The sequence below is a fragment of the Papio anubis genome, chromosome 1 (genome assembly GCF_008728515.1).
Source record: "Papio anubis isolate 15944 chromosome 1, Panubis1.0, whole genome shotgun sequence".
In the NCBI taxonomy this organism is placed as follows: domain Eukaryota; kingdom Metazoa; phylum Chordata; class Mammalia; order Primates; family Cercopithecidae; genus Papio; species Papio anubis.
The window spans coordinates 121,269,713-121,413,891 of record NC_044976.1 but is presented as its reverse complement, the minus strand read 5'-3'; the positions used below and the strand labels follow the sequence as shown (position 1 = coordinate 121,413,891).

At 41.5% G+C, this 144,179-nt stretch overlaps 3 protein-coding genes and 1 non-coding gene across 17 annotated transcripts in view; all 4 read left to right on the top strand.

Annotated features, from left to right (window-relative positions):
- The first annotated feature begins 25,496 nt into the window (after positions 1 to 25,496).
- ARNT (aryl hydrocarbon receptor nuclear translocator) lies at positions 25,497 to 93,935 on the top strand. 12 transcript variants are annotated; one of them, XM_009180593.2, is made up of 22 exons: positions 25,497 to 25,715; positions 43,216 to 43,327; positions 48,866 to 48,910; positions 53,610 to 53,654; positions 58,397 to 58,441; positions 61,195 to 61,408; positions 64,991 to 65,204; positions 67,112 to 67,238; positions 69,370 to 69,435; positions 69,841 to 69,926; positions 71,781 to 71,857; positions 72,541 to 72,675; positions 75,492 to 75,566; positions 79,053 to 79,204; positions 85,285 to 85,395; positions 85,891 to 85,963; positions 86,122 to 86,242; positions 86,434 to 86,536; positions 86,918 to 87,065; positions 88,787 to 88,946; positions 90,009 to 90,175; positions 91,548 to 93,935. In XM_009180593.2, the coding sequence occupies exons 1-22, from the start codon at positions 25,526 to 25,528 to the stop codon at positions 91,635 to 91,637; spliced, it is 2,556 nt and encodes an 851-aa protein (XP_009178857.2). In that variant the 5' UTR covers positions 25,497 to 25,525; the 3' UTR covers positions 91,638 to 93,935. The 12 variants fall into 12 exon arrangements, with proteins under 12 accessions (XP_009178857.2, XP_017802463.2, XP_003892643.2 ...); XM_017946974.2 differs by having other exon boundaries at positions 88,784 to 88,946; XM_003892594.4 differs by having other exon boundaries at positions 25,498 to 25,715; positions 67,136 to 67,238; positions 88,784 to 88,946.
- LOC116271984 lies at positions 90,963 to 91,070 on the top strand. The gene has a single exon (XR_004180717.1). It is a non-coding gene; the product is annotated as a U6 spliceosomal RNA (small nuclear RNA).
- A 289-nt stretch (positions 93,936 to 94,224) lies between the features above and the next one.
- On the top strand, positions 94,225 to 107,088 carry CTSK (cathepsin K). Its single transcript, XM_003892593.5, has 8 exons — positions 94,225 to 95,423; positions 96,776 to 96,896; positions 97,359 to 97,481; positions 97,567 to 97,722; positions 99,339 to 99,557; positions 103,575 to 103,740; positions 104,010 to 104,115; positions 106,399 to 107,088. The coding sequence occupies exons 1-8, from the start codon at positions 95,368 to 95,370 to the stop codon at positions 106,496 to 106,498; spliced, it is 1,047 nt and encodes a 348-aa protein (XP_003892642.1). The 5' UTR covers positions 94,225 to 95,367; the 3' UTR covers positions 106,499 to 107,088.
- Positions 107,089 to 134,841: 27,753 nt separating this feature from the next.
- The window catches only part of CTSS (cathepsin S), a 38,752-nt gene continuing 29,414 nt past the window's right edge, over positions 134,842 to 144,179 (top strand). For 2 of the 3 annotated variants that reach the window (XM_031652610.1, XM_003892591.5), the window contains exons 1-3: positions 134,842 to 134,944; positions 136,129 to 136,255; positions 142,695 to 142,817. In XM_031652610.1, coding sequence (XP_031508470.1) covers positions 136,130 to 136,255; positions 142,695 to 142,817 — 249 coding nt within the window. In that variant the 5' untranslated portion in view covers positions 134,842 to 134,944; position 136,129. Of the gene's footprint in view, positions 134,945 to 136,128; positions 136,256 to 137,791; positions 138,001 to 142,694; positions 142,818 to 144,179 lie in introns of those variants that run through there. The other variant, XM_017946970.3, reaches the window with a different exon arrangement.

Genomic DNA, 144,179 nt, shown 5'->3' with positions numbered 1-144,179 from the left:
AGACAAGAGCTCACCATTTTGCCCAGGCTGGTCTCTAACTCCTGGACTTAAGTGATCCTCCCACCTTGGATTACAGGCGTGAGCCACCATGCCCCACCTGGAATTGTTTTCTTAACAGTTATATATTTTATGTAAATTGTTCATGTATTTTGTCTCTTTTTCTATTGAATTTTTGGTCTGCTCCTCCCCTCAATTTTTAAATATTGTTTACACACTAGGGATATTACTCCTTCATATATAATGCAAATATTTTCTCACAATTCGTCAGGGTTTTTTTTTTTTGAGAAAGTCTTGCTGTTGCCCAGGCTGGAATGCAGTGGAGCAATCTCAGCTCACTGTAACCTCCACCTCCCGGGTTCAATTCTCCAGCCACAGCGTCCCAAGTAGCTGGGATTACAGGTGCCTACCATTGTGTCCAGAATTGGTTCCTTCTGGTGTGTTCTTGGTCTCGCTGACTTCAAGACTGAAGCCACAGACCCTCACGGTGAGTGTTACAGTTCTCAAAGATGGTGTGTCTGGAGTTCGTTCCTTCCAATGTTCAGATGAGTCCAGAGTTTCTTCCTTCCAGTGGGCTGGTAGTCTCACTTGACTTCAGGAGTGAAGCCACAGACCTTCACAGTGAGTGTTACATCTCTTAAACAGGGTGTGTCCGGAGTTGTTTGTTCCTCCCAGTGGGTTCATGGTCTCACTGACTTCAGGATCGAAGCCGCAGACCTTTGCCATGAGCGTTACAGCTGATAAAGGTAGTGCAGACCCTGAGAGTGAGCAGCAGCAAAACTTAGGGTAAAGAGCAAAAGAAGAATGCTTCCACAGCATGGAAAGGAACCCGAGTGGATTGCTGCTGCTGGCTCAGGTGGCCAGCTTTTATTGCCTTATTTGTCCTGCCGATTGGTCCATTTTACAGAGTGCTGATTGGTCCGTTTTTACAGAGTGCTGATTGGTGTGTTTTTAAACCTTTAACTAGACACAGAGCGCTGATTGGTCCGTTTTTACAGAGTGCTGATTGGTGCATTTACAAACCTTTAGCTAGACACAGAGCACTGATTGGTGCATTTACAATCCTTTAGCTAGACAGAAAAGTTCTCCAAGTCCCCACTCCACCCAGGAAGTACAGCTGGCTTCACCTCTCACCATCATGCCTGTCTAGTGTTTTGTATTTTCAGTAGAGACAGGTTTCACCATGTTGGTCAGGCTGGTCTCAAACATCTGACCTCAAGTAATCTGCCCACCCTGGCCTCCCAAAGTGTTGGGATTACATGCGTGAGCCACTGCGCGAGGCCGTGTTTTCTTTTTGTTTGTGGTGCATATTTTTGCCATGCAAAAAATTTTTATTTAACATAATGAAATTTATTTTTTTCTTTTATTACCTTTGAATTTGGAGTCGTTATTAGAAAAATTTTCTCCATATTCAGTCTATAGAATGCACCCATGTACTTTTTTTCTTATTTGTATGGTTTCATTATTTTCCATTTAGATCCCTGACCTATTTGGAATTTTTTAATTAAAAAAAATTTTTTAATAGAGATAGAGTCTCACTGTGTTACCCAGGCTGGAGTGTAGTAATGCTATTATGCCTCACTGCAGCCTTGAACTCCTGGGCGCAAGTGATCCTCTTGCTTCGGCTTCCCAAGTAGCTAGGACTACAGTCACATGCCAATATGCCTGGCTAAAATTTTTTAAAAAATGTGTAGAGATGGGGGTCTTGCTATGTTACCCAGACTGAAGCTCTGGCCTCAAGTGAGCCTCTCACCCAGCCCTCCCAAAGCACTGGGATTACAGGCATGAGTCACCATGCTTAGACTTTTTGGAGTTTATTATTATTTATTTATTTATTATTTTTTTTGAGATGGAGTTTTGCTCTGTCGCCCAGGCTGGAGTGCAGTGGCGTGATCTTGGCTCACTGCAAGTTCCACCTCCCGGGTTCATGCCATTCTGCCTCAGTCTCCCAAGTAGCTGGGACTACAGGTGTCTGCCACCACACCTGGCTAATTTTTTGTAGTTTTAGTAGAGACAGGGTTTTACTGTGTTGGCCCGGATGGTCTCGATCTCCTGACCTTGTGATCCGCCCACCTCAGCCTCCCAAAGTGCTGGAATTACAGGCGTGAGCCACCACGCCTGGCTTCCCCCTCCTCTTTTTATTTTTTGAGACAGAGTCTTGCTCTGTGGCCAGGCTGAAGTGCAGTGGCACGATCTCGGCTCACTACAACCTTTGCCTCCTGGGTTCAAGCAATTCTTCTGCCTCAGTCTCCTGAGTAGCTGGGACTACAGGTAGGCACCACCACATCTAGCTAATTTTTGTATTTTTAGTAGAGATGGGGTTTTGTCATGTTGGCTAGGATGGTCTCGATCTCTTGACCTCGTGATCCGCCTGCCTTGACCTCGCAAAGTGCTGGGATTACAAGTGTGAGCCACCATGCCCGGCCAACAAGGGGGATTTTTTATATCTTGAGGGCCAGATATGGACTCCACAGATAGGGTCCAGACTGGGGTCATATAAAAAAAGATTCCACCCAAGAGGGCTTCCTGCTAGGATGAAGTTACTTTAACAGAATGTGGCTAGAGGTAAATATATTAGACTCAGCATTGTAAAGACCAATCAGAAGAAGGACATTGACTCTGAGTTATCTGCAGATAGATAACCTTAATGGGGGAATTTCTGAGAAACCTATGAAAAGCATATCATGAGAGAAAGTGCCCTGAACATCATCCTAGAAAGAGAGAGAGAGAGAAAAAAAAAACCCACATCTACAGTGCCAGCTACTTGGGAGGATTGCTTGAGCCCAGGAATTTGAGGTTAGCCTGGGCAACAAAGCAAGACCCCATCTCGTAAATAGAAAAAAGCCAATAGATTTGTTTTGAAAAGTGGTTTAATGGCTGTTTTGGTTACACACAAGCAAAGCTAAAATCTTGTTTGGTAAAAAGTTAATTGGGATGATGCAGAGCTAAACTGCTCTGTGAAACAATATCACGAGTTGTGGTTATTATGGTACGGAGTTGTACCTTGCCAGAGAATTGCAAGGAAGTGGTCCTAAGACCTAGGATGAGAGAAAAGTGGTCCAGAGTTCCTCCCAATGGCTAAAAAGTATGGAAATATTGGTAAATATTTGTACCACCCTTTGGGTATATGTATATTATTTATAGATATATCACATAGTTTATGTATCTTGTCCTTTCTACAGTGCTCTTTCAGAACAAGGTCCTATGCATTTTTGCATTCAAAATTGCAGCAATTTCTCACTCCCTGTATCTATTAATATCCTTTTGGAGGCTGGCCTGTGATGGCTCATGCCTGTAATCCCAGCACTTGGGAGGCCAAGGCAGGTGGATCGCTTGAGCTTAGGAGTTCAAGACCAGCTTAGGCAACATGGAGAAAGCCCATTTCTACAAAACATACAAAAGTTAGCTGGTGTGGTGGCTCATGCCTAAAGACGCAGCTACTTGGGAGACTGAGGCTGGAGAATCACTTGAGCCTGGGAAGCAGAGGTTGCAGTGAGCCAATATTGTGCCACTGCACTCCAGCCTGGGCGACAGTGAGACCCTGTCTCAAAAAAAAAAAAAAATTCTTTTGGGCTTATTTGCAAAATATTTCTCACGTAAATTTTCTTCTCTGTTTCTTTCCAGCCACCTCGGTACTCCAGGCCATCAAATGCCAGACTCCTGTAAATACACTCTGATTTCCTGAAAACACTCTTATTCCCCTCCAAACCACAAAGTGATCTTTAATAACTGCAAATTAATCAGTGATCTGATCAAAATCCTTTTTCAGCTTCCCACTGTCTTAATGGGGGCTCTTGACAATTTATTCTAACCTTATTTCTTACCTCTCTATCCCTTGTACTTTCTGACTTGGCAATGGTGGGCTTCTCATAGTTCCATGAATTTTGCATGCCCTTCCCTTCCCCTTTGCCTTCAAGCCTTTTCCCTTAACATTCTCTTTGTGTTAGTCTCTTCCCTCTATATTCAACTTCTAGGCTTTGCTTAAATATTAATTTTCTAGGGAGATCTTTCAGTAATAATCACTATAATTTATTATATTACTTTAGTCTGTACTGGCTGATAAAATTGTAATCCTTTATGAGAGTAGGGATCATATAGAATTTGTTTATCCTAAAAGTCTGGGATATATTAGATGTTCAATAAATATTTGTTCAATGAATGAATGTAGCACTATATGTTTCTAAAGTGGGTATGTAAAACTGTTTGTTGAATGAATGAATGACTTTGAGGTATGGTGTTGGCATTGAATTAAGACAGAAGACTACTGGTGATCTAAAAGGAAATAGTGTCAGCAGAGTAGTGAAAAACGAATCCAGATTTTAGTGGATAAAGCAGCAAAGGACAGTGAGGAAATGAAGACACTAAGATTTTAAATCATTTATGAGAAGTTCAACTAGGAAAGAAAGAAGATAAGTAGAATAGCAGCTGAAAGCCTATTGCAGAATTAAGTGAGGGATTCCTTTTCACAGGCAGAACAGAAAGGTATCAGGTAGGATACTTTTGGTTGCAAGTGACAGAAAAACCCACTCACATGAGATTTAAAAATAAAATAGAATTTATTGACTCATATGACCAAAAAGTCTAGAGTGAGGCTACCTTTAGCTATGACTGAATCCAGAGATTCAAAGTATCAGGGTTCTGCCTTTATGTGTCTATGACTTTTCTTAACCCTGCCTTTCTTCTATGTTGATTTAATCCCCAGTTTGGCTTCCTTTACGGTATCAAGAATGGCTTCAGCAAATTCAAACCTCACATATTCCCCCTACCTATCATCTCTCCTACACCTTTCCGGAGGAAAAAAGAACACTTTTATATCAGTTGAGGATTCTTGTTTGCAAGCAACAGGAATGGATTCTCCCTTAAATAGAAAATATATTTATTGTAAAGAGGTCAGATAGCTCTCAGAAAGAGAACTAGTCTTATAAACAGGCAGAAATCAAGAGAAGCCAGCCATCAGGAACCATAGCCAGGGAGAGCACAGGAAAAGTCTGATTAGGGCAACGCTGGCGTTAGATATTGCCACCACTGGACACTGCTGTTGCCGAGCACTGCTGCTACTGTCATTGGAAACTGCTGCCTCTGGCATGGCTGAATTATAAATTGTGTCATCTTTGTGTCGCTCAATATTCCAATCTCTGGCTAGAGCATCTGACTGGTCAAGGCTGAGTCATGCACTAACACCTTGGCTGCCAGAGGGTGGAAGAGGGAATATTTGATTTCTCTAGGCCTCTGCAGCGGGAATTGTTTCTCACAGATTCATATAAAGAAAGATTTCTTCATGGCCGGGTGCAGTGGTTCATGCCTGTAATCCCAACACTTTGGGAGGTCGAGTCAGGTGGATCACTTGAGGTCAGGAGTTCAAGACCAGCCTAGTTAACATAGCGAAAGCCCACGTCTACAAAAAATACGAAAAATTAGCTGGGCGTAGTGGTGCGCACCTGTAATCCCAGATACTTGGGATGTTGAGGTGGGAAGATAACTTGAACCTGAGAGGTGGAAGTTGCAGTGATCTGAGATCGTGTCTCGGCACTCCAGTCTAGGCAACAGAGAGACTTCATCACACAAAAGAAAAAAAAGGAAAAAGAAAAAAAAAAGAAAAATAAATTTCTCCAAACAGGAAGGGTAGTTGAATGTTGGGCAGACAAAAAATGACAAACCTCCATTCTTTGGTCTTGGCCCCAATCTAGCTATAGGCTATTTTTTAAAAATTCACCTAAAATTTAAAGACATGGAAAGGTTGAGAATAAAAGGGATAGAAAAAGGCATATTTTGCCGGGCGCGGTGGCTCAAGCCTGTAATCCCAGCACTTTGGGAGGCTGAGACGGGCGGATCACGAGGTCAGGAGATCGAGACCATCCTGGCTAACACGGTGAAACCCCGTCTCTATAAAAAAAAAAAAAAAAAAGGCATATTTGGTAAAGACTAGCCAAAATAAAATTGAGGAGCTATATTAGTATCAGACAAAATAGAACTAAATACAAAAAGCATTGTATATTTATGTCTTTTTTGTGGGGGGACAGAGTCTCACTCTGTTTCCCAGGCTGGGGTGCAGTGGCGTGATCTCGGCTCACTACAACCTCTTCCTCCTGGGTTCAAGCAATCCTCCTGCCTCAGCCTCCTGAGTAGCTGGGACTACAGGCGTGCGCCACCACACCCACTAATATTTTATTTTTAGTAGAGATGGGATTTCACCATGTTGGCCAGGCTGGTCTCAAACTCCTGATCTCAGGTGATCCACTTGCCTTGGCCTCCCAAAGTGCTGGGATTACAAGCATGAACCACTGTGCCCGGCCACAAAAAGCATTATTAAGGATAGAGAGGATTAGTAAGTAATGATCAAGGGTTCAATTCACTAGGAAGATATAACAGTTCTAAATTATATGTACCTTCTTGGGTACACTGAAAGTCCAGACTTTACCACATTGATATATGCGTGTGAGAAATCTGTACTTGTATCCACTAAATAAAATAAATAAAACAGTCTCAAGATAAATAAGAAAGCAATAGAACTCTAGAGAGAAATAGATATAAACCACCATTATGGTAGACAGAACACATACTCTTCTCAAGTATTAATAGGTTGACTAGGCAAAAATCAGTGAAGATATAGAATATTTGAATAATACAATTAACAAGCTTGATTTATTGAACATCTATAGAACCTTGTGCCCTATAGTTAGCAAATTCGTATTTTTCCATTGTAGTCTTTAATCCCATTTGAGTTGGGCTTTTTGATCATGTGTAACTAAGAGTCCTACTTCTGTTTTAAATAACTAGAAAGTTTCTATTCCCTGCAAATAAATCCTGATTGACACAAATACCAAGCTGAGTTTTTTCCAGAAATGCAAGGGTAGTTTACATGTGAAAACCTGTAAGTGACATTTCGTATATAGATTAAATGAAAAAATTACCTCAATGATTACAGAAAAAGCATTTGATAAAACTTAATACTAGCCGGCCGGGTGTGGTGGCTCACACCTGTAATCCCAGCACTTTGGGAGGCCGAGGTGGGCAGATCACGAGGTCAGGATATCGAGACCATCCTGGCTAACACGGTGAAACTCCATCTCTACTAAAAATACAAAAAATTAGCGGGGTGTGGTGGCCTGTAGTCCCAGCTACTTGGGAGGCTGAGGCAGGAGAATGGCGTGAACCCAGGAGGTGGAGCTTGCAGTGAGCCGAGATTGCCCCACTGCACTCCAGCCTGGGCGACAGAGTGAGACTCCATCTCAAAAAAAAAAAAAAAAAAATACTAGCCAAGGCAGGAGGATTGCCTGAGTCCAGGAGTTTGAGACCAGCCTGAGCAACATAGTGAGACCCCATCTGTATTTTAAAAAAAAAGAAAAAAAAAAGATACTAATATAAAACACCTATGTTAATATTCTTAGCAAAATAGGGATAGAAAGGAGCTCCTTTAACCCATTTATGCCTGAGGGTGCAATTTTTTGAATTTTTGCAATCAGACTTTGATAATAACCTTGAGCAGTAGGACATAAACAACTCCCACATGCTTAGGGTTCCAATAATGGAACACTAGGCATAAGTGGGGTTATCCATAAAAAAATGTGTAGACTGGGTACGGTGGCTCATACCTGTAATCCCAGCATTTTGGGAGGCTGAGGCAGCAGGATTGCTTGAGGCTAGGAGTTTGAGACCAGCCGGGGCAACATAGTGAGACCCCTCTCTCTAAAAAAATTTATAAATTAGCCAGGCAAGATGGTGCATGTCTGTACTTCCAGTTTCTCAGGAGGCTGAAGTGGGATGATCACTTGAATCCCAGAGATCAAGGCTATAGTAAACCATGATAGCATCACTGTCTTCCAGCCTGGGTGACAGAGTGACACCCGGTCCAAACAACAAAAAAAAGTATAGCAAACCTACTACTTAATGGTCAACAGTTGAAAGATTTTCCTTTTAAAATCAGGAACCAGACAAAAATGTTCACTATATTAACTTTTATGTAACATAATTCTGGAAGTCCCAGCCAATGCAGTAAGATAAGATGAAAAAAAAGAAGAAAACAAAAGTTTGCTATTCACAGACGTCATTGCCCGCAGATGAGTCTAAAGAAAAATATGAGACAATTAGAGCTTAGCAAGGTGGCTGGATAAGATACATAAGTCAATTATATTTCTAAATACCAGCAACACACAAGAAAATGTAATTTTTTTAAAAGCATCATTTACAATGGCATTAAAAATACGTAAGATATTTACAGATAAGTCTAACAAAAGTTGAATAGGACCAGTTTGGAAATAATTACCAAACTTTACTGATAGTCATTAAAGAACGCTTAAGTAAATGAACGGATATACCATGTTTGTGGATTCAGCATAGTAGTTAGTTCTCCCCAGATTGGTCTAAGGATACAATTCAACTCCACCAAAATCCCATCAGGATTTTTTGAGAAAACTGACAAATCAATTTTCTTTCTTTTTTTTTTTTTTTTTGAGACAGAGTCTTGCTCTGTCGCCCAGGCTGGAGTGCAGTGGCCGGATCTCGGCTCACTGCAAGCTCCGCCTCCCGGGTACACGCCATTCTCCTGCCTCAGGCTCCCAAGTAGCTGGGACTACAGGCGCCCGCCACTTCGCCCGGCTAGTTTTTTGTATTTTTTAGTAGAGACGGGGTTTCACCGTGTTAGCCAGGATGGTCTCGATCTCCTGACCTCGTGATCCGCCCGTCTCGGCCTCCCAAAGTGCTGGGATTACAGGCTTGAGCCACCGCGCCCGGCCGACAAATCAATTTTCTTAAACATATGTAGGAACTTAAAGGCTCAAGAATAGAGAAGATAGAAGCTGGGCATGGTGGCTCACGCCTGTAGTCCTAGCACTTTGGGAGGTTGAGGCTGGCAGATCTCCTGAGGTCAGGAGTTCAAGACCATCCTAAGCAACATGTTAAAACCCCATCTGTACAAAAAATACAAAATTTAGCTGGGTCTGGTGGTGGGCACCTGTAGTCCCAGCTACTTGGGAGGCTGAGGTGGGAGGATCTCTTAAGCCAGGGAGGTTGAGGCTGCAGTGAGCCGAGTTCATTTCATACCACTGCAATCCAGGCTGGATGATAAAGTGAGACCCTGTCTCAATTAAAAAAAAAAAAAAAAAAAAAAAAAAAAAGACATTCTGAGGAAAAAGAATAGGGTAGAGAGATTTTCCTTATCAGCTATCAAGGTTTATTATAAAGCTATAGGGTTTATGACAACGGGGTAGGCATGTAGGCATAGATACCCCTCGAGAGCCCAGAGACAAATCACACATTTACAGAAACTTGAATTATAACACAGTGGGTATTGTTGGTCACAGGAAAAGCATGAACTATTCAATAAGTGATACTGGAAAATAGGATATTTATTTTTAAAATTGCATTTAGTTATATGTAAAAGGCAAACTTAAAAACCTTTGGAAGAAAATATGGCATATATTTATAACTTCAGGCACATATTTTCTCATTATTCATCATTACATTCTTCCAAAAAAGACATCTTATTTTACCCTGGCACTTGCAGATCTCACTAGACCTCTTCAGCCTGAATATTTTATTTATTTTTCACCTTTTCTCAATTAGTGCATTTCAAGAGACATCCATCTTTCTTTGATTTCCTTTCATTTATTCTCCTTATCACAAATTTCTAGTATAATTTTATACTAAGTAAACTGTCTGAATCTTATAAAGTTAAAGAGAAAAATAAAAAAATATGTCCTTCCTGAAAGCAAATAATTCCAAAGCAATTTGCTGAGTAAAGTGGGAAAGGAGCCCAAAGGGAGGAATCAAGGGAGGCTTTATTGAAGAGGCCAACACATGAATTGAATTGAGGGCTAAGAATGAGTTTACCTGGCAGCTAAAAGCGGGAAAGGGAAGAAGGAAAGAAGATATTCCAAGTAAAGACACGAAGGTTTAAGGGAGGACAATATAGTATGTTTGAGAAACAGTTATTGTTCAGTAAGCCTTTGAGATATATTTTACTGAATAGATAGGATTGGTAGCCAAGGCAGCTCACAAGGGACCTTGTGTTGCATATTAAACACTCAGGACTCAAATTTGTAATCAGTGGGGAGCCATTGGAAAGCTTGTAAACATGAAAATTACATCATTAGATGTTTGTGTTAGAAATATCAGATAGGGCCGGGTGCAGTGGCTCACGCCTGTAATCCCAGCACTTTGGGAGACTGAGGCGGGCAGATCACGAGGTCAGGAGATCAAGACCATCCTGGCTAACATGGTGAAACCCCGTCTCTACTAAAAATATAAAAAATTAGCCAGGCGTGGTGGCGGGCGCCTGTAATCCCAACGACTTGGGAGGCTGAGGCAGGAGAATGGCATGAACCTGAGAGGCAGAGGTTGCAGTGAGCTGAGATTGTGCCACTGTACTCCAGCCTGGGCAACAGAGTGAGACTGTCTAAAAAAAAAAAAAAAAAAAAGAAAGAAAAGAAATATCAGATAGGCAGGAGTATGTAGGGTACGTGAGGCAACAATTAACCTAATATTCTTCTATCAGTATGAGTTTCTACAGGGCGAACATTCATTTCCTGTAGGAAATGTTTGTCAATGTGGAAACTCAATGTCAGAAGGAACATGCTGCTTCTCTTGGGTGTAGGGTATGAACAGTACGACCTTCATCGATTAATAAACTCAGTTGGGAGTGGTATTAGTTACAGAAGTCTTTGTAGAGGTGATGGCTGAGCTCTACTTGAAACAAGAAAAGAGCACTCCAAATAAAGGAATAATGATGGAGACAGGAAGCACTGAAGCTTTTTGGAAAATGATGTTTAATTTTACATAGCAGAACTCACAATGCATGAAAGTGAAGGATATAAAATTTCACATTGGGCTGGGCGTGGTGGCTCATGCCTGTAATCCCAGCACTTGGTGTGCCAAGGTGGGTGGATCAAGACCCAACTGGGGTCTTGGGACTTCAAGACCAGCCTAACCAACATGGAGAAACCCCATCTCTACTAAAAATACAAAATTAGCCAGGCGTGGTGGCACATGCCTATAATGTCAGCCACTTGGGAGGCTGAGGCAGGATAATTGCTTGAACCCGGGAGGTGGAGGTTGTAGTGAGCCAAGAACACGTCATTGCACTCCAGCCTGTGCAACAAGAGCGAAATTCCCTCTCAATAAATAAATAAATAAATACATACATACATACATACATACATAAAATCTCACATTGGAAGGAAACTTTAAAGGTCATCTCTTACCACCTTCTAATCATTCCTGTAAAGCCCCTGCTTGAGCTCCTTGTGTGACAGGGGCTGGGCACTGACTATCTCCTGGCAGTCTTTCTATTTCAGAAGGTTCTGGAAGGCAGTAATTTTTTACCTTGAGCCAAATCTGTCTTCTTAGTACAGCTTCACTTTTAACTTAGGACTGTATGAGGCAACACATATCTTTTCCATACACAAGAGTTTCAGTAACTTAAAAATAGCTATTAAGTACGTTTGATTGGTTTCTCAGAGGATGTGGTCTACCACTCTACCCTTTTTCTACTGAAGATTTTCTAGTGTGTCTATATTCCTTTTAAAATGTGGTGCCTGATACAGAATACAAGATGCATGCAAACTCAAGATTATTCATCTAGGTACTATACTTCTGTTGCTTAAGGCAGGACCATACTGAACCTTGAAAGTTAGGGCAAGGACTTTGAATTTTGTTCTTTCAGGTATTGGGAAGCAATGGAAGGTTTTGAGCAGGTAAACATTTTGGGAGCGGGGGCCATATCTTACTATGTATATCCCATTGATTCTAACTGGAATGTAAGCTCTAGGTATCTGTCCCATTCATAGCATGGCTTCAGTACCTGGGGAGGGCTGGCATATTCTATGTATTTAATACACCTACATGAATGACTTCATACAAATCTCTATCAGTGTCTGGCACATAGTGTGTACAACAATTCATACTTGTTTAATTCAGGCAGGTAAACGATCAAAGCCATACTTCAGGAGGATAACTGGCAAGAGTGCGTAAAAAGTATTCACACTATAGGGTGAAAACAACAAGAGGAGTTTTAGCAGTCTCAACAAGGGGAAACAAGGGTTAGGATAACATAGTGAGTAACAGAAAAGAAAGAATGGATGTGAGATTGTAAAAGAGAATTTGTGACAACCTAGAAATTAAATGGGACATGTAGAAGGAGGAAGTGATAAAGAAAACTCTTGGGCTTGAATTTGGAAAGCTGAAAGAAAAATGTTGCCATTCATAGAAGTTATTTTAGGAGTTGCAGAGTTTTTTTTTTTTTAATTTTTTAATTATTATTATTTTTGAGACAGAGTCTTGCTCTGTCGCCCAGGCTGAAGTGCAGTGGTGCGATCTCAGCTCATTGTAAGCACTGTTTCCCGGGTTCACGCCATTCTCCTGCCTCGGCCTTCTGAGTAGCTGGGACTACAGGCACCTGCTGCCATGCCTGGCTAAGTTTTTGTATTTTTTAGTGGAGATGGGGTTTCACTGTGTTAGCCAGGGTGGTCTCGATCTCCTGACCTTATGATTTACCCGCCTCGGCCTCCCAGAGTGCTGGGATTACAGGTGTAAACCACTGCGCCCGGAGGAGTGGCAGATATTTTAAGGTACTAGGATGAAATCAGTCTGGGGTAGGCTGAATTTAAATGCGCTGACACAATATGCTCAGGAGGCTAAAATGTGGGACTGGAATTCAGAAGTAGAGTGATATCGGCTAGGCACCGTGACTCATTCCTATAATCCCAGCACTTTGAGAGGCTGAGGCGGGTGCTTGAGCCCAGGAATTCGAGACCAGTCTGGGCATCATAGCAAGACCCCATCTCTGCAAAAAAACAAAAACAAATTAGCCCGCTGTGGTGGCACGCACCTGTAGTCCCTCCCAGCTACTCAGGAGGGTGATGTGGGAGGATCAGTTGAGCCCAGGAGATCAAGGCTGCAGTGAGCCATGATCGCACCACTGCATTCCAGCCTGGGTGACAAAGCAAACCCCTGTCTCAATAAATAAATAAATAAAATAAAATAAAATAAAAATACATTCTTATTAGAAAGAAAAATGTTGATGTTTTGTTTCTAAGTATGCCATGTATATTTTTTACTCATTTTCATATGCAGTGATCCAGATTTTGCAGGGTCTAAAGTTTATACAACATGGGAGTCTTTCTTTAAGGAAAGAATAAAAGATTTAAAATACAAAATTAGGACCAGGTGCAGTGGCTCACCCCTGTAATCTGGGAGGCCGAGGTGGGGGCGATCACCTTCGGTCAGGAGTTTGAGACCAGCCTGGCCAACATGGTGAAACCCTGTCTCTACTAAAAAGCACAAAAAATTAGCCAGGTGTGGTGGCGCATGCCTGTAGTCCCTGCTACTCGGGAGGCTGAAGCAGGAGAATTGCTTGAACCTGGGAGGCAGAGGTTGCAGTGAGCCAAGATTGTGCCACTGCACTCCAGCCTAGGCGACAGAGACTCTGTCTCAAAAAATAAAATAAAATAAAAAAAATTAGGTAAAATGTTTTCAAAATGGGGGGAAAAGTCACAACAAATTTACTTCTTAGGCAAAATAGCTTTTCTTGAGAAATACACTTTCAAAAATGGTAGAGCTAAAATCTGTTTTTCCAAAGAGAATATCTGTCCTATAATTTTTTTTTAAGTGGCTTTTAAGGTTCTTGTTTTGTTTGAGATGAGAAGCTGCACTTCTCGGGATTAGAGTAGGAGAAAGGAGGTGTGTTGTGAAGCTATTGGTTTATGTAAATTTGGACCTACTACAGTAAGAATCAGAATAATGGCATTTACAAATCCTTGGCAACATCAATTCCACTTTCAGTTCCAGAAAGATCCATCACCTTTTCCTTTCTCTGTGTTCCTTTTCCACATCACTTCATTCTTCCCACCTGCAATGCCCTGCCATTCTTGAAGAAGACCAAAATACTAAAAAGACTCAGTTTTTCTCTCCTGGCCATAAGTTTAGTGCAAAGAGAGAGATGATGGTGAAGAAACACAATAATGCAGCTTTTTTACTATAATCCTTAAAAATCAAAGACACTCTCTGGCTAATAAGACTAATCAGAGGTCCCCCCAACTTTCCTCAAAAACAGACTATGCCCAAGACATCCCTTCTCGGATAAAAGTTTACCTTTTCCTAAAAGGCTCTAACGGAAAAGGTCTCAGGCTGAGACAGAAGGGTTGCTTGAGCCCAGGAGTTTGAGTTCAGTCTGGGCATCATAGCAAGATCCTCCTGCCTCTAAAAAAAAAAATAATAATAATAATAAAAAAACTCTTTACTTCCTTCAGTCATTTCCCCCATGATTTCCCAAGTTCATAGCAAGGTGTTATTACACTCAGAAGAATTGCTGGAATTTATCCCAGTGAAAACTCCACCAGGAAGGCCATGTGGGTAGTTACTTACCTTCTGAGAGCCGATATCCAAGGCTAGATTCACCTGTTGCCAGAGCAGTCTCCTCCTACTCAAGTACATCTCTTGTCAGTCTCTGTTTTTGTCAACCTCTTCTCACAAAAGGAGAGCGGTTGGTAGCTCTCTCTCTTCCCCACTCCCAAGCTGAACTCAGAAGCTTCATGAATAGTTCAACTGAAACAGGATCAAGTTTCAGACACTCCCACACTGAGAAAATGATCCCACTAGATTAAATTGGAGCCTAGATCAGTGGAGGACTATTTCCACAACTCTGCCAGGGCTGGGACAGCCATCATTAAAAGCTCAGGTAAAAATTTCTTTCTTTCTTTCTTTCTTTTTTTTTTTCTTTTTTTGAGACAGCATCTCGCTCTGTTGCCCAGGCTGGAGTGCAGTGGTGTGATCTTGGCTCACTGCAACCTCTACCTCCCGGGTTCAAGTGATCTTCTTCCTCAGCCTCCCAAGTAGCTGGGACTACAAGTGCATGCCACCATGCCCAGCTAATGTTTGTATTTTTAGTATAGACGGGGTTTCACCATATTGGCCAGGCTGGTCTCAAACTGCTGACCTTGTGTTCCGCCCTTCTTGGCCTCCCAAAGTGCTGGGATTACAGGTATGAGCCACCATGCCCGGCCTCAGGTAAAAACTTCTAAGTAGGATCATATGAGTGGTAGAGGATGGATTGGTAGCCAGCTTTTTGGTCTATGCAATGGGTCTCTGAATTAGCAATATCTCCCAGGGACTTGTTAGAAATGCAAATCCTTGGACCCTTATCCTGGTCCTAATGAGTAAGAAACATTGGGGGTGTTGGCCTGTGTGTGTGTGTGTGTGTGTGTGTGTGTGTATTTAAGAGATGGCGTCTCACTATGTTGCCCAGGCTGGAGTGCAGTGGCTATTCACAGGTGAATCACAGTGCACTACAGCCTCAAACTCCTGGGCTCAAGTGATCCTCCTGCCTCAGCCTCCCGAGTAGCTGGGACTATTGGCATGCACCACCACTTCCTGCGGCATTTGTGTTTTAACCAGCTTCTCTAGGTGACTGTGATGTATGCTTAAGTTTGAGAACTACTTGTCAATAGGATTAGTGATGCTTTAAAATGTTTTCCCTCTTTCCTCAGAAGAATTTACTTGACACATTTGATTTAAAAAGTCAAAACTGGCCCAGTCATGGTGGCTCATGCCAGTAATCCCAGCACTTTCAGAGGCTGAGGTAGGTGGATCATTTGAGGTCGGGAGTTAGAGACCAGCCTGGCCATCATGGCAAAACTCTGTCTCTACTAAAAATACAAAAATTGGCCGGGTCTGGTGGTGTGCGCTTGTGGTCCCAGCTACTCAGGAGGCAGAGGTTGCAGTGAGCCGAGATCGCGCCACTGGACTCCAGCCTAGGCGACAGAGCCAGTCTCCATCTCAAAAAAAAAAAAAAAATCTGCTTTATTCTTTTTAATGGCTGCTAAGTACTCAAGTATTCCATTTTCTCTATTGGTAGGCTTTTGTATTGTTTCAAATATCTTATTATAGCAACATTGCAATAAATATCCGTGTGTGTGTGTGTGTGTGTGTATGTGTGTGTGTGTGTGTGTATATATATATATATATTTTTTTTTTTTTTTGAGATAGAGTCTCACTCTGTCTACTCAGGCTGGAGTGACAGCCTTGTATATATATTTCTCTGTGCACTTGTGGAAATGTTTTTGTGGAATACGTTCCTCCAAATATTAAAAATGTAAATGATAGGTTGCAGGATATGCACATTTGGAATTTTAATAGATATTACCAAATTACACACTAAAAATGTTATAGTAATTTACACTCCCATCAAATAGGCATGAAAGTGCCTTTTCTTTTTTTTCACAGCTTCACCAGTATAAGTTACACAGAGTCTCTGAAATATTTGTTGAGCTAATTGGCTAAAAACAATATCTTAGTTTTTAGGCCAGGGATGGTGGCTCACGCCTGTCATCCCAGCACTTGGGGAGGCCGAGGCAGGTGGATTGCCTGAGGTTAGCAGTTCGAGATCAACCTGACCAACATGGTGAAACCCTGTCTCTACTAAAAATACAAAAAATTAGCCGGACATGGTGGCTTGCGCCTGTAATCCCAGCTACATGCGTGGCCGAAGCAGGAGAATCACTTGAACCCGGGAGGGTGAGGTTGCGGTGAGCTGAGATTGCGCCACTGCACTCTAGCCTGGGTAACAGAATGAGAAATCGAGACTGTGTCTCAAGAAAAAACAAAACAAAACAAAACAAAAAAACAAAAAAAACCCACAATATATTTTTGTTTTGTTTCGTTTTTGTTTGTTTTTGTTTTTGTTTTTTTGAGATGGAGTCTTGCTCTGTTGCCTAGGCTGTGCAGTGGTGCGATCTCGGCTCACTGCAAACTCCGCCTCCGGGGTTCAAGTGATTCTCCTACCTCAGCCTCCTGAGTAGCTGGGATTACAGGCACACACCACCATGCCTGGCTAATTTTTGTATTTTTAGTAGAGATGGGGTTTCACCATGTTGGTCAGGCTGGTCTTGAACTCCTGACCTCAGGTGATCTGCCTGCCTCGGCCTCCCAAAGTGCTGGGATTACAGGTATGAGCCACCGCGCCTGGCCCAATGTCTCAGTTTTTAAAAAATTGCATTTCTTTAATTACTATAGTTTTGAATCTCTATTGAGTTACGTATTTTATAGATACATACAAACCTATCTTCACCTTACTTATCATTTTCCCTTTTGACTGAGCTATTAATCTTTCACTTACTGATTTGAAGATGTATATCTATCTACAAACATAAGTACACAGTTACATTTTTACACATTTTTTACATATTAATAACTTTTTGTGATATATGTGGTTCCCAGTGCCTATCCTCTGCAACTCCAACGCTCTCATTTTTGAATTTGCTATCAACATCAGTTTCCAGAATTAAACCTCTCTTCTCAGTCCAATAACTTCTGACTTCATTTGTTTCCCAGATCAGTCTCATCCCCTTTCAGAGATGTTTAAACTAGGCTCTTCTGTAATTCTAGAATCTTCCATCTTCAAGATACTGATCAGTCCATCATTTCTCCAATTGTGGGCAAACTGTTCACTTTCCTCAGGTTTCTGAGTATTGACAGAAATTACAATGCTCCATAGTTTCATGAAAATTTATGCATTCTAACTTTGTTTAGTTCCCCAGAGCAATTGGTGATCATTTTTGTTTCCTTTTTCTACTGCTGTGGCAGATTATTCACAGTCATTGTGTTCATACCTAGTTGACTTCCCAACCAATTGTTTACAGTTGTGCAGCTACACCCAACCCCATTTCTACCTCTTATTCCCAGCAGAAGTTTTACCTGCTACTTTTCTTTGAGAATCAAAGTCATCACACGAGTTCCCTTTCCTCCACTTCAAAATGTCTACACATTTTTAGAAAAAGGGTATCTTGGTTTTCTAAGAACACTTTCACATGCTGCCCCAACCCTGTCTCCTTCTCTCCCCTAGTACCAGTCTTGTTTTCTCAGGCATATGTATTTCTTGCATTTATTTATTTTTTATTTTTTGAGACAGACTCTTGCTCTGTCACTCAGGCTGGAGTGCAGTGGCGCAATCTGGGGTCACTGCAACTTCCAGCTCCCGGGCTCAAGTGATTCTCGTGCCTCAGCCTCCCGAGTAGGCAGGATTACAGGCGTGTAACACCACGCCTAGCTAGTTTTTATATTTTTAGTAGAGACGAGGTTTTGCCCTGTTGGCCAGGCTGGTCTCGAACTCCTGATCTCAGGTGATTCACCCACCTTGGCCTCCCAAAGTGCTGGAATTATAGGCGTGAGCCATCACGCCTGGATGTTTCTTGCATTTTTAGTTTGCTCCTTTCCACAAGCTCAGTCTATAGACATATTTTATTATTTCCACCCCTAGCCTAACCCCTATCACAGCCTACCATTTGATTATTTTTCTCTTCATTGTCATGTTTCTTGAAAAAGTAATCTGTGCTAACTAGCTGTGTCTACTTAGTTTCTACTCACTTCTCACCCACTTGCAATCTCGTTTCCATTCCTTAGACGTGCTCATAGGCTGGGCGTGGTGGCTCACGCCTGTAATCCCAGCACTTTGGGAGGCCAAGGTGGTGGTGAGGTGAGGAAATTACCTGAGGTGAGGAGTCCGAGACCAGCATCTGTGAAACCCCCGTCTCTACTAAAAATACAATAATTAGCTAGGCATGGTGGCGGGCGCCTGTAATCCCAGCTAGTTGGGTGGCTGAGGCAGGAGAATCGCTTGAATCAGGGAGGCGGAGGTTGCAGTGAGCCAAGATCATGCCATTGCACTCCAGTCTGGGCAACAAGAGCAAAACTCCATTTCCAAAAAAAAAAAAAAAAAAATTATTTGTTGTTTATCCAGCATTCAAATCAAACTGGCTTACCTTTATTTTTATTTGCTAAATCTGGCAACTATACCCAGAGACACTTAATAAAACTTTGGAGGCTGGTCTGAGTGCCTTGGTGTTTACGACTAATTGATCCCAGTCAGTTACAGATTTCTTTGTTCCTTCACTTGACTGGTCTTAAACACAAACAAACAAAAACTAAATAAACTAAATAATTAAAAACCAAAAAACTAAATAATTAAAAAACCAGTTTACCATAAAGAGTTAACAGAAAAAAACTGTAATTTTCTATTAATTTACAAATTAATATAAAAATAATAGTAATAGTATTAGTAATGGTTAAATATTGGTAAGCTGAAAATGTGTATAAAAACATGTAGGTCAGACTTCACAGTCAACTGTTTTCTTAATTTTTTAAAATTTGCTAACTGGCATCCTGATCTGATCTGTTAATTTTTATTTCTACTAAAATTAGAAAATCTGTATTTACAGTGAGTTTGTCAGATATGGCAAGAAGTGTTTGATGGTTACCAGATAATTCTGAATAGTTGGAGCTTACAAGGATCTATTGGAGAATTTCTAGTGAAAGCATTCAGTGGTTTGTCAGATTCTAAGCAGAAGAGCAAAGAGCCTCAAAAGTCAAATGCTTCAACTTGAGAGAGAGCAGGAGTTGTATTCAGTTGCATTGGCTACATTCAGCTCTGGGAAGCATTTACCCCCATTTGGTTGCAACATTTGGATGTGGTTTAGAATATGTTCAATAATGTGTCATTCATTTTTTTCCTCTGATGAAGAAAGAAAATTATCATGTGTTGGGAAATGAAATATTCTTGGCAGTCAAGGCATTTGCATCATAGTCTGGTTTTCTTACAAAATCCTGACCCTTTGTTCTTAACATTAAAAATGTTGGCTTCGTGATCCACCATCTGCAGTAGAACTGCTACCAAGATGCACATTTTTGTAATGGGGAAGTCATCACTCTCTTATTTGTTGGGGTTTATTGGTTGAACTCTCTAATACGATACAAAATGTAAAGCCCTGGCAGGATAAGAAAGGAATTCCTACTCATCAGCAGAGTGATCTTTGCTGGTAAGCAATTGGAAGATGGATGTACTTTGATGACAGTATTCAAAAGGAGTGTACTCTTCTTATTGCGCTGAGACTTTGTGGTGGTGCCAAGGAAGTATTACACCACTCCCAAGAAGAATAAGCACAAGAGAAAGAAGGTTAAGCTAACTGTCCTAAAATATTACAAGGTGGACAAAAATGGCAAAACTAGTTGCCTTTGTTGTGAGTGCCCTTCAGGTGAGTGTGGTGCTGGAGTTTTTATGGCCAGCCACTTTGAAAGACATTATTGTGGCAAATGTTGTCTGACTTATTGTTTCAACAAACCAGAAGAAAAGATGGGTTAATAAAAGGCATGAACTAAAAAGCAAAAACAGGCTGAGTGTGGTGGCTCATGGCTATAATCCCTGTGCTTTGGGAGGCTGAGGTGGGAGAATGGCTTAAGGCCAGGAGTTCGAGGTTGCAGTGAGCAATGATGGTGCCACTGCACTCTAGCCTGGGTGAAGGAGTGAGACTCTATCTCTAAAATGAAAACAAAACTCCAAACCATGACATTCAGAAGTTAAGGTAATATGTTCATGTTAATAAAAATATTGCTCAGATAAGCCATTTGAGCAATCCTACTTAAATCCTATTTATAATAATAAAAATGGCTTATGTTAGTATTATCTATATCATAAAGAAGAGCTTTTTACTTCAATCCTTATTAAAAACTGATAGCATCACCCCCGCCCCATTGGCCTCCATACTTAACTGTGGAGAAAGCACCAATTTATCTATTTATTCTCAAAGATTGTGCTCACTGGATGACATTTTACTACATTTATGGTTTGTGCTAATTTGTTCAATGTCGAATCAAAATCAAGAGAAATTTTATTTTTTAGAAATGAGGTCTTGCTATGTTTCCCAGGTTGGCCTCAAACTCCTGGGCTCAAGTGATCCTCCCTTCTCAGCCTGTGGAGTAGCTAGGACTACAGGCATGCACTACTGAGCCTGGCTGGAATAAATATATTTTGGCTATGAACTGTTTTCTGAATAAAATGGAAAGTGGGCCAGGCGCAGTGGCTCATGCCTGTAATCCCAGCACTTTGGAAGGCCGAGGTGGGTGCATTGTCTGAGCTCAGGAGCCTGGGCAACATGGTGAAACCTCATTTCTAATAAGAGTACAAAAAAATTAGCTGGGCAGTGGTGGCGGGTACCTGTAATTCCAGCTACTAAGGATGCAGAGGCAGGAGAATAGCTTGAACCTGGGAGGCAGAGGTTGCAGTGAGCCATAATGCCACTGTACTCCAGCCTGGGCAATAAAGTGAGATTCTGTCTTTAAAACAACAACAACAAAAAAAAGGAAAGTGGACTGACATTTTTTTTGTAGGAACAGTGTGGAGTGCAGTGGCATGATCTCAGCTCACTGCAACTGCTGCCTCCCAGGTTCAAGTTATTCTCGTGCCTCAGCCTCCTGGGTAGCTGGGATTACAGTCATATGTCACCATGCCGGACTAATTTTTGTATTTTTAGTAGAGATGTGGTTTCGCCACTTTGATCAGGCTGGTCTCAAACTCCTGGGCTCAAGTGATCTGCCTGCCTCGGCCTCCCAAAGTGCTGGGATTACAGCTGTGAGCCACCATGCCTGGCCTGTAACTCCATCAGTTTTGATCCCAAGATATCTTTTTCAGACTTACTCATACCTCACAAAATAATTCTTATCTAAACGAAAAACGTTTTCTTTTGTATCTTGAATTTTTAATGATAAACCAAACAGGAAGTTTTGGGCATTTCTCCTTATGTATTGCCTATATGCTGTAAGCTGATTCATATTGTGTACATCAGTGGTTTCTACTCTTAAACATCTGGTAGCAGGTACAGGGCAGATATTGCCATTTCATGTTTTGTATCATGACTCCATGTGATATTTGACAAATAATTTTGCCAATAGCTTTGTTACACTTTTTTTTCTTTTTCTTTTTGAGATGGAGTCTCGCTCAGTCACCCAGGCTGGAGTACAGTAGCCTGATCCCAGCTCACTGCAACCTCCACCTTCCAGGTTCAAGCGATTCTCCTGCCTCAGCCTGCTGAGTAGCTGGGACTACAGGCGTGTGCCAACACGTCCAGCTCGTTTTCATATTTTTAGTAGAGACGGGATTCCACCATATTGGCCAGGCTGGTCTTGAACTTCTGATCTCAGGTAATCCGCCTGCCTTGACCTCCCAAAGTGCTGGAATTACAGGCATGAGTCACTGCACCTGGCCAGCTTTGTTGCACTTTCTCCAAACAGAATATGTTATTAACTTTGTAGCTAGTTGTGTAAGCATCTCTATAACAAAATGATTTCTACCAATTTTTTTCTTTTTGAGACAGTCTTGCTGTCACCCAGGCTGCAGTGCAGTGGCACAATCTCCACTCACTGCAAGCTCCGCCTCCCGGGTTCACGCCATTCTCCTGCCTCAGACTCTTCAGTAGCTGGGACTACAGGCGCCCGCCACCACACCTGGCTAATTTTTTGTATTTTTGGTAGAGACGGGGTTTCACAGTGTTAGCCAGGATGGTCTTGAACGCTTGACTTTGTGATTCGTCCCCCTCGGCCTCCCAAAGTGCTGCGATTACAGGTGTGAGCCACTGTGCCCGGCCGATTTCTACCAATTTTTTTCTACAGAAATGTGACTTGATCTCTTTTAACCACAAAATTTATCCACATCATATGGGAAAATATTTTGCATTTATTCTGAAAAAATCCATTTTACTTGGTAAAGAAGCTACTGCATTTTTTTTTTTTTTTTTTTTTACGATGGAGTCTCGCTCTGTCGCCCAGGCTAGAGTGTAGGGGCACCTCGGTTCACTGCAACCTCTGCCTCCCAGGTTCAAGTGACTCTCCTGCCTCAGCCACCGGAGTAGCTGGGATTACAGGCACGCAGCACCACGCCCGGCTAAGTATTTTTAGTAGAGATGGGGTTTCACCATGTTGGCCAGGCTGGTCTTCAACGCTTGACTTCGTGATTCATCCCCCTCGGCCTCCCAAAGTGCTGGGATTACAGCCATCCCGCCTGGCCCAGCCAATGTATTTCTTTTGAGTGGATGATTTTTTTTCTTTTTGGTGAATTATAAATATAACAACAAAATGAAAGAAAAATGAAATTTTAACAGATGTAAACAATAATATGCAAATTATGTTAAAATACCTTTGCAGTGAACTAAATAAGTGGATCAATGTAATCTGTGCAGTACATATACAACTTCTAAGAATACAAAGATGTTCAATAGCATAATTACAATTTTAATTAAATTTGTATTAAACATTTCGTGAGCGATACATGAAAAGACAGTACTTTGTAGTGCTAAAACTGTAGTGCTAAAATAGGGGGATGGGTGGAACAGGTCTCCAGTGTCAGACTCCTTTAGTTTGCCTCCCACATTACTTACCTGCTGGATGTCCCTTGCTTAACCTCTTTGTTTCTATTTCCTTAATTGCAAAATGCAAATAGTAGTAGAACCTACCTCATCGTTGTTGTGAGGATTAAATGAGTAAATACATACAAAGCATTTTGGACAGTGCCTACCTCAAATAGCTCAATGCTTCCTGAAGGGGTGGCCTGCCTCTCCACACCTGTGGGCGTTTCTCATTAGGTGGAACCAGAGACTTGAGAAAAGAAATGAGACACAGAGACAAAGTATAGAGAAAGAAAAAGTGGGCCCAGGGGACCGGCGCTCAGCATACAGAGGACCCACGCCGGCACCAGTCTCTGAGTTCCCTTAGTATTTATTGATAATTATCTTTACCATCTTAAAGATAAAGGAGTGGCAGGACAATAGGATCATTTTAGGGAGAAAATTAGCAGTAAGACATATGGATAAAGATCTCTGTGACATGAATAAGTTGAAAGGAAAATGCTGTGCCTTGATATGCATATGCAAACATCTCCATAAACCTTTTAGCAGCATTGCTCCAGCAAGTCCCGCCAGCAAGTCCCACCTTATGCCATAAGGCGGTTTTCTCCTATCTCAGTAAACAGAGCATACAATCGGGTTTTACACCGAGATGTTCCATTGCCCAGGGACGGGCAGGATTTTTAACCAGCAAGCTGCCTTCAGGCACTTGTTTAACAAAGACACATCCTGCGCAGCCCAAAATCCATTAAACCTTGAGTCACCACAGCACATGTCTCTTGCAAGGACAAGGTTGGGGGTAGGGTCACAGATTAACAGCATCTCAAATACAGAACCAAATGGAGTCTCTTATGTCTACTTCTTCCTATATAGACACAGTAACAGGCTGATCTCTTTCTTTTCCCCACACTTCCTATTATCAGGAAACAAAAATTAGCTGGGCGTGGTGGCATGCGCCTGTAATCTCAGCTACTTGGGAGGCTGAGGCAGGATAACTGCTTGAACCCGGGAGGTGGATGTTGCAGTGAGCCAAGATCGCACCACTGCACTGCAGCCTGGGTGACAGAGCAAGACTCTGTCTCGGAAAAAAATTAAGAAAAAAGAAAATAAATCTGCACAGCCATCATCTTATTGATTCCCTATTAAAAACTCCTCACTGGCCGGGTGTGGTGGCTCACGCCTGTAATCCCAGCACTTTGGGAGGCTGAGGTGGATGGATTGCCTGAGGTCAGGAGTTCGAGACCAGTCTGGCCAACATCGTGAAACCCCATCTCTACTAAAAACACACAAAAAATTAGCCGGGCGTGTGGCATGCGCCTGTAATCCCAGCTACTCAGGAGGCTGAGGCAGAGGAATTGCTTGAACCAGGGAGGTGGAGGTTGCAGTGAGCCGAGATTGCGCCACTGCACTCCAGCCTGGATGACAGAGGGAGACTTCGTCTCAAATACAAACAAACAAAACTCCTCACTATGTACCTATCACTGACCAAAGGAAGTTACCCATTCTCAAAATACTTTCTTCATCCATTGCCTCCAGTTTTGGCTGGCAATATCTCCCATACCAAACCGTTAACACCCAGATCCTTTTACACTACCAGTCCCATAGCAGGCATTGAAAAGTTAGTTATTTAACTTTTTTCACCAGGGACAAAAGTCCTTAAAACAGTAAAAAAACTGGAAAGGATTACAAATCACCATGTGAAGTTTAAGTATTAGAGCACCTAAAGAGGATATACAAGATAAGTTGTCTGCAGGGCAACCACTCAGATGACGAATCCACCACCAATAGAAGGTTTTTAGTAAAATATCCTTTTTTTAGTAAAATATCCTTTTTTTTTTGAGATGGAGTTTTGCTCTCGGTGGCCCAGACGAGTACAGTGGTGTGGCGCGATCTCAGTTCACTGCAACCTCTGCCTCCCAGGTTCAAGCGATTCTCCTGCCTCAGCCTCCCAAGAAGCTGGGATTACAGGCATGTGCCACCACGCCCAGCTAATTTTGTATTTTTAGTAGAGACGGGGTTTTCGCCATGTTGGCCATGGCTGGTTTCGAACCCCTGACCACAGGTGATCCGCCGGCCTGGGCCTCCCAAAGTGCTGGGATTACAGGCGCGAGCCACCGCGCCCTGCCTAAAATACCCATTTTAATTGCATTTCAATGACGTTACTCGGTCATTGACCTCTTACGCAAGGAGGGCGGGGTTAGGGAGACAGCTGGACTTCTTCCTCGCCCTCCCTCCACTGGACTGGCTGGCGCAGGGAGTAGCCCTGCCCTTGGTCGATTTGGCATTTTCATTGGTCAATTTTTTCGTAGGAGGCGGTCGTGTGTTGACTCCGCCCACTATATAGGCGGGGTCTCTCCGCCACAGGGGCTGGGATGGTGGGGGCTGCTGAAGCCGCCATCTTGGATTCCGCGGTAGCGGAGGCGGCGGTCAGGCGCCGCTTCTGGGGAGTGGCCTTTCTCTTCCCCTCCCTCCCGGTTCGGTGGCGGCGGCTCCTCCCACTGGGGGGGGGTGGCGCGGCGGCGGTGGCATCTACGGCCATGGCGGCGACTACTGCCAACCCCGGTGAGGAGACAGAGGACTGGGGCGCCTCTAAAGGGGAGGGGCTGAAGGGGCTGACAACTAAGGAGACCCAGGGCTGAGGGGACGCAGCTGGAGCTGAAGGCGCCGGGGCGGGGCGGAGGCCGCGAGGGACGGTGGGGGAGCGGTGACCTGGGGAGGGGCCCGATCCTGGGGACTTGGGTAGACTCGAGGTGGAGGGAGCGAGGGGGCAGGTGGGAGTTGGGGGCTCCCTCTCCTGACCTCCGTTGGAGCGGCGGCCAGTCGGGGCTGGCTCGCCCTCACTCCTCGGGCGGCGTCTGGTCTGTGATGTGGTCCTCTTTTAACCCTCTGCCCGCTGGAGCCGCTTGATGCCGAATACTGTAGGCAGAGTGGCTCCGTTTACTTTAAGAGTAGTTTGGATTCATAAACCCTGGAACATATTGCTCTTCAGTTGACGTGTTGCTTCCAGACATTTAAAGGTTTAGATTTTAATTTTAAAAATAAAAAATTGACGTTCTTTGATATATACGACATCTCTTTAGGCTGTTACCTCCCACCCGCAACCCCCGTCCCCGTCCCCGGACTATACTTTGAAACTTAGATCTTGTGTTAAGAGGGCCTGTCTGCCTGCTGAGGGCAGGGGTTTGTGTAATGGTTGTGGTTTCGGACAGGTCTTTAGTCCACAGCCCCAGGTTTAAATCTTGTTAGGCCTAGGTCCAGGCAGTTTCCAAACTCTTTCAGAAAAGTTTGATTCCACACCATTTCTCAGTTTCAAAAAATAATCAAATATCAAAAAGATCTAGTCTGTTTTGTCTAAGAGATGGAATAGGGTGTAGTGCAGTTCTAGAGAGATCAGATCTTCAAATTACTAGTCCCACCCTGCCCTCTTTCCTCTATGTTACAGTTATTTCTCCTTAGAAGGTATTTCATTTTAGGGGCCTAGTTTATCTTGCAGACTTTGGTCATTCTTGCAAAATAAAGTCTATCCGTTTCCAAAAACCAATATATTTGATAGCCTTAAAAAGAAAGGGCCTTGAGATGTGTGTGTGTGTTGCGGAGAATTTCTTGAAAATACAACAATGGGAGTGATTACCCCCATCCCCACATTGAAATTTAAATTAGATTTTTTTTTCATGTTACTGAAAGGCAGTATTATTTTGCAATATCCAAATTTTGCTGGACAGTTGAATCACTGAAATTTCTTTTCTACCATGTTTCTGGGAACAGCTATTTTAAGAAATGATTAATTTGTCACATGTCATTATCTGTATTTAATTTTTAAAATTTTTTTTTAAAGGAAAGAGAGGTAAAATTAATGGCAAAAATTACATTGCGGGAAGTGCTGAGTGATAGAATAAAACTATAAAACAGGAAAAATGCCATTATGGCAAACCTGACCTTGTAGTAATATAACCTATCTGTGAACTATGGAATAAACAAACAAGATTTTTAACTGATCACACATTGCAAAATACTTATATAACCCTAGTTAAATTGCAAAGCATTTCTCTTATTAAGAAGTCGCCTGAGTAAACAAGTTTTAGTTCATATGTCAGGAGCTTTTTTCCAGCTGTGTGGGTGGGGTTGCTTTATTTTGTTTTGTTTTTTAAACAGCAGCAACCAGAATGACAGCCTCTTGACCATATCTTCATAAGCTGATCAATATCAGCTTAAATCTCAGCAGAAAATAGCATGTGTTTGTGTGTATGTGTGTATGCAGAATCCTTGTTAATGAAATGCTTTGTTTACTATGCTTTGGCTGCTTCGTTCTGCAATTTTTAGATTTCCTTTTTCTTTTTCTTTTCCTTTCTCCTCTCCCCTCTCCCCTCTTTTTCTTTTGATGCAGGGTCTTGCTTCTTGCTCTGTCGCCCGGTCTGGAGTACAGTGGCAAGATCACTGCTCATGGCATCTTCCACCTCCGGGGCTCAAGTGATCTTCTCACGATCAGCCTCCTGAATAGCTGGGACTACAGGTGCCTTGCCACCATGCCTGGTTAATTTTTAAATTTTTTTGTGGAGACAGATGCCTTGCTATGTTGCTCACGCTGATCTTGATCTCCTGGTCTCAAGCAAGCCTTGCCTCAGTCTCTCAAAGTTGGGAATACAGATGTGAGACACTCTACCTGGCCAGATATCTTTTTTGATATTAAAAAATTCTTCCATCTCTTCTAACTTATCGATTCCATGTTCAGTTCAATCAAATCAGAAGATATGTTTTCTTTTTTCTTTTCTCCCTTTGCACTTTTATATCAAGAGGAAGAGATCATAGATACATTGTGGATTTTTTCAGTAGTCTATTGCATTTTGGGAAATGAGATTAATGAATGGAGGGACATTAGGTGGAAATGTACTGTGCTTAGTGAAAGTAAATGTTTTCAGGTCAGAATTCTTTGCTACACTGTCATACCTTCTTTCCTTAGAGCCATTTTAAGGACTAGGGACACCATGCCTATTTCTTTGAGTTTTTTCTACTTTGTATTTTTGCTGGAGTACTAGTTTTTTTTTTTTTTTTTTTAACAATTCTTGTTAGTTTTGTCAAGACGATTTAAAAAAAAAATTTCACTCTTTAAGCTTCACTTGAGTTAATCCTTTTTAAAAATATATTTATTTTTATTTTTGAGACAGGGTCTCGCTCTGTCTCCCAGACTGTAGTGCAGTGGTGTAATCACAGCTCACTGCAGCCTTGAACTGCTGAGCTCAAGTGATCTTGCAGCCTCAGCCTCCTGAGTATCTGGGTCTACAGACACACACCACCACACCTGGATACATTTTTTAACTTTTTGTAGAAATGGGATCTTGCTATGTTGCCCAGGCTGGTCTTGAACTCCTGGCCTCAAGCAATCCTCCCACCTCACCCTCCTAAGCTGCTGGGATTATAGGTGTGAGCCACTGATCCGGCCAAGTTAATCCTTAGGGTTAGTAATAGCGCTTAAACATGTTAATTGTGCTGGTGGCCCTGCAGTGTTTTTCAAGGGGACCAGGTTCTTCTGCATTTTTCACTGTGGTGCTGCATTAGAAGAAGAGCAAAATATGGTTGATACTCTCTAAGAGTTGTGTTGAAGTAATAGTTCTAATGTGATTTTTTTTTGTCAAATTGATAATTCTTCATATTCTATCATTTTTCACTGGTTCTACTTATCACTGGCAAGTAGAACTCCGTGGGTAGGTGGTCCATGAAACTTTAGGCTATTTCTTTCTTGTCTATGGACTACTAACAGTTTTGAGGAACACATTTTTTTTCCCCATAGGAGAGGGTCTTGCTCTGCCACCGAGGCTGGAGTACAGTGACACAGTCATGCCTCACTGCAGCCTTGACCTTCTGGGACCATGTGATCCTCCCACTTCAGCCTCCTAAGTAGGTGGGACCACAGGTGTGCACCACCATGGCTGGCTAATTTTAATTTTTTTTTAGAGACAGGGTCTTGCTATGTTGCCCAGGCCCGTGTTTAACTCCTGGCCTTAAGTGATCTTCCTGTATTGGGCCCCCGCTAAGAGCTGGGATTATAGGCATGAGCCACCATGCCCAGCCAAGGTGGAATACTTTTTAAATTGAATGTGTGATTTGTAATGCATTGGCTGAGGGAATAGTTGAGAGGAGATTCGGTATTTGATTTACAGTTCCAAATTCAAACTAGAGATGTTGAATTAGTTTGTAGTAAATGTAGGTTTTTTTCTCTCTTGATTCTGGTATTCTCATTAGTAGAGAATTCTTTTTGTGCTATTATGTATAAGTTACGGTGGATGGAGAAGGTAGTAGAAGGAAAAGGGTAATACCGTTTGGGTTTGCAAGGCTGTCATTTAGGAAGAAAATTTTTTTTAGCTAATTTTCACCTATGTAACTTACAGTTTTAACTGCATCAATTAACAAAATTCTTTTTTTTTTTTTTTGAGATGGAGTCTTGCTCTGTTGCCCTGGCTGGACTGCAGTGGCCAGATCTCAGCTCACTGCAAGCTCCGCCTCCCAGGTTTACGCCGTTCTCCTGCCTCAGCCTCCCATGTAGCTGGGACTACAGGCGCCTGCCACCTCGCCCAGCTAGTTTTTTGTATTTTTTAGTAGAGACAGAGTTTCACCGTGTTAGCCAGGATGGTCTCGATCTCCTGACCTCGTGATCTGCCCGTCTCGGCCTCCCAAAGTGCTGGGATTACAGGCTTGAGCCACCGCGCCCGGCCACAAAATTCTTACCTGTTACCTTTATTTACCTTTTTCAGATATGGGAAAATAGGAATTCATACAGTGTAAAGTTAAGATGTCAAGATATTCTTTTATGGCCAGGTGTGGTGGCTCGTGCCTCTAATCCCTTTGGGAGGCCGAGGCAGGCAGATGGCTTGAGCCCAGGAATTTGAGACCAGCCTGGACAACATGACAAAACCGCTTATCTACAAAAAATACAAAAAATTATCCAGGCACTGTGGTGTACTTTTATAGTCCCAGCTACGTGGGAGGCTAAGATGGGAGTATCACCTGAGCCTGGAAAGTTGAGACTGCAGTGAGCTGTGATCATGCCACTGTACTCCAGCCTAGGTGTCACAGTGAGACCCTGTCCCCCAACAAAAAAAGAGATATTATTATATTGCAAAGGCCTTTTTTTTTTTTTTTTTTTTTTGAGACAGGCTCTGCCTGTGTCACCCAGGCTGGAGTGCAATGGCGTGATCTTGGCTCACTGCAACCTCTGCCTCCTGGGTTCAAACAATTCTTCCGCCTCACCCGAGTAGCTGGGATTACAGGCACCTGCCACCACGCCGGCTAATTTTTTATTTTTAGTAGAGACGAGGTTTCTCCATGTTGGCCAGGCTGGTCTTGAACTCCTGACCTCAGGTGATCCGCCCGCCTCGGCCTCCCAAAGTGCTGGGATTACAGGCGTGAGCCACTGCACCTGGCCACCATCTTTTTTTTTTTTTTTTTTTATACTTTAAGTTCTAGGGTACATGTGCATAACGTGCAGGTTTGTTACATATGTATACATGTGCCGTGTTGGTGTGCTGCACCCATCAACTCGTCAGCACCCATCAACTTGTCATTTACATCAGGTATAACTCCCAATGCAATCCCTCCCCCCTCCCCACAATGCACTCCCTCCCCGCTCCCCCCAACCACCGTCTGTTTTTAAGAATACTGCCTTGGCTGGGCGCGGTGGCTCATGCCTGTAATGCCAGCACTTTGGCAGGCCGAGGCAGGTGGATCACCTGAGGTCAGGAGTTTGAGACCAGCCTGACCAACACGGCAAAACCCCATCTCTACTAAAAATACAAAAATTAGCCGGGCATGGTGGCAGGTGCCTATAATCCCAGCCACTTGGGAGGCTGAGGTGGGAGAATCGCTTGAACCTGGAAGGTGGTGGTTGCAGTGAGCCGAGATCATGCCACTGCTCTCCAGCCTGGGTGACAGAGCGAGACTCCATCTCAACAAAGAAAAAAAATAAATAAATAATGCTGCCTGATATGCCATAATGACTTTAGTAAGTAGACATCAGTGAATCTTCAGGTTGGAAATATGACAACACCTATCATTTTACACTTAAGGAGACACCCAGGGAAAGGAGTGGATAATTAAGTTCCTTCTATATGCCAGGTTACACTTTCCTATTTTGTTGACTAATCTTTATGTCTAGTCTGTAGCAACTGTCTCCAACTTTTCACATAAGTTCTTCAAATTCAGGTCACTTTTCATAATTTTGTCAATGTATTTTCTTACTTGTTTTAAAGTTTTTATTATTTTACGTAGTGTCTGGGTCTCACTCTATTGCCCAGGCTGGTCTCAAACTCCTGGGCTTAAGCAATTCCTGCCTCGGCCTCCCAGTGTGCCGGGGTTACAGGTGTGAGTCACCCTGCCAGGCCCGTTTTATATTTTCCCTCCATCTTTTCATTGTAGTTGAATGGAGAAGTAAGTTTATGGATTCAGCAGTATACTTAGGGCTGGACGTGGTGGCTCATACCTGTAGTGCTAGCACTTTGGGAGACTGAAGTGAGTGGATTGCTTGAGCCCAAAAGTTTGAGACCAGCCTGGGCAACGTGGTGAAACCCCATCTGTACAAAAAAATACAAAAAATTAGCAGGGTGTGGTGGCATCCCCTGTAGTCCCAGCTACGCAGGAGACTGAGATGGGAGGATGACCTGAGCCTGGGAGGTCGAGGCTGCAGTGAGCCGTAATTGTGCCACTGCACTCCAGTCTGGGTGACTGGGAGACAGCGTGAGACCCTGTCTCAAAAAACAAAACAAAACCAGCATACTTAGGATGTAAGTTCCATGAGAGCAGAACTTTTGCTTTCCTTGTTTGCCAAAGTACTGCAGTGCTTACAGTGGGTGCCTAGTATGTTGGATTAGAGTTCAATATATGTTTGTTGAATAAAAATGGATGTAAAACCCACTGTTAATATGAAATACCTTTGAAGGGATAAGACTAATTAAGCCATTGACATCATGAATTTGTACGAACTATAATAATATCTAATATTTATTAGTAATATGTACCAACTGTTCTCATTTAATTTTTATGACAATTGTATTAGGTAAGTATTATTATCCTTGTTTTACAGATGAGGAAACTAAGGCACAGAGAGTGAATATGTAACTTGTCTGAAGTCACATAGCTACTAGAAGGTAGAGACAGAATTTTATTGTTGGCAGTCCATCTACACAGTCATCATTCTTAATCTCTAAGTTATTATTTTTTCCATTGTGACCTAGAGTCATCTTCCTACTGAAATGTAGTACAATGGGTATCTTTTGAGAAGGAGGTAGGTGGAGTATTGTCTTTTTTGCAGATGAAAAGGGTGAAATACCACATTAGATAGCCTGGGGGCAAGGTATTGCTTGGTTGGAGAACCAAGTGCAAAGTGCTGAAAAAAGGAGCTAGAAGAGTAGTTTCCAGGCTGAGTGTGGTGGCTCACACCTGTAATCTCAGCATTTTGAGAGACCAGGGTGAAAGGACTGCTTAAGCCCAGAAGTTGGAGACCAGCCTGAGCAATATAATGAGACCTTGTCTCCACAAAAATATGTATATAAAAAATTAGCTAGATGTGGTGGTGGATGCCTACAGTCCCAACTACTTGGGAGGCTGAGGTGGTGGGAGGATCTCTGAGCTTGCTAGGTCAAGGCTGTAGTGAGCCATGATCACGCCACTGGACTCTAGTCTGGGTGACAGAGTGAGCCTGTCTCTAGGAAAAAAAAAAAAAAGAGTAGTTTCTTAAAATCTTTTCTGTAACATTCTATATTTGTTTTGTTTTGTTTTTTTGAGACGGATTGTCCCTGTCGCCCAGGCTGGAGTGCAGTGGTGTGATCTCAGCTCACTGCAAGCTCCGCCTCCCAGGTTCCTGCCATTCTCCTGCCTCAGCCTCCCGAGTAGCTGAGACTACAGGCGTCTGTCACCACGCCCCGCTAATTTTTTGTATTTTTTTTTTTTTTTTTGAGACGGAGTCTCGCTCTGTCACCGAGGCTGGAGTGCAGTGGCGCGATCTCCTCTCACTGCAAGCTCCCCCTCCCGGGTTTTATGCCATTCTTCTGCCTCAGCCTCCCGAGTAGCTGGGACTATAGGTGCCTGCCACCATGCCTGGCTAGTTTTTTGTATTTTTTAGTAGAGACGGGGTTTCACTATGTTAGCCAGGATGGTCTCGATCTCCTGACCTCGTGATCCGCCTGTCTCGGCCTCCCAAAGTGCTGGGATTACAGGCTTGAGCCACGGCGCCCGGCCAGTTTTTTGTATTTTGAGTAGAGACAGGGTTTCACCATGTTAGCCAGGATGGTCTCAATCTCCTGACTTCGTGATCTGCCCACCTCAGCCTCCCAAAGTGCTGGGATTACAGTACTTTGTAATCCAGCCAGGCTGGAGTGCAGTAGCATGACCATAGTTTGCTGCAACACCTCCAATTGCTAGGCTCAAGTGATTCTGCCTCCTCAGTTTCCTGAGTAGTTGGGACTGTAGGCATGCACCATCATGCCCAGCTAATTTTTTAATTTTGTAGAGACAGGATCTCGCTATGTTGCCCAGGCTGGTCTTGAACTACTGTCCTTGAGTGATACTCCTGCTTTTGGCCTCCCAGATTGCTGGGATTACAGGCATGAATCATTATGCACTGCAGCTTTTAGGGTTGTTGTTAGAATCCTCTCCAAGTTCTTGGTACTCCACAATTGAGCCTCTCTTAGAAACTTGGTTTCAGAGACACTGTGTTGCTTGGTCTTTATTACTGATTGTTCCTTCTTTGTCCTTTTTGCTTGTTTTTCTGCTACTTTCTTTTTTTTGTTCAGTGTGCTTCTACTTTTCTCTTCTCATGCTTGAGGCGAGAACTGTTTTTTGAGTCAGGGTCTTGCTATGTTGCCCAAGTTGGTCTGAGCTCAAATGATCCTCCTGCCTCGGCTTCCCGAGTAGCTGGGATTACAAGTGTACACCACAGTACCCTGTTTGGGGCTAGAACTAAATAGTAAACCAGGCAGTTTCCTTCATTTCTTCCCATTTGCCCACCTACCTGCCTTCCTAGCTGCTTGCCTTCCTACTTCAGTTTGACATTCACTTGGTACCTACCATAATCCCCTTTGCTTTGTATTAGTCCATTCTCACACTGCTATAAAGAACTACCAGAGACTGGATGATTTATGCAGAAAAGAGGTTTAATTGACAAGCAGTTCTGCAGACTGTATGGGAGGCATGGCTAGGGAGGCCTCAGGAAACTTGGAATCATGGCGGAAGGCTAAGGGGAAACAAGCATGTCTTCACATGGCTGGCAGGATAGAGGGAGAGAAGGGGAAGGTGCTACACACTTTCAAACAACCAGATCTCTTGAGAACTCTATCATGAGAGAGCACTAGGGAGATGGTGCTAACCCATTAGAAACCACCCCCATGATCCCATAACCTCCCACCAGGCTGCACCTTCAACACTGGGGATTACAATTTGACATGATATTTGGGCGGAGACACACAGAGCCAAACCATATCACCCTTCATTTATCTTTTATGTATAAAAGACTCCAAAAATTTCATTCCTGGCTTCTCGCATAAACTACTTTCCTATATTTTTATCTATTTAAAAGATCTCTCTCTTTCTCTCTTTTTTTTTTTTTTTTAAGTTGAGACAAGGTTTTTTTTTTTTTTTTTTTTTTTTTTTTTTTTTGAGACGGAGTCTCGCTCTGTCACCCAGGCTGGAGTGCAGTGGCCGGATCTCAGCTCACTGCAAGCTCCGCCTCCCGGGTTTACGCCATTCTCCTGCCTCAGCCTCCCGAGTAGCTGGGACTACAGGCGCCCGCCACCTCGCCCGGCTAAGTTTTTGTATTTTTAGTAGAGACGGGGTTTCACTGTGTTAGCCAGGATGGTCTCGATCTCCTGACCTCGTGATCCGCCCGTCTCGGCCTCCCAAAGTGCTGGGATTACAGGCTTGAGCCACCGCGCCCGGCCGAGACAAGGTTTTACTATGTTGCCCAGGCTCATCTTGAAATCCTGGACTCAAGCATTCCTCCCACTTCAGCCACCTGGACTACAGGTGTGTGCCATTGTGCCTGGCTGCATCTCTGTTTGAATAGTTTTTTTTTTTTTTTTAAATTTATAGAAACGAGGTCTCACTGTATTGCCCAGACTGGTCTTGAACTGCTGAGCTCAAGTAGTCCTACCGCCTAGGTCTCCCTAGTAGCTGGAATTGTAGGTGTATGACACCATGCCCGGCTCTATTTGAGTAATCTTTTTTTTTTGTTTGTTTTTGTTTTAAAGACAGAGTCTTTCTGTGTTACCCAGGCTGGAGTGCAGTGGTGCGATCTTGGCTCACTGCAGTCTCCGCCTCCTAGGTTCAAATGATTTTTGTGCCTCAGTATCTCGAGTAGCTGGGACTACAGTGTGCCACCACGCCTGGCTAATTTTTTGTATCTTTAGTAGAGTTGGGGTTTCACCATGTTGGCCAGGCTGGTCTCGAACTCCTGTCCTCAAGTGATCCGCCCGCCTCGGCCTCCCAAAGTGTTGGGATTACAAGTGTGAGCCATTGCGCCCAGCCTCTATTTGAATAATCTTTAACATCCTATATATGTATGTACTCACCAGTATTTCCTTCAAATCTGCTGTCTTTCCTACCTTTCGGTATCTTTCATGAATATCACAATTGAGTTTTTCATTTCCCCAGTCTAAGGAACTGTAAGTGTTTGGATTTTACTTTTTATGTGTTTATCTGGGTTATTACCTCTTCTCAGGTCTTTTGCCAAATATTTGTGTGTGTGTGTGTGTGTATGTATGTATGTGTGTATACATACATACATAAAAATTATTTAAATTGGGCCGGGCGCAGTGGCTCAAGCCTGTAATCCCAGCACTTTGGGAGGCCGAGACGGGCGGATCACGAGGTCAGGAGATCGAGACCATCCTAGCTAACACGGTGAAACCCCGTCTCTACTAAAAAAACAAAAAACTAGCCGGGCGTGGTGGCGGGCGCCTGTAGTCCCAGCTACTCGGGAGGCTGAGGCAGGAGAATGGCGTGAACCCAGGAGGCGGAGCTTGCAGTGAGCTGAGATCAGGCCACTGCATTCCAGCCTGGGCGACAGAGCGAGACTCCGTTTCAAAAAAAAAAAAAATTATTTAAATCAAAACTATACATGCATATTTTAATATTTAAAGACTTAGTTTTATAATGTTTGTTACAAAAATATTATAAGGGAGTTGTCTGCTCCCTTTCTGTCATTTCCTTCTCTCCAGTGGCATTATTTTTATTTCTTTTAACATAATTATTTCTGTTTAAATAAAATGTCCCCGTGAAAGACATTAGTTTCCAGATCGAAGGGGCCATGCACACATCAAGGCCCATTATGCTGAAATTTCAGCATCAGATAGAAAGAGAATATCCTATAAGCTTCAGAGAGAATAAAATTATTCACATTCAGAAGATTCAGGAATCAGATTGGTCTTTTTTCTCAGTAGTCATGCTGAAAAGTAGAAGACCTTGGAACAGGCTGGGTGTGGTGGCTTACGCCTATATTCCCAACATTTTGGGAGGCTGAGGCGAGTGGATCACCTGAGGTCAGGAGTTTGAGACCAGCCTGGCCAACATGGTGAAACCCCATCCCTACAAAAATACAAACATTAGCTGGGCATGGTGGTGCGTGCCTGTAGTACCAACTGCTTGGGAGGCTGAGGCAGGAGAATTGCTTGAACCTGGGAAGCGGAGGTTGCAGTGAGCCGAGATCACGTCACTGCACACCAGCCTGGGTGAAAGAGCAAAGACACTGTCTCAAAAAAGAAAAAAAAAAAGACTTTGGAGCAATGCCTTCAAAATTCTGAGGGAAAATAAGTTCTAATTTAGAATTCCATACCTGGGCAAACTATCAGTTAGTGAAATAGAATAAATATTTTCATACCTCCAAGGCATTTCTTACACCTTTTCAGGAATCCACTAGAAGATAGGCTCCACCAGTAGGAGAGAGTAAACCAAGAAAGTGGAGATACGAAATATAGGAAATAGGCAGTATAACAGAAGAACAATGAAGCATGTAGTATACATACGTTGGTGTTAGTTTTCCTGTTTTCAATATGGCTCCCTCACTTCACCTTTACCTGGTGTTCACTAGACTGTAAGACCTTTGATTTATACTCTCCACAGAGTAAATCTGTCTTTTGACAGAATGGTGAGGGGTAGTTGCCTTGGTTAGAAGGAATAGAGAAAAGGATCTAGGAATCCATCTCTGTAGTAAACAGATGCTGAACGAATTCTCCTTATTTTCACTTCATTCACCCTACCCTGCATACTCAGAGTTACCTGGACTCACCAGCTTCTGAGACTTTGGGGGAATTCCATAGTGTAAATTAAGTTGGTTTTCTACTTTTTCCCTTGTCACTTTAGGATTTAGTTTTTGTCCATCTCCCAAGGCAATAGTCCATTTTATCTCTAGTTTCAAAAAAATTATTGCTCTTCCTTTCCATCCTTGTGGTTTTGTCTTGTGTAAAAATTTTTTCTCTTTTAAAAAAATTTTTCCTGTGTATGAGTGAGGAGAGAAGAGAGTAGAAATAGATAGATACATTTAATTCACTATCCTTTTTTTTTTTTTGAGACGGAGTCTCGCTCTGACACCCAGGCTGGAGTGCAGTGGCCGGATCTCAGCTCACTGCAAGCTCCGCCTCCCGGGTTCACGCCATTCTCCTGCCTCAGCCTCCCGAGTAGCTGGGACTACAGGCGCCTGCGACCTCGCCCGGCTAAGTTTTTGTATTTTTAGTAGAGACGAGGTTTCACTGTGTTAGCCAGGATGATCTCGATCTCCTGACCTCGTGATCCGCCCGTCTCGGCCTCCCAAAGTGCTGGGATTACAGGCTTGAGCCACCGCGCCCGGCCTAATTCACTATCCTTACTGAGAAGTTGCATAGTTTAAAAATTTAAAAGTAACTACCTTTTCGTCATGCCATCCTCATTTAGGCCTTTATCACTTTGTTTTTGATTAATCTTGTCTTCCTACTTCTATTACTTAAAACTTTAAATCTGTCAGATTAATTTTAATTTATATTTTCATCTTGTTACTCAGACTTAAAATTGTATGTTTGTCTTTGTTCAATCTGATCCAGGTGTTTCATCGTGGCATTCAAAGCTTTCTCTCAGTTAGCACTTCACATCTTACCTTTTTAGGTCTTTTTCTTTACGGCTCTTCACAGTTGCTGTTATGTGTCACCTAATGATGCCTTGGTCATCAAAGGACTGCATATATGATGGTGGTCCCATAAGATTATAATGGAGGTGAAAAATTCCTATTGCCCAGTGACATGTAGTTGTCATAAGGTCTTAGCACAACACATTACTTTTTCTATGTTTAGGTACATAAATAGTTACCACTGAGTTATAGTTGCCTACCGTATTCAGTATAGTAACATCTTGTTAGGATGGTTGGGAGTACTAGGCTATTACTGGGAGTAATGGGCTACATATAGGTATGTAGGCTATATACACCTACATACCTAGGTGTGTAGTGGCTATACCATCTAGATTTGTGTAAGTATACTCAATGATATTCACACAATATTGAAATCTCCTAATGACACATTTCTCAGAACATATCCCTGTTGTTAAGTAATACATAACTGTATCTTCATGTCTCCCTTTAGACTTGCTTATGTACTTTTATCTATGTAGAATGCCTTTTTCTTCTTCTTTACTTTTTTTTTTTTTTTTTTTTCCTGAGACAGAGTGTTGCTCTTGTTGCCCAGGCTGGAGTGCAGTGGCACGATTGGCTCACTGCAACCTCTGCCTCCTGGGTTCAAACAATTCTCCTACCTCAGCCTCTTGAGTAGCTGGGATTACAGGCGCCCGCCACCACGCTCAGCTAATTTTTTATATTTTTAGTAAAGACGGGGTTTCACCATGTTGTTCAGGCTGGTCTTGAACTCCTGACCTCAGGTGATCCACCCTCCTCAGCCTCCCAGAGTGTTGGGATTACAGGCGTGAGCCACTGCTCCCGGCCTCCTTTACTTTTTTTAAGGCCCAGCTTGATGTACCTTTTTGAAACTTCCCCATGGGCTGGTTGCCTGCCTTCCTTATTTCCTTCAGTTTCCTCTTCATATTAAACATCTTCTCTGCAAGGGACTATGCCAGGCCTTGATTTAAACCAGGATTATCTTTTCTTTCTCTGAATTTCCCTGGCACTCTTTTTTTTTTGTTTTTGAGACAGAGTCTCATTCTGTTGCCCAGGCTGGAGTGCAGTGGCGTGATCTCAGCTCACTGCAACCTTTGCCTCCCAGGCGATTCTCTTGCTTCAGCCTCCCAAGTAGCTGGGATTATAGACGTGCACCACCACACCTGACTAATTTTTGTATTTTCAGTAGAGACGGAATTTTGCCGTGTTGGTCAGACTGGTCTCGAATTTGATCTCAAGTGATCTACCGACCTCAGCCTCCTAAAGTGCTGGGGTTACAGGCATGAGCCACTGTGCCTGGCCTCCATGGTAATCTTTTTTTTTTTTTTTTTTGAGACGGAATCTCTGTCAACCAGGCTGGAGTGCAGTGGCACGATCTCAGCTCATTGCAACCTCCACCTTTCGTGTTCAAGCAATTCTTCTGCCTCAGCCTCCCGAGTAGCTGGGACTACAGGTGCGTGCCACCGTGCCCAGCTAATTTTTGTATATTTAGTAGAGACGGAGTTTCACCATATTAGCCAGGCTGGTCTCAAACTGATGTCGTGATCTGCTTGCCTCGGCCTCCCAAAGTGCTGGGATTACAGGCGTGACTCCATGGTACTCTTATGTTCTATATAAACCTATTACTAAAAGAATGAACTTTTTTTTTTTTTTTTTAAATAGAGGCAGGATCTCACTATGTTGCCCAAGCTAGTTTTGAACTCCCGAGCTCAAGCAATCCTCATGCCTTGGCCTCCCAAAGTACTGGGATTATAGGCATGAGCCACTGCACTTGGCCCTGAACTTTTTTTTTTAATGGAAAAAAATGTTTTTTCTTAGGAAAGTAACATATGCTCACTCGAATTTATAGGCTGAAATAGAAAAATTAGCAGTAACAAAAATATGCTCAGCCTTAATGTGTGCTAAACTAACAGCGATAATTGTCTTTCACCAAGAAAATGACCAGAAATTTGAAGGATTCCCAAAACACAATGCTGTTGGAGGTGTGGCTAAATTGATGCAGTGGATGAGGCTCTAAATTGGTATGACCTCCTTGGCAGGTAATGGGCAATCAAAGTTTTAAATGTGTCTACCCTTAGGCCCGAGGAGTCATTTTCAGAAATAATATGGAAGTACTGGTATGAAGTACTGTGCATGAAGATACACAATGATGTTCACTGAAGCATAATTTATGATAGTGAAGGTTTGAATGTTGTAGCTATACATTTATAGTACAGAGTACTATGTAACTGTTAAAAAGAATGATCTACATGTATATTTATTGCCATAGCAATATATTGTTACGTGGAAGAGAAAAAGTTCAGAATAAGTACAGATGCTCCTTGACTTATGGTGGGGTTATGTCTTGATAAACCCATTGTAAATTGAAAATATCCTAAGTCAAAAATACATTTAATACACTTAATCTATTACACATTATAGCTTAGCCTAGACTACCTTAAATGTGTATAGAGTACTTACATTAGCCTACAGTGGGCAAAATAATCTAACTTAAATTCTACTTTATAATAAAGTGATCCTCCTGCCTCAGCTTCCCAAGTAGCTGGGACTACAGGTGGGTACCACCACACCTAGGTGATTTTATTTTTATTTTTATTTATTTATTTTTTTTGTAGAGACAGGGTCTCACTATGTTTCCCAGGCTGGTCTTGAACTCCTGAGCTCAAGCAATCCTCCCACCTCTGCTTCCCAAAGCACTGGGATTACAGGCATGAGCCACTGAGCCCAGCCTTGAGTATATTTTATCTCTTATTTTTTTATCTCGGTTTATATATACCTAACTCTGTAATCAAAAAGAGGTGCAGGCTGGACATGGTGGCTCATGCCTGTAATCCAAGAGCTTTGGGAGGCCAAGGTGAGCAGATCACTTGAGCCCAGGAGTTCGAGACTAGCCTTTGCAACACTGTGAAACCCCATCTGTACAAAAAATACAAGTTAGCCAGCATGGTGGCCCATGCCTGTAGTCCCAGCTACTTAAGAGGTTGATGTGGGAGGATCACTTGAACCTGGGAAGTCGAGGCTGCAATGAGCCATGATGGTACCACTGCACTTCATCCTGGGCAACAGAGCGAGATCCTGTCTTTAAAAAAAAAAAAAAAAAAGGTGCATTTTTTTCTTAGTAAAAATGGAGGCCTGATCTTCAACTTGCTCGTCATTTTAATATACGTCATGAATATTTACACACATATCTCATTGTTTTTTGTTAGTTCATACTGTATGATGTACAATATTTTGTGCATCAAATAACACTACCAACAGAGTGAAAAGGCAACCCATGGAATAGAAAAAAATTTTTCTTCTTTTTTTTTTTTTTGAGACAGAGTCTCACTCTGTCACCCAGGCTGGAGTGCAGTGGTGCGATCTCCACTTCCTGCAACCTCTGACTCTCAGGTTTAAGTGATTCTCAAGCCTCAGCCTCCCAAGTAGCTGGGATTACAGGCATGCACCACCACGCCCAGCTAATTTTTGTATTTTTATTAGAGATGGGGTTTCCCCATGTTGGCCAGGCTGATCTTTAACTCCTGATCTCAAGTGATCCGCTCACCTCAGCCTCCCAAAATGCTAGGATTACAGACGTGAGCCACCATGCCCAGCAGAAAAAAAAATTTCGAATCATGTAAACAACACAGAGTATCCAAAGTATATAAAGAGCAGCCAGACACAGTGGCTTACACCTGTAATCCCAGCACTTTGGGAGGCCAAGATGGGCTTATCACCTGAAGTCAGGAGTTCGAGACCAGCCTAGCCAACATGGTGAAATCCCATCTCTACTAAAAATACAAAAATTAGCCGGGCATGGTGGTGGGCGCCTGTAATCCCAGCTACTCGGGAAGCTGAGGCAGGGAGAATTAATTGAACCCAGGAGGTGGAGGTTGCAGTGAGCCAAGATCATACCACTGCACTCCAGCCTGAGCTGAGAGAGAAAGACTCTGCCTCAAAAAAATAAATAAACAAAAAATAAAACAAAATATATAAAGAGCTCCTACAACTCACTTGAGCCCCGGAGGCTGAGGCTGCAGTGAGCTGTGATCATGCCACTGTACTCCAGCCTGGGCTGGACAAAGTGAGACCCTGTCTAAAAAAAAAAAGTACTCAGCTGTTGGTAATGGTTACTGCTGGGGGATGAGATTGAATTGGAAGGAGAGAGGAAAGGTACAGGGAGGCAGGAAAGGGAGACAATAATGATGGACTTGCAGTTTTACTTTACATAATTTTCTTTTAAGTATTGGAATTTAGGTGATTTTTCCTTTTGGGTTTTTCTGTATTTTCGAATCACGATAAATAAAATAAATTATAAATATTTGTTGCATGAATGAAATGTATAAACCCATTTATATATGTTTTTTAAATTAGTATATTATTAAGTGTATACAATATTAGTATATTGTTAACTATGAACAAGCTTTTTAACATGAAGGTTGCAGAATATAGTACTTCTTCCAAACTCTGTGATGTGGGGAGAACTGAAGTATGGGGATATCTTGTACCAGTGTAAGAATTCAAGAAGAGACCATGTGTGGTGGCTCATGCCTATAATCCCAGCGCTTTGGGATGATCACTTGGAGCTAGGTGTTCAAGACCAGCCTGGGCAACATATCCAGACCCCATCTCTAAGAAAAAAAAAAAAAAAATTTAGCTGGGTGTGGTAGTGCGGGCCTGTAGTCTTAGCTACTCCAGAAGCTGAGGCGGGAGGATTGCTTGAGCCCAGGAGTTTGAGGCTATAGTGAGCTATGATTATACCAGTGCACTCTAGCCCAGGCAACAGAGTGAGACCTGGTCTCAAAAAAAAAAAAATCAAGAAGAGCAATCTGGATATGAGCATTTGGGATTTTTAGCAAACTGCTGAGATTTTGTCTATAGCTTGAACATTTCTTTTAGCTAACTTGATACTGCTGATACGCAAGGACCATCTTTTTAAAAATGTTTACTTCATTATTTTCCTGACAGAAATGACATCAGATGTACCATCACTGGGTCCAGCCATTGCCTCTGGAAACCCTGGACCTGGAATTCAAGGTGGAGGAGCCATTGTCCAGAGGGCTGTTAAGCGGCGACCAGGGTGAGTTTGAGTGTAGTGTGTTATGAATGTCTCTCCTATAAACCAACTTTAGTTGCTGAATTTATTTAGTTGCTGAACTTACTTGGCTATTTCTGACCGTCTCACTTCAACTTGATTACTTACTACACTACTGTCATATAAGTCTCCTTAGTCCCTGAATTTTTCTTTATGAAGAATTTATGTTTTTATCCAAGTTTTCCATAAGCAGTTCTTTTTTTAAACCAAAATTTCTGTAAGGTAAAGGACTGTAGCTAAGCCGGGAGATTTTACTGTGCCTGAGAAAACTGTTTGCTGCTTTCATTAAGCTTTGTTTCTGTTTTCCCAAAATCATTTTGATAGGCTGCTTTTCTGAATTTAGAGAATGCTGAGCTCTAGAATAGCTGTCTTCTAAGTTATTGATATGTTGCTTGGTTTGGAATGCAGAGTCCATTGAGCTCCAAAAGTATTTATTAAATTCCTAATTAGTGTTATGGCATTGTGCTGATTGCAAGTAGGATGCAAAGATGAGTAAGTCACAGTCCTTCTTTCTAAGTTGGTTATGTTCTGATAGAAATAATTATTATACACACGAATACATGATAGAATATGCCTAGTTTTGTTAGAAAGGAATAAATTTGGTGCTATGTTTTTCTGTGTGTGGAAATAATACATTTATTGGTAAACATTGAGAAAAGCTTCAGAAAGGAGGTTGCCTTAGAGGGGCCTTGAAGAATCGGCACTATTTTATTTACTTTCTGGTATTAAATTTTCCTTTTTCTTTCTTTTTCTTTTTAAAAATTGTGCAGCTAATTATAACCAGTCTTTAATTTTTGTCCCACCAATAGTAATGGAGGAGTGATGCCTGGGCTCAGTGGTAACATGAGTAACATATTAAGACTTGCTATGTGTTCAGTAGCTTTAAACATTTGAACCATTTGCTGAAGCGTAAGCTAGATAAGTAACTTTCTAAGATTGTAAAGCTGATAAATGTCAGATATAGGATATGGACCTTGGGGGTTTGGCTTTGTAGCTTACTCTTTAAACACTGTGTTATGGTTATGTATAGTGACAAACAATTAGAAGTATTATAAATACCAAAATTAGGGCATCACTTGAGAAAGTCATAGTATATTTAAAATGGAATGCTATGTAGTTAGAAGTGACAAATATGTTTCAGTATAGAAAAATGTTTACAAGCTATTAAGAAAGGTTACAGTATTATGGTATTTCACTGTCAAAAAATATGTATAATATGTACACAGGAAAAAACTGAAAGAATATATATCAGATTTCTGGGTAATAGTATTATGGGTGACTTATGGTTTCTTTTGTTTTTGATGTTTCAGATTTTCTGAAATGAACATTTATGATTGGTAATCAGAAAAAATATATTAAAGGAAGTCTTTCAAAATTTTCTTTTTGGTTTTTTTAGAGACAGGGTCTTACTCTGTTACCCTGGCTGGAGTGCAAAGGCACAATCATGGCCCACTGCAGCCTCAAACTCCTGGCCTCAAGCAGTCCTCCTGCCTTGGCCTCCCAAAGTACTGGGATTACAGGCATGAGCCACTTCACCTGTCCTAAAAGAAGTCTTTTAATATTTCTTTTATTTATTTATTTATATTTGAGATGGAGTCTTGCTCTGTTGCCAGGCTGGAGTGCAATGGTGTGATCTCGGCTCACTGCAACCTCCGCCTTCCTGGTTCAAGGGATTCTCCTGCCTCAGCCTCCCGAGCAGCTGGGACTACAGGCGTGCACCACCACACCCAGCTAATTTTTGTATTTTTAGTAGAGATGGGATTTCACCATGTTGGCCAGGCTGGTCTCGAACTCCTGACCTCAGGTGATATGCCCACCTTGGCCTCCCAAAATGCTAGGATTATGGGCATAAGCCACCATGCCTGGCCTAATATTTCTTTTAAAGAAAGATTGGAAAATACCGAAAGTTAGAAAGAACAATACAAAGGCCAAAATCTACCGTTTTTAAATTGTATTTCCTTCAGTCTTTGTGTGTAAATTGTTTTTAATAGTTATGTAATTATATAGTTTTATATAGCCTGGTCTTTTCACCTTATATAAATAATAAGCAATATACACACACACACATTTTAAGCAATACATATACACACATTTTGGCACCTTATGTAAATAATAAGCAACACACACACACACATTTTGGAGACAAGAGTCTTGCTCTGTTGCCCAGGCTGGACTGCAGTGGCACGATTATGGCTCACTGTAGCCTCAACTTCCTGGGCCCAAACAATCCTCCCACTTCAGTTCTCCAAGTAGCTGGGACCACAGGTGCATGCCACTATACCTGGCTAACTTTTTTTTTGTTTTTAAAGACGGGGTCTCACTACATTGCCCAGGCTAGTCTAAAACTCCTGGGCTCAAGCAGCCCTCCCATCTCGACGTCCTGAAGTGTTGGGATTACAGGCATGACCTACTGTACCCGGCCCTTTAAAAAAAATATTGTTACATATTCTATATAAACATGCTTTTTTTTTTTTTTGAGGCAGAGTCTTGCTCTGTCGCCGAGGCTGGAGTGCGGTGTGCGATCTTGGCTCACTGCAAGCTCCGCCTCCGGGTTCACGCCATTCTCCTGCCTCAGCCTCCCGAGTAGCTGGGACTACAGGTGCCCGCTACCACGCCCGGCTAATTTTTTTTTTTTTGTATTTTTAGTACGGAGTTTCACCGTGTTAGCCAGGATAGTCTCAATCTCCTGACTTCGTGATCTGCCTGCCTCGGCCTCCCAAAGCACTGGGATTACAGGCATGAGCCACCACACCCAGCCATAAACATAATTTTTAATGGTTGCATGAAAGGATGTACTTAACTTCCTATTTTGTGACATTTAAATTGTTTTGAAGATTTTGCTGTTATATATAATGCTGCAAATAACTTCTTTGTACCTAAACTTTTTTTTCCTATTTCATATTATTTCTTTAGATTCTTAGAATTGGAGTTATTGGGCTGAGCACAGAGGCTCATGCCTGTAATGCCAGCACTTTGAGAGGCTGGGTAGGAGGATTACTTGAGCCCAGGAATTTGAGACCAGCCTGGGGAAAATGACGAGAGTTTTTTTTCTTTGATTTAGAAATTATCTTTCTTTTCTTTACTTCCTTCATTTTTTTTGTTTGACTTAGCAATTACCTTTCCCTCCCTCCTTGCCTCCCTTCCTTTCTTTCCCCTTTCCTTTTTTTTTTTTTTTTTTTTTAGACATAGTTTTGCTCTTGTCACCCAGGCTGGAGTGCAGTGGCGCAATTTTGGCTCACTGCAACTTCCACCTCCAGGGTTCAAGTGATTCTCATGCCTCAGCCTCCTGAGTAGCTGGGATTACAGGTGCCTGGCACCACGCACAGCTAATTTTTGTATTTTTAATAGAGACGGGGTTTCACCATGTCAGCTGGGCTGGTCTTGAACTCCTGACCTCAAGTGATGCACCTGCCTCAGCTTCCCAAAGTGCTGGGATTACAGGTGTGAGCCACCGTGGCTGGCTCCTTTTCTTTTTTGAGACGGGGTCTTGCTGTGTCACTCAGGTTAGAGTGCAGTGGCCCAATCTCAGCTCACTGCAGCCTTGACCTCCCAGGTTCAAGGCCTGCAGCCCTTCCTGCACCCCCCAACCCAAGTAGCTGGGACTACACATGTGCCACCATGCCTGGCTAGTTTTTGTATGTTTTGTAGAGACGGGATTTCACCATGTTGCCCAGGCTGGTCTTGAACTCCTGAGCTCAAGCAGCCTGCTCACCTTGGCCTCCCAAAGTGCTGGGACTACAGGTGTGAGTGACCATGCCCAGCTGAGATTTTTTTTTTTTTTTTTTTGAGACGCAGTCTCGCCCTGTCACCCAGGCTGGAGTGCAGTGGCCAGATCTCAGCTCACTGCAAGCTCCGCCTCCCAGGTTCACGCCATTCTCCTGCCTTAGCCTCCCGAGTAGCTGGGACTATAGGCGCCCGCCACCTCGCCCGGCTAGTTTTTTGTATTTTTTAGTAGAGACGGGTTTTCACCGTGTTAGCCAGGATGGTCTCGATCTCCTGACCTCGTGATCCGCCCGTCTCGGCCTCCCAAAGTGCTGGGATTACAGGCGTGAGCCACCGCGCCCGGCCGAGATTTTTTAAGATAAAAAAATTTAGTTGGGTGCAGTGGCGTGCTTCTATAGTTCCAGCTAGTTGGAAGGCTGAGATGGGAGGATCCCTTGAGCCAAGGAGCTCAAGGCGGCAGTGAGCTATGATCATGCCACTGAACTCCAGCCTGAGCAACAGACTGAGAGCTTGTCTCTTAAAAAGAAAGAAAGAAGGAGAAGAAATAAATAATTTGAGATACTGGGTAGATAGGTAAGATTTTACAGGTGATCAGATTAGGGGATTCAGGAAGGAGGAAGAGGAACAAACACTTTCAGGATTGATGCTGTATGTGTACTTCAAATGCGACCCATGTAGAGGCCCATAATATCAAGGTATCCCACTAGTAGAAGTAAAAAGAGTGATCGCTAGGTTAAGGTGGTAACATGAGCAATATTTTAGTTCAGTAGTGTACAGAGATCAGCCTATTTTATTATTTATAATCTTTCCTAATCTCCTTAAATGAAATTCACTTCTTTCACTGAATGTCTGTAACATGTTGATTGTACCCCTTATGTGACACTTTCCTATTCTCACTTGTTTTATATTTGTATTTCTCTAGGTGAAGAGCCCCTTGAGGGCAAGGTTCTAGTTTTTACCTCACCTAGCACAGTGTCTTGAATGTAGAATATATTTCATGTTTATTAGATCAATGAAGGAAAGAAACATTATCTAACAATCTTCGTAGTTGTTAAGTTACTCTTTTATGTAAGATCACTGCTTTGAAAGATGTTTCAGAAGTTTGGTAACATGGCTTAGAGCAGGCTATAGAAATGAAACATGGATCTGAATTATTTATGTTAATTTTTTTCTTACCTTTTCTGAGTGGATTCCTGCTGCCTTTATAGAGGTTGTAGTCTGATGCAAAACTTTGGCAAAAATTGACTGCTACTCTAGGAAAGTGTTAGGGTAGCAGAAGGTACTTTTTTCTATTATCCAGTTTTGTACTTTTTTTTTTTTTTTTTTGAGACGGAGTCTCGCTGTTGTCACCCGGGCTTGAGTGCAATGGCGCGATCTTGGCTCACTGAAACGTCCACCTCCTGGTTTCCAGCAATTCTCCTGCCTCAGCCTCCTGAGTAGCTGAGATTACAGGTGCCTGCCACCATGCCCAGCTGATTTTTGTATTTTTGGTAGAGACGGGGTTTCACCATGTTGGCCAGGCTGATCTTGAACTCCTGACCTCAGATGATCCACCAGCCTCAGCCTCCTAAAGTGCTGGGATTACAGGTGTGAGCCACCACGCCCGGCCCCAGTTTTGTTCTTCTTTGCTTAGTTTGGGACCATGAAGAAGAGGTAATGTAGCTTTGTTTGACTTCTGCGCTTCCTCTTTTCATTATTCCATTTGGGTGGGTGTACACGTAGCTTGTGTTGAGAAATTTTAACTTGTTAACGTTTTGTATTATCAGCAGGCTTAAAGTATTTATTGTTGGCTTTCCTCAGGCTGGATTTTGATGACGATGGAGAAGGGAACAGTAAATTTTTGAGGTAAGAGACTGAAAAACTTTCCTTAGATGTCTGATATTAAAAATTAGTTTATGATCTTTATACTTCTGACTTGTAAATTTTTGTCCTTAGGTCTAAGAAGAGTACTTCATCACAAAACTATAAATATTCCTATATCTCAGAAAATTTTTAAGCATTCTGTTAATATATCTAGAGAAAGGATCTCAGTGAGAGAAAGGATCTCAGTGAGGATAGGACAGCATTTACAAACTCTCTGTATCAGTTCTGTATTACTTCATAGCTTAAAAAGAACAATAGTTTGTCATTTCTCAATTCTGTGGATTGACTGCACGTTTATTCTGCTTATCTCACCTAGACTCATAAGACTGCATTCTCAGCTGGTCTGCTGAGAACTGGACTCAGCTGGGATGGCTGGGTATTTCTGTCTATGTGGTTTTTTTATCCTCAAGGAGGCCAGACTGAATTTTTTCATGTGGTGATAGCTACAATCTACAGCACAAATCCCAGTGTGCAAGTGCTTATCAAACCTCTGCTTATATGACATTTGCTTATGTCCCATTGGCCAAAGCAAGTCATATGTTCCAGTTGTGAGTGTATGAGGGTGTTACACAAGGGAGTACATACTGAGAGGCGTAATTCATTGGTTGAGGTGTCATTAATCTATGACTCTGTCATACCCTCTGATACCTGTTGAGTCCTCTTATAGGTAGCAGGAATTGGAATTTGTATTTTTTTTTTTTTTTTTTTTTGAGACGGAGTCTTGCTCTGTCACCGGGAGTGTAGTGGCACGATCTCGGCTCACTGCAACCTCCCCCTCCCGGGTTCTAGCGATTCTCCTGCCTCAGCCTCCCGAGTGGCTGGGACTACAGGTGTGTGCTACCACACCGAGCTAATTTTTGTATTTTTAGTAGTCACAGGGTTTCACCATGTTGCTCAGGATGGTCTCGATCTCTTGACCTTGTGATCTGCCCTCCTTGGCCTCCCAAAGTGCTGGGATTACAGGCATGAGGAATTTGTATTTTTGAGTAATTAATGTTCTGTAGTTTTTAAAATGGACTATTTGTTTGTTTTTTTTTGAGACAGTCTTCCTCTGTCGCCCAGGCTGGAGTGCAGTGGTGCAATCTTGACTCACTACTTCTGCCTTCCAGGTTCAAGTGATTCTCATGCCTCAGGCTCCTGAGTAGCTGCGACTACCACACCTGGCTAATTTTTGTATTTTTAGTAGAGACGAGGTTTCACCATGTTAGCCAGGCTGGTCCAGAACTCTTGGCCTTAAATGGTCCATGTGCCTCAGCTTCCCAAAGTGCTGGGATTATAGGCGTAAGCCCCCATGCCTGGCCTATTTTCTTCTTCTTATTTTTTTGAGACAGGGTCTTACTCTGTCATCCAGACTGGAGTGCAGTGGCATAGTCTTGGCTCACTACAGCCTTGACTTCCAGGGCTCAAGCAGTCCTCCCACCTCAGTCTCCTAAGTAGCTGGGTCTACAGATGTGAGCCATAATACCTGGCTAACTTTAAAATTATGTTGCCTAGGCTGGTCTTAAACTCCTATGCTGAAGCGATCCTCCCACCTTGGCCTCCCAAAGTGTTGGGATTACAGGCATGAGCCACTGTATCCGGCCTGCAAATGGACTTTTTAATGTATTGATGAAGGAGTTCTTTCAGAAAAGGGGGATATTCTTGCTGAGGACCGATTGTTTGTCTTGTTTTCAAGTAAGGAAAACAGTAAGACTCAAAGAAAGGAAGAATATTACCCCGGTAGCCTGTACATTGCTGAGTAACAGACATTTGATAAAGGAGCCCAATTCAAAAAAAATGATTTGATTGTGTGGGTGCCCAGATTTAATATCATTTATTTTCCTTCCTTCTTTCCTTTTTTTTTTTTTTTTTTTTTTTGATTTTTGCTCCTGTTGCCCAGGCTGGAATACAATGGCATGATCTCAGCTCACCACAACCTCTGCCTCCCGGGTTCAAGCGATTCTCCTGCCTCAGCCTCCCGAGTAGCTGGGATTACAGGCATGCACCACCACGCCCGGCTAATTTTGTATTTTTGGTATAGACGGGGTTTCTCCATGTTGGTCAGACTGGTCTTGAACTCCCGACCTAAGGTGATCTGCACACCTCGGCCTCCCAAAGTGCTGGGATTATAGGCATGAGCCACTGCACCTTAAACTTATTTGTTTGTTTTATTAACTAAGTTTTTTCTTTAATTGGGAAAGTAATATAAGTGTATTTTATTATAGAAATTTCAGGCTAGGCATGGTGGCTCACACCTGTAATCCCAGCACTTTAGGAGGCTGAGGTGGGTGGATCGCTTAAGCTCAGGAATTCAGGACCAGTCTGGGCAACATGGCAAAACTCCACCTGTAAAAAAAAAAAATTACAAAAATTAGCTGGATGTGCTGCTGTGTGCCTGTCGTCCCAGCTACTCGGAAAGCTGAGGTGGGAGGGTGGTTTGAGTCCTGGAAGCAGAGGTTGCAGTGAGCCGAGGTTGTGCCACTGCTTTCTAACCTGGGTGACCTTGCCTCAGAAAAGAATAAAAAAACAAAAACAAAATTTCAAACAGTACAGAGTTATATACAGTGAAAGCACATCTTCTTTTCACTTTGGACCTTCAGAACTCTTTTTTTTTTTTTCTTTTGAGATGGAGTCTCGCTCTTGTTGCCGAGGTTGGAGTGCAATGGCATGATCTCTGCTCATTGCAACCTCCGCCTCCCGAGTTCAGGCTATTCTCCTGCCTCAGCCTCCTGAGTAGCTGGGATTACAGGCGCCTGCCACCACGCCCGGCTAATTTTTGTACTTTTAGTAGAGACAAGGTTTTGCCATGTTGGCCAGGCTCGTCTCAAACTCCTGATTCACCTGGCTCGGCCTCCCAAAGTGCTGGGGTTACAGGTGTGAGCCCCTGCGCCTGGCCTGGACCTTCAAAACTCTTCAGACAACTGCAGTTTCCAGTTTGTTGAGTATCCTTCCAGAAATATTTAGTGTATACACAATTATATATAGATGTGTATATGTGAACATACACACACTCATCTCAGTTTTTGTTTTTACACAAAGGGTGTCCATACTGTAAATTGCTTGCCATTGTTTAGTTTTATAATGCTTCATACGGTTAATAGCATCTATCTTCTTTTTTTATAGTAACATTTAAAGTTAAGGCTCATATTTCTGGCTACTGACTAGATGAACCTTGCCAAATACTCTTGAAAACAACAACCGTGACTTGGCCATCACAAAGAAATAGTTGCAAGTGGAAGTATAATTCTCTAAGAGGTCTCTTGAGACTTAATGAGTCTCAATAAATGTGAAGAAGGGAAGAGATTTCAATTTCTGGAGAAGACAGACTTTTTCAAACAACTTTATTGAGAATTCCTCCTATTTTAATCCTGAATTATAATGATATTTGCTATTAGTGGAACTTCACTGTGTGTATGAAAGATATGAGGGTAACCACTAGTCTTTTTTTATACCTGTGAATTAGCTCTAACCATGAGTCATTGCTTCCACAAAATCCAGTAGTCACAACTACATGCAGATCCAAAGAGAAGTTCATTTATCCTTTTCCTAGTCATAAAAAAAGACTATCATAGTTTATCTTACCAAGTCGGGTTGTTGTGCCTGAGAAAAGCACCACCAAATTAACTTTCCCCCTTCTCTTTTTTTTTTTTTTTTTTTTTTTGAGATGGAGTCTTGCTCTGTCACCAGGAGTGCAGTGGCATGATCTCGGCTCACTGCAACCTCCGCCTTCAAGTGATTCTCCTGCCTCAGCCTCCCGAGTAGCTGGGACTACAGGCACGTGCCACCACGCCTAGCTAAGTTTTGTATTTTTAGTAGAGATGGGGTTTCACCATATTGGCCAGGATGGTCTAGATCTCTTGACCTGGTGATCTGCCCAGCCTTGGCCTCCCAAAGTGCTGGGATTACAGGCTTGAGCCACCGCGCCCGGCCGAAGGCAGAGTCTTAAAGAGATATTTGCACACTCATGTTTATTGGCCCATTTTGTGCAATAGATAAGAGGTCGAAGTAACCCAGATGTCCACTGACAGATGAATGGATACAGAAAATGTAGTATGTACCCACAAGGGAATATTATTCAGCCTTAAAAAGAAAGCCTGTCATATGCTGCAAGATAGATGAATCTTAAGGACATTATACTGAAAGAATAAGCCAGTAACAAAAAGACAAATGCTGTATGATTCCACTTACATGAGGTATCTACAAAGTAGTCAAATTCATAGACACAGAAAGTAAAACGGTGGTTGCTAGGGGTTGAGAAAATGGTGTTTAATGAGTATAGAGTTTCAGTTTTGCAAGATGAAAAACTTCTAGATATCTGTTACACAACAATGTGAATATGGTTAACACTAAACTGTACACTTAAAAATGGTATGTGGTAAATTTTATGTGTTTTTTGCCATAATTAAAAAAATATCCAAAGCTATCCCTTACTTTAGAATTGTGCTGACAGACCAGTCAGCTGTGTTGTCATTAGATCATCATCTTTTTTTGGTGTAAGGGTAATGGAAATACCAGAAACCTGACAAATAATAGTTGTGGGTCTTCTAAGTTCTGTGGGGTGCTGCTATTTCTATCACTTTGTGATGCTTTTCCATTAGCTTTTTTTCTATTGAATAGTTTCACCCCTTTCTAGTTTTCATTTCAGAGTGAAATAGATATAACAAGTGCAATGCTTTGAAACAATCCTTTTTTTCTCCTTCAGGTGTGATGATGATCAGATGTCTAACGATAAGGAACGGTTTGCCAGGTAATATAGTAGTAGGTAATATATCATATAATATGATCTATGTTGTAGAACCAGACAATCCTAGCATATTAACTTTTAATTTTTTCTGGATGAGACTGAATTTCTTTTTTTTTTTTTTTTTTTTTTTTTTTGAGACGGAGTCTCGCTGTGTCGCCCAGGCTGGAGTGCAGTGGCCGGATCTCAGCTCATTGCAAGCTCCGCCTCCCGGGTTTTTACGCCATTCTCCTGCCTCAGCCTCCCAAGTAGCTGGGACTACAGGCGCCCACCACCTTGCCCGGCTAGTTTTTTGTATTTTTTAGTAGAGACGGGGTTTCACCGTGTTAGCCAGGATGGTCTCGAACTCCTGACCTCGTGATCCGCCCGTCTCGGCCTCCCAAAGTGCTGGGATTACAGGCTTGAGCCACCGCGCCCGGCCGAGACTGAATTTCTTTGTCCAATCTCTTTCCTGTTTGGAAGTATGGGAAACTTAGTATTGTAACTATCATTTATGTTCAGGTGACATGGCTTCAGACTGGCAGTATATTTTATACAATGTTTTTCTGTGTATGTGATAACTAAAGCAATGTGCTTGCAAGGTTTCCATAGGAGCACAAATTATGGATTTTGTGTTTGAATTTATTATTAAATAGATTTACAAAAATAGGAATACAGATAATGGTTCTGTTATTTTATTTAATTAATTTATTTATTTTGAGGCAGAGTCTTGCTCTGTTGCCCATGCTGGAGTGCAATGGCGCCATCTCGGCTCACTGCAACCTTCACCTCCCGGGTTCAAGCGATTCTCCTGCCTCAGCCTCCTGAATAGTTGGGATTACAGGTGCCTGCCACCACGCCCAGCTAATTTTTGTATTTTTAGTAGAGATGGGTTTCAACATGTTGGTCAGGGTGGTCTTGAACTCCTGACCTTGTGATCCGCCCGCCTCAGCCTTCTAAAGTGCTGGGATTACAGGTGTGAGCCACCGCACCCAGCCTATTTTATTTTTTTGAGATAGAGTCTCACTCCGTCGCCCATGCTGGAGTACAGTGGTGTAATCTCAGTTCACTATAACCTCTGTCTCCTGGGTTCAAGTTGTTCTACCACCTCAGCCTCCCGAGTAGCTGGGAATACGGGCATGTGCCACCATGCCTGGCTAATTGCTAATTTTTGTAATAATTTTTTTTTTTAGCAGAGATGGGGTTTCACCATGTAGGCCAGGCTGGTCTCGAACTCCTCACTTCAAGTGATTCACCCACCTTAACCTCCCAAAGTGCTGGGATTATAGGTATTAGCCACTGTGCCCAGCCTATTATTTTATTTTAATATATGTATATTTTTAGAGACATTTTAGAGACATTGTTTTCACTGTGTTTCCCAGGCAGGAGTACAGTGGCATGATCATAGCTCACTGCAGCCTCAAACTCTGGGGTTTCAGTGATCCTTCTACCTCAGCTTCCCAAATATTGGGATTATATGCATAGCCACCATGCCTGGTTGGTCCTGTTCTTTTAAAAATGACAGTAAGAGGCCAGGAGTGGTGGCTCACGCCTGTAATTCCAGCACTTTGGGAGGTAGAGGCGGGTGGATCACTTGAGGTCAGGAGTTCAAAACCAGCCTGGCCAACATGGTGAAACCCCATCTCTACTAAAAATATAAAATATATAAAACCCATAAGTGCCAGGCATGGTGGTGGAGTGCCTCTTAATCCAAGCTACTCCCAGAGGCAGGGCATAGAATTCCGTGGGGCACAAGAGTGGAGATGAGCAGAGATGGCACCGAGAGGAGAGTGCACTCCAGCTGGGTGACAGCAGAACAGATTTTGTCTCAGAAAAAAACAGTAGAAAGGAAGCAGTTTTGCAGCGGCAGAAGTTTTACAGGTGAAAAAACTTAGAATTTGTTTAAAGAGAGATTGCCTATCAAGATGTTGAGAAACCATTTGCTTTCTGTTTTTATTTAAATTCTTCTTAACTCCAACTTCAAATTTGATGCTTTAATTACCTATCAAGATGATGAAATATACTCTGTTTTTTATTAAATTTCTTCTTAACTTAAATATCAATTTCTTTTGAAAGTTTTTACAGTAAATATTGAGCCGCACAATAAGTGGCCTACTTTATAAAATTAAGTTTACCTTCCACCTTAGAAAATGAATAATCTGTTATTTCAAAATCAGTGATTAAACTGAGCACTTAGCATTTAGTATTTATTCATTATGATGCTGCTGGTCCTACGGAACAATAGCACAAAGGAACCATTGATGTAGACATAAGAAATATCAGGGGAAGTAGTTAAAAACTATTCTGAAGTGGTGAGATGCAATCTCAGGCTTTGAATTAGAGGATATTATATAAAATGCATTGCAGGGATATTTCTCTGGTAGCAGTTATAGAATTGATTAAAGGGATGGACTGTTGGACTATAAGGAGATAGATAGGAAGCTGCTGAAATAATAAGACAGCTATAAAATCTTGAGGGCCGGCCGGGCGCGGTGGCTCAAGCCTGTAATCCTAGCACTTTGGGAGGCTGAGAGGGGCGGATCACGAGGTCAGAAGATCGAGACCATCCTGGCTAACACGGCGAAACCCCGTCTCTACTAAAAAATACAAAAAAACTAGCCGGGCGAGATGGCGGGCGCCTGTAGTCCCAGCTACTTGGGAGGCTGAGGCAGGAGAATGGCGTAAACCCGGGAGGCAGAGCTTGCAGTGAGCTGAGATCACGCCACTGCACTACTCCAGCCTGGGCAACAGAGCCAGACTCCGTCTCAAAAAAAAAAAAAAAAAAATCTTGAGGGCCTGGGCTAGATTGGCAGTGGCAACAGGAAAGGAGTGAAGTTAAGAGGTTTTTGAAGAATAATTTGTTTATCAAAGTTAATTGAAGTAGACACTTGTCTTTAGAATGTGAACCATCTCTAAAATGAGAAGTTAATCATAGATATTTGGAGGATAGTTTTTCAACCTTCATTAAAAAGTCAGACCATCAATATTATTGGTAGTAAAGGTCCACAGTATCTTGATGAAATTTCAAAAAGCCATGAAAACATGGCGTGAATGATTTTAGTCTTCGTTTGTCCTGCTTAATGTGCATATATTTCATTCAGAAATACTGGGGTGGATAAGGGATTGTGGATCTGTAGTAGTAGGGGCAGTAGAAGTAGGGATTTTAGATGCTTAACTTTTTTTCAAACAACAGAATTCATTCATATGATTTGTTAAGGTAGTGCATCTCACATATCCTCCTTGGGAATTCAATAGAGGGTCTTAAAAGCTGAAAATTGCTCAACTTTTTGAAAAAAAAGAAGTTTGTAGTTTGTTAAGGAACTATCTAGAAGAAATAACCCAAGGAATGTAAAACTCTAAACTGCTGAATATCACTTATTTCTCCTTCTCTTGTCCTCAGAATATATGCGTAAATTTTTACATTCTTCTTCCTTGTTACTGTGTTATTTTCTGTCTATTGACCATTTTATAAAAACATTCCCATATATTGATAAGGCTATTGTATTCGTCATTTTTAATAGCTAAATAATCTTTTTTTTTTTTTTTTTTTTTGAGACGGAGTCTCACTGTGTCTCCCAGGCTGGAGTGCAGTGGCGCGATCTCGGCTCACTGCAAGCTCCGCCCCCCGGGTTCACGCCATTCTCCCGCCTCAGCCTCCCAAGTAGCTGGGACTACAGGCGCCCACTACCGCGCCCGGCTAGTTTTTTGTATTTTTAGTAGAGACGGGGTTTCACCATGTTAGCCAGGATAGTCTCGATCTCCTGACCTTGTGATCCACCCGCCTCGGCCTCCCAAAGTGCTGGGATTACAGGCTTGAGCCACCGCGCCCGGCCCTAAATAATCTTTTAGCTTGTTAACCTGTCATACTTAGACATTTTATTTTAAATACATTTTTATTGACACATTCCTGATACATTGGCCTGCTAACACCTTGCTATTTCTTCAGTTGCCACCTATCATTACAGTATCTCAGTTTTCTGGAAAAATTTAGTGATGGTTCTTTGTATCCTTCTCCAGTGGAGGGGGAATTGTTACTTTTGATCCATTCCTGTGTGGCTGTACTGCAGAGAAATGGCAAAGGGACTGAATCAAAGTTAAGAATTACTTTAGGAACAAATCAATAATAGAGGACATGCCAGAAACCTAGTTCTTATAGTTATTTATATAATTTCTCCAGTGAAATCTGGTTGGTTATTTTGTCATTGTGTGGTACATGCATGTGTTGTTTGTGTGAGAGACAGAGAGATTGTATTTGTGATCACTTGTTTGATACTATCATCTTTAATTTACTCTGTCTTTAATTTTGTCATTATAGAATAACACATGTGGATATCATTTTCTTTCCAGATTGGGAGCAGTGTATGAAAATGGTATTCCTGAATTCCCTTTGTTCTTGTTCAGACTCTGTATATCTTTGGTTCCTACAGAGATCAATTGGCAAAATGCTTCCTGTGTTTAGATCATGTTAATTTACAATATATATTGGCTTTGCTTTTATGTTGACCTTTATCTTGTAAGTTACTTTTTCTTTATCCTAACAGATGACTTTGTAGAGTTACAGGCAAGGTTCCTGCCTATAATTCATTTCCCTCCTCTCTTCTCTGCATCTGTTTAGTTCTATATACTTTTCTCTCTTCCTTCTCCTTTTCTTTTTTTATCCTCCCTCCATTTCCTTTCCCTTCCTCCTTCCTTTTTTCCCTTCCTCCCTCCCCCCTTCCTTCCTTCTTTTTTATTTTAATTTTAGCTTAGTTCATTAATTCTATTTTTAGGTCGGATGATGAGCAGAGCTCTGCGGATAAAGAGAGACTTGCCAGGTAGGAGAACAGTGTCTTTTAGCATGATGAAGCAGATGATGCTGCTTTTTCTATCCTTTTTCTTACTCTATCTTTTCTTCCCCTTTCTCTTTGTATTTTTCCTTATCTGTGGCAAGAGAGGACAAGATTTTTTAGAAGTTTGAGTGTAACAGGAACTTTGGCTTTCCCCATCAGAAAGTGGGTGAGTTGAGGGAACTTTGCTTAGGGATTTAAGAAATTGCTATTAAGTTTTTTTCTTTTTTTCTTTATGTCAGTACTAAGTTTCACAGAACAAAAAGCTCTTAGAAGTAATGCAGCTGTGCCAGTTGGTGCTTTAACAGGGAAATACTCTTTTTATCAGAAAACCACAAATATATCTGTATTTGTGATTAGCTCCCAGTATTTAGGCCTCAGCATTTACTCCACACCTCTAGGAAACTCACACCTATTTTCCTATGAAGACTCACAGCCTAGATTATTCTCACAACAGAACTAGTGTTGCTTTGGTGATCTAATCCTTTCTTGTGGTAGTTTTCTAGAAAAGTTTTAGTTTCCTTGATGTGGCTATTTAAAAGACCAGGTTTCTGTACTTACGTGTCAGAAATCTGTCAGATACTAGGAAGATGAGTGCTTTATGTTTGAGAGTAGAATTTTATGTCTTAGGCAAAGTGTAACTAAATATGGGCCTATGTGTTGAGACCCTTTTTGCCATTTAGAAAGGAGACTCTGGAATTCTCTTTGGAGACTGTTGTTTGTAATGCAGAAATACTGCAGAAGAAATATGTATAGACTTTTCTGTTTTCTAGTATCCGTGATTTGGGGGTGACTTAGGAAATAGATCATTGATGCTGATACCTATTTTTACTATTTTCCCCCTTTTTTCTACTATTTCCTCTTTAATCTGGGCCACAAACTCATTTTGCTGCCAGTTTAACTCGAGCTTCTTACTAACCCTTTCACTATTCAGAAAATGGATTTGGCATGATGTGGTGGAGAAAACATCGTATTGGGAAGAGAGCAGCCTAGGGCAAGTCACTTATGTACTTGACCTCCCTTTGCTCTTCTCAGAAAAAAGAGATTTATGTTAGATTTTTAATTTTCTTTCTTTTTTTTTTTTGACAAATAATTTTTGTTCAAGTAGAATTCTTAGGTGGTAACAGAAATAAATAAAAGAGATAAAGCAAGCCGGGCACAGTGGCTCATGCTTGTAACCCTAGCACTTTGGGAGGCTGAGGCGGGCAGATCACGAGGTCAAGAGATCGAGACCATCCTGGCCAACTTGGGGAGACTCCATCTCTACTAAAAATAAAAAAAAAAAATAGCTGGGCGTGGTGGCGTGCACCTTTAGTTGCAGCTACTCTGGAGGCTGAGATAGGAGAATTGCTTGAACTCAGGAGGTGGAGGTTGCAGTGAGCCGAGATCCCGCCACTGTACTTCAACCTGGGTGACAGAGCGAGATTCCATCTCAAAAAAAAAAAGAGAGAGAGAGAAAATATTTCTAGCAAATATTTGAGTAGAAGCAGAAATGCAGCATGTTGCTTGGTTATCTCCTTGAGGCATCCTGATGGAGGACACTGAGAAATTTAATGGGCTTTAAAAAATTCCTGTTGGAAAACTACTGGATTATTCCTGTTAACAGTGATATCTTTCTGTCTTAATTTTGAGGAAGTCAGTGTTGGAGCTGTGGTCTGTTTACCTGGGTGAGATTCAAATTGTCTCTTGCCAGACCTTTAATCATCCTCCTCTCCACTCCACTCCTGCTCTCCAGTTAACTTCGTCCCAGACGGGGGACCCATATAGGACTTTTAGTAGATGGTGTATCTTAAGTCTTGTAAGAAGTTGAGTGCACTGGCAGCACACCCAGATAAAGAAGGTAGGACTTTGTGCATTAATGGGCCAAATAAAACTTCAAAATCTTCAAATTCTGCCTTTTAATGTTGCAAATAAGAGAGAGACTTACCATATTTTATAGACCAAGGAAATCTATACCATCAATTCTTGTATCAGCTGTGGAGCTACATACTTGAGTTGGCAAAAATTGATCCTTTTATTTTCTGGCCTTTAAATAGTTGAATTAGTCAACATGGGAGTTAACCAAGCTGAGGTTATATGTTCCAATGGAACTTAAGTGAGTAAAATCAGCATTTAGAAATATTGTCATTTCTTTCTTTCTTTCTTTTTTCTTTTTGAGATGGAGTCTTGCTCTGTCACCCAGGCTGGAGTGCAGTGGTGCAATCTTGGCTCACTGCAACCTCCACCTCCTGGAGTCAAGTGATTCTCCTGTCTCAGCCTCCTAAGTAGCTGGGATTACAGGGGCATGCCACTGTGCCCTGCTAATTTTTGTATTTTCAGTAGAGACAGGGTTTCACCATGTTGGCCAGGCTGGTCTCGAACTCCTGGCCTCAAGTAATCCACCTTCCTCAGTCTCCCAAAGTGCTGGGATTACAGGCGTGAGCCACTATGCCTGGCCTGTCATTTCTTAAAACAGCTTTTTTTCTGAGGGAGTGGTAATTTGCAAATGATGTGAAGTTTCCAGGAAATAGGGGGAAGGGAATTGTATTATCTGCTTGTTCTCTGTCTGCCTTATTAGTTCTGTTTCATGCTTGCTTTGCATGAGAAGGTTGGCAAACCTTATTTTAACTGCTGAGACTTAAGCATCACTAAATCTGAATACCACATTCTTCAGCAGCACACTTGGTGTCCGTATCACTCTCCCTGCTACCAAATGACCAGATGTGACCACCTGGATGGGGCTTCTCTCTCTTTCCATGCAGGGAAAATCACAGTGAAATTGAACGGCGGCGACGGAACAAGATGACAGCCTACATCACAGAACTGTCAGATATGGTACCCACCTGTAGTGCCCTGGCTCGAAAACCAGACAAGTTAACCATCTTACGCATGGCAGTTTCTCACATGAAGTCCTTGCGGGGAACTGGCAACACATCCACTGATGGCTCCTATAAGCCGTCTTTCCTCACTGATCAGGTCTCTGGGACTTACAGTTCTGAGAAAGTCTAGAATCTGGGTGAATCTCTTGAAAGTTTTCATTTTTTGGACAAGAATTCAGGTTTTCAGGAAAAAGTCAGACAATGGGAAAATGAATTTCAGTTCTTAGTTATAACGTTAATTAGCATTGGGACAATGAGAAGTAGAGAAGAGCTGTGAAAACCATTTAACAAACTAATAAGTATTAATATTTGAGAACTTGACTCATGAATATAGCATATAGGATGGAAGAAGAACAGTGGACTCACAGAGGGAATGACTATGTCCATGGAACCAGTTTTCTTCCTTGCCTTTAGGGTTATAGAAGATGGAAGAAATCTATTTCTTATCCCCGAAGCAGCTTCTAGTTTTAGTAATAGAATGAATCTGTTCCTCTTTTGGTGATACAATAACTGAGAGTCTAATTGTTGCTTGGGATGTGCTCTGTTACATTTGATGCACTATGAAAAACAGAAGGCATAAACATTTTCTGCCTTTTAGGAGCTTCATCTGAATATAAGTACGTGAGTGGCAGGATACAACAGAAAATGACAGGAAAATGCATAAAGAGAGGAATTGTATTTTTTAATTAGTAATTTTATGTGGGACTAGATAGACATATACCAAAGGGATGGCTAAAGTGAATAGAATGGCTAGACTTGAGTGAGGATGGTTAGGGAAGACTTCTGAGGGTAAGGAAGCCATGTTCTATTTTGGTTATTAAAATAACATGATCATTACAGAAAAATTTGGAAAATGTAGGAGGTATAAGAAAGAAAAAAATTCAGTATCAATCAAGTATGCCCTTAATGTCACCAATTTAATCAAATGATTAGAAAGGAGGAGAGAATATAGTTTGAGAAAATGGAATAAGAATTTTTCCAAATAGGATGGTCTACTTAAAAGTACATGCTTTATAGTTACATACATTGAAATAGTTAATATGCTTTAACAGTACATGTGCAGGTATTCAACAAACTCCAGTAACGCACCTTTTGTGGGCAAACCAGGTGTGTTGTGCTGTGAGAAATAGAAAGAATGGTAAGAGAAATGGTTTTCTGGTGGAAACAGACATGTAAATAAATAAATTAAACATAGAACTAGTTCTATAACGGAAGTGCAGTAATGAATCCTGTAGAAATGCAGATATGGAAAATGAGTTGGGGAGTAGTGTTGAGGATTTTGGGAATCACTTGAGCAAAAACTTAGAAGTGTGGAATAATTGGGTTGTGCAAAGAAAGTCAAGTGTTTTAGCATGTTTTTGGGAGGTAATAGGAAGGCAGGCTGGGATCTAATGATGGAATGTTTAGGTGTTAAAGAATTTAGATTTTAATTTTTATGCAGTGGGGAGACATCAAAAATGTATTAGCAGATCTGGTAGCATTTTAAGGATGGATTGAAAGGGCAATTACTTAATTAGTTTTGGCAAAAGATGACTAGGACAGTGACAAAGCATTGGAAAGTAGAATTGATAAAACTGAGTTATCACTGGAATGTGAGAGAATAGTTAGATTTTGAGGCTTCCAGCTTGGGGGGGTGCTGTTAAGAAAGAATATTGGAAGAGCGTGGCAGGTTTTTTTTTTTTTTTTTTTTTTTTTTTTTTTTTTTTTTGAGACGGAGTCTCGCTCTATCACCCAGGCTGGAGTGCAGTGGCCGGATCTCAGCTCACTGCAAGCTCCACCGCCCGGGTTCACGCCATTCTCCTGCCTCAGCCTCCCGAGTAGCTGGGACTACAGGCGCCTGCCACCTCGCCCGGCTAAGTTTTTGTATTTTTAGTAGAGACGGGGTTTCACTGTGTTAGCCAGGATGGTCTAGATCTCCTGACCTCGTGATCCGCCTGTCTCGGCCTCCCAAAGTGCTGGGATTACAGGCTTGAGCCACCGCGCCCGGCCGGCAGGTTGTTTTTTTAAGAGGGAAATGATGATTCAGGTTTTGGAATGTTGATGTTGAGTTGCTAGTAGAATATTTATAAATGTTTTGCAGATACTTGAAAGTCAAGTCTGCTGAAAGCTCAGGAAAAAAAAATTAGTCAGGTCTAGGGATATAGACTTGGGTATTATTTCGTAGTGGGGAAGAGTGAATATGATTTCCCAGGAAGAAAGTATGGTGTTAATAAAGAGAACTTAAGATGAACTTTGGAAATGTCTACATTTAAGACTTGAACAAAGGAAAGGAAGTCTGAAACAGAAGAGGAAGCAAAAATTGGAGTACAGCCTCATAGAAGGAGGTAGGAAAAAATAAAATGTAAAGGATAAGATGGACAAGATTGTCAGATTCTGCAGAGAGGTTGAATAAAGTGATGAAGACCCAGGAGAAGGGACTTGAATTGGTATTTAGGAGGACATTAGTAACCTCCTTAAAAATATATGTATGCGGCCGGGCGCGGTGGCTCAAGCCTGTAATCCCAGCACTTTGGGAGGCCGAGATGGGCGGATCACGAGGTCAGGAGATCGAGACCATCCTGGCTAACACGGTGAAACCCCGTCTCTACTAAGAAATACAAAAAAAAATAGCCGGGCGAGGTGGCAGCGCCTGTAGTCCCAGCTACTCGGGAGGCTGAGGCCGGAGAATGGCGTGAACCCGGGAGGCGGAGCTTGCAGTGAGCTGAGATCCGGCCACTGCACTCCAGCCTGGGCGACAGCGCGAGACTCCGTCTCAAAAAAAAAAAAAAAAAAATATATGTATGCTGTTCCTGGCAGAACAAAAACCAAACCGAACAGGAAAACAGTAGTTTAGAGTGCAGATTGACGTGAGATTGAGAAATAATTGAAAGGTAAGAGGATAAAGCCAGTGAATATAACATTATTCTTAGTATAAGCTTCCTGCTGAAAAAGAGAGATGAGATGGGTTAAAGTGAGGGAAGATTTACATAGAATTGAGAAAACCTGATCATTTTTATAGGCCTCAGGGGAAAGAGAGAAAATTGGAATATTTGTCAAGCAAGATCCTAAAAAGAGACCAGACAATATGGAATTAAGTCAATTATTGTTCATGGTAAGCCTTTTTTTTGAGACAGGGTCTCTTGCTCTGCCACTCAGGCTGGAGTGCGGTGGTGTGATCTCGACTCATTGCAACCTCTGCTTCCCAGGCTCAAGTGATCCTCCCACCTCAGCCTCCCGAGTAGCTGGGACTACAGTCATGTGCCACCACACCTGGCTAGTTCTTTTTGTTTGTTTTGTTTTGTTTGTTTGTTTGTAAAGACAGAGTTTCGCCCTGTTGTCCAGGCTGGTCTTGAACTCCTGGACTCGAGTGACCCTCCCACTTTGACCTCCCAAAGTGCTGGGATTACAGGCGTGAGCCGCTGTGCCTAGCCCAAGCCTTTTTATTCTTCTTGAATCCTGAGATAGAGAGGAAGAGGTGGATAGTGACAGAGAAAGTGAAGAAATATGTATTAGAAAAAACTTTCTTATTTTTGAAGGTAACTACGTTTAGGGTGGAAACCTGTGACTGTGGATCAGGTGTGAGCCAGCAGTTGCTTATAGAGAGATGCATATGGCCTGAAGTGTCTTACTTCTTCCTGTGAATAGAAATACTTGTTTTTTCAGAGTTCAATATTAACTTCTATTTCTTTTCCTTGTGCAGGAACTGAAACATTTGATCTTGGAGGCAGCAGATGGCTTTCTGTTTATTGTCTCATGTGAGACAGGCAGGGTGGTGTATGTCTCTGACTCCGTGACTCCTGTTTTGAACCAGCCACAGTCCGAATGGTTTGGCAGCACACTCTATGATCAGGTGCACCCAGATGATGTGGATAAACTTCGTGAGCAGCTTTCCACTTCGGAAAATGCCCTGACAGGTGAGAGTTATGTGTATGGGAAATGAATGAGAAGCCCTTTCTTCTTTTTTTCCTGAGGCTTAAGAGATGTTTTAGCCTTTAAATTGGTTTGTTGACTCTGGCAAGACTTCAAGAATTTTCTCCTTTAATGAGTATAAAGGAGTTCTTTTTATCCATAAGAGATTATCTACTTTGTGGCTCATCCTTAGAAAATATTTCATTAATGATAATATTTTACATTTATCTTAATATTAGTGTAAATAGAACAGTAAAAGCCAAACCTACAGTACTTTTTTTTTTTTTTTTTCCATTCTAAGGGAATTACCCATGCTTTTATCTCATTTGTATGGATAATTATCTGGTATTTTTTCTACCTCCTAGTGCTTGGCTTTGTGCTAGGTTCAATGATAACAGCTTTTTATTCTATAGATATGGTCATTGGTCGGTGTACAAGGTGTTTTATGTTGTTGTTTGTATCTGTACTGTTGTTCTTTTTTTCTCCCCTATTTTATTATGTTCAGTCTTTTGGCCAGAGTTTGGCTAGAGGAAACAAGTCATATCTATTCTTGAGCAACTCTAGAAAAAAATTTAAAGTGGAAGCAGATAAAAACTGGTAGTTAAAATGCAAGAAATTTCAATATACTCATATTAGTGTTGTTGATCTTTAGTTTTCCTCCTTTTTTTCCCCCCAAAAAGAAACAGGGTCTCACTCTCTTGCCTAGGCTGGAGTGCAGTGGTGCATCATAGCTTACTGTAATCTTGAACTCTTCTGGGCTGAAGTGATCTGCCTTCTTACAGCTTCTTGAGTAGCTAGGAGTAGTTCATGTCACCACACTTGGCCAATTTTTAAATTTTTTGTAGAGACAGGTTCTGTCTGTTGCCCAGACTGGTCTCAAACTCCTGGTCTTCAGCATTCCTCCCACCTTGGCTTCTCAAAGTGCTGGGATTACCGGCGTGGGCCACTGCACTTGACCAGTTTTCCCCTCCTGTATGTTTTTATGATTTCATTTTTCTAGTTCTTCCTTTTCCCCAAAAGTTGTTCTTCGTTTCTATATAATAAAGAAGACAAACAGATATATGTTTCTATAACATATAAAATTACTTGGTTTTTTTATTTGTAAAATTTTTTATTTTTGTTTTTTTTTGAGACAAGGTCTTGCTTTATTGCTGAGGCTGGAGTACAGTGACTCTTCACAGGCACAGTCATAGCACACTATAGCCTCAAACTCCTGCGCTCAAGCAGTCCTCCTGCCTCAGCCTCCTGATTAGCTGAGACTACAGAAAATTACTTGTTTTTCAACCACTGACGTTTACTCTGTATGTATGTCTGTGTGTGTATACAAATAATCAGGCATGAGAATATAGCCTTGCCTCTTGTTTTCTTTTTTTTTTTTTTTTGAGACGGAGTCTCGCTCTGTCACCCAGGCTGGAGTGCAGTGGCCGGATCTCTGCTCGCTGCAAGCTCCGCCTCCCGGGTTTACGCCATTCTCCTGGCTCAGCCTCCCGAGTAGCTGGGACTACAGGCGCTCGCCACCTCGCCCGGCTAGTTTTTTGTACTTTTTTTAGTAGAGACGGGGTTTCACCGTGTTAGCCAGGATGGTCTCGATCTCCTGACCTTGTGATCCGCCCGTCTCGGCCTCCCAAAGTGCTAGGATTACAGGCTTGAGCCACCGCGCCCGGCCGCCTCTTGTTTTCTAATACTACTTTCCACTCCTACTTTTCCTTGCACAATGTTATTTTCAGTGCTGCCTTTGAACTTAAGAGTGAGATTCATTGATGATAATTGAAGTATTTTAGACTTGAAAAAAAAAATCATCTCCTGCTTGGTCAGTTCTAAGAAAGGAGATTAAGGGCATGAATAGGATGCTTACTTATCTTTGCCTTCAGTGTCTCTCCCCCTCTTCCCCACACACAAAAATGCACTCCAGACTGCTCTTCACATCCTCCTTCAGGGCGTATCCTGGATCTAAAGACTGGAACAGTGAAAAAGGAAGGTCAACAGTCTTCCATGAGAATGTGTATGGGCTCAAGGAGATCATTTATTTGCCGAATGAGGTGAGTGTCAAGCTGAGGATTGTGATTTGGTATAGGAAGGATCAAGAGCTGAGAGTTTTATTTCTGTTGGAGTTAAGTTGGATTAGCTCCAGTGGATTAAATTTAACTCTCCCTACCCAGATGGATTGTAACACAGAATAAAGTATTTGGTAAAGGAACTAATGTTTCTAAACTTGCCAGACACTATGATAGGTGCTTTCTGTCATCTTATTTCATCCTCACAATTGCCCTGTAGTGTAAGATTGATGGTTACCGTTTTGCAGATGGAAAAACATATATAAAGAAATGAACTTGGCTGGGTGCGGTGGCTGAAGCCTCTAATCCCAGCACTTTGGTAGGCTGCGGAGGGTGGATCACCTAAGGTCAGGAGTTCGAGACCAGCCTGGCCACCATGGTGAAACCCCGTCCCTACTAAAAAAAAAAATACAAAATTCGACGGGTGTGGTGGTGTGCACCTGTAATCCCAGCCACTCGGAGGCTGAGGCAGGACAATTGCTTGAACCCAGGAGGCAGAGGTTGCAGTGAGCCGAGATTGTGCCATTGCACTCCAGCCTAGGCAAAAAGAGTAAAACTGTCTCAAAAAAAAAAAGAGAAAAAGAAATGAATTTCCCACTATTACATAGTGTTTGATACAGGATTTTGTTTGAATTCATAGTTGTCTGACTACAAAACCTGTACTTTTTCCCCATTAAAACACAAGGCAATATCCATTTACTCAGACCATTTCTTCTTTTTGTTTTTGGTTAGAAATTTGAGACTTCCTATGTCTTTCAGTTAGTGTTTAGTGTTTATAAATTATATACTGTATATTTTAGGATTCTGTAGAAAAGATGGTGGTACTTTCTAAACAGGTACAAAAGATATCTTGGGGTCACAAAGTTCAGGTTATATAATGGAAATTGACTACATTGTACTAAAAGGATGGTTGCTAGAAATTATGGGTAGGATATTAAAGGTTTGCTTGGAGAGGCACAAAATTGAACATTATGTGGTTTAGTGATTTATTTTTATTTTTATTTATTTATTTTTTTGAGACAGAGTCTTGCTCTTTTGCCCAGGTTGGAGTGCAGTGGCATGATCTTGGCTCACTACAACCTCTACCTCCTAGGTTCAAGCGATTCTCATGCCTCAGTTTCCTGAGTAGCTGGATTGCAGGCGCATGCCACCACAGCTGGCTAATTTTTGTATTTTTAGTAGAAACAGTGTTTCACCATGTTGGCCAGCCGGCCTCAAACTCTTGACCTCAAGTGATTCGCCTGTCTCGGCCTCCCAAAGTGCTGAGATTACAGGCCTGAACCACTGTGCCCAGCTTGTAACTTAGAGTAGCTTCTAGACTCAGACTGCTGGATTTTGTTTTAATCCATATTCTGTGAATTTGAATTCTAGCTTTGATGCTATCTTCTGAAACCTTGGATGATTACATGACTATATTGTGCTTTGATTTAATCATCTCAATGGCGATAATGTTAATACTGACTTTATAAAGTTGTTATGAAGATTAGATGAATTAATATATGTAAAGATATTTAGAACAGAGCATGACATGTATTAACCCTATGTAAGTTTTATTTTTATTTTATAGAATGGGGAGAGGGAAAGTAGCATTGGCAGGAGTATCCCAATATGTGGACATGGCTAATGCAAAGACATAGGCAAGAGCGAGATAATAATGAACTGTAGCAATTACATTAAGTTGTGGTTAATGTAGAGCAGGAGTAAGCAAACCACAGCCCTTTGTTTGTAAATAAAGTTTTATTGGAACATAGCCATGCCCATATTTTTACATATTATCTATGGCTACTTTCATGCTATAATGCTAGAGTTGACTAGTTGCAACAGACCTTCTGGCCCATGAAGCTGAAAATACTTACTATCTGGTACTTTACAGAAAAAGCTTACCAACTCTTGATGTTGAGAATATTTGCATTTGAAGAATATATGGAACATTTTGACTTCAAATTCTGAAAGTTCTAGAAATACTAAACCTGACTTACCTTTATCCTTCATTATTAGAAGCATTACCAATTTTCTATGTCTAATTGTATCCAGAGCCTGTTATTCTGCTATTACTGTGGAAAGTTCTTTGATAGTGCAGCCTGATTGCTTTTAATCTCTTTGTTCTTTGAAACAGGTGTGGCAGTAGCTCTGTGGACCCAGTTTCTGTGAATAGGCTGAGCTTTGTGAGGAACAGATGCAGGTGAGATCCTAAGTGGTGAAAACCAAAGGGATGGCCAAATACCTGTAGAGATCATCACATTTTTACCTATCTTACTGTAGTCATTCCTTCAGCAGCCCTCACTTTCATCCCTTACCTCCCAGTTACTTTTTTTTCTGGCAATATTTTCCTAAACTTCTAAAACTTCTCTTGAAAATCCTGTTTAAGGAAGTTGCTATGCTATTTTACCTGCTTTCCTCCTACTGTATACCTTTTGGTTACTTTACTTTGGCAAGGGTAAAAATGTGGTGGTCATTTTTGGGTGGGAAAGCTGATTATCCTGTTTTGTAAACTCCTAAGAGCCTAAACTTAAAGGTACTAAGCCAGCATTGCCCTTTGAGTTTTACTGGGTAGATTTTTTTTTTCTAATTCCTGTAACTCTTCTAGGAATGGACTTGGCTCTGTAAAGGATGGGGAACCTCACTTCGTGGTGGTCCACTGCACAGGCTACATCAAGGCCTGGCCCCCAGCAGGTAAGAAAGTGAAACAGTAGATATTTCCCCTTAGTACCGTTGGTTTCTCACAGAGTCCATGAAAACTAATATTTATTATATACCTGGTATATGAAATGTACTTTTGTATAATATGAAAGAAAATAGGAAAGTAAAATACACCATCTTTCCCTTCCGTTATTGAGCTTTTATTCCAGTTGAGGAGATAGATAATTCAGGCTGGAAAATGATTCAGTGTTGGCTATGTCACAGAATGTGGTCTTTAAATGCACAAATTTATACTGAACATATGTGTTCTAAGCATTTCTTGCAAAGAAGCATAGACATTGAATGCAGTTAATTTGAGAAAGCTTTCTAAACTAGGAACAAGACTTTGAGGGAAAAGGGGGAAATGCCTTTATTGTAATAACTTATTGAGGATATTCTCTGCAAAGGCTTTAAATCAAGCTTTGAGCAGATTGGCTTTACTAGAACTTGAGGTCAAACACGGAATGTGAGAAAGGTGATTGGGTTGAAGGGATCAACGTTTTAAGTTGGCTTGTCAGAGTTTCCAAATCTTAGCAACTTTATTACTTCCCTGCCGCATGGATATTATTGGAAAGTAGGGATTTGGGGGAGACAGAAACTAAGAGAAAAGAGAAGCAAGGTGATGTGTTTCAGAAAGAGGTTAAACTTTGGACGTGGAAAAACCTGGGTATGATTCCTGTCATTGTTATTTATTAGTGGCATTGCCTAGGGTAAGTTGCTTGACCTTTATAAAGCTCAGTTTTCTCATCTGTAATTTGGAGTTAGTACATCCTGTATAGGGGTTTTGTGAGGATTAGATTTAATTTAAGGAAAGCATCCAGCCCAGTGCCTGGCATGTGGCAGGTACCCAATAAAAGTAGTTAATGTAATTTAAAAAAATTTCACTGAAGTAGTAATGACATTTGAATTACTTAGTCTATATACTACATAATCCATACATTTAAAATATGTTATCTTTCATACCTCTGTGTAGCATCAAGGAGTACTATTTTTCTGGATAAAAAGAATATAACTGTGCAAACAATAGGGGAGAAATGCAGTCTTCTTCCTTTTCTCTGTAAAACATTGGTTTCTCTCTTTTCCAAGGGACATGAATAACTATTGATGGTTGGTATAACTTCGTTTTGGGTTGCTTGCTAACTTTAAAAGTCACAGATTAGGCAAAGCATACATTTTCTGCCTATAACATGGTCATAGAATGGATGTCTTCATATATGCCTTATTTGGCCAGCATAGTTTTTTAGAATACTCTGGGTAGGACTTGTATTTCCAGTTTACTATAATTAACATGGGTAAAAGGTAGGAATCAATATATATGTAAATACTTAAAACAATGACTGGCATATATGGTAAATTTTATGTAATTGTTTATTTTTATTCTTATTTATCATTCTCTATTGCTTTATGCTTAGCCTCTTCATAACTGGATGTATTTTGTTTTGTTTTGCTTTTTGTTTTTTTTTTTTGAGAGGGAGTCTCACTCTGTCTGTCACCCAGACTGGAGTGCAGTGGCGCGATCTCGGTTCTCTGCAGCCTCTACCTCCTGGGTTCAAGTGATTCTCTCACCTCAGCCTCCCAAGTAGCTGAGATTACAGGCGCACGCCACCACGCCTGGCTAATTTTTGTATTTTTAGTAGAGATGGGGTTTCACCGTGTTGGTCAGGCTGGCCTCAAGCTCCTGTCCTCAAGTGATCTGCCCACCTCGGCTTCCCAAATTGTTGGGATTACAGGCGTGAGCCACGGTGCCTGGCCCATAAATAGGTCTATTTTGAATCTTTACTTGTTTGAGTTTTGAAGGCATTTGAGTTGGAGGTCCCTGTTAAACCTTTTAACCTCACCTTTCTGAAGGTGTTTCCCTCCCAGATGATGACCCAGAGGCTGGCCAGGGAAGCAAGTTTTGCCTAGTGGCCATTGGCAGATTGCAGGCAAGTATGAATTTTCCACATGTATATCCCCTTTCAATTAGAAAAAATCTTCAGGACTCATTCCTGTTAATTTTCTTTTACTTTCTGAATACAAATGAAGAATTCCACAAAACTGTAAAAATTTGAAGGAATATGGCTTTTATAGTGACCATTGCTATTCTTGGACTTAAGTAGAAGTTGAAAAGCATGAGAGGAGGGAGATCTTTTTCCCCTTGTCTTAATTTTAGCTTTACTATGCTTAATTTTCAATTTCCAGTTAATCTCCTTTCCCCCTGTACAAAAGAAGAAAGATCCTTTTCATTTTATCATTACCTGACTAACATTAGAAAAGTGGAATTATTTTGATTTTTTTTCATAAGTATAGATAAGTTTCTTGGTTACTTGTACCATATCAGCCTGAGTAATGAGCTCAGCCTAGCTAGATGAAAGTATGTGGATTTTGGGTTGAATAAACTTTATTCTTACTTTACTAACTTGGTAAAGTATAAATGTTTGGGAGTAGAGCTAGACCTTATGCCTTGTCTGATTGTGATTGTCATTTTTTTTCCTTTTTGGATAAAATGTGAACGTTTAGAAAGTCCTAAAACGGAATCTTATGTGTATGCCAAAGACCATGAGGAGATAGGAAATACATCTGTAAAGACTGATGTCATTTTACCTCATTTTTGTCTGTTCACTCTCAGGTAACTAGTTCTCCCAATTGTACAGACATGAGTAATGTTTGTCAACCAACAGAGTTCATCTCCCGACACAACATTGAGGGGATCTTCACTTTTGTGGATCACCGCTGTGTGGCTACTGTTGGCTACCAACCGCAGGTGAGGAGCTGGAGCTATTACATCACTAATACTTAGGCCTCCATTTTCCTTTGGCTGTTTTGAGATTATGTAATCATGTAGTTCCTAAGATAGCCAAAACATACCAACCTCAGTTGAGAAAAAGAGATCATCATATTCTGTTAGTACCTAACATTATTTTCAGCTTCCTATTAGGACTGTCATCTCATGTAGAGAAATACGGCTTGTCAAACCAGGTGGGAGCAGCAGGTACAAATATGCATTTATTTTTTGTTATTCATATTAATACAGATAATGATTCAAAGGTACTCATATTAATTAGTTACACCAGTATAGCCACATTTAGATAATTCACGTAATTACCTAAATGAATAATGGCCCATAAAACATGCAGATTTAGCACCAGTTATTATAATTTACTCGTGCAACAGACCAGTTAGCCATCTCTGAATTGACTCATCATATAAACTTTTAAAAGGGTTGTGGGAAGGAAAGACTTCTGGCTGTGGCTATGTGAAAGAGGTTGGTGAAAAAGAGGTCTTGAAAACAAAGAACAAAGAGAATTTACACTACCTGATTCAATACTAACTATAAAGCTATTACCAAGACAGTGTGGTGTTGATGTAAGGATAGATACATAGATCAATAGATCAGAATAAGGTCTATTCTTATACTTGTCAACTAATTTTCAGCAAAGGTGCCAAGACAATTCAATGGATAAAATAAATATTTCTAACAAATGGAACAATTCGATATCTGTATGCAAAAAAAAAAAAAAAACCACACCCAAAAATAAAAACACATAGATCTTATCTTATACAATTTACAAAATCAGCTCAAAGGCCTAAATGTGTAAGAGCTAAAGTTACAAATAAACTCCTAGGAGAAAATCTCTGTGATTTTGAGTTAAGCAAAAGATTTCTTTTTTTTTTTTTTTTTTTTTTTTTTTTTTTTTTTTGAGACGGAGTCTCGCTCTGTCGCCCAAGCTGGAGTGCAGTGGCGCGATCCTGGCTCACTGCAAGCTCCGCCTCCTGGGTTCACGCCATTCTCCTGCCTCAGCCTCCCGAGTAGCTGGAACTACAGGCGCCCGCCACTGCGCCCGGCTCATTTTTTGTATTTTTAGTAGAGACGGGGTTTCACCATGGTCTCGATCTCCTGACCTTGTGATCCGCCCGCCTCGGCCTCCCAAAGTGCTGGGATTACAGGCTTGAGCCACCGCACCCGGCCTAAGCAAAAGATTTCTTACATGACACTAAAAGCATGATTCACAGAAGAAAAAAAATGATAAATTGGATTTAATTGTAATTAAAGTTTGCCGTCTTTAAAGGATATTATTAAGAAAATGAAAAAAACCAGACATAAATGGAGAGAAAATAGTTACAAATCATATATCTGAAAGAGGCTTTGAACCAGGAATATATAAATAACTCATTAAGACAAACAGCTGGTAAAAAAGGGCACAAGACTTGACATTTGACCAAAGAATAAATATGCATTTATGCACATGAAAAGATGCTCAACATCTTTTTACCCTTAGGAAACTGCAAATTAAAATCACAATGAGATACCCACTAGAATGGCTATAATCAAAAAGTATTGTTGAAAATGTGTAGAAGCTGGAAGGAACCCTCATACATTGCTGATAGACTTGTAAAATGGTATAGCTACTTTGCAAAAGCATTTTGGCAATTTCCTACAAAGTTAAACATACTCTTATCCTATAACCTAGCAATTTCATTCCTAAGTATCTACCTAAGAGAAATGAAAACATGTTCACACATAGATTTGTACATAGTTGTACACAGTTCATATCTGTATTATTCATAATAGCCAAAAAATGGAAACTATTTAAACGTCCATTAACATTTTGTAAATGAATACACAACTGTGTTGTATCCATGTTAGAATACTACTGAGCATAAAAAGGAATAAACTACTGATAATGCAACCATGTAGATGAACTTCAAAAATACCATGCTCAGTGAAAGAAGCTAGACCCAAAAGACCACATACTGTTTTGTTTTATTTATATGAAATTTGTAGAAATAGCAGAACTAGAGAGGCAGAAAGCAGATTTGTGATTGGCTGGGGAGGGGAGTGGGAACAGAGATTGACTGCAGATAGTCCAAGGGAACTTTTTGAGGCAGTGAATGTGTTCTAAAACTGGATTGTGGTAATCATTGCACAATTGTATAAATTTAGTAGAAGTCATCAAATCATACACTTAGAAAGGCTGAATTATGAATATAAATTATACCTAAAATTTATAATCTCATTAAAATAAATATATAATATTCTGAAAAAGAAAAATGTTTTAGAAGCCAGCTCCTTAACAGATTCTGTCTTCTTTTAGCATATTTCATCTTTTGTTTATTGTCTTATTTTTCCCTCCACGCTTAACTATAATCTTAGGATCAAAACAGAAGAAATAAAATCCAGGTCCCCAGCTGATGGGCCTGGATTTTTACTAAAAGCTGATACTTTCAGATGACCATAAAAGTATATATCTTGGCTGGGTATGGTGGCTCACACCTGTAATCCCAGCACTTTGGGAGGCCGAGGCAGGTGGATCACTTGAGGTCAGGAGTTCGAGACCAGCCTGACCAACATGGTGAAACCCTGTCTCTACTAAACAAAAATACAAAATTAGCCAGGTGTGATAGCACATGTCTGTAATCCCAGTTACTTGGGAGGTTGAGGCAGGAGAATTGCTTGAACCCAGGAGGCGGAGGTTATAGTGAGCCAAGATCGCGCCATTGTACTCCAGCCTGGGCAACAAGAGCAAAACTCCATCTTAAAAAAAAAGTATATATCATACTTTTCTTTCTCTCTTCTAGGAACTCTTAGGAAAGAATATTGTGGAATTCTGTCATCCTGAAGACCAGCAGCTTCTAAGAGACAGCTTCCAACAGGTAACTTTTTTCCTGGTTTGGTTCTGAATAAATATTTATCATATTCACTCCATAAATATTGACTACTGATTAACTGAACACTGTGGCAGGCACTACAGTTTTATGTTCTTTAGTACTTAATGTGCATTTTTAAGAAATAGAAAAGGATTAATACTTTGAAATTATGGATAATCCCCAAGGTATTTCTGTTTGGCTTTGGCTATTTACTGTCTTGTATTCAATTAACTGTTTCCAAGGAGCTGTCTTTAAGGTATTTAAACTATTGGGCCAAGCATGGTGGCTCATGCACCCAATCTCTGTAGATGCTGTGAAAATAGATGTTCTCATCTGGGCGCCGTGGCTCACACCTATAATCCCAGCTCTCTGGGAGGCTGAGGCAGGTGGATCACTTGAGGCCAGGAGTTCAAGACCAGCCCGGCCAACACAGTGAAACCCCATCTCTACTAAAAATACAAAAAATTAGCCTGTTATGGTGGTGCATGCCTGTAATCCCAGGTACTCGGGAGGCTGAGGCACAAGAATCACTTGAACTGGGGAGGCAGAAGTTGCAGTGAGCTGAGATCATACCACTGTACTCCATCCAGCCTGGATGGCAGAGCTAGACTCTGTCTCAAAAAAAAAAAAAAAAGAAAAGAAAAGAAAACAGTATACTTCACTAAGCTTGTAGTAGAAAAATTCATTTTATACAGTTAATTTTTTTTTTTTAGGAGTCTAGCTCTGTCGCCAGGGTGGAGTGTAGTGTGTGATCTCGGCTCATTGTAACCTCTGCTTCCCGGGTTCAAGCGATTCTCCTGTCTCAGCCTCCCAAGTAGCTGGGATTACAGGCATGCGTTGCCACGCCCAGCTAATGTTTGTATTTTTAGTAGAGACAGGGTTTCAACATGTTGGCCAGGATGGTCTCAATCTCCTGACCTTGTGATCCACCCGCCTCAGCCTCCCAAAGTGCTGGGATTACAGGCGTGAGCCATTGCGCCCAGCCTAGACGGTTCTTTTATGGATCAGTGAGAGTTGTAATGAATTATATAAGCTGACTGTTAATTGTCATTCTCAGGCTTCAGCTTCTGAAAATATCTGGTGAATTTTATAGACGGCTTTCGATAACGGTTTTTACTTTGTATTAGACAAGTTTTTTTTTTTTTTTTTTTTTGAGACGGAGTCTCGCTGTGTTGCCCAGGCTGGAGTGCGGTGGCGTGATTCGGCTCACTGCAAGCTCCGCCTCCCGGGTTCACGCCATTCTCCCGTCTCAGCCTCCGAGTAGCTGGGACTACAGGCGCCCGCCACCTCGCCCGGCTAGTTTTTTGTATTTTTTAGTAGAGACGGGGTTTCACCATGTTAGCCAGGATGGTCTCGATCTCCTGACCTCGTGATCCACCCGCCTCGGCCTCCCAAAGTGCTGGGATTACAGGCTTGAGCCACCGCGCCCGGCCTAGACAAGTTAATTAACCTCTTTAAGTCTTAGTAGTGTCCTTACTGATACAATGAATATATTAATAGTACCTTAATTCAGATGGTTGTTGGGAAGATTAAATAAGGTAATGAATATAAAACACATCACCCAGTATTTGATACATAGTATTACAAAATAGGTGGTTGGCTTCTAATACTGTTTTTTTATTTTTTATTTTTTAATTTTTAGGAATATAGAGTTAAAAGATTATTTTCTATTCCATGAGACTAGTATGTAAAATAACCTAAAATTGGCTGGGCATGGTCACTCACGCCTGTAATCCCAGCACTTTGGGAGGCTGAGGCAGGTGATCACTTGAAGCCAGGAGTTTGAACCAGCCTGGCCAACATCTTGAAACCCTGTCTCTATTAAAAATACAAAAATTAGCCAGGTATGGTGGCTCATGCCTGTAGTCCCAACTACCTGGGAGGCTGAGGCACGAGAATTGCTTGAACCCAGGAGGCAGAGGTTGCAGTGACCCAAGATTGCCCCACTACACTTCAGCCTGGGTGATAAAGCAAGACTGTCTAAAAATAAAATAAAATAAAAAATAGAATAACTTAAATTACTTTTAAAAAGCAAAACAAGACTAAAGCCAACTTAATTTTATTTATGGAAGCCTCTGTAGATACTGTGAAAACAGATGTTGTCTGGGCGCCGTGGCTCATGCCTATAATCCCAGCACTTTGGGAGGCCAAGGCAGGCAGATCATTTGAGGTCAGGAGTTTGAGACCAGCCTGGCCAACATGGTGAAAACCCATCTCTACTAAAAATACAAAAATTAGCTGGGTGTGGTGGGGCACACCTATAGTCCCTAGCTACTCAGGAGGCTAAGGCAGGAGAATCACTTGAACCCGGGAGGCGGAGGTTGCAGTGAGCCAAGATTGCACCACTGCACTCCAGCCTGGGCAGTAGAGTGAGACTCCATCTCAAAGAAAAAAAGAAAAAAAAGAAAAAAAATGAAAACAGATGTTCTCAGATTTCAGGGGAAAAAATAGGACTGAAGAGCAACATGTAAGCTATATTCAGTGTCATTAAACTTACCAAATTTCTGGAATAGACTTGTAAAGGTACCTCAGAGTATTTTTAATGGATATCCCAAGGGAAGTAGGGAAACAGTCTTTTCCTTCCTGGAAATAAGTATTATTCCTTTTTGACTAGAATAGTAATAGGTTGGTGCAAAAGAAATTGTGTTTTTTGCCATTTTTTTTTTAATGGCAAAAATGCAATGACTTTTGCACCAACCTAATAAGAAAGCTTGAGTCTCTGGCCGGGCTCAGTGGCTCAAGCCTATAATCCCAGCACTTTGGGAGGCCAAGGCAGGCGGATCACGAGGTCAGGAAATTGAGACCATCCTGGCCAACATGGTGAAACCCTGTCTCTACTGAAAATACAAAAATTAACTGCGCATGGTGGCACGTGCCTGTAATCTCAGCTACTCGAGAGGCTGAGGCAGGAGAATTGCTTGAACCAGTGAGTCGGAGGTTGTAGTGAGCTGAGATTGCGCCACTGCACTCCAGCCTGGTGACAGAGCGAGGCTCCGTCTCAAAAAAAAAAAGGCTGGGCACAGTGGCTCACGCCTGTAATCCCAGCACTTTGGGAAGCCGAGGCGGGCGGATCACGAGGTCAGGAGATGAAGACCATCCTGGCTAACATGGTGAATACACCGTCTCTACTAAAAATACAAAAAATTAGCCGAGCATGGTGGCACATGCCTGTAGTCCCTGCCACTTGGGAAACTGAGGCAGGAGAATCGCTTGAACCTGAGAGGTGGTGGTTGCAGTGAGTAGAGATCGCACCACTGCACTCTAGATGAAAGGAAGCATCACCACTGCACTCTAGATGAAAGGAAGCATGAGAAATATGCTTCCATATTGAATCACTTCGTTTTTACTCTCATTTTGTTTTAATATTGAAAAATACTGGTGCCTCAAGGACAATGACAAGAGTTTTAGGGTTGTAGAAATGGGAAAATTTTTATTTATTTTTGTAATGAAAATTTTCTATGAGTTCCACTGATGGCATGAAAACTTTTTCAGGTGGTGAAATTAAAAGGCCAAGTGCTGTCTGTCATGTTCCGGTTCCGGTCTAAGAACCAAGAATGGCTCTGGATGAGAACCAGCTCCTTTACTTTCCAGAACCCTTACTCAGATGAAATTGAGTACATCATCTGTACCAACACCAATGTGAAGTATGTGTTATACAGGAGTGTGAAAAAACTGTTTTTCCTCTACTCTCACAACACAAAATACTTCTGATGCCCTATGTGAGGGGTAAACAATCAAGCAATAACACAAAAATTAGCCAGGCATGGTGGCATGTGCCTATAGTCCCAGCTACTCGGGAGGCTGAGACAGTAGAATCGCTTGAACCTGAGAGGTGGAGGTTATAGTGAGCTGGGATCACCCCACTGCACTCCAGCCTGGGCTACAGAGTGAGATTCCGTTTCAAAAAAAGATAAAAAAGAAAAAAAAAAATCAAGTGATCAGTTCTGCAGTGGACACCAGCTGGGTGTCCTTCCATTCAATTCAGTTCACTATCTACTCGGAGATAGCATCAGATCCCCCAATTTGTGGATGCAGTACCACAAGACTGCTCCCACTTCCGATGCCAGTTGCAAGCCCCAGGTTGTTTTACCTGTGCATCTGACTGACCAGCTGTCTCCCATGACCCCCTACTTGGGTTCAGTCAATTTGCTTGAATGGCTCAGGGAACATTTACCTATGTTTACCAGTTTATTATAAAAGATATTACAAAGGATACTAGTGAACATCAGATGAAGAGATAGATAGGGCAAGGTAAGGAGGAAGGAGCGCAGAGCTTTCAAACTCTTTCTGGGTGGACTACCCTCCAGGGATTTCCATGTGTTTACCTATTAAGAAGCTCCTCAAACCCAGTCCTTTTGGGTTTTAATGGAAATTTCATTATGTAGGCATGAGTGATTAAATCATTGGCCATTGGTGATCAACTTAACCTTAGGTCCCACTCCCCTCCATGAGGTTGCAGGTTAGGGCTATAAGTCCCAACCCTCTAATTTTGCCTTGATCTTTCCATGGACGAGCCCCCATCTTGAAGCTACCTAGGGGTTGCCAGCCCTCAGTCAACTCATTAGCAGACAGAAAGACACTTACCACACTGAAGATTCCAAAGATTTTAATTGGTAAAAATCCAGGTCCACTTATACATGGATTTTTTTCAGTAAATGTTTTGGAAAATTCTTTTGATATTTGTGACAATTTGAAAAACCTGAAAATAAGCTACATAGCCTAGATGTATTGAAAAAATTAGAAAAAGTTAGGCATGTCATGCATGAATATATTAAATACATATAAATTCTAGTCTATTTTATCATTTACTACCATACAACATATACAAATCTATTATAAAAAGTAAAAATGCTGGCCAGGTGCAGTGGCTCACACCTGTAATCCCATCACTTTATCACTTTGGGAGACCGAGTTGAGCAGATCACTTGAGGTCAGGAGTTTGAGACCAACCTGGCCAACGTGGTGAAACCCTGTCTCTACTAAAAAAAAAAAAGAAAATACAGAAATTAGCTGGGCATGGTGGCACGTGCCTATAGTCCCAGCTACTTGGGAGGTTAAGGTATGAGAATCACTTGAACCTGGGAGGTGCAGGTTGCAGTGAGCTGAGATCGTGCCAGTGCACTCCAGCCTGGGTGACAGTGAGACTCCATCTCCAAAAAAAAAAAAAGTAAAAATGCATCACAACGTATACATACACACCATTTGTACAATGGCACCATTTGTAGTTGAGAGAAATGTAAACAAATGTAAAGATGCAGTTTTAAATCATAACTGTGTAAAGTTAATGGTAGTATATACTATACTATTGTAATAATTTTGTAGCCACCTCCTATTGCTCAATTGTTGCCAGTTTGCTTAAAATTCTGTGTGATGCTAATCATCTCTTCATGAGCAATTCACTCCCATAAATTGCATATTGCAGTAAAAAGTGAAATCTCATGGTTCTTGCATATTTTTCATCATGTTTAGTGCAATACTGAAACCTTGAATAACATTTGGGAACAGTATGAAGTGCCACTAGTGATGCTGGAAGTCTTCCCAAGAAGCAGGGAAAAGTCATGACATTATAAGAAAAAGGTGAATTGCTTGATATGTACTGTAGAATGAAGTCTGCAGCTGTGGTTGCTTGACACTTCATATAGATGACTCATCTTGTAAGTCATCTTGTAAGATGATATAAGCTTATGATAACGATAAATACAGTACAGTGCTGTAAATGTATTTTCTCTTCCTTACGATTTTCTTAATATTTTCTCTTTAACTTTATTGTAAGAATACAGTACATAATACATACAACATACAGAACGTGTTAATCAACTGTCTATGTTATTGGTAAGGCTTCTGGCCAACAGTAGGCTATTAGTAGTAAAGTTTTGGGAGAGTCAGAAGTTACAGTCGAATTTTCGACGGCACAGGGGTGGGTGCCCCTAGCCTCCATGTTCAGCAATCAGTTGTATTTCATAATATCACATAGGCATTTTCCAATGTTGGGATTTCTAATGTACCAGCTCTTCTTAGTCTTATCAAGCTATTCCCTTCTCCTCACTTTTCTAGTATTAAACACCATTAGTTTGAAGTTCCTCATTTTCCAACTTATAGGATTTGGGATAGCTGATCAGAGTAGAGTGAGGTTTTTTTGTTTTTGTTTTTGTTCTGTTTTGTTTTGTTTTCAGAAAGGGTCTCGCTCTGGAACCCAGGCTGGAATGCAATGGTGTGATCATGGCTCACTGCAGCCTCAACCTCCCAGGCGCAAGCGATCCTCCCACCTCAGTCCCCTGAGTAGCTGGGACTACAGACATCCACCAAGATTCCTGGCTAATTTTTGTATTTTTTGTAGAGATGGGATTTTTCCATGTTGCAGAGTCTGGTCTTAAATTCCTGGGCACAGGCAGTCCGTCCTCCTCCCAAAGTGCTGGGATCACAGGCATAAGCCACTGCACCTCGCCAGAATAAGATTTTACAAACAATAATTCAGAGACCAGGTCCTGAGATGGAAGGGTTTATGTTTCAATTCTATCTATCAACTCTTTCTGGAAAAGATGATGTTTTGTACACCAGTTTATTGCTCTAGTCTGACAGGATTTTCCTCTGGAGCAGGGGTAGGCAAGCTCTTTCTGTAAGGGGGGCTAGATAGTAAATATTTTATGCTTTGTGGGCCATGTGGTCTTTATTCCACCTATTCAACTCTGCTGTAGCATGAAAGCAGTCATAGACAAATGAAAGAATGTGGCTGTGTTCCAGTAAATCTTTATTTAGAAAAACAGGCAGTGGGCCTGATTTGGTCAGTTTTCTTTAGAGCATAGCTACGTCCTCCTCTTTCATTAGTTACTGTTCCTCTCTTTTGCACTTTTCTATTTGACCTTTCTTTCGCAGCTGCTTTTTTTTTTTTTTTTTTTTTTGAGACGGAGTCTTGCTCTGTCGCCCAGGCTGGGGTGCAGTGGCCGGATCTCAGCTCACTGCAAGCTCCACCTCCCGGGTTTACGCCATTCTCCTGCCTCAGCCTCCCGAGTAGCTGGGACTACAGGCGCCCGCCACCTCGCCTGGCTAGTTTTTTGTATTTTTTAGTAGAGATGGGGTTTCACCGTGTTAGCCAGGATGGTCTCGATCTCCTGACCTCGTGATCCACCCGTCTCGGCCTCCCAAAGTGCTGGGATTACAGGCTTGAGCCACCACGCCCGGCCTCGCAGCTGCTTTTTAAAAAAGTTTTATGAGATATATTTCACATACCATACACCTCACCCATTTAAAGTATACAGTGTTTTTTAGTATATCACATAGTTATGTAACTCTTACTGCAGTCTAATTTCAGAATATTTTCATTCCCCCAAAACAAATTCTAGATCAGTTAACAGTCATTCCCTGTTCTTTCCCCCCGCTCTGAAGTTCTATATAACTATGAATCTGTTGTCTTTATAAATTTGTCTATTCTAGACATTTTGTATAAATGGAATCACAGACTATGTAGTTCCTTTGTAACTGGCCTCTTTCACTTAGTATGTTTACAAAGGTTATCCATGTTGTAGCATGTATCAGTACTTCATTTCTTTTTTTTTTTTTTTTCATGGAGTCTCACTCTGTCACCCAGGCTGGAGTACAGTGGCGTGGTCTCAGCTCACTGCAAGCTCTGCCTCCTGGGTTCACGCCATTCTCCTGCCTCAGCCTCCTGAGTAGCTGGGACTACAGGCACCCGCCACCTCGCCCAGCTAGTTTTTTGTATTTTTAGTAGAGACGGGGTTTCACCGTGTTAGCCAGGATGGTCTCGATCTCCTGACCTCGTGATCCACCCACCTCGGCCTTCCAAAGTGCTGGGATTATAGGCATGAGCCACCGCGCCCGGCCTACTTCATTTCTTTTTATTGGCAAATAAGATTTCATTGTATGGATATACCACATACTGTCTGTTTTTTTTTTTTTTTTTTTTTTTTGAGACGGAGTCTCACGCTGTGTCACCCAGGCTGGAGTGCAGTGGCGCGATCTCGGCTCACTGCAAGCTCCGCCTCCCAGGTTCAGGCCATTCTCCTGCCTCAGCCTCCCGAGTAGCTGGGACTACAGGCGCCCGCCACCACGCCCGGCTAGTTTTTTGTATTTTTAGTAGAGACGGGGTTTCACCATGTTAGCCAGGATGGTCTCGATCTCCTGACCTCGTGATCCGCCCGCCTCGGCCTCCCAAAGTGCTGGGATTACAGGCTTGAGCCACCGCGCCCGGCCAAGTCTGTGTGTTCATTAATGGACATTTGGTTGTTTCTACTTTTTGGTTATCAAAAATGCTTCCATCTGTAAAATAGGGATAAGGAGCTGAAAAAATGCTTTCATGAATATTTGTGTACTAGTTTTTGTGTGGATATATGTTTTTATTCTCTTGAATTCCACCCAGGAGTGGAATTGCTGGCCACATAGTAACTGTGTTTTACCTTTTGAGGAATTGCCAAACTGTTTTCCAAAGCTGCCCCATCATTCTGCATTCCCAGGAGCAGTGTACAAGGGCTCTGATTTCTCCACATCCTTGTTAACACTTGTTACTGTCTTTTTGTTTATTATAGCCATCTAGTAGGTATCAATTGTCAGGTTACCACATTGCCATTTAATCCTTTTTCTGTAGAATTGGCCTTGAATCCAGCTCTTTAGATTATGACTACGTAGCAAGTATGAATAATACCTGGTGACAACAGTATTGTCCAATTCAGTCTTTAGAACTTGTAAAGTTTAATTCTTTGCTAACTTAGTATAACAGAGTGGATTGAGTTAGAAATTTTTATTAACTTAGGACTCAAGTGGATGGTCATGGTCATTGTAGCTCTTTATTTTTGTCTTTTTGCATCTTTATATTACACAACAACCATCATTTTTGTGTTTCCATTTTGTTTAAATTTTTAAAAATTTAAGCCGTTTTAAGGACTTGAGTTTCTGGAAATAATTGCTTTCTCCATGTTTATGTATCATTTTCCCTGCCATGATTAATTTTAATTAGCTTTTAGGGATTTTTTTGTTTGTTTGTTTGTTTCATTGAGACAGTGTCTCACTCTGTCACCCAGACTGGAGTGTGGTGGCGCTCTCTCAGCCCACTGCAAGCTCCGCCTCCCAGGCTCAAGCGATCCTCCCACCTGTCTCCTGAGTAGCTGGGACTACAGGAGCCCACCGCCATGCCTGCTAATTTTTGTGTTTTTTGTAGAGATGGGGGCTTCACCATGTTGCCCAGGCCAGTCTCAGACTCCTGAGCTCAAGCAGTCCACCCTGCCTCAGCCTCCCACAGTGCCAGGATTACAGGCGTGAGCCACCGTGCCTGTCTAGTATTTTATTTTTAAATAAATATTCTTTATAGAAAATGTGGAAAGTATGGAAAAATACAGAGAGAAGGAATAAAATTTTCACACTCCAGATAGTCTTTGTTAATGTACAGTGTACATACTTTCAGTTTTTTACCTATGCTTTTAAAAAATACCTTATATGAATATGTACACACATCCACAACAACCAGGTTTTGAATACCTAGAAGGAGTTAGAACCCAACAAGATGACCCCTGTGTCATAGAACATAGTTTCTATTTGCTGAAACTGACACCCTAGATTAACTGTAGGATTGGACTTTAATGAAGGATTTATTGATTGTTCCACCTACAGATTAATCTATAGAGCTTTACATACAAAATCTGATTCTTCTCTTTCTCTCTCTCTTCCCCCTTCCTCCTCCTCCACCCCCGCTTTACTGTCTACTCTGTTTTCCTAGGAACTCTAGCCAAGAACCACGGCCTACACTCTCCAACACAATCCAGAGGCCACAGCTAGGTCCCACAGCTAATTTACCCCTGGAGATGGGCTCAGGACAGCTGGCACCCAGGTAAGAAATGGTCAAATAATCATCTGTTGAGCAGTCACCCAGGGGGTGGTCATTTGCAATCCCATATATTTTTTGTTTGGTTGGTTGGTTAGTATTTTATTTTATTTTATTTTATTTTTTTTTGAGAAGGAGTTTTGCTCTCATTGCCCAGGCTGGAGTGCAATGGCATGATCTAGGCTCACTGCAACCTCTGCCTCCTGGGTTCAAGTGATTCACCTGCCTCAGCCTCCTCAATAGCTGGGATTACAGGTGCCTGCCACCACCCCCGGCTAATTTTTTGTATTTTTAGTAGAGACAGGGTTTCGCCATTTTGGCCAGGCTGGTCTCGAACTCCTGACCTCAGGTGATCCACCTGCCTCGGCCTCCCAAAGTGTTGGGATTACAGGCGTAAGCCACCATGCCTGGCCTGTTTGATTTGTTTTAAGGTTCTTTCTCCAGGTTCTGTAAAAAAAAAATTTTTTTTTTTTCTATTCTCAACTGTCCTTTGACATACAGGCAGCAGCAACAGCAAACAGAATTGGACATGGTACCAGGAAGAGATGGACTGGCCAGCTACAATCATTCCCAGGTGAGTTGTGTCCTCTTCGCTGAAGAGGATAGGGAGTATTTACTTAGGAAGTGTTCTCCAGTACTAGTTAGAATGTACATATGTTTTATATGAATTTTAGGGTTATTGAATCATCATGTTAAATCTTTAATGGTTATTTTTATCATTGTATTCCACAGGTTGTTCAGCCTGTGACAACCACAGGACCAGAACACAGCAAGCCCCTTGAGAAGTCAGATGGTTTATTTGCCCAGGATAGAGATCCAAGATTTTCAGAAATCTATCACAACATCAATGCAGGTATGTTTCTTTCTCATTATCCTTTTACATTCTCATTTAGATCACTTACTGATGGGCATGCCACTGCCCAATCAGTAATCTTCCAGTGTTTTTCCACTTAATCGTAATACCACCTGAGTAAATAGGAACTTGCTGAACTAATATACTACAGCCCCTTGACTGGCCCTCCCCCAACTCCTTTTGGTCCACAGATCAGAGTAAAGGCATCTCCTCCAGCACTGTCCCTGCCACCCAACAGCTATTCTCCCAGGGCAACACATTCCCTCCTACCCCCCGGCCGGCAGAGAATTTCAGGTGAGCCCCGTATATATGTGCTGCTTTACAGGGCCCTAAGGGATTCAGCTGCTGAATCCAAATTTTATTCTTCCCTTGCTTTCTCTGGTTATTTCAGAAAAAGCAGTGAAGCTTGTAGGGCGTAGCGTAAGGCAAACAAGCTGCTTTTCCTCCTTCTATTTCTTTGCACCTGTCCTATTGCCATGTTCTAGGCTCCATCTCTGTGTGTCCTGGTCAGTGTGTGACTGTCCGTCTTTCTTGTCTTTTCCAAATTGTTATCAAATTTTCCCTAACCTGCAGGAAGTCAGAGGGATCTAGGGATAGCACTAGATTGTCCTTTGATTCCTGGCTTCTGTGATAAATCTATCCCTTTAATCCTTTACCTCATTTATTCACTCCTAGGAATAGTGGCCTAGCCCCTCCTGTAACCATTGTCCAGCCATCAGCTTCTGCAGGACAGATCTTGGCCCAGATTTCCCGCCACTCCAACCCCACCCAAGGAGCAACCCCAACTTGGACCCCTACTACCCGCTCAGGCTTTTCTGCCCAGGTAAAACCTATCATCTGTTTGTTCCCTGTGCATTATTTTTTTGTTTGTTTGGGCTTTTTTCCCATATGTAAAATCAGTGTTTTTTATTTTAAATACCTTCTCCACAACCCCTGTTCTCCAGTTTCCAGTTTCCATCTTTGTTGAGAGTAGCTAATTAAAAATCACAGATAATAAAAAAATCTCAGTAGAGTCTGTGGTTTTTATCTTAAATATTCACCTTAAATCATAATTGCTCACTTGGAACATTTTGAGCACGTCCAATTTTCAGATTTGTTTTGGAGTAAATTCTAAGATGTTTCCTCTTTGTTTAGGACTCCATAAGGCAGGAAAAAAGGAGAAAATTAATGACTAACTTACAGTGATGTCTGTTTACAAAAAAGTTCAAACATTCTTTTTCTTTTTTTTTTTTTTTTTGAGATGGAGTCTCGCTGTGTTGCCCAGGCTCTAGAGTGCAGTGGCGCGATCTCGGCTCACTGCAAGCTCTGCTTCCCGGGTTCATGCCATTCTCCTGCCTCAGCCTCCCGAGTAGCTGGGACAACAGGCGCCCGCCACCATGCCTGGCTAATTTTTTGTATTTTTGGTAGAGACGGGGTTTCACTGTGTTAGCCAGGATGGTCTCAATCTCTTGACCTTGTGATCTGCCCGCCTCGGCCTCCCAAAGTGCTGGGATTACAGGCGTGAGCCACTGCACCTGGCCGAAAAATTCTTATATAATATTCATATATGTAATATAATGCACAATAAATACATTGTCTAAAGAAATATTCTTTAATATTACTATATATTTATGTTATATACAAGTAATAGTTTTAAAAAGTGAAAACCAAAAGCAGGCTGCAGAATGTTATATGCAATCTGATCTCAATTGTGTACAAAATGCACGAGAAAATAGAAACTGGAAGAAATTATCCAAACATGTTTACCATGGAATTACGAATGATTCTTATTTTCTTTATATTTTCCTTCACTTTCCAGATATTCTATAATGCATATACACAACTCTTGTGAGAAAATAGTTTTTATAAAAAATACATCATTAGGAACAAATGAATGCAGAACAGACTGAATAATGGTGCAGAATATTTTTTCTCTGCATATAGTACTTTTTTTGTTGTTGTTATTTTGAGACAGAGTCTCACTCTGTTGCCCAGGCTAGAGTGCAGGGGCGCAATTTTGGCTCACTGCAACCTCTGTCTTCCAGGTTCAAATGATTCTCCTGCCTCAGCCTCCTGGGTAGCTGGGATTACAGGCACATGCCATCATGCCCAGCTAATTTTTGTATTTTTAGTAGAGACGGGGTTTCACCATGTTGGCCTGGCTGGTCTCGAACTCCTCACCTCAGGTGATCTGCCTGCCTCGGCCTCCCAAAGTGCTGGGATTACAGGCATGAGCCACCCCGCCTGGCCTGCATATAATACTTTACTGTTACGAATGCCTCTAGTTTTGTATAACTTCACAGTTCATAAGATGCTTTCATTTAATTCTTACAACTTTTATTAATCCCATAGTTCATTGCTTTTTGTACCTTTATCTCAGCTGCCTAAAAAATAGTGTCAAGAGAGATTGAGAGTTAATTGGAAGAAATATACAATAGGAAATAAGTGATGAGCTTGGTTCAGAAGGATGCAGTGATTGACAGTGTTGACTCTCATAGGCATGGTATGTGCAATGATGTGAATGCTGTATTTGTTCTGTATCCCCTCTCCATCTCTTTTTAGCAGGTGGTTACCCAGGCTACTGCTAAGACTCGTACTTCCCAATTTGGTGTGGGCAACTTTCAGACTCCACCCTCCTTCAGCTCCATGTCCCTCCCTGGTGCTCCAACTGCATCGCCTGGTGCTGCTGCCTACCCTAGTCTCACCAATCGTGGATCTAACTTTGGTGAGTCCAGACCACAAGGAAAGTAACAGGAAAATCGCACTGCTAAAGAGAAAGGATTTGGTAGTTAAAGTTGTTTGCCTGTGTTCTGGGCACACTGACCTAATTGTAGGGAAATGCAAGGTGACAGTCTATTTAGAATTTTTTTTTTTTTTTTTTTTTTTGAGACGGAGTCTCGCTCTATCGCCCAGGCTGGAGTGCAGTGGCCAGATCCCAGCTCACTGCAAGCTCCGCCTCTTGGGTTCATGCCATTCTCCTGCCTTAGCCTCCTGAGTAGCTGGGACTACAGGCGCCCGCCACCTCGCCCGGCTAGTTTTTTGTATTTTTTAGTAGAGACGGGGTTTCACCAGGTTAGCCAGGATGGTCTCGATCTCCTGACCTCATAATCCACCCGTCTCAGCCTCCCAAAGTGCTGGGATTACAGGCTTGAGCCACCGCGCCCGGCCAGTCTATTTAGAATTTGAAACCTACCAGCTGGGCATGGTGACTCATGCCTGTAATACCAGCACTTTGGGAGGCTGAGGCAGGTGGATCACCTGAGGTCGGGAGTTCAAGACCAGCCTGACCAACATGGAGAAACCCTGTCTCTACCGGGCATGGTGGCACATGCCTGTAATCCCAGCTACTCGGGAGGCTGAGGCAGGATAATCGCTTGAACCTGGGAGGTGGAGGTTGCATTGAGCTGAGATCGCGCTGTTGCACTCCAGCCTGGGCAACAAGAGTGAAACTCCGTCTCAGAAAAAAAAAAAAAAAAAAATCTACCCGCATGAAAAATACTTTAGCACATATAAGAAAAATCATAACAAAAATCATGTACATTTTTATACATTTAATAGTGTACACATTTAACCTAAATGAGTAAAAGACTCTATGGAAAGGCTGCCTGGAGAAGAATAATTAATTTAGGGCTGAGTTTTGAGATAGAAAAGGCATTGATTGGTGGAGATAAGAACAGAGTTATCCTAGGTAAATTAATGGCTTACCTATAGTTGTTTACTTGTGGCATTAGTACACAGTGGAATTGTGTAGATTGCCGTTGTTTATTCTTCCTTGCTGTATTTCTAGCTCCTGAGACTGGACAGACTGCAGGACAATTCCAGACACGGACAGCAGAGGGTGTGGGTGTCTGGCCACAGTGGCAGGGCCAGCAGCCTCATCATCGTTCTAGTTCTAGTGAGCAACATGTTCAACAACCGTCAGCACAGCAACCTGGCCAGCCTGAGGTCTTCCAGGTAAGAGAGTAAAAAGACTTTCGAGCCGGGCGCGGTGGCTCAAGCCTGTAATCCCAGCACTTTGGGAGGCCGAGACGGGCGGATCACGAGGTCAGGAGATCGAGATCATCCTGGCTAACACGGTGAAACCCCGTCTCTACTAAAAAAAAAAAATACAAAAAACTAGCCGGGCGAGGTGGCAGGCACCTGTAGTCCCAGCTACTCGGGAGGCTGAGGCAGGAGAATGGCGTGAACCCGGGAGGCGGAGCTTGCAGTGAGCTGAGATCCGGCCACTGCACTCCAGCCTGGGCGACAGAGTGAGACTCCATCTCAACAGCAACAAAAAAAAAGACTTTCGAAAATTAGAAGCTGGGAGAGAAAGGGTCAGGGAGGAGGAGAGACAGTGAAGGAAGCATGCCTGGATTTAGGTGTTTGGTTGGAAGTATATGTGAGAAGACAGAGAGGGATAAATGAAGGGATCACTGTCAGTTATTGAATATATTGCGGAAGCTAGAGGCAGTAGTGCTTGTGTCTATAATGTCAGCCCCTTAGAAGGCTGAAGCAGGGGATCACTTGAGGCCATGAGTTCAAAGCCAGGCTGAGCAACTAGCCTGATCCTGTCCCTGTCAAACAAACAAACAAAGAGTATGAATTGAGTGTAATGCATACCATTTAACCAGAACAGACAAATTTAGCACTATAGGAAGATGCCAAAGAAAGTTACTTTAGCTCATTCAAATAGCTCCACATACCCAAGTCATAGTAGCTTTGGGTTTAAAAGAGACAGAATGATTAAAAATAAAAAGTAGTGCTCACTTCAGCAGCATATATACTAAAATTGGAATGAATATAGAGAAGATTAGCATGGCCTCTGTGCAAGGATGACACACAAATTCATGAAGTGTTCCCTTTAAAAAATTATAAAAAGTAAATGAAATAGAACATACTGATTATAGCCATAATGGTCTATTCACACAATTCCTGAGGGACTGCAAGAGTGAATGGAGTAATCTTAGGCAGGACAAAGGAAGAGCTGGTTTAAAGCAAACATTGAAAGAAAGCAAAAGAGGTCTTGGTGGAAAACAAATAAGATAAGAGACTCCATATATGTCTATAAGGGGTTATATGAAATACAGCAAGCAGATTTTTCTCCCTTTGAAAATATTGGGAACTAGGAAAAGGAAAAAGGTGGAACTCTAGGAGGAAGACAAAAGGGATTAGGAAAAAAGGCTGCGATCTAAAGGAGTCAAAGTTGTTGGAAGTAAGGAAGGCTAAGAGAGCACAGCAAAGACTCGGGGTCAGGGATGGTAGTGCAGGGGAATGGTGGAGTAGAACTTGGTAAGTGTAAGAGATCAGGGTGTGTGACCCAAACTTAATCTTTTTCTTTTATCAGGAGATGCTGTCCATGCTGGGAGATCAGAGCAACAGCTACAACAATGAAGAATTCCCTGATCTAACTATGTTTCCCCCCTTTTCAGAATAGAACTATTGGGGTGAGGATAAGGGGTGGGGGAGAAAAAATCACTGTTTGTTTTTAAAAAGCAAATCTTTCTGTAAACAGAATAAAAGTTCCTCTCCCTTCCCTTCCCTCACCCCTGACGTGTACCCCCTTTCCCTTCTGGCTGTTCCCCTGCTCTGATGCCTCTCTAAGGTAACATTTGTAGAAGAAATGGAATGAATCTCCAAGGCTTTTAGGACTCTCTGAAAATTTGAGGCTGGGTGAAGTTAAAACACCTTTCCTTATGTCTCCTGACCTGAAATTGTATAGTGTTGATTTGTGCTAAGATCAAGAGGCAGGTTAGAAGAACCTGACATCCACTGTTTGCCTTGGATAGTATGGCTTGTTTTTGGAAAGAAATTCTGAAGAGAGTGGAGGAGAGGAGAAATGTCCTCATATTTGAGGACCATGAAACGTGGTAGGTATATATGGGGCTTTAGCAAGTGAGCATAGGCTTTTTTTGCTGCCTGTGAGCAATCCCTCTGGAAAGAAACGTGAGTAAGTGAGAGAGTGTGTATGTGTGTGTATGTGTATGTGTGTGTGCGCACGTGCTTCTGTATTTCACTCTTTCTCCCTATTAGGGAGTTATGCAAAATTTGTCCCAGATTTTATCTTTGTCTTTCTGTGTACTTTTCAAAGAGTCCTAAGGAGTTAAATCTTCCAGGTATTTTCCACTTAGTATTGCAGCCAAAGAATATTTAAATAAATGTCTTTGCTGCGCTCACATCCATGCCCAGCCAATATACAACTGTAAAGCAAATACAGAAAGTCAGCTGTTGATACGGTTGTCTGTTATCGAACACATTCAGTGACAAAGCTGGGTTACTCCTGCTTTTGGTGCTCTCACCTTATCTGGAAGATCTGCAAACATTACCTAAATAGACTGGCAAGATAAACACTTTCTGAAACCCAAGACTTGGCCATAAAGATAATGCTGCATTTTTCTGTCAGAATCACATATGATGTGTGTTCTGTAGAGGTTATTTCTGCATGGAAACTCAACTTCTTGGATTAGCCGTCCCAGTGAAAATCCTCACTGTTGGAGTGTAAACCAAATACGAAGCCCTCTTGCAAAGTAGCCTCTTTCATCCCGTACTCAAAATACCCAGTTTAGCAAGAAACTGAGATTTAAGTCTTTCGGGCCCTAAGAGGTTTTTCATCTTTGCTCCCTCCAATCTTGAGATTGGGTTTTGCTTTAGTGCAAGTATAATAATTCCATATGATAGATGGGGCCTGGACACCCATCTCAACAGGGTCACTTGGTAATTAACAATAGCCATATAAATGCGGATACAGGTTACTACCCTCACCCTTTACCTTCCTCAGGTAATAGTCGAAGATATCAGCTTTTTTTTTTTTTTTAATTGGCTTTGGCCAGTAGCTAAAGTGCAAGACTGAATTAATGAGAAGATATATTAAATGTAGTCATAGGGGACTGAGGAGCAAGGATGGCCTTGAAGAGGCCAAAGTAATGTCCATTTGCTGGGTTTCCCTTCCTTTTGTCTCCAGTCCGGTGCCAGGTAGTGGAGTAAAAAAGGAGACAGTTTATTTTTTTATTCTATGTGCACACTTACAGTATACATATATATTTATATCACAATTTATGAAACCAAAAAGTTGAGTTTCCAATGGAACCCTTGTTTTTTAATAATCGACTGTTTTTAAATGTGATCAGGACTATAATATTGTACAGTTATTATAGGGCTTTTGGGGAAGGGGAGGATAGCGAGAAGATGCTCTGGGGGTTTTGTTTTTGCTTTTCCTTCAGGGTTTTATTTTTGATTGTTTTGTTTTCTTGTTGGCCATTTCTGTATTGCTGGCATCTGTGCTAAGCCTTACAGTGGCAAAAATAATGACATGTAGCAAAGATTTTGAAACAAAATATTTTTTTCCTTTTGTAAAATTTCTTGTGTTGTGTGATCTTGATTGCGGCTTTATCATTCCTTTCCAGTTCATAAACAACAGGCACCCACAACTAGAGGGATCTATAGTTTAAGCTCCAGACATACAAACATAAGGCACATTGTGTCTTTAATTTCAGGAATCAGAAATCATAGGGTTCTGATCACACTGCACGCCTCCCCCTCACTTGTCCTCCTGATCCTGACACATTCTGAGTAACATCAGCAGGAATGCTCTGACCATAAGGTGGGGATTTTGGGGTGGGCACTGCCTGGGTTCTTGGGAGAGAGGGAAAGAGTTGGGACTTGAAAACCACCAGGGCACATCTGGATGCCTTCCCCCAGTATGTCCTCTTCTGGATTAAAATGAGTGAAATTTAAACTGTTTAAGTCTGGACCTGGTTTCCCTCTAGGAGACTATGTTGGTTCATTAGCAACATATATATATATATATATGGTTTTTTTTTTTTTTTTTTTTAATGAGAGAGAGAATCTCACTCTGTCACCCAGGCTGGAGTACAGTGGCATTATCTTGGCTCACTGCAACCTCTGCCCCTTGGGTTCAAGCAATTATTCTGCCTCAGCTTCCCAAGTAGCTGGGACTGCAGATGTGTGCCACCATGCCCAGCTAATTTTTGTATTATTTTTAGTAGAGATGGGGTTTCACTATATGTTGGCCAGGCTAGTCTCGAACTCCTGACCTCAGGTGATCCACCTGCTTTGGCCTCTCAAAGGCCTGGGATTACAGGCGTGAACCACCGCACCTAGCCCATTAGCAGCTCTTAAAATCCAGAGGCATAAGCCTGTACTCTTGAGGGTTTATGCATTGAATCCAGCTAGAAACTGAGTCTGTTACAGATCCCATTTATTATCCTTTCTATTCCAAGAAGCCTTTTTTCCTCCTTCCCCACATCTGTTTATGGAAGAAAATGAAGTTTGGGGTGTGGTTTGAGGACTCAGCGAGATTCTTATGATCTGTCACATGCCTGGATGTTGGGGAAGCATTTGGAGAAGCTCATGTGACTTGTCCTAGATTGGGAATTTTAATTGAGACAGATGATGTTTATCGGGCATCCCACCACCTGAGGGCTTTAGCAACAGAGTCACATGGGAGTCCATCAGAACTTATGGCACTGATTCAAGTGCTGTCATAGATAACCAGGACTGCTGTTTTTGGTTACTTTTAAAGACAATTTCATCTGGACTTTCTGGGTATATCCTCCAGCAAAACCACATTAGGCTGGGAAAGCTATTCTCCTTCCTGGAAGTAATGACAACTTGCAACCAACAAGCTTACAAAAATACAAAGAATTCTGGAGCGTATGGCTTCCATTACATTATTTTTTTATAGCCTTTTATGTTCATTCCCACATCCCAGAGGTGAGGGTCAGACACAAATTTGAAAATAGGTTTCAATGTTGGAGAGGTAAATCATAACAGGAAAGGGGTAGGAAAAGATGTAATCCCCCAGTGTTATAATAAAGATATTGAAGAAGAAGGATGGGAGAGACTAGGGTTGTGTCCTTCCTTTTACTCACCAAAAGAGAAGGTAAGCTCCTATTTGAGTCTATAGATACTGAGGTCTTGTTATTTGCCACCAAAGACAGTCTTGTGAGATTAAATACCTAGCAACTCACTACCCTGGCACACATGCTGCACACACAGAAACACTACAAATCCACTGACTCCTTCCCTCCTCCCTACCCTTCCTTCTCTCAGCATTTCTATCCCCGCCTCCTCCTCTTACCCAAATTTTCCAGCCGACCACTGGAGCTGACTTCCGCAATCCTGATGGAATAAATCTGGCACCCCTGATGGTCTGCCCACACTTTGCTGCCGAAACGAAGCCTGACAACAGTTCCATCAGCAGGTAACATTTGCAACTTCCTAGATCTTTTAGCTTTTCATTCCTGTCAATTCTCTAAGAGTATTAGGGATGTATTGACTTGAGAATCACAATGAACTTTTAGCCTTTGCAGATGAAAACTGAGATACACTTCTTAGATCATTCCCTGGCTAAATAAAATCTGCCTTGAAGTCTGTAGAATTCCTTGTATGATTTATATATATACATACATGGTTGTAAGTAAAAGCAAAGTATATAGGGAATCATTTGCCTATCCTTCAAGGGTGGCCTTTCTGCAGTGTTTTCTACTTTGGCCAACAAGGATCAAAAGGGTTAACTCCCTAGTGAGGAGGACGAGGAGAGTGGTATGGGGAGGTGGTAGCTCAGTGCTTCCTGTTTGCTGAAACATCTCAAAGCCCTTAACACTCTAACTTTTAAGTGTCCTACTGGACATTTTGCCAGTTTGAAAAAATTACATGTAAATGGACTATAAGCAATTGTGTAAGCCATATGACATGCTGCAAGCTGCAAATTGTTCTTAAAATGGAGGATTTGTAATTAAGCAAGCCAATGCAAGAAATGAGTGAAGCTAGCTAAACTTATGAAAAGCTGTGAATTTAATAATCATAGAACATTGCTTTTCAGTCTGAACATTCTTCTAACAAACCTTGGATCTGAGGCTCCTTGTCCTGTGCGGCAGCCACAGTGGTTTTTTGTTGTTAGGGGAAAAATAAAAAACCTTGCCCGCAGCATCTGGTTAAGATTAGGGCAGTTTCCTGCCTAAGGAGGGAGGGGAGAGCAAAAGGAGGAAGAAATGCATAAGGAGAATGAGGAGATAGAAAATGTCTCAGAAAACAGGAAACATTGTCATATTTTCCCTTGTCCTCTTCTGACAAGATCTGGGAAAGTACCAGAATTTAGGCAAGAAAGAGAAAAATGCCTCGAAGAAATGATCAGGAAGCAAAACTTAGATGGAAATCTCTCCTTTGTGTATTCTGAACCCCACTACCACCTTGCTCTTTATCTGTCTCCAAGCCTGCTGAGGACCCTGGAGGAAACAGGCACTGAGCCCATTCTGATTGTCCAGTTTCTATCCTATTTCTGGTTGTGTAAGTGTGTGTGTTTGTGTGTGAGAGAGAGAGACAGAGAGTGTGTGTGTGTTGGTTAAATCTCCCGAGAGAGAGAGAAATGGCTACATCTGCCTAGATCAAAACTTGGAACCAGATGTACCAGCACCCTATCTAAACACAGGTCCCTCCTGACTATCGTTGATTTATCACCCTTTCTCTGTCTACCTTCCTCTTCCTCATAAAGCCTAGTTTTCCTTGGTTTCCCTGCCAAATGGAAGAGTTTTCCCTAATTACATTCTTCTGCAGGATGTGGGGGCTCAAGGTTCTGCTGCTACCTATGATGAGCTTTGCTCTGTACCCTGAGGAGATACTGGACACCCACTGGGAGTTATGGAAGAAGACCCACAGGAAGCAATACAACAGCAAGGTGCCTGGGGTCCTGAAGGGGGCATGGCAGGAGGGCTGAGACTTGAGCTCTCCCATCTTAGCTGCAGACTCCCTTCTTCAATCCAAATGCTTTATTCCTAGCAAATCAGTCTCTCTTTCCTAACTCACGTTAACATACGGTTTTCATTCCTATGCTTCAAATCATCCTCTGTCAAATTGTATCCTTCTTTTGCTTTATAAGTGTGTTACATTTCTCTTTTGGGAAGATTTCTAAGATTAATGCTATTCATCTATAAGCATTTTTTCTGTCTCTCCAGAGCTTTGTGTTGTATTTCTTTACATATTATCTCTTCTTGCAGGCCTTAATAATTCCATGGTTAGTTCCCCAACTAAACTGTAAAGTTTTATGATTGTGAGTTTCCTTTATTCTCCTAAAACCCTTCACAATATGACATATGTAACTGTACACGGTCTATACAAGTACTGACTATGCTTTGTTTAGGTGGATGAAATCTCTCGGCGTTTAATTTGGGAAAAAAACCTGAAGTATATTTCCATCCATAACCTTGAGGCTTCTCTTGGTGTCCATACATATGAACTGGCTATGAACCACTTGGGGGACATGGTAAGTACAGCCTCAGCTCCTGTCCCACCTGCACCGTTTGCTTTAGTTCCCTGCTGATGCCTGGCCTCTTTCTTCTTTGTCTCAGACCAATGAAGAGGTGGTTCAGAAGATGACTGGACTCAAAGTACCCGCCTCTCATTCCCGCAGTAATGACACCCTTTATATCCCAGACTGGGAAGGTAGAGCCCCAGACTCTGTCGACTATCGAAAGAAAGGATATGTTACTCCTGTCAAAAATCAGGTACTCTCCTTTCTTCTGGGTGTGCATATGTAATCTGGCATGACCTTTTCCTTTTTCTGCTGCTTTGTTCTTGAGGTGAAAGGGCACCAGGAAGAGAGGGCAAGGGATTAAGGTACATCTCCCCATTCCATTATTTAACCTCATTTGTTTCTGTACATTTGGGTTGTTTCTGGTTTTTCTTTTTCCTTTCCTTTTTTTTTTTTTTTGAGATAGAGTGTCACTCTGTCGCCCAGGGTGGAGTGCAGTGGTGCAATCTTGGCTCACTGCAACCTACACCTCCCGGTTTCAAGCGATTCTCCTGCCTCAGCCTCCCGAGTAGCTGAGGTTACAGCACGCACCACTACGCCTGGCTAATTTTTCTATTTTTATAGAGATGGGGTTTCACCTTGTTGGCCAGGCTGGTCTTGAACTCCTGACCTCAGGTGATCCACCTGCCTTGGCCTCCCAAAGTGCTGGGATTACAGTCGTGAGCCACCGTGGCCTGGTTTTTCTTTATTACAAATAGTGTTGCAATAAGCACCCTTGTGCATATATTTTTGTGCACATGTACAAATATTTATGCAAAACAGGTCCTAAAATTGGAGTTGCTGGGTCACAGTCCTTTCCCCCCGCAAAAAATTATTATTATTGTTATTTTTTTTTTTGAGACAGAGTCTCTGTCACCCAGGCTGGAGTCCAGTGGCGCAGTCATGGCTCACTGCAGCCTCAACCTCTCAGGTTCAAGTGATTCTCCAACCTCAGCCTCCCTAGTAACTGGGACTACAGGCACATGCCACCACACCCCGCTAATTTTTAAAAAATTTTTTGTAGAGACAGGGTTTTGCCATGCTGCCTAGGCTGGTCTCAAATTCCTGGGCTCAAGCAATCTGCCTGCCTCGGCCTCCCAAAGTGCTAGGATTACAGACATGAGCCACCATACCCAGCCCCAAAAAGTTTTTGCAATCTTACATTCTTACTAGCATGAGAATGTCAGTTTTTTCACAACCCAAACAACACAGGATTGTATCAGCAAGATAAACAATTGATTTAACGTTCATATAACAAACACTTTTTGACCCCCAGAACCTACCAGGTGCAGTGTTAGGCAGCAGAGATTCAAGATGACTAAGACACAACCTGTGTCCTCAGGAAATCTCAATCTAAAAAAATAGAATAGGAAAGAAAGAAAAACCTACAATCTAGCTGCATGAACAATAATAGCTAATACTTCTTGAGATTTTATTGTGTGTCAGGAACTTCTTAGCTCTTTACATGAGTTAAATATTTTAATCTTCATAACAATATTTTATACATAGAGAAACTGAGACACAGGCAAGTTTAGTAACTTACCCAGGGTCACATAGCGACTGGGTGGCAAAGTCAGAGTTAGAACCCAGGACAACTGCCTCCAAAGCTGGTACTGTGCTCTGCTTTACTGTAGCTAATAGTAAAAATGGTAGCAAAAATCAATAGCAGTAGAACAATGCATCAGATGTTAAGGGGAAGAGAAAGACTCACAACAAAGACAACATTTGTGCTGAAATTTTTAGAACACATGGAATTTCTTCAGGCAGGTAGAGAGAAGATATAGAAAATATAAACAGCAAAGATTGATAGTTTCTCTGTATGCCTCTCAGGGTCAGTGTGGTTCCTGTTGGGCTTTTAGCTCTGTGGGTGCCCTGGAGGGCCAACTCAAGAAGAAAACTGGCAAACTCTTAAATCTGAGTCCCCAGAACCTAGTGGATTGTGTGTCTGAGAATGATGGCTGCGGAGGGGGCTACATGACCAATGCCTTCCAATATGTGCAGAAGAACCGGGGTATTGACTCTGAAGATGCCTACCCATATGTGGGACAGGTGAGATTGCTCCACACAATTATACAGCTCTGTCAGCTCCTCCTTCCCCAGCATGATATTTTGTACTAGAAACAATTCCAGAAATACTGTTTTCTGTTACCCTACCCTGCTTTCTTGATGGAAATAATTTCCCACAGAAGACTAAGAAGATTTCCACAATCTGGGGGAACTTAGGGAGCTTAAGCTACTATAGTTCCTATTTGCCTGTCTGCCATGGAGAGAAAATAGAGGCTAGGCCACCTACCCCATAGACTTCTGAGCAGGGTTCTATAACCCTTTGCTCAATTCCTCACTCCCACAACAAACCCACAAACCCACCATGCCATTGTGTGGCTTTATTTTATATGATCTCGGTGTGAGTTTTCAGAACATTTAAGGAAGTTATGTAAGTTTACATGCTAACATGTATAAAATGAGAGAAAAAACAAGTTGCTTCATATTAGAGATAAGGGATTAATTCAGTTCCTTCTGCATGGTCCTCTAGTCATAGGAAGGAAATCGTATCTGAAAGGGAGGCAACCTGAGGGTCTTTTTATACACATAGGGCTGGGACTGATAGATAATATAATGTAGGGCCTTCACAACAGAAACCTCTGAAATAGGCATAGCAAGTTTGAGAATAAAAATGATGGCTACTGTGTTCTAAGCCATGTCCTTAGTGCATTTTTTCTTTTTCTTTTTTTCATTTAATCTCATAACAACTCTGTAAGGTAGACTTATCTTCAATGTATATGTGAGGAAATGGACACTTAAGGAGATAAGACACTGTAATTCATACCAGTAGTATGTAGCAAAGGTAAGATGTATCTACTAGGGATGTTTATCTTTAGCAAACATTCCTAGGTATGTCTCCCATACACATGTGCAAGAATTTCTTACTAGGATATAATGACTTGGAACTGAATTGTCTGGGTCTTAGGGTATATCTATTTTCAACTTTACTACATAATGTCAAATTGTTTGCCAAAATATTTGGAAAAATTTATACCTGCAATGTATAAGAAATCCCATTGAATCACCTTTTTATCAGTGTGTTTATCTGGCCATTTGCATTTCTTCTTCAATGAATTAACTGTTTATCTTTTGCTCATTTGTTTTTCTTTTTATTTATTTGAAACAGGGTCTTACTGTGTTGCCCAGGCTGGAGTGTGGTGGTACAGTCATAGTTCACTGCAGCCTCCACTTCCTGGGCTCAAGCAATCCTGTCACCTCGGTCTCCCAAATAGCTAGGATATAGGTGTATGCCGTCATGCCCACCAATTTCAAAAATCTTTGAATTTTTTTTTTTGTTGTTGAGGCTAGGCATGGTGGCTCATGCCTGTAATCCCAGCACTTTGGGAGGCTGAGGCGAGAGGATCACTTAAGCCCAGGAATTCCAGATCAGCCTGGTACAACATAGCAAGACTTCATCTCTACAGAAAATCTTTTTAAAAGTAGCCAGGTATGATGGTGTGCACCTGTAGTCCTAGCTACTCGGGAGGCTGGTTGGGAGGACAACTTGAGCCTGGGAGTTCAAGGCTGCTGTGAGCTATGATCATGTCACTGCTCTCTAGCCTGGGTGACAGAGTGAGACCCTGTCCTGAAAAACAATAAAAATTTTTTTTGATAGAGACATTGTCTCACTACGTTGTTAAGGCTGGTCTCAAACTCCTAGGCTCAAGCAATCCTCCCACCTCCCAAAGTGCTGGGATTACATAATGTGAGCCACCATGCCTGGCCTACCTCTTTTTTTTTTTTTGAAATGGAGTTTTGCTTTTGTTGCCTAGGTTTGAGTGCAGTGATGCGATCTTGGCTCCCTGCAACCTCCATCTCCTGGGTTCAAGCGATTCTCCTGCCTCAGCCTCCTGAGTAGCTGGGATTATAGGCACCCACTACCATGCCGAGCTAGTTTTTGTATTTTTAGTAGAGACAGGGTTTCACCATGTTGGCCAGGCTGGTCTTGAACTCCTGACCTCAGGTGATCCACCCGCCTCGGCCTCCCAAAGTGCTGGGATTACAGGTGTGAGCCACCGTACCCCACCTCTTACCCATTTTTAGTTGGGTTGTTTTTTCTCTTTCTTAGCAATTCTTAAAAGTTTAAAAAGACTATTTGGATACCAGTACTATGTATTTAAAAGTTGAGGTTTGTCTTTTCATTCTCTTTATGATGTCTTTCAATCTAGAAAAGTTAATTTTAATATAGTAAAATGATTAATTTTCCTTTGCAATTTTTGCAATATGTTTTATTCATTTATGAATGGAGAAAGGTAAGAAAAAACAAAATTTTAAAAAGAAGAGATCTGGCCAGGTATGGTGGCTCACACCTATAATCCCAGTACTTTGGGAGACTGAGGCAGGCAGAGCACTTGAGGTCAGGAGTTTGAGACCAGCAGGGATAGCATGGTGAAACCCCATCTCTACTAAAAATACAAAAATTAGCCAGGTATGATGGCGTACACCTGTAATCCCAGCTACTTGGCAGGCTAAGGCAGGAGAATTGCTCGAACCCAGGAGGCAGAGGTTGCAGTGAGCCAAGATCATGCCATTGCATGCCAGCCTGGATGACAGAGAGTCTGTCTCAAAAAATAAAAAGATAAAAAAGAAGAGATCTGATAGGGCAGCAGCCAGATAACATTTTAAAGGGATGGTATTATAAGTTTGTTCCAGCTATAATGCAGGTTATTCTGACTTTAAAGTATCATCACATAACATCTTTTTGAGTCAGTTTCCAAGATATTCTGTTTCACTTGTAATTCTGTGTAGTTTTTGGCACCAGGAGCATCAGGGATTTGGAGCACATGGCAGAAACAAAGGCATATTGAAAAATATCAAGGCAGTAGACCACTGTAATCTTAAAATAGCACAGCAAATGCTGCTATTGCTGTTAATATTTAGATAATGTTAGATAACGTATTTTTTTAGAGGATATTTCACTATCTTACACAGGCTGGAGTGGAGTGGCTATTCACAGCATGATCATAGTACACTAAAGCCTCAAACTCCTGAGCACAAACAATCCTCCTGCCTCAGCCTCCTGAGTAGTAGATAGTATATTCTTGTGGATGCAACCTTAGGGTTCTGAAGGGGTAGTCTGTAGGAAAATGAATTGCTGAAAAGAATACACCACCTTGACATGGGCTATTATCCGATTCCATAATTGTGGCTTCCCAACGAAATATTGCTAACTACCTGTAAAATATAGTGTTGGAAGTCATAGGCTAAATTGCTAAGTTCTTTAATCTATTTTAGTGTCATGTTATGTACTTTCATATTTTGTCTTTGATGAGAGCACAAGGATCACACCAGTTCCCCTGATATAGGTGTAGAGGGCCCAGGTCTTCCCTCTAGCTAAACCTTGACCTTGGCCTCCTGTCCACACAGAAGCTGGTGCCTTCCTGCCCCCTGAGGCTAATACATACTATGTGGCCAGAAGATGGTTTATGCTTTTAAAAAAAATCTTATTTCAGAAATCTTTCCCTACTGTTTTACAGGTTTTCCTCCCACATTTATGTCTTAAAACACCTGTAGTTGATTTTTTTTTTTTTTTTTGAGCCGGAGTCTTGCTCTCACCCAGGCTGGAGTGCAGTGGCATGATCTTGGCTCACTGCAAGCTCTGCCTCCCAGGTTCACGCCATTTTCCTGCCTCAGCCTCCTGAGTAGCTGGGATTACAGGCATCCACTACCGTGCCTGGCTAGTTTTTTTGTATTTTTTTTTAGTAGAGACGGGATTTCACCGTGTTAGCCAGGATGGTCTCGATCTCCTGACCTCGTGATCCACCCGCCTCGACCTCCCAAGGTGCTGGGATTACAGGCGTGAGCCACCGCGCCCGGCCTGTAGTTGATTTTTATGTGTGGTGGAAGGCGGGAATCCTCTTTTCATATTCTTTTTTGTGAGGAAGAACAGACCCTCTCTAGAAACCCTAGACTGCTGCCTCTGTTAGTTCACTGGCATCACTCAAAATATTGGTTGAGTTTCTCACTCACTGACTCATTGCCTATTGCTTTGTCCTACTTCTATTACAATCTTGTTTCTTCCAGGAGGAGAGCTGTATGTACAACCCAACAGGCAAGGCAGCTAAATGCAGAGGGTACAGAGAGATCCCTGAGGGGAATGAGAAAGCCCTGAAGAGGGCAGTGGCCCGAGTGGGACCTGTCTCTGTGGCCATTGATGCAAGCCTGACCTCCTTCCAGTTTTACAGCAAAGGTAAGAAGCTGCTGATCCTATAGAGCACTGTCTTTTATGATACAAGCTTGATGGCTTCTCGAAGGACCTTGGGTATTTTCAGTACTAGTTTTTGTATTCAGATGGAGGCAGCCAGAGAGAAATTAACAACTACTGCAGTACGGAGCAGCATCTCTGTGGTAAACCCTCCTGACAGGGATGGAATTCTACAGAGAGTCTCCTGGACTGGGAGATCCCACAGGGTGACCCTTGGATTGCACAGAGCCTCACACTGATAGTTTGTATTCTAGGTGTGTATTATGATGAAAGCTGCAATAGTGATAATCTGAACCATGCGGTTTTGGCAGTGGGATATGGAATCCAGAAGGGAAACAAGCACTGGATAATTAAAAACAGGTAATGATGGGAACACTACTTTTGTTATTCAATCACCCTTTTAACACTCAACCTCACCTCCAGCTTCCCGATATTCCTTTCTCTGTCCCAAATCAAGAAAACATTATCTCAGGCTTCTCACTTCTATCTTCTCAGTCAGAGGCTCTTAATTCTGAGTCCAACACTTAATGGCCAGTGTGTTAGTCCATTTTGCATTACTACAAAAGAATACCCGAGACTGGGTAATTTATAAAGAAACGAGGTTTGTTTGGCTATACGAAGCATGGCACTAGTATCCACTCAGCTTCTGATGAGGCCTCGGAGCTTTTTCTCATGGCAGAAGGCAAAAGGGGGAGCAAGCATGTCACATAGTGAGAGAGGGAGCAAGAGAGAGAGGGAGGTGCCAACTCTTTAAAGAACCAGCTCTTGCATGAACTAATAGAGTGAGAACTCACTTATCACCAAGGCGATGGCACCAAGCCATTCATGAGGAATCCACTCCCATAACCCAGACACCTCCCACTACACCCCACCTCCTACATTGGGGATCACATTTCAGCATGAAACTGGGAGGGGACACACATCTAAACCATATCCGCCAGACAATAGTGCTCAATTATGTGCTGGGCAGATACTCCCTGTGTGCAAGATGCTTAGTGACATACACAAACCAATGAGCAGGTGACACCTTCAGTGAGCTCAGAGCCCAGTAAGATAGACGTAACTAACCACGAGATAAAGCAGTACAGAGAATCAGCAGGAGCTTTGAAATTACATATTTTTACTTTCTTTTGTCTCTAATATGATCAGTTTCTTAGGGTGGTTTCCATTAGCAGTCTGTCTTTAACAATAGGGCAACAGCGTAAAGGTTTAATACTCCTTTGAACAGTTTTTTCCCTTCAAGATACACTTAGGATACACGTATATAAGAACTTGCCAAAGATTGTGAAGAGAAACATTTTTTAGAAATAAGATATAAACAAAAAAAGTTGGTGTTTACTTTCCTATGTTGGGGAACAAAGAAAACTCCAGGGTACCTTGTTTTCCATTTCTCTTTAGCACCTTGTGACTTTTGGGGAGGGGCAAATTGATAAGAATTATAGTTTTCCTTTCCTGGCTGATCACCATTAACCTGGCAGCAGCACTGGCTAAATCTGCTGTCCTTAGTGCCCTCCAAGGAACAGGAGCCCTAGACTCTGGGGAGCTCACAGACTCACGTAGTGGTGTTGTTCAAACCTGAAGCAACTTTTTATATCACAATTCCAACTCAAGATGAACCTGAGCATCTTCCCAAGTCTCCCACAGCTTCTGTCCTGTGTTGTCCCTTCTCTTGACTCCCAGCTCTAAGCACTTACCCTGTTCTTTCATGATCAGGTGCCATGTGTGGAGATACTTCCAAGAGAGCTGGGAGGAAGAAAGGACACACCCGGGCAGGATCAGGAACACTGGGGGCCCCTAGAGAAGGGGAGAGTGGGAATAGAGTACAGGTTTTAAATAAAATGTATTGGGTAATTAGAGAAGTTGCTGCTTGGGGAAAGAGGACTGAAAACAATTCAAGAAGATATACAGACAGTCTCTCCTCTCTCCTCTTTCTCTCTCCTGTGTCTCACGTCATCTCTCATGTCTTCTAGTCTCGCCACTCATTTCCTTAATAATCTCATCTACTCTCATAGTTTCATCCATCTCTTCTATAGGGTTTACTCCCCAATCAAGATCACCAGCTTCAGCCTCTTTCTTATGCTCTAAACTTACATTTTCAAGATTAATCTTCCCCAAATACAGCTCTGATCATATCACTCTCCCACTCAAAATCCCTTACTGACTCCTCCACTATGATGGGTCACAGAGTAAAGGTGAAGCTGTTTAACCTTGCAGTAAAGGTAATTCAACCTGGTCTCAATCCGCCTTTCCAGACATCTCTCCCACTACACCCTGTTAGGCACACTGTTTTTCAGCTACATGATCCTAACAGTGCCCCACACTTTCCTGCCTCTATTGTTCATTTCACACCCTTCCACTGGCATCCCCTTCCCACAGGTCGAAATTCTACTCAGCCTTTTGGCTCAGCTTAAATGCCATCTCTTACATCAAGCCTCTGAGATTCTCTTGATCAGAAGGAATCTTCCCTCCTTTGATACCTGTAGTATTATGCCTTCTTCCTATTTCTTGACTTTAAACTCTTTAAAGGTAAAAACCATCATATTCATTTTTGTGTACCATCAGTATCTCGCACAATACTCAGTAAATATTTTAATGAATAAATAAACTAAGAGTACTAAGTACTTTTCTTGATTGGTCTTACAGCTGGGGAGAAAACTGGGGAAACAAAGGATATATCCTCATGGCTCGAAATAAGAACAACGCCTGTGGCATTGCCAACCTGGCCAGCTTCCCCAAGATGTGACTCCAGCCAGCCAAACCATCCTGCTTTTCCATTTCTTCCGCAATGGTGCAGTGTAACGATGCACTTTGGAAGGGAGTTGGTGTGCGATTTTTGAAGCAGATGTGGTGATGCTGAGATTGTCTGTTCAGTTTCCCCATTTGTTTGTGCTTCAAATGATCCTTCCTACTTTGCTTCTCTCCACCCATGACTTTTTTCACTGTGGCCATCAGGACTTTCCCTGACAGGTGTGTACTCTTAGGCTAAGAGATATGACTACAGCCTGCCCCTGACTGTGTTGTCCCAGGGCTGATGCTGTACAGGTAGAGGCTGGAGATTTTCATATAGGTTAGATTCTCATTCACAGGACTAGTTAGCTTTAAGCACCCTAGAGGACTAGGATGACCTGACTTCTCACTTCCTAAGTTCCCTTCTATATCCTCAAGGTAGAAATGTCTGTGTTTTCCACTCCAGTTCATAAATCTATTCATAAATCTTTGGTACAAGTTTACATGATAAAAAGAAATGTGATTTATCTTCCCTTCTTTGCATTTTTGAAATAAAGTATTTATCTCTTGTCTACAGTTTAATAAATAGCATCTAGTACACATTCATTTTGTGTTGGATACTGTGCTAGGTGCTGGAAGAAAAAAGATGAATAGAACGTTTTCTCTGTACTTGTTGCACTCACAGTCTGGTTGTAGAGACTGTCACATAAACATTTCATCCCAATTCATTTATTTGTTCATTCCTTCAGCCAATATATATTGAGTGCTTACTCTGTACCAAGAACTGTACTACATTTCTGGGATTAAGTGGATATAAGGAAATCTCAATGTTTAATTCTGCCTGAGGGGAGACATGAGGAGTGACATGGAAACTTGAGTCTTGAAAAACATTGTAAGGTTAGTTTTTCTTTTCTGTCTCTCTCGCTCTGCCTCTTTCTCTCTCTGTCGTCAGGGTCTCCCTCTGTTGCCCAGGCTGGAGTCAGTGGCACTCATAGCTCACTGCAGCCTTGATCTCCTGGGCTCAAGAGTTCTTCCCACCTCAGCCTCCTAAGTAGCTTGGACTACTGTGAACACCGCCATGCTTAGCTGATTTTTAAAAAATTATTTTTTGGGAGACTGAGGTGAGAGGATCACCTGAGCCCAGCAGTTTGAGACCAGCTTGTCTCCCTATGTTGGCCGCCTCGGCCTCCCAAAGTGCTGGAATTATAGGTGTGGGCCACTGCATCCAACATGACACTGTTGTTAATATGGCTATAATCCCCAAATTGATCTACAGAATCAACACAATTTGTATTAAAATCCCAGCTGGCTTCCTTGCAGAAATTGGCAAGCTGACTCTAAGATTCATATGGACATTCAAGGGCTTCAGAATAGCCAAAACAACCTTGAAAAAGAACAAAGTTGGAGGACTTGCACTTCTCAGTTTCAAAACTTAACTTCATACCAATAGTAGTCAAGACAATGTGGCATAGGATAGGCATATAGATCAATGGAATAGAATTAAGGGTGTAGAAATAAACCACATTCAACTGACATGGGGTGCCAAGACAATTCAAGGTGGGAAAGAATAGTCTTTTCAAAAAATCATGCTGGACAACCAAATAACAACATGGAGAGGAATGAAGTTGGAACACTACTCCATCTCATATAAAACATTAATTCAAAATGGCTAAAAACCTAAAGGTAAAAGCTAAAACTCTTAGAAAACACAGGGGTAAATCATCCTGACCTTGAATTAGGCAGTGGTTATGACACCACAGCACAAGCAACAACAACAGAAAATTAGGGCTGTGTGCCGTGGCTCATGCCTGTAATCCCAGCACTCTGAAAGTCTGAGGTGGGCAGATCACCTGAGGTCAGGAGTTTGAGACCAGCCTGGCCAACATGGTGAAACCCTGTCTCCACTAAAATACAAAAATTAGCCAGGCATGGTGGTGGGCCCCTGTAATCCCAGCTACTTGGGAGGCTGAGGCAGGAGAATCACTTGACCCTGTGAGGCAGAGGTTGCAGGGAGCTGAGATCACACCACTGCACTCCAGCCTGGGTGACAGAGCGAGTGCTTAATAAAAAAAAAGAAAAATTAGGGTGCTTAATAAAAAAAAATTAGGGTGCTTAAAAAAAGTTAGATGATTGGACTTCATCAAAATTAGAATTTTTTGTGCACCAACGGACACTATTAAGAGAGGATAAAGACAACACAGAATGGGAAAAGATATCCACAAGTTATATATCTGATGAAATAATTAATATCCAAAATATGCAAAGAACTCCCACAACTCTACAATAAAAATAAAAAATAAAAAATGGGCAAAGGACTTGAATACATATTTCACCAAAACAGATATACAAATGGTAAATAAGCACATGAAAATATGCTCAACATCACTAGTCTATAAGGAAATGTAAACCAAAACCACAATGAGATACACTTCATACCCATTAGAATGGCTGTTACGACAACCACAAAAATCCAGAATGTAACAAGTGTTGATGAGGATGTGGAGAAACTGGAACTCTTGTACATTGTTAGTGGGAATGTAAAAGGGTGCACTTGCAGTGGAAAACAGTGTGTTGGTTCCACAAAAACTTAAACATAGAATTACCATATAATCCAGCAATTCCACTCCTAGGTATAGATCCAAAATAATTGAATGCAGGGATTCAGATACTCATACACCAATGTTCTTAGCAGCATTATTCACAAAAGCCAAAAGGTAGCAACAACCCAGTGTCCATTAACAGATGAATAAATAGCTTAATGTGATAATATTTTACACAATGGAATATTATTCAGCCATAAAAAGAAAGAAAATTCTGGCTGGGACGGTGGCATGCCTGCATAGTCCCAGCTACTAGGGAGGCTGAAGTGGGAGGATCGCTTGAGCCCAGAAATTTGAATCCAGCCTGGGCAACATGGTGAAACCCCATCTCAGGTAAAAGAGAAAGAAGAAAGAAAGAGGCCGGGCGTGGTGTCTCACGCCTGTAATCCCAGCATTTTGGGAGGCCGAGGCGGGCGGATCACTTGAGGCCAGGTGTTCGAGACCAGCCTGGCCAGCATGATGAAACCCTGTCTCTACTAAAAATACAAAAATTAATTGGGTGCAGTGGCTCATGCCTGTAATCCCAGCTACTTGGGAGGCTGAGGCACAAGAATCGCTTAAACCTGGGAGGCAGAGGTTGTGGTGAGCTGTAATCGCACCACTGCACTCCAGCCTGGGCGACAGAGTGAGACTACATCTCAAAAACAAACAAACAAACAAACAAAAACCACTTTATTACTTAGCCTTGTGATTCCAAATTAAATATTAATCATTTTGTTGTTACTCTTCTCTACTTCTCTTATGGTCCATATTAGCAAATTCTGACCCTGCCTCTTCAAAATATAATATGAATCTGGACATTTCTTTCTCCCTCTACCATGACCACACAGTTTAAGTTCCCTTCGTTGCCCCCTAGTCTTATGTAATAGTCCTATAACTTCCCTACTTCCACACTACACTCTGCCCTACAGTCTATTTCTCCCTGTACAAAACTCTCCATTACTTTTTCATTTATTTAACAAATATTAAGTCTCTACTATGAGGCAGGCACTGTTCTGGTAATTCAACAGTGACAAAAATTCATGACCTCATTGGGTTTATATTTTAGTGAACTTAGAATATAATATAAAAGTCTTAAGTGGCCTACAAGCAGAATGATCTGGTCCCAGGCTTTTTTCTTAGGGGGGAGATGGAGTTTTGCTCTTGTCCAGGTTTGGAATGCAATGGCGTGATCTCAGCTCACTGCAACGTCCGCCTCCCGGGTTCAAGCGATTCTCCTGCCTCAGCCTCCTGAGTAACTGGGATTACAGGTGCCCACCATCACACCCGGCTAATTTTTGGTATTTTTAGTAGAGACAGGGTTTCTCCATGTTGGTCAGGCTGGTCTCCAACTCCTGGCCTCAAGTGATCGGCCTCCCAAAGTGCTGGGATTATAGGCGTGAGCCACCAGGCCCAGCCGTTTTTTGTTTTTTGTTTTTTGTTTTTTGTTTTTTTAGGATAGGGTCTCATTCTGTCACCTAGATTGGAGTGCAGTGGAGCAATTACATCTCACTGCAGCATCGACCTCCTGGGCTCAAGCGATTCTCCCACCTCAGCCTCCTGAGTAACTGGGACTATAGGCACATGTCACCACGCCCAACTAATTTTTGTATTTTTTGTAAAGATGAAGTTTTGCCATGTTGCCCAGGCTAGTCTCGAATTCCTAGACTCCAGTAATCCACCTGCTTCAGCCTCCCAAAGTGCTAGGATTAACCACCGTGCCTGGCCCAGGCCACCTGTCTGACTTCATTTCAGCCTGTGGTGTTATGGATAGTGGTTCCCAAAACAAAATTAGAATGCTGTTAGAAATAAGGAGTTGTTCAGGAAATGCTCCTGCCTGTATAAAAGAGTGCTTATCAACACCTCTTCCCCAGTGAGAGACAACCCAGGGCCTCATTTGGTTACTGTGTTCAACTCTAAGACCAGGATTTCTGGCTGATGATTTCTTTCTGATTTCTTTCTCAAATTTGGATATGGCTCCTTGAGGCCTGGCAAGCAGATGCTTAATATTTGTTAAATAAATGAAAGAGTAATGGGAGAGTTTTGTACAGGGGAGTGATGTGACCTGGGGTACAGGGAAGAATAGACTGTAGGGCAGAGTGTAGCATGGAAGTAGGGAAGTTAGAGGGCTGTTACGTAAGTCTAGTGGGAACTTAAACTGTGTGGTCATGCTAGAGGGAGAGAGAAGTGGTCAGATTCGCTTATACTGGGTAAAACTTAAACTATCTTAGCCAATATATCTTTAAAAAAAAATGGAGAGGAACCGAGTAATTATAATGAAAACTCTAATTCTGGAAAGAGGAGAATGGATGAAAAATAGCACACAGTTATCGTTGATCTGTAGCATAAATTATGTCCTGCTAGGCAGGAATATGGAAGACTTCCTGCCTGGCAGTAGAATGAGTTCCTTGGCGAGGTAACTGGGAAACTCAAGGCTCGCTTTCTATGGGGATCTTCTTTATGGTCTAGCATGGCTCCTGCTTCTTCCTGCTAGAGGATCTTACTTGTCTCTTATTCTTCATGGCTATGCCAGAGATGGGCACATGGAAATGCCCTTTCTGGGCATGCCCTATTCAACTTTAGCTGTGGTACAAATTGGAAACCTAGAAAGTACAATAGATTGCTGGGCCTGGGGTTTCTTTGGCAATACGTTCCCATAAAAGTTCAGTAGCTTTTGGTCTGAGTTGTCACACCCAAAAAGTGTTTTTCTAGATAAAATGTTTAAATCTGAGAATTTCAAATTCCTAGGAATCAACCTCAATGCGGTGCCATCCCCCTAACCTCCATTTAATGGTACTTGTCCTAAGAAGCTCAAAATAAAAGCCGTAAGAGCAGACGTATACCCATAATCTGAGCTATGCCCTCTTTTCTGGGAAAATGCTTAGCTGGAGGTGCATGACAAAACCCTGGAACTCTGGTCTTACTTCTTGCTGAATCTTTTGCCTCCTTGCCTCTGCATTAAGTTTAGTTTGGTGCTTTTTATTTATGTACTTTTTTGAGATGGAGTCTTTCTCTGTTGCCCAGGCTGGAGTACAGTGGTACAATCTTGGCTCACTGCAGCCTCTGCCTCCTGGGTTCAAGCAATTCTCCTGCCTCAGAGTAGCTGGGATTATAGACTCCCACCACCACACCCGGCTAATTTTTGTATTTTTAGTAGAGATGGGGTTTTGCCATATTGGCCAGGCTGGTCTCAAACTCCTGATCTCAAGTGATCTGCCCACCTCAGCTTCCCAAAGTGCTGAGATTACAGGTGTGAGCCACCATGCCTGGCCAGTTTGGTGCTTTTTCTACCCTATAGGGCTCTAAACGATGGGATTTTATATTACAGGCTATAGGCAGAGAGAACTTCACTTAGCAAAGTGATATATTATTCTTTCTATGCTTTTAGATAGAACACTTTCAGATTAAGTTACTAAGTAACTTTCTTGTATCCTTTCTTTTTTCTTTCTTTCTTTTTTTTTTTTTTTTTTTTGAGACTAAGTCTTGCTCTGTCGCCCAGGCTGGAGTGCAGTGGTGTGATCTTGGCACACTGCAACCTCTGCCTCCCGAGTTCAAGCAATTCTCCTGCCTCAGCCTCCTGAGTAGCTGGGATTACAGGCGCCCGCCACCACACCTGGCTGATTTTTGTATTTTTAGTAGAGACAGGGTTTCATCATGTTGTCCAGGCTGGTCTCGAACACCTGACCTCAGGTGATCCACATGCCTCGGCCTCCCAAAGTGCTGGTATTACAGGTGTGAGCCACTGTGCCCGGCCACTTTCTAAAGCCTACAAAAGAAGCCAACATATGCCAATATGCTGAATTTTTCCTATCATTTCTTTTTCTTCTTCTTCTTCTTCTTTTTTTTTTTTTTTTTTTTGAAACAGGGCCTCATTCTGTTGCCCAGGTTTGAGTGCAGTGGCACAATCCTGGCTCATTGCAGCCTCGACCTCCTGCACTCAAGTGATCCTCCCATCTCAGCCTCCCGACTAGCTGGGACTATAGGCGTGTGTCCCACACCCAGCAAGTATTTGTAGAGAAGGGTTTTGCCATGTTGCTCAGGCTGGTCTCTATATCCCAGGTTCAAGCAATCCGCCTGTCTCCCAAAGTGCTGGGATTACAGGGGAGAGCCACTGCGCCGGGCACTATCATTTCTTCTCATACCACACTCCAGTGGGCCTGTGGTCTTACCCCAAAACAATAGGCAACAGATATTTCAGGAATTCATAATTTCCAGTTTGGACTAGAGTCCTCATTGCCCTATCCCCACGCCCTCCATTCAGCCAATTCCACATTTTAGAGTTTGTAACTTGTACCAAATTTTGAGTCAGCCAAAACTGACTACTCTTCTTTGCAACAAAGAACCTCATGATACAGGTCTTGCAGGCTGTGATTGTGTCACATGCTCATTCCCCAACCAGTCATTGTAGCCAGAGGGATACAAAGTTTTGACAGGCTGACCTTGGGACCTATGCCCACTCTTGAAGCTAGGGGTAAGATTGGTTCTATCTTAAGTCCAGGAGTGTCGGGGTTTCCCCATTTTAAAATCAGAGTGCTGTTACTACGAGGAGGAGGAATGGAAGCTGGAGAAAAAACATATATACTTCCAACATCTTTTAGCTTAGCTATTCTCAACTTTCCCATATTACTATAGAGAGGACAGATTTTGTTCACATTTCCATGGACATGCTCACAAAATAATGTCAGTCGCTGGTAGCTACCCATAATTCTCTCCTCCTCTCTCCCAGAAAGCATGCTGGAATGCACATACATCAACATAATATTATTATAGGGATCATCTGCTGAATCGGCTCTAATTGTTAAACATATCACTTTCAAATGTTGGTACTTTTTTATTAGTAACAAATTTCTCGTGACTTACCTTGTAATTAATGTAACACATCAAATATGTCACACCAATTGTTGTTATTCATTTGTTAGGGGAGGGAGCTTATCATTGGCTTCTAGAGTACTCACTAATCATGTCTTATTTTGTTCTCTTGGTAAAATTAAGCTCCTTCTTTGAGCACACATTGCTAGGTGACAGGGAGTACTTGTAGGATAATGGGGGATGTCTACCAGGATCAAATAATGCACCAAGCAGATAAGCTATACAGAATATCAGAAATAATATATATTTTAATTCAGAACATTCCTGTTTTCCCTAATGACTCAATAATTCTGTTTTCTTTCTTCAGAAATAGTTATTGCATAATATTAACATAAAGTTAATTGAGGGGGAAACTCAACATTATGGTAAAATTATCTTTTCTAGTCCCATATTCTCCTACAGTCCATGAAGGGTATTCCTCACCTCACCTCCGTGCATTTCTTGGACAGTGGGGTCAGTAAGAAGTGAGCTATTTTATTACGAAAATAATGTCTGTTATTAAATTCCTAGCACACTTGGGTAAATTAACAGAGACTAGAGCTAGCATCGGTATCATCCTAAAATTCAAAATCCTCTTCTTTAAGACTAAATAAGGATAGGGCGCAGTGGCTCACGCCTGTAATCCTAGCACTTTGGGAGGCTGAAGCAGGTAGATCACCTGATGTCAGGAGTTCAAGACCAGCCTGGCCAAAATAGCAAAACCCCGTCTCTACTTTAAAAAAAAAAAAATACAAAAATTAGCCAGGCATGATGGCGTGCCTGTAATCCCAGCTACTGGGGGGACTGAGGCAGGAGAATTGCTCGAATGTGGAGGTAGAGGTTGCAGTGAGCCAAGATTGTGCCACTGCACTCCAGCCTGGGCAACAGAGAGAGACTGTCTCTCACACACACACACGCAAAGACTAAATAAGATAGAGAAACTTTAAGCAGCTGATTTTCAGGGGGCATGAAGCTAAGAGATGGTGACTTCAAAAGCTGGAGAAGGCACAACTGTAACAGGTGGGGACAAAGCTTCCTTATTTTGCTTTCATTTCTCCTTTTCCACGTTATTCAGGAGATGTTTCCTTGTTTGTGATGAAAGGGAGTCAGCATTCCCAATAAGACTTAGTGTTGCACAGCATTCTGGATAAGACTTAGTTGTTGTGCAACTCTTGTGCAAAACATTTGCCTTGTTTTTTTGTTTTTAATTGCTACCAAAATAAATTTGCAACAAGTGTGCCCCATTTCAGGGCAATTTACAGTGGAAAAATCCAATTTGCAGCTTTGGAATGTCACAGGATGATGTTTAAGTTTATAAAATACCTTAAGTGATACAAGAATAGATTATCTAATGACATGTTCCCCTAATGTATTCAAACACTGTATGTGTTTACAGACTTTTACATACCAGGAGGAGATTCAAAGAGAAACATAAGACTTAAAGCCTCAGAAGCCACTGCCAAATCATGATGAACCAGAAATGAAGACAAACCATATAGAATATTATAATTAGGAAAAGTTAATTCAATAAATGTTTATTGATTATTATCTAAATATGTGTTAAGCCACAGTGCAATACAAAGATGAGTAAGACAAGATCCTGTGTTTTCAAGTTAGCTAGTGAGATAAAACTATCTTATGTGCTACAAATACAGAATCAGAATTTCGTGGTACAATTTGTGTCATGAAAGCGTAGCTGGAGGGAAGAGGAGTTGGGGTAGTTAGAGAAGGCTCTGTGAGGAGCAGTACTCAAGTGGATCTTGCAGAACAAAGAGGCCAAGGAATGGAGAGAGCCATTCTAGAAAGGAGACAAGAATGATTGGGCAACTGGGGAGGTCCATGGGACCAGCCTGGCTACAGCAGAGGCTGTTTTTTCAAAATCTGGGGTTTTGTTTGTTTGTTTGTTTGTTTTTGTTGTTGTTGTTTTTTGAGACTAGTCTCGCTCTGTCACCCAGGCTGTAGTGCAGTGGTGCGATCTCGGCTCACTGTAATCTCCGCCTGCTGGATTCAAGCGATTCTCGTGCCTCAGCCTCCCAAGTAGCTGGGACTACAGATGAGGCATGAATTTTTGTATTTTTAGTAGAAACGTGGTTTCACCATGTTGGCCAGACTTGTCTAAAACTCCTGGCCTCAAGTGATCCACCAGCATCGGCCTCCCAAAGTGCTGGGGTTACAGGCATGAGCCATCAGATTGCCTGAGCTCAGGAATTCAACACCAGCCTGGGCAACACGGTGAAACCCTGTCTCCACTAAACTACCAAAAATTGGCATGGACACGTGTGCCTGTAATCCCAGCTACTCGGGAGGCTGAGGCAGAAGAATTGCTTGAACCCAGGAGGTGGAGTTTGCAGTGAGCTGAGATCGCACCACTGCACTCCAGCGTGGGCAACAGAGCGAGACTCCCTCTTTAAAACAAAAACAAAAACAAATTGAGTAAAATGCTCAGGAAAGGGGGCCAGAGCATGGGGAAACAGCCTTGGAAGGCAGGGTCCAGGACTTCATGCAGCAGGCAACAGAGAACATTTCTAGAAAACGGCATGATAAAAATGTGTTTTAGGAGCACAATTTGGCAGTGATGTGCAGGATGAGATTATACAACAGACTGGATTGAAGGTGCTGAAATAATTTAAATCATCAGAAAATACTTATTTAGTGTCTGCTTACCATCGCACCATATACTGTGGAGGATACGAAGAAGAGTAGGGCCTACAGGGACCCTGTACTTTATGGGCTAACAGGTAGTTACATAAGGCAAAAATGCAAATAGTTATCATAATAGGCAGAAAATTAAGAGGATGGTTTTTCTGCACTTAGTCTATGTGTCTGCCACAAGGAGCCTCAAAGCCTCAAAGCTTGGTAGAAGCTCAAAAAGTGACATCAAGTTGGGGATAAAGAAAGTCTTTTTGTTTGTTTGTTTTTGAGATGGAGTTTCACTCTTGTTGCCTAGGCTGGAGTGCAATGCGTGATCTCGGCTCACTGCAACCTCTGCCTCCTGGGTTCAAGCAATTCTCCCACCTCAGCCTCCGGAGTAGGTGGGATTACAGGCATGCGCCACCACACCCAGCTAATTTTGTATTTTTAGTAGAGACAGAGTTTCACCATGTTGGTCAGGCTGGTCTTGAACTCCTGACCTCAGGTGATCCACCTGCGTCAGCCTCCCAAAGTGCTGGAATTACAGGTGTGAGCCACCGTGCCTGACGAAGAAAGGCTTTTTGTAAGAGCTATTTTCAGAAATGGTCCATGAAGGAGGAGCAGAATTTCAAGAGGCAGAAATGAGAAAAGGAAGTTCCAGAAAGAGGGAGGCAACATGATAATTTTAGAAATGCACTACTTTAAAAACAAGGTTGGTTCTCTTCTAGGTCAGTGGACAGTTCTGTCCTCTTAAACAACTTAGCCTCTCAGAACTTTAACTTCTCCCCTGTAAAATGAGGATAATAATATCTACCTCATAGAGTTGTGAAGATTAAATAATAATGCACAGAGTCTAGCACACTCATTGGCATATAATTGGCATCCAACTAATGTTAGCTAGGATTATTATGATCATTAAGTGAGTCAACAGTGCAGAGGGTGACAAGCATAGATGATCTGGAAATATGAAGAAAACTAGTTGCTTGGAGTATAAGGTTCTTGTGTGAGGATAGCAAAGATGAAACTGTAAAGATACGGCAATGCTTTTGTACAGCATCTGAATAAATACTGGAATAAGGACTTTGGTTCAAATTAGTAGGCAATATGGAATTATTGGAGAGTTTTGACACAGAAAATATTTTTGTTTGTTTTTATTCTTTTAGAGAGAAGGTCTTAGTCTGTCACCCAGGCTGGAGTGCAGTGGCAACCTCCTGAGCTCAAGGGATCCTCCTGCCTCAGCTTCTCAAGTAGCTGGGACTACAGGGGTATACCACTGTGTCTGGCTTTTATTTTTTGTAGAGACAGGGTCTCACTATGTTGCCCAGGCTGGTCTTGAGAACTCCTGGCTTCAAGGGATCCTCTCTCCCTTGGCCTCCCGAAGTGCTGGGATTACAGGTTGTGAGCCACAGTGCCGAAACCGGAAATAGATAATTATATTATAATATATTTTAAATATTCCATCTCTCTCTCTCTCTCTCTCTCTGTATCTACCTCTATATCTTTTGAGATGGAGTCTCATTCTGTCACCCAGGCTGGAATGCAGTGAGTGACATGATCACGACTCACTGCAGCCTTGACTTCCTGGGCTCAAACAATCCTCCTACCTCAGCCTCCTGAGTACCTGGGACCACAGGCACATGCCACCACACCCAACTAAATTTTGTATTTTTTGTAGAGATGGGACCTCACCATGTCACCCAGGCTGGTCATGAACTCCTGGGCTAAAGCAATCCTCCTGCCTCAGCCTCCCAGAGTGCTGGGATTACAGGCACGAGCCACTGCACCTGGCCAAAACAGGAAATCTTTTGATCAGAACTCTGCTTTTGGAGAAGCGATGAGGGCTTAGACCTGAGTAGTCTAATACAGTAGCCATTAACTGCAAGAAGCTATTGAGCACTTGAGATGTGACACTGAAAAGTTCAAATTGAGATGTGCTATAAGTATAAAATACAAAACTGGATTTTTTTTTTTTTCTGAAACAGGTTTTTATTAAATGGCAAAGCAGAATTGCAGCACAATTTAAATGCCTGTAAATGAGGTCACAAAAGGGATGCAAAATGTTTGCAGTTTGAATATTATAATTCATACAGGTAAAGTCATTCATCAACTCTTACACCAATACATAAGATTATTCATGATTAAAAGTAGCCCAAATCTAATAACCATAGGCTATATTAGTGGATCTCTTTTCCTATTATAAGATTTTAGCATTACTTCTGACACTGATTTCTTTACCAAATGGAACCTACAAATTTTTAAAATTTGAGGCCAGGCTGGGCGTGGTGACTCATGCCTGTAATCCCAGCACTTTGGGAGGCCACAATGGGCAGATCGCTTGAGGCTAGGAGTTTGAGACTAGTCTGGGCCACATAATGAAACCCCATCTCTACAGAAAATAAAAAAATTAACCAGGTGTGGTGGCACGTGCCTTTAGTCCCAGCTACTAGGGAAAGAAGGTAAGGTGGGAGAATTGCTTGAGCCTCGGAGGCAGAAGTTGCAGTGAGCCGAGATTGTGCCACTGCACTCCAGCCTGATGACAGAGGAAGACCCTGTCTCAAAAAATAAATAAAATAAAATTTGTTAAAGGATAACAACAAAGGATGACTACAAATTAAGTAGTTGAGTTTACAGAAAGTTCTGAGAGAACAAGTAATATAAAATACTCAGCAAGATTGTCAATAAGCATATATGTGAAAGGCTCCTATTTCATTCATAATTCTAATAATACTGCACTGCAAAGGAATTTTGCAAAAGTTGATCTGCTGGGTACAAATAAATCTAGAGACCAAAGTCTTTGTAACTGTTTTCTTCTAGATGTGGCTTACATAAGGTAGTCAAACTTAATCCACTTTCACATATATTTCCTAAAAGATCTGCTCTGTGCCAGAGATAACAAAATCTGGAGTGAAAATATTTCCAGTTCGTTGCTACTGTTTACCAAGTACTTTTTCACCCTGTTTCTATTTTTCCTCCAAATTTTCTATTTTAAACATACACATGACCAACTTATCTTTCCAGATAAGAGGAAGTGAGTTACTTTGTGCAAAAACAAATTTTTAACAACAAATCTTCCTAAGTTGACAATTCAGCTTCAAAGAAAAACCTTTATAGCTTCCCTCTGTTTTAAATGGATTAAAGAAAAACCAGCATTCCTGTCTTAATACTAAATATCAAATAATGACAAGCCCTAGCTGTTTCTCAGATACAGATATTTTCTGTATCTTATTTTGGTTAAGTTTCAACAATTAAAGCACAGGTTACTCTCTGAGATGATTAACTATTAAAATGACTTTTACAAATGTGAAGCCAATTTTTTCCTTCGAGGAAGGGAAAGAGGAAGAGGCAAGTGGAGAAGAGGTGTAAGATGGTGGACAGGGTACATGAGGCTGCGCATTCAGTGTGTGATTCCAGTTACCTTTTCACAACATGTGGTTATTTTTCTTGTATATTTTAGTAACCCTATAATAAAAGACAGTGCTAAATCTACAAATCAAGGCAAATTTGATCAAACATTCATCTTTAAGTTTCATAAATATATGTAATTCTTTTTTTTTTTAATGCAGTCTCACTCCATCGCCAAGACTAGAGTGCAATGGAGCGACCTTGTCTCACTGCAACCTCTGCCTCCCAGGTTCAAGCAATTCCCCTGCCTCGGCCTGCCGAATAGCTGGGATTACAAGCATGAGCCACCACGCCCGGCTAATTTTTTTGTACTTTTAGTAGAAACGGGGTTTCACCATGTTGGCCAGGTTGGTCTCGAACTCCTGACCTCAGGCAACCCGCCTGCCTCCGCCTCCCAAAGTGCTGGGATTACAGGCATGTGCCACTGCACCTGGCCAATATGTGCAACTGTAATGATAAAGTCTCTACAATTCATTTGCATGTTTTCATAGACTAATATAATATACAAACTTAGGGAAGTCTCCTGTTAATGCTGTTAATTTTGGCTACACCTGACATTTTCTTCATAAATATTCAATGAAGCCACAAACAAAGGTGCTGTAACTTTTTGGAATCTGTCCAAGTTTTAAAGAAAAAAATTATCAGCAGCGATTCTATAAAACAGAAGTGTGTCAATTCCTTATTTTCTTTTGCTTTCTGTGTCAGTTGTTTGAAAAACACTAGAAGCTGATATGAGATTTTCTATGTTGTCCAACAAATTGGTTTTCTGATTTTAGCTTCAGATTTTCTTCCTTACCTGCATTTGCTCTTGCAGAGAGATCTTCAAAAAAACACGACTTATTAATCAAGTGTGGAAATATATATATATGTGTATATATGTGTGTGTGTATATATATGTCTGTGTGTGTGTGTGTGTATATATATATATTTTTTTTAGTGGAGACGGGGTTTCACCATATTGGCCAGGCTGGTCTCAAACTCCGGACCTCGTGATCTGCCTGCCTCAGCCTCCCAAAGTGCTGGGATTACAGGCGTGAGCCACTGCGCCCGGCCTAAAATGTGGTTTAAAATCAATGTTACCTCGCTTTTTTGTTTTGTTTTATTTTGTTTTGAGATTGAGTCTCGCTGTTACCCAGGCTGGAGTGCAGTGGCGCGATCTCGGCTCACTGCAAGCTCTGCCTCCCGGGTTCACGCCATTCTCCTGCCTCAGCCTCCCGAGTAGCTGGGACTACAGGCGCCTGCCACCACGCCTGGCTAATTTTTTGTATTTTTCAGTAGAGACAGGGTTTCACCGTGTTAGCCAGGATGGTCTCAATCTCCTGACCTCGTGATCCACCCACCTCGGCCTCCCAAAGTGCATGTTTTGTTTTACATTTTTTTTTTTCAGATGGAATCTTGCTCTGTTGCCCAGGCTAGAGTGCAGTGGCGTGATCTCGACTCACTGTAACCTCTGCCTACTGGGTTCAAATGATTCTCATGCCTCACCCTCCTGAGTAGCTGGGATTACAGGTGCCCACCACCATGCCCGGCTAATTTTTGTATTTTTAGTAGAGACAGGGTTTCACAATTTTGGCCAGGCTGGTCTCGAACTCCTGACCTCAGGTGATCCACCAGCCTTGGCCTCTCAAAGTACTGGTATTACAGGCGTGAGCCACCGCGCCCGGCCCGTGTTTTACTTTTTAAATACGGCCACTAGAGAACTTAGATTTACTGTGTGCCTTACACTGCATTTCTGTTGGATGGCGCTGTTTCAGAGGTTATGGAGGATGGTAAAATCGTCAATCAAGGACTCAGGGACTTGACCTTCCAGCATAGTGAACTACATAATTCAGACCAGCCTTCCCACTGAGGGCAAATAGAAAAGCTGGAAAATACATCAAAAGTATCTGCTTGAAGCCCTCAGAGACTTAACAAAGTAGCAAGGACTTACTGGGACAGATTGAAACCTTACATGGTATTGCAGCTTGTAAGTGTAAAGATGGACTATTTAAACAACCAGGGAAAGGCTAGCATCTTCCTAGCCTCAGTAGAAAATTCCATCTGCATCTTTATTTTATTTTTTTCATACCTGCTTCTGGATACCATGCGTCTTTCTACTGAATACCTTTTTACTCTAGCTATCATAAAAGTACAAAAATGAATTTGTAAGACCCCCATCACTCAAAGCAATAAAATAGTTTATTACTTATATTCAATAAAAGAAAAATTTCTGAATATCTACTCTATAGAATTGCATTATTGCCTGCCATACCAATACCCTCAGGAATTACTTTCCCTTTCCTCTCTATTGAATTAAAGGTTGATATCAAAGAAGTCAATTATATTTTAGTGAAAGGCAACGTAACATAGTGGTTAAGAGCATGAACTCTGGTGCCAGGCAGCCTGGATCCTGATCCTGCCTCTTCCATTTAATAGCAGGGTGATCTTGGGCTAGGGTTAGGGCTTTTGTAAAATAGAGAAAAATAATGCCTACCTCGCAGGATTTTTGTGGTGATGACATGAGTCAATATATGTAAAGTGCTTAGGACAGTGCCTGGCCAGAGTCAGTGTCTGCTACATGAGAGTTGGCTACCACTGTTTAATCAGAGGGAATGAAATTCAGGCTCATTCAATAGAAGCCTAGTCTCAGGAGCTGCTGGAACAAGTCCAGTTGGGTCAAGTCTATTATGTTTACAGCAATATTTCTAGTACAGTTTTCTATTGCATACACATACTTTTTCAGCTACATTATAGACTAAATCATACTAATTTTATTGACATGTTTAAGAAACAAATAACCACTTTATAATACTTCTTTCTTAGGAGAGTATATTTTTGGTTTTTTGTTTTTGAGATGGAGTCTCTGTCGCCCAGGCCAGAGTGCAATGGCGCCATCTTGGCTCATTGCAACCTCTGCCTCCCAGGTGCAAGAGATTCTCTTGCCTCAGCCTCCTGAGTAACTGGGATTACACGCATGTGCCACCACACCCGGCTGATATTTGTATTTTCAGTTTCACCATGTTGGCCAGACTGGTCTTGAACTCCTGACCTCAGGTGATCCGCTTGCCTCAGCCTCCCAAAGTGCTGGGATTACAGGCGTGAGCCACTGCTCCCAGCCTCTATTTTTGGTTTTAAACAGCCTCTTTACATGTGTTTTAGAACACAACCCTTTTACAAGTTGGAAACTGCTTGTATGTATAGGACTTAAAATACACTGGTTAAAGAAGGCTATTACTGGCCTGCACTTGCACTTTACAAATAAAACGAAGCAACCATAATTCATCTTCAGCCTTAGCACCACCTTAGGTATCTTCACTTCCTCTGCTTCTTCTGTTATTGCTGCCATTGGTAACAGGTGCCTGTACCAAAGGGCTGGGCTGACTTACCAGGTAGATGTAAGAAAGAGAAATGATTTGAAGGAAAGTTGTTCTGTGCTCATGTTTCCTGTTTTTAATGTTTGTGGCACTATGCCCACACTTCCACCACTTCCTTCCACAATGATCTTGCTTAAGCCTCTCTAAGTTCCGGTTTCCTCATCTATAGAAGAGGGACACCGTTGCTACCAACACCATCTCATTGGTACAGTTATAATTGATGTTTGCAATGTCCCTGACAATACAGTTAAATAGAAGCTTCAGAATTCTGCCTCATCATCGTACGTTCAAAAGCTTTCATTCTCATTGGTTCTGCAGATTCCTAGGGAAAATTAGTGAACCGTGAAAAGACTCTCCCAATTTCTAGCAAAGGCATTTCTAATATCTTGAATAAAGGCACGACATAGTTCTCTTAAAAGTAGAGCAACTATTTTGATAATAGTTGTCCTTGAGATTAAGCCATGTTTAGGCATCCATCTTCTATAACTCCCAACTAGATTTTCGCAACCTAAGATAGGATTTGTGCATTTTTTTTCTTTCATATTTCTTAAATAATTCAAATATGTTAGCTGACTGACTAGCCAAGATGCCAAGTTGGGTAGCGTACACCACTCGTGGCCAAACTTTGGTCACCAGATTCCTGCAAATCTTTCATTCTTTCATCAAATACTTACTGAGTGCTAGATACTGTGTTATAGGTGCTTGAGATACATCTGAACAAACAAAAATCCCTGTTTTGTGGGATATTTGTCCTTGATAATATTTTCATTAGTCTTTAGTTAAATGATTAAAATATAGACAATAGAGTGAGACTTTTTTGTTTTGTTTTGTTTTGTTGTTTTGAGACAGGGTCTGTCTCTCACTGTCACCCAGGCTGAAGTGCAGTGGTGCCATCATGGTTCACTGCAGCCTTGACCTCCAGTGCTCAGGTGATCCTCCCACCTCAGCCTCCTGAGTAGCTGGGATTACAGGCACACACTACCATGCCCAGCTAAAGTTTTTGTATTTTTAGTGCAGACGAGGTTTCGCCATCTTACCCAGACTGGTCTTGAACTCCTGGTCTGAAGTGATCTGCCTGCCTCGACCTCCCAAAGTGCTGGGATTACAGGCGTGAGCCACCACGCCCAGCTGGAGTGAGTTTTTAACAAAACCAAATATAATCAACTTCTAAATTCTGAGATTATTTCCTTTCTATCCTTTTTTCGTGTTAAAATGCTCCTTCAATTTTGAAATGATGATGAGTGAAGATAATACATTTTAAATATCCTTATTTGATAAACTAAAAAAAAAAAAAGCCTTAAGTTGGCCCTCTAATATTTTCTTCAAGTTTTGCTATTCCGTAAGATCTGAAACTGAGAAACTATAGTAATTCAAGCCAGTATTGCCACTTCTTACAATGCCAAGTCTTGAACAAAATAAGAAAGATGCAAAGAAGACGAACTTAAGCGGATGCCGTGCCTTCTGAGTCCAGCCCAGTTGCATGCTGGTAAGTGTTTAACAACTGGCTCTCCAGATTAAAACAATAAATAGGCCACGCGCAGTGGCTCACATCTGTAAACCTAGAACTTTGGGAGGCCGAGGCAGGCTTATCACTTGAACTCAGGAAGGTGGAGACCAGCCGGGCAAATGTGGTGAAACCCCATCTTTACAAAAAAATACAAAAAATTAGCCGGGTGTGGTGGTGCATGTCTGTAATCGCAGCTACTCAGGAGGCTGAGGCAGGAGAATTGATTGAACCCTGAGGACGGACGTTGCCGTGAGCCGAGATCACGCCACTGCACTCCAGCTTAGGCGACAGAGTAAGACTCTGTCTCAAAAATAAAAATAAAAATGAAAAAAATTAGCCGGGCATGGTGGTGGGCGGTTGAAGCAGGATAATCACTTGAACCTGGGAGATGGAGGCTGCAGTGAGCTAAGATCACGCCACTGCACTCCAGCCTGGGTGACAGAGTGAGACTGTCTCAAAAAAATACAATACAATACAATACAATACAATACAATACAATACAATACAATGCAATACAATGCAATAAAATAAAATAAACCTGATTTGTGGAGTTTGCTTATTTTAAACTACCAATGCAATGCTACTAAAGATGGAGTGAGGATGAAGTGGGTATAAGTAGTTTTCGTGAACGAGTGTCAACACAAGCCAGCTCCAAGACACCACTGCTCCAGCCTGGTAAGAAATACAGTATCTAGCCCAGGCAGCAAGAATGTTGAAAATGGTGTGGACTTCAAGTTCCAGTTCCACCACTTATTTCCACAATGGTTTTAGACAAGCCTTTCTAAGTCCCAGTTTCCTAATCTATAGAATAGGGATACTATTGCTACCACTACCACCTCACAGGTTGTTGGGAGGATCAAATAAAATAATGGGCGGGAAAGAGCTTCAGTGCCCTGTACGATGCCTGGCACAGAAGATGCATAATATTTAACTCATTAAAACATGTCAATTTGGGTATTTCCTCTTTTCCATATTTGCTAGAAACTTCTTATTTTGAAAACAAAAAAAAAACAGAGTTTGAGAGTTCAAAGATAAAATGCACAACCTAATATCATTTATTGAAAGCACAATTTTGCTGCAAGTGCTTTTCTAAAAAGAGTACTGCCAGAGTAGCTCAACAGTCTTTATTTAGTCCAAAAAATGGCCAAGTGCAGTGGCTCACGTCTATAATCCCAGCATTTTGGGAGGCCAAGGTGAGTGTATCAACTGAGGTCAGGAGTTCAAGACCAGCCTGACCAACATGGAGAACCCCCCCATCTCCACTTAAAATACAAAATTAACTGGGTGTGGTGGTGAACACCTGTAGTCCCAGCTACTTGGGAGGCTAAGGCAGAAGAATCACTTGAACCCAGGAGATGGAGGTTGCAGTGAGCCAAGATTGCACCACCGCACTCCAGCCTGGGCAACAGAGCAAGACTTCATCTCAGGAAAAAAAAAAAAAAAAAGGGAGGGGGGAAATATAGAACATCAAAACATCTCCTCTGATGTTCTTCCTTTTGCTTCTCAAGGTGGCAGCTTAGACCACTGATTTTTGGCCATTTTTCTTTTCTAATATATGCATTAAAAAGTTATAAATTTCTTTCTAAGCACTGGTTTAGCTGGATCTCACACATTTTTATATGTCATTTTAAAAAATTATTGCTCGGTTCAAAATATTTTCTAATTGCCATTATGATTTCTTCTTCTTAATAACCATAGTTATTAAGAAGTATATCACTTTAAATGGGAGGTTTTCTAATTACCTTTTTGTTATTGGGCCTAGCTTAGTATCACCGTGGTCAGAGAACATACTCTAAATAATCTGAATATTTTATGGCCCAGCACATACAGAGTCAATTTTGTCAAATATTCTGTGTGCCCTTCAAAAGAAATTTTCTGAGCCCAGTGCAGTGGCTTGGGGCTGGGGTTCCAGCTACTTGGGAGGCTGAGATGGGAGAATCACATGGGCCCAGCAGTTCAAAGCTGCAGTGAGCCATGATCCTGCCTCTGCTCTCCTGCCTGGGTGAAAAAAAAAAAAAGGATTCTGTTGTTGAGAACAGGCTGTATAAGTCTTAATTAGGACAAGTTTGTTAATTGTGTTATTCAGATCTTCTATATCATTATTTATTCCATTTGCTTATTCTACAAGCTATTGAAAGAGGTATCTCAAAGCCTCCCACTATGATTGTAAATTTTGTCCATTTTTCCTTTTAGCTCTGGCAATCTTTGCTTTATGGAACTCTGAGGCCGTGTTTTGAGGAGCATACAGATTTAAGATTTTAATCTCTTCCTGGTGGATCTCTTTATCATTTATTTCTTTATCATTATGAAAGTTCCCTCTTTAGCCTCATAATGCTTCTTGCTTTAAAGTCTACTCTGACTGATATTTGAATAATTATACCCGCATTTTGCTGTTGCTTGCGTTTGTGTGATCTAGCTTTTAGCTTCCTATTATGGTCAACCTTTCTGTGTTTTTGTATTAAAGATGTTTTTCTTGGCCAGGTGCAGTGGCTCACGCCTGTAATACCAACACTTTGGGAGGCTGAGGCGAGTGGATCACCTGAGGTCAGGATTTCAAGACCAGCCTGGCCAACATGGCGAAACCCTGTCTCTCCTAAAAATACAAAACTAGCCAGGCGTGGTGGCACGCCTATAATCCCAGCTACTCAGGAGGCTGAGGCAGGTGAATCATTTGAACCTGGGAGGCAGAGGTTGCTGTGAGCCGAGATCGCGCCACTGCACTCCAGCCTAGGCGACAGAGCAAGGCTCTGTCTCAAAAAAAAAAAAAAAAAAAATGCCAGTAGCATTAGTATTTCAAATGAATATCCTAAATGGTAGCACTTGCTCATAACCATCTATCTTAATACTGAGTACTTTATTAGAAACTTGTTCTGCAAAAGGAACGGACTTAGGAATAATTAGTTGGAACTGTAAAATCTTACATTTTACATGGAGCAGTATTATAATTACATTCTAATGCTGGTGTCTTCCACTGTTTAGTTGCCATTAAGTCAGCATTCTCTTACTTATGCCTAAGGAAAGTGAGCCACGGGCAGGTTAACTTACTTGTTCCAGGCCTTATAACCAATAGATGGTAGAACCAAGACATATGCAAAAGCTTTTAGGCTTTTTACTCAGCCCACGTCCTGACAATAGAAAATACAATAGCAGTTAATATGTCACTTGTTCTTTTTCTCACAAAAGGTAATTCATCTCTATTCTCCCTGCCTTCCATAAGTAAAATTTTTGTTTCTTCTACAACCTACATATTAACCAGGGGTCATGTGTATCAACAGTCTCTGCTTACTTATTGAGTCTGAAGGCAGGCTGGGAAGAAGTGGGTATGTCCCTGAGAGCCCTGTTCAATTTGGGGACCAACTCAACTTAGTTTCTTGGTAAATTTGGAATTAATTTATGGATTTAGAAATAAACAAGGGAAGACATTTAGATGGCCATTGCCGTCCTGAATCCGGTTTAGAGTACCACTAGAAAACACAATTAACCTCGAATTTTTTTCCCACTTGGTAGAGGATTACCGGAAACAGCTAGAGACATAATTTCATACACAATTCCATGTAGGCAATACCCAGGAATGGAGGCAGAAGGTGTGCCGTTGTCTAATCACCACGTTTATGCTCTGTACTAAGTGTAGATTTATAGACCTCGTCAGACAGAGAAATAATGACTGGAAAAATACGTGATCCCTTGTAAAAGCAGTTGTCTACCATTTTAATCTTGATGGAAAGAAATTTGTTCCTCTGCTAATTTCCTCATTAAGGAAATTGAACTATATATTTCTGTGGTTAGAAATACATATAAAGGAATCAAGGCTAAAAGCAAAAAACATCAGATATGAGATGAGACATGTAAAGAAGAATAGCGAAGGCAATCTGAAATTATTGAGAGCTCCACAATAGCTCTCTTCTTGACTTTCCTGTTTGCAGCCTGAGAAAAGCACCTTCCCCATTCTAGCTTCTGACACTCCACCCTGGTTTTTCCAAACTCAACACAGCTGTGGATGTCATTACCAGGTTCATCTAGCTGGGTACTACAGTTTATTTAAAATGTGCAGGAAGTGGCCGGGCGCGGTGGCTTGTGCCTGTAATCCCAGCACTTTGGGACGCCGAGGTGGGCAGATCACCTGAGGTCAGGAGTTCCAAACCAGCCCGGCCAATGTGGCGAAACCCCATCTCTACTAAAAATACAAAATTAGCCGGGCGTGGTGGCGCATGCCTGTAATCACAACTACTTGGGAGGCTGAGGCAGAAGAATCACTTGAACCTGGGAGGCGGAGGTTGCAGTGAGCCGAGATCGTGCCATTGCACTCCAGCCTGGACAACAAGAGTGAAACTCCGTCTCAAAAAAAAAAAAAAAAAAAAAAGAATTGCAGAAAATTCAAAGAATCTATGAAAGGCCAGAAAGTCGGTGAGGTTTGTTTATTGTATAACCACAAACATCACCAAAACCACACAGAGAGGACTGCTCAAGCTATGATGCCACTGAGCACACACAATATTTGACATAAACACTACAGCTTGAACCGGTGACACTGGGGACCAGATGTTAGAATATCTGCTGCTGCTGCTGCTGCTGGGAGACATCGCTACTGCCATTCTCACCAAAAGGAGGATTTTACATACTTCTGGTTCATCACTTACCCACTTGCAAAATGGTGTTCTATACAGGTGTGTCTGACTGGCAAAGGCTAGGTCTCATGTCTGTGCCTTAACTGCATTGGAGCCTTGAAGATGGAGTTTTGGCTTCAATTTGGAGAAGCAAAATTTAGAACGTGGGAAATTCTCCAGACATGGGAATATTGTTCAAAAGATGCGAGGTGGCCATAAAAATAAATGAACACTGTATACTACTGTGGAGTTATCAGGATTTAATTGCTAAAGTATAGTTTCTAAAAAGTTGAGAACAAATATACAACTAACGCATCAAAGATTTTCTTTACCTCATTAATTAATAAGGGATCAGTAAGATTAAAGTCAGTTCAAATAAGAATTTGAGGCCAGGTGCAGGGGCTCGTGCCTGTAATCCTGGCACTCTGGGAAGCCAAGGCGGGTGGATCGCCTGAGGTCAGGAGTTTAGGACCAGCCTTGCCAACATGATGAAACCCTGTATCTACTGAAAACGCAAAAATTAGTTGGGCATTGCGGTGCATGCCTGTAATATCAGCTACTGGGGAGGCTGAGGCAGGAGAATCACTTAAACCTGGGAGGCGGAGGTTGCAGTGAGCCGAGATCCGAGATCACACCACTGCACTCCAGTGTGGGCGACAGAGTGAGGCTGTGTCTTTAAAAAAAAAAAAAAGAATTTGACTGACAGAGATCTACATTCTCTATATTTCTCTATTCAGTAAAATCTACAATACAAAATTTATTTGCATTGCCATGTATAGGTATCATTTGCATAGTTATCAGTTTTTTACAACTTAACTTTAAAAAGAATCAAACAAATCATATAAAGGTCCACTAAATAATACCCAGTACATCACTGAAAGGACACCTGATAATCTCTTTTGCGTGAATAATTTTTCTTAATAAAATGTTAAGTGATTGACTGAAATAAAAAGAAATGCTAAGTGAAAAAACAAGATAAAGTATGTATAATATGTTAGTGTTCACTTAAGATGAAAGAATATTAATATATAGGCATATTTGCATAGTTTTAAAAATGGGAAGATAAACCATAAATTGTTTAAATGATTACCAATTAAGGAAAAAAGGAAATAGTGTAAAACAAACAAAAGGAGAAAGGCTAGAGTTCTTTGAATATACCTCATTGCGTTGATTTCACTTTGGATCCACATAAATGTTTTACATAATTATAAGATGAAATTACATAAGTGTAAAAAGCAATCCCTAAAAGGAAGAAGTAAAATGAAACAAATAAACCTGTGTATGGAGGTGGAGCATAACCATACCGGGAGCTATTCCAGGTGACTTCAAAACACAGTAATTGACTTACATCCTTAGCAGAATATGGCTTAATGGAGAAAAACTTGTCCCCCTCTACTTTAAAATCTCTAATTTGTTTTCATTAATAATCTTATTGGTCATAGGCTTGTTGTTGTTATTCTGCAATTTTACAGGATAAATCAAACAAGTACTTGAGTTGATACTTTAGAGAACCCAGATGTTTTAAGCATGTTTGAAAAGAAGTGTAGATACAAGATTGATGGGGTGAGTAAACCCTATAGTCTTGAATTTGAATTTGAAGTATCAGTGTCAGCTTGTTATCTATTTAATTTTTTTAAAAAAAGATATTTCCTAGTTCCATCTACTGAAAAGGCTTAGCAACAATGGTCAATCTGCTATCCCAAACACTGCTAGTTCCTAGATTATGGTATTTAAACATTGTTTCCACTAAAAGGAACCAGACCTCCTTGGAGAAATGGCTGATTCGAGGTCTGGGGCAGGAATTGTTCAAGACAAACCTGCAATAGTCTGTCATTATTAGAAAGAAAGGAAGCTTTTAAAGAGTACTAATATTATGCCAAACATACAAACTCTGTCTGCAATAAAGAGCCAATTTGAATAAATTCCTACTGACCAAAAATGAGACAATATGAGTATCAATAAGGAGAAAACTGGAATGGATTGAAACACATCAAATATGTTTAAATCCATGAATTCATAATGATATAAACATAACTCAATGGTTTCACAATATATGGCGTTTATTTAAATCTCAATTCAAACAAGTAAAAAATGTATAAGACAGGGAAATGTGAACATTGATAGGATGTCTGATGACATTAAGAAATTATTGTCATAATTTCTTATGACAATAAAGTGGCTCACGCCTGTAATCCCAGTACTTTGGGAGGCTGAGGTGAGTGGATCACCTAAGGTCAGGAGTTCGAGACCAGCCTGGCCAACATGGTGAAACCCCATCTCTACTAAAAATACAAAAATTAGCTGGGTGTGGTGGCACACGCCTGTAATCCCAGCTACTTGGGAGGCTGAGGCAGGAGAATCGCTTGAACTTGGGAGGCAGAGGTTGCAGTGAGCTGGGATCACACCAGCGCACTCCAGCCTGGGCAAGTGAGTGAGACTCTGTCTCAAAAAAAAAAAAAAAAGAAATTATTGTTCTTTTATTTTAGATGTGATAATAGTATTGTGGTATTGTATTTGTTTAATAGTCTCTGTCTTTTAAAGACACACACAGGGACATTTACATATGAAATGATAGAATGTCTGGAATTTATTTAATATAATTCAGGTAGTAGGAGTGGGAAGATGAATAAGATTGGCCATGTACTGATCCTTGTTGAAACAAGACAATGGTTTCATGGCAGCTCATTTTACTACTATCTTTACTTTTACATGTGTTTTAAATTTTCCATAAGAAGTATCTTTTTAAAAAAAATCTGTATGGTTACAAACACAAACATGTCTACTATAGCTGAGATGAATCAACATAATGATGCTACTTCTCCCCAAATGTATGCATATATTCAAATAAAAACTCTAATAGCCAGTCTTGGGGGCTCATGCCTGTATTCCAGCACTTTAGGAGGCCGATGCGGGCAGATTGCTTGAGCCCAGTTGTTTGAGGCCAGCCTGGGCAACATGGTGAAACCCCTTATCTACAAAAAATAAAAAACAAAATTAGCCGGGCATGGTGGTGTGCGCCTGTAGTCCCAGCCACTCCGGAGGCTGAGGCGGGAGGATCACTTGAGCCCAGGAGGTCAAGGCTGCAGTAAGCCATGATTGCATCACTGCACTTCAGCTTGGGTGACAGAACGAAACCCTGTCTCCAAAAGAAAAAAGCAAAAAACTCTAACAGAGTTTATCAGGGAACTTGATAAACTGATTTGAAAAGTTCATATAAAGAAGACAAAATGCAAAGACAATGTTTAAAAAGAAGAACAATGATGGGCTGACCTAGATGACTTGCATCACCAGACATCAAGACATATTACAAAGCTGGTGTTTTTTTTTGTTTTTTGTTTTTTTTTGAGATGGAGTCTTGCTGTGTCGCCCAGGCTGGAGTGCAGTGGCACCATCTCGGCTCACTGCAAACTCCGCCTCCTGGGTTCACGCCATTCTCCTGTCTCAGCCTCCCGAATAGCTGGGACTACAGGCGCCCACCACAACGCCTGGCTAATTTTTTGTATTTTTAGTAGAGACGGGGTTTCACCGTGTTAGCCAGGATGATCTTGATCTCCTGACCTCGTGATCCACCCGCCTCGGCCTCCCAAAGTGCTGGGATTACAGGCATGAGCCACCGCGCCCGGCCTACAAAGCTGTTTTAATTAAAACTGTGTGATACTGAAATAGCAATTGATAAAAAGAACAACTTCATGAGCTCAGAAACTGACCTATCTATGTATGAGAATTTGGTGTATGATAGAGGTAGAATCAAAATGGGAATACAAAGAAAATAAGTTCCCTACCTCATACCATACACAAAACTAAATTCCAGGTGAATTAAACACCTAAAAGCAGTAGCCATAGAAAAGATAAATAAAATGCTTTCTAAAAGTATAAAAATGAGTGTATCTTTATTACATTTGGATGAGGAAAACTTTCTTATACTAAACACAAACAGTATAGATTATACAGAAAAGCTGAATAAAATGTTCTACCTCAACACACAAAAAAATTTCATATAGAAAAACTCACTATAAACAAGACTAAAAGACAAGTGGAATTTCATAGGCTTATTCAAAGGAAGAAAAAACAAAATAAAAGACAAATGGAAGACTAAGGGAAGATGTTTTTAAGGGTATATAACTGTCAAAGATTAGAAGCCAGGATATATTTTTAAAACACATACACCTTGGCCAGGCGTGGTGGCTCACACCTGTAATCCCAGCACTTTGGGAGGCCGGGGTGGGTGGATCACGAGGTCAAGAGTTCAAGACCAGTCTGGCCAAGATGGTGAAACCCCGTCTCTACTAAAAATACAAAAATTAGCTGGACGTGCTGGAAGGCGCCTGTAATCCTAACTACTTGGGAAGCTGAGGCAGAGAATCGTTGAACCTGGAAGGCGGAGGTTGCAGTGAGCCAAGATCACGCCAATGCACTCCAGCATGGGAGATAAAGCACAGCTCCATCTTGGAAAACACACACACACACACACACACACACACACCCCTCCCACAAATCCCTAAGAAAAAGCAACAATACAATAGAAAAATGAGCAAAAAAGATGAATGGGAAATTCACAGAAAATTCAAACGGTCAATAAATGTGTGAAAAGATCCTCAACCTCATTAGTAATTAGGAAAATGCAAATTTAAAAGATGATAGTTCATCTTGCTCCCACTCCACCCAGATAACCATTCTCAATTGGATATATTTGAGTGTATTCTTTTTTCCATGAATATACTAACACATACACACACACACACACACACACACGCATATTACTAAACTATACATATAGTATATATTAATAAGGACATTTTGAGTTGATGAACGAAGGAATGGGTGAGTGAGAATCAGACAATATCAGATCATGAATGAATGGTGTTAAAAGCAGTAAGACAGGTTTTCCTAGGAAATCATAAAAGGAGCTGGGATTTTGGGAGCTTTATCTTAATCTCTTTATAACCGTTTTCCATGTAAAAGTTGGTGTTTTTAAAATTTAATTTAATTTTTTTTTTGAGATAGGGTCTTGATCTGTCATCCAGGCTGAAACACAGTGGTATAATCATGGCTTACTGCAGCCTTGTCCTCCTAGACTGAAGCAATTCTTCCAACTCACCCTCCCTCTCAGCTGGGACTACAAGCATGCACCACCATGTCCAGCTAATTAAAAAAAATTTTTTGCAGAAACAGGATCTTGCTATATTGCCCAGGTTGGTCTTGAATTCCTGGCCTCAAGTGATCCTCCCGCCTCAGCCTCCCAAAGTGCTGGGATTATAGGCGTGAGCCACTGGGCTCAGACAAGGGCTCTTCTTGATGGCTTACTGTATCCACTTTGTCCCCAAGACCATAGGGAGACGACTAGAGGTGACTGTACTAGCTAGATTTTAAACGAAACTGAAATGAAAGTTCACTTCCTCATTATGGATACCTCATGTGACAAGTTCCAATTTCTTTTAAAGTCAGTTGAACTGAAATCTCCCTGCTGCTTTGAAATCTTAGAAGAGAGCCCATCAATTCAAGGATTCTTACTGTGGGAGCACCTGCTGGTTCTATCACGTATGTACTGTTTGTTCTTTTTCTCCCATTTGGTCTTCAAACACTCTGTGTTTGTAACTTGTTCTGCCTGCTAGGTTTTCAATCTTTGGTTTCAGGAAGTAAACTAAAAAGTCATGTCGTTCAATTTGCTTCTTCTCTATTTTTAAAAAGCTAATGTCTGCTTGAGCATCTAAGCATCTAAGTTGAGACTGAAACGTGGCTTTCTTTGGAATATAATTAAAAGGTTTACATGTTTAAAATTCCAGATGTTTTCAATTGAAAAGAAACGGAAAAGAAAGTAGAATCCAGTTTGAGGGAGCTAGTCGCTAAATTTCTGTTGAAGTCTCTTGAATTAAATACAGAAGTGGCATTTTAAAGAGTAGTTAATTGCTTCATTTGAAACAGATGTCTGATCATTGGAAAAAAAAGATAAAAAGGAAAATAACCTACCTAAAGATGTGAATGAGAGTTGTCTTTTAACTATCTGTAAAGACTGTGGATATTTAAATAAGTCAGTTAAGAAGAGCTCATGTATTCAAAAATTCAGGAGATAAACTGATTTTTCAGAGGTTTGCCTCTCTTAAGGATGATTTTTTTTTTTTTTTTTTTGAGACAGAGAGAGAGAGAGAAAGAGATTTCCTTTGATTAGATTTGTTGGCAAATCCTGGAAAGTCCCTGTTTTCTAACCCCCTAGATATGTTTGGTTTACCAGATACTGGGAAATTCCTGAAAATCACTTTTTAAAGTGGTACTAAGCATTGGAAGTAGTATTTCAGACATAAATCTGCAGCTATTCCCTGTGACTATATATCCCAGGAATTTTCCTGTATAATTCTCTTTATAATACTCTGTCCCTATTGAACAATGAGGTCACTTGGACACGGGAAGGGGAACATCACACACCGGGGCCTATTGTAGGGAGGGGGGAGTGGGGAAGGATGGCATTGGGAGTTATACCTGATGTAAATGACGAGTTGATGGGTGCTGATGAGTTGATAGGTGCAGCACACCAACATGACACAAGTATACATATGTAACAAACCTGCACGTTGTGCACATGTACCTTAGAACTTAAAGTATAATAATAATTTTAAAAAGTCTGTCCCTTTGATAGACTTTGCATTGTTATTTTCTCTTATGAAAAAATATGGTCACAATATATGCAGCTAATAGCAACACTTCCTATGTTACCTTTCCTTACACAGAATGAAACGGCTGGTTTGTGTGCTCTTGGTGTGCTCCTCTGCAGTGGCGCAGTTGCATAAAGATCCTACCCTGGATCATCACTGGCATCTCTGGAAGAAAACCTATGGCAAACAATACAAGGAAAAGGTAGACTGGATTGCCACTCGAGCGATATGCTTTTAAAGGAGTACTGTTTTCTACCTCTCAAAATTGCGTTCTTACAGGCAGTGTTTTCAGTAAATATTTAGGCTGGGCGTGGTGCCTTGCGCCTGTAATCCCAGCCCTTTGGGAGGCCAAGGTGAGCGGATCACCTGAGGTCAAGAGTTCGAGACCAGCCTAGCCAACATGGCAAAACCCCGTCTCTACTAAAAATACAAAAATTAGCTGGATGTGGTGGTAGGCGCCTGTAATCCCAGCTACTCAAGAGGCTGAGGCAAGAGAATCGCTTGACCCGGGGAGGCGGAAGTTGCAGTGAGCCAAGATTGCGCCATTGCACTCCAGCCTGGGCGACAGACTGAGACTCCATCTCAGAAATAAATAAATAAATATTATGTACTTGTTTCTTGCCAGATACTATTCTTGGTACCATACAGCAGGAGTCAAAACAAAATTCCTATTATGGAGCGTTTATTATAGTGAGAGAGACAGGAAATAAGAAAATAAACAAGCAGACATGTAGTATGCTAGATGGTGATAAGTGTTGTAGTTAAAAGTAACGGAAGGCATGGAGAGGAGGAAGGGCGCTGGGTGGCGGTAGTGGTGGTAAGAAGTCTATCTATATGACAGGAGGGTTAGGAAAGGCCTCACGGATAGGGGTGCCATTTGAGCAGAGAATTGATGGAAGCCAGGGAGCAAGCAAAATACTTGCTTGCTATCAGGCCAAGGGCAAATGAGCACAAGCTCCTGAAGAAGGGCCACATTTGGGATGGCTGAGGAGCGAAAAGGCCTTATTACCCACATAGTGCAGCTAGATATTGTTTCTTGACTATCACTTCCCATTTTGTACTTCTGTTTTTATTTCAAAGCACGCTTGCTGATGTTAAGACCTTAACCCTACTGCTTTAAATAACTAAGTCCTGTAACTATGTAATATTTCTGTTTGTAAGCTAGCATCATATATTTCTTTATTTGACATATTATTTTGTATAAAAATGACACTCTTAGGTCATATACTCTAAATTTTATTTTTATTTATTTATAATTAAATAATAATTGTGTATATTTATGGAGTACAATGTGATGTTATGATACAAATATATATTGCAGAATGATTAAATTAGGCTAACATATTCAGCACCTCACATACTTATCCTTTCTTTGTGATGAGAACATTTAAAATCCACCCTTTCAGTAATTTCGACATATAAAATACATTATTACTATTATCGGTAGCCACCATGCTATGCAATAGATTGCGAGAACGTATTCTTCTTGTCTAAATGAAACTCTGTACTCTTTGCCTAGCATCTCCCCTTTCCCTGTCTACCCTCCTCCCAGCCTCTGCTAACCACCATTCTACTCTCTATTTTTATGAGTTCAACTGTTTTAGAGTCCACATGTAAATGAGATTATGCAGTATTTGTCTTTCTGTGCCTGGCTTATTTCACTTAGCATAACGTTCTCTAGACCCATCCATGTTGTTGAAAATGACAGAATTTCCTTTTTTTTTTTTTTTTTTTTAAGGCTAATTGGTATTCCATTATACATGGAATACAATAAGTACGACACTTTTTTATCCATTCATCTTTTAATGGACACTTTATAAGGTTGATTCCATATCGTGACTATTGTGAATAATGCTACAATGAACCTGGAAGTGCAGCTACCTTGTTGACATACTGATTGTGCTTCCTTGGGACATATACCCAGAAGTGAGATTGCTGGATGATATGGTAATTATGTTTTTAGTTTTTTGAGGAATCTCCATACTGTTTTCCAAAATGACTGTACTAATTTACATTCCCACTAACAGTGTATGAGGGTTCCCTTTTCCCCACATCCTCACCAACACGTATCTTTCATTGTTTTGATAATAGCCATTCTAACAGATGTGAGGTGATATCTCATTGTGGTTTTACTTTACATTTCCCTGATGATTGGTGATGTTGAGCATTTTTTCATATATCTGTTGGCCATTTGTATGTGTCTTGTTTTGAGAAATGTCTATTCAAGTCTTCTGCCCATTTTTAAACAGGGTTATTTTCTTGATGGTTACTTTGAGTTCCTTCTATATTTGGGATATTAGCCCCTTATGAAATGTATGATTTGTAAATATTTTCTCCCAATCTATGAGTTATCCTTTCACTCTGTTAATTGTTTCCTTTATTTTACAAAAGCTTTTTAGTTTGATGGAGTCCTGTGTGTCTATTTTTGCTATTGTTGCCTGTTCTTTAGGGGTCATATTCAAAAAACCATTGCCTGGACCAATGTTGTGGAGTTTTCCCCTATATTTTCTTATAGTAATTGTGTAGTTTCAGGCCTTATGTTTATGCTTTAATTCATTTTGAGTTGATTACTGTATATGGGGTGACATAAGGGTTCAATTTCATTTTTCTGCATTTGGATAGCCAGCTTTCCCAATGCTATTTATTAAACAGACTATCCTTTCCCCATTGTGTGTTCTTAGCACCTTTGCTGAAAGTCGATTGACCATAAAATTGCAGGTTATTTCTGGGCTCTATATCCTATTCCATTGGTAAATGTGTCTGTTTCTATGCCAGTACTATCCTGTTTAAATTACTATAGTTTTGTAATATATTTTGAAACCAGGCATTTTGTAATGCCTTCAGCTTTGTTCCTCTTGCTAAAGATTGCTTTGACTATTCAAGGACTTTTGTAGTTCCACATGAATTTGAGGATTGTTTTTTCTATTTCTGTTAAGAATAACATTAGAATTTTGATAGAAATTGCACTGAATTAGTTTGCTTTGGGTAGTATGAACATTTTAGCAATATTAATTCTTCCAATCCTTGAGCATGGAATATCTTCCCATTTATTTATTTTATCTTAAATTTCTTTCTTTCTTTCTTTTTCTTTTCTTTTTTTTTTTTGAGACAGAATTTTGCTCTTGTTGCCCAGGCTGGAGTGCAATGACATGATCTCGGCTCTCCGCAACCTCCGCCTCCCAGGTTCAAGCAATTCTCCTGCCTCAGCCTCCCGAGTAGCTGGGATTACAGGCATGCACCACCACGCCCAGCTAATTTTGTGTTTTTAGTAGAGTCAGGGTTTTTCCAAGTCGTTCAGGCTGGTCTCAAACTCCCGACGTTAGGTGATCCTGACCTCAGCCTCCCAAAGTGCTCGGATTACAGGCGTGAGCCACTGTGCCTGGCCTATTTTGTCTTCAGTTTCTTCCATCAATGTTTTATAGTTTTCAGCATATAACATTTCAACTCCTTGGTTAAATTTACTCCTAAGTATGTTTTAAATGCTATTGTAAATAGAATTGTTTTCCTAATTTCTTTTTCAAATAGTTGTTAGTGTATAAAAACACTACTGACTTTTGTATGTTGACTTTGTGTCCTACAACTTTACTGAATTCACATATCAGTTGTAATAGTTTTTTGATGGAGTCTTTCCTTTCTCTCTCTCTCTCTCTTTTTCTTTTTTCTTTCTTTCTTTTTTTTTTTTTTTTAGACGGATTCTTGCTCTGTCGCCCAGGCTGGAGTGCAGTGGTGCAGTCTCGGCTCACTGCAAGCTCCACCTCCTGGGTTCAAGCGATTCTCCTGCCTCAGCCTCCTGAGTAGCTGGGATTACTGGCACATGCCACCACACCCAGATACTTTTTGTGTTTTTAGTAGAGACAGGGTTTCACCATGTTGGTCATGCTGGTCTCGAACTCCTGACCTCATGATCCACTCACCTTGGCCTCCCAAAGTGCTGGGATTACAGGCATGAACCACTGTGCCCAAACCTTTTTTTTTTTTTTTTTTTTTTTTTTGAGATGAGATCTTGCTTTGTCACCCAGGTTGGAGTAAAGTGGTATGATCATAGCTTACTGCAGCCTCAAACTCCCAGCTCAAGTGATTCTCTTGCCTCAGCCTTCCAAGTAACTGGGACTATAAGCACATGGCACCACACCTGGTTAATTTCTATTTTTGGTTTTTGTAGAGATGGGGTCTTGCCATGTTGTCCAGGCTGGTGTTAAACTCCTGGATTCATACAATCCTCCCATCTCAACCTCCCAAAGTATAGGCATGAGCCACCACACCTGGCCAAGACTTTCTATATGATCATGTCATCAACAAACAAAGGCAATTTTACTTCTTCCTTCTCTTATTTGGAGGCCTTGTATTTATTTTTCTTGCCTAATTGCTCTGGCTAGGATTTTCAGCACTATATTGACTAGAAATGGTGAAAGTGGGTACCCTTGTCTTTTTCTGATCTTAGCAGAATTGCCTTTAAATTTTCACCCAGTTGAGTATGGTGTTAGCTGTAGTCTTGCCATATATGGCCTATTTGTGTTGAGGAACATTCCTTCTACATGTAATTTGTTGAGAATGTTTGTCATGAAAGGATGTTGAATTCTGTCAAATGCTTTTCCTGCATCTATTGAAATGATCATATGGTTTCCTTGGTGCTGATGAATTTCACCCTCACCCACACCCTTTATGAAGAGGTTCCTCATTTTAAGGTTGACTGGAGTTAGATGTGCAATTAGCACCATTATCTGGTTAAATGAATGCTATCCCTCTGTTTAATAATTCCAATCCCTCAGGAGGAATGAACCTGACTTTTGATTAGTATCCTACCTTTATAATTGATCTCAAAGTGCACTTCTTTTTATTTTTTTTTTCCTTTCTTGTACTTAGATTTGTTTGTCTTTATACCATTGCTTCTCATCTTGCGGTTTGGAAGTAAGCCCATCATGCATGCCCATTATGTCAATTACTGGGGTAACAGTAAAACCTTGCTCCAAGGGAGAGAAACCTGCATCCAGACTTGCTACCTAGCAAGTCTGGCTTCAGCTATTCTAGGAGGCACCATCCACCTTGCCTTCTACATCATTGTATTCTATGTGAATGAATCTCCTGAAGGACAAGAAAATTGACAGTCATCTTGTAAATTCACTGTGAATAAAATTAAAATAATAGAACCAAAAATAACTTTTCAAAAGACTATATATAAAGGAATAATAATATGTACACTAATAGACAAGAAAAAAATTAGAAATCTTAGAAATAAAAAATATTGTCACTGCAATAAAAATCAAAAGGATTTCCAGACTGTAAGGAGTTGGATAGTATCTGAAAGATACTACTGAGGGATTCACCCTGAATGCAGCACCTAGAAATAAAAAGAAAAATATAAGAAAACGCAAGTAAGAAGATGAAAGAGAGTTTGAGGCTCCAAAATACTTCGGATAGGAGTTTCTGAAAAAGAGAATTAGATGGAATGGTGGAGAAGTAATATATGTGGAGACACTGATTGAGAATATTCCAGATATGAGACAAGGTCCTGAGTCATCCAATCAAAAGTACACAGCTGAAGGTAAATAAAGAAACCTACACCCAGACACATGTAATGAAGTTGTAAAACATGAAAAAGAAAGAGAAAATCATGGCTGGGTGCATGGTTCACACCTGTAATCCCAGCACTTTGGGAGGCCAAGGGGGGACGATCCTTTAAGGCCAGGAGTTTGAGACCAGCCTGTCTCTACAATAAAATAAAACAAAATAAAATAAAATAAAATAAAAATAAGCTGGTTGTGGTGGTGCATGCTTACAGTCCTAGCTACCTGGGCAGCTGAGATGGGAGGATAGTTTGAGCCCAAGAATTTGAAGCTGCAGTGAGCTGTGATCATACCACTGCACTCCAGCCTGGGCAACAGAGCAAGACCCTGTCTTTAAAAAAAAAAAAAAAAACAACTGGCTGCAGTGGTACACACCAGTGATCCCAGTTATGCAGGAGGCTGAGATGTGAAGATTGCTGGATCCCAGGAGGTCAAGGCTATAGTGAGCGGTAATCACGCCACTTCGCTGCACTCCATCCAGCCTGAGTGACAGAGCAAGACTGTCAAAAAAAAAAATAATAATAATAATAGTAAATTTTAAAAAGAGAAGGAAATTCATGTTTATCATAAAATAATATTAATCACCATCAAAGCAGTTAAGAGCAAGAATTAAAATTAATATGTGAAGTTAGCAGTTATATTGGATATATTTATGCATTTGCATGCTCTCAGATCCACATTTGGTAGAATGCTTCAAAAATGCTATTTTTGGGTGGTGCAGTGGTTCACACCTGTAATCCCAGTACTTTGGGAGGCCGAGGCAGGCAGATCCCCTGAGGTCAGGAGTTTGAGACCAGCCTGGCCAACATGGCGAAACCCCGTCTCTACTAAAAATACAAAAATTAGCTGGTGTGGTGGCATATGCCTGTAATCCCAGATACTCGGGAGGCTGAGGCAGAGAATCACTTGAACCTAGGAATCGGAGGCTGAAGTGAGCTGAGATCATGCCACTGGACTCCAGTATGGGTGACAGAGTGAAACTCCATCTAAAAAAAAAAAAAAAAAAAATGCCATTTTCATTATCAAACACTTATTTGTCCAGGATGCAGTATGACTATGTTCTTCATTATGTTTTAGAATGAAGAAGCAGTACGACGTCTCATCTGGGAAAAGAATCTAAAGTTTGTGATGCTTCATAACCTGGAGCATTCAATGGGAATGCACTCATATGATCTGGGCATGAACCACCTGGGAGACATGGTAGGTACATTACAAGGAATCCCACTTTCATGTCTGGGTAAACATCATTTCCTTTCTGTCTCCCCAAAAGCAATTTGAAGGTAAACAGCAATAACAAAGGAACGTATAGTACAAAGTTGGAAAACAGTAGAATTTAAGGACATAAGAACTTGTACAGAAATTCCTTACTTAGTTCTACTTTGACTGCTTTCTTTCTTTAACAAATCACTTCTTTAAAGGAAATTTTAAACTCACAGACTACCATTGTTTTTTTAAAATAAATTCTAGAAAATATTACCTAAAGACTATCGACAGGCTTTTATAGAAAGTTGCCATACTTATTTAAGTCTAGATTGACAATTTAGTATGATCCATCTGCTTTCTTAATGGGAGCATGTGGGTATTTAATCTCACAAATAATCTTCTATTGGTTTTCAGATTCTGTTCTGTCCTACAAAACTTTACCGCTGTTGCCAAAGTGAAGAAGGGAACGCCCTAGGTAGACTAAACTCCTTCTTAAATGCAGGACTCTCCTTTGTAATTCTTTCTCACATGGGAAACCAGTTTAGTCCACTTTTTAGACAGCGCTTTTATAAAATTCTGCCTTGCTTTGAAACAAAAATCTGCCTCCCTGTAACTTCTAGTTTTTACCATTCTCTTTTCCTCCTTCCCCATGAGGGTGCCTAACTGGGATGCTAGTGTGAAGTGTGAAACTAAACAAATCCAGATAATTCACCCCACCAGATCCTAATGGAACCTCTCTTGGTCACAACTATTACTGGTTTTTCTCAGTTTTTTTATTCCATGTCAGTTTTAAAATATATTCACAGTTACAGTTATTAGGATATTAGAAAGAAGGATAGGCTGGGCGCAGTGACTCACGCCTGTAATCCTAGCACTTTGGGAGGCCGAGGTGGGCAGATCACGAGGTCAGGAGTTCAAGATCACCCTGACCAACATGGAGAAACCCTGTCTCTACTAAAAATACAAAATTAACTGGGTGCGGTGGCTTATGACTGTAATCCCAGCACTTTGTGAGGCTAAGATGGGCAGATGACCTGAGGTCGGGAGTTTGAGACCAGCCTAACCAACATAGAGAAACCCCATCTCTACTAAAAATACAAAATTAGCTGGATGTGGTGGCACATGCCTGTAATCTCAGCTACTTGGGAGGCTGAGGCAGGAGAATCACTTGAACCTGGGAGGCAGAGGTTGCAGTGAGCCGAGGTCACGCCATTGCACTCCAGCCTGGGCAACAAGAGTGAAACTCCGTCTCAAAAAAAAAAAGGAAGAAAAGAAAGAAGGATATAAGTGAAAGAGATATATATATAGTCATGTGTCATATACATTTTGGCCACTGATGGACCACATATACCTCAGTGG

Bases quoted from the DNA above. Each gene is read 5' to 3' on its own strand.
- ARNT (XM_017946974.2), top strand. From the start codon at position 25,526: ATGGTGGGGGCTGCTGAAGCCGCCATCTTGGATTCCGCGGTAGCGGAG. The intron at 72,676-75,491 runs GTGAGGAGCTGG...TCTCTCTTCTAG, and splicing joins CTGTTGGCTACCAACCGCAG to GAACTCTTAGGAAAGAATAT. The intron at 90,176-91,547 runs GTAAGAGAGTAA...TTCTTTTATCAG, and splicing joins GCCAGCCTGAGGTCTTCCAG to GAGATGCTGTCCATGCTGGG.
- CTSK (XM_003892593.5), top strand. From the start codon at position 95,368: ATGGTCTGCCCACACTTTGCTGCCGAAACGAAGCCTGACAACAGTTCC. The intron at 103,741-104,009 runs GTAAGAAGCTGC...TTTGTATTCTAG, and splicing joins CTTCCAGTTTTACAGCAAAG to GTGTGTATTATGATGAAAGC. The intron at 104,116-106,398 runs GTAATGATGGGA...TTGGTCTTACAG, and splicing joins CACTGGATAATTAAAAACAG to CTGGGGAGAAAACTGGGGAA.